At 42.0% G+C, this 113522-nt stretch overlaps 4 protein-coding genes across 16 annotated transcripts; 1 reads left to right on the top strand and 3 right to left on the bottom strand.

Moving 5' to 3' along the window:
- Positions 1-14981: 14981 nt before the first annotated feature.
- nmi (N-myc (and STAT) interactor) lies at positions 14982-23724 on the bottom strand. Of its 5 annotated transcripts, none has more exons than XM_076263496.1 (10): positions 23642-23724; positions 23420-23468; positions 22698-22760; positions 22454-22612; positions 22095-22211; positions 21671-21833; positions 21235-21341; positions 16922-17108; positions 16164-16267; positions 14982-15868 (listed from the first exon to the last, which is right to left on the bottom strand). In XM_076263496.1, exons 2-10 carry the CDS (start codon positions 23456-23458, stop codon positions 15668-15670), a joined length of 1140 nt encoding a protein of 379 aa, XP_076119611.1. In that variant the 5' UTR covers positions 23459-23468; positions 23642-23724; the 3' UTR covers positions 14982-15667. The 5 variants fall into 5 exon arrangements, with proteins under 5 accessions (XP_076119611.1, XP_076119614.1, XP_076119612.1 ...); XM_076263499.1 differs by having other exon boundaries at positions 22698-22757; XM_076263497.1 differs by having other exon boundaries at positions 23573-23665.
- A 17-nt stretch (positions 23725-23741) lies between these two features.
- Positions 23742-37062, top strand: parp14rs3 (poly(ADP-ribose) polymerase family member 14-related sequence 3). 2 transcript variants are annotated; one of them, XM_076263485.1, is made up of 29 exons: positions 23742-24152; positions 24323-24513; positions 24710-24731; positions 24844-25035; positions 25675-25745; positions 25943-25964; positions 26095-26256; positions 26387-26623; positions 26855-27091; positions 27537-29071; positions 29354-29426; positions 29552-29656; positions 29914-29976; positions 30086-30262; positions 30361-30527; positions 30622-30673; positions 30844-30948; positions 31211-31273; positions 31429-31605; positions 31976-32148; positions 32308-32434; positions 32975-33094; positions 33208-33270; positions 33369-33545; positions 33630-33812; positions 33904-34551; positions 34731-34894; positions 35025-35199; positions 36419-37062. In XM_076263485.1, the coding sequence occupies exons 1-29, from the start codon at positions 23981-23983 to the stop codon at positions 36712-36714; spliced, it is 5949 nt and encodes a 1982-aa protein (XP_076119600.1). In that variant the 5' UTR covers positions 23742-23980; the 3' UTR covers positions 36715-37062. The 2 variants fall into 2 exon arrangements, with proteins under 2 accessions (XP_076119600.1, XP_076119599.1); XM_076263484.1 differs by having other exon boundaries at positions 25940-25964.
- Positions 37063-37279: 217 nt separating this feature from the next.
- Positions 37280-44956, bottom strand: ubxn4 (UBX domain protein 4). The gene is made up of 13 exons (XM_076263495.1): positions 44791-44956; positions 43911-44013; positions 43778-43806; positions 43500-43618; positions 43042-43234; positions 42583-42715; positions 42362-42416; positions 42071-42235; positions 41861-41988; positions 41197-41299; positions 40282-40413; positions 39458-39681; positions 37280-38124 (listed from the first exon to the last, which is right to left on the bottom strand). Exons 1-13 carry the CDS (start codon positions 44870-44872, stop codon positions 37986-37988), a joined length of 1605 nt encoding a protein of 534 aa, XP_076119610.1. The 5' UTR covers positions 44873-44956; the 3' UTR covers positions 37280-37985.
- A 2713-nt stretch (positions 44957-47669) lies between these two features.
- Positions 47670-97808, bottom strand: LOC143100375 (R3H domain-containing protein 1-like). 8 transcript variants are annotated; one of them, XM_076263488.1, is made up of 26 exons: positions 97666-97808; positions 79920-80134; positions 79459-79672; positions 71937-71972; positions 71416-71508; positions 69842-69977; positions 69614-69692; positions 69364-69423; positions 68860-68997; positions 68289-68397; positions 68047-68142; positions 67873-67901; positions 67690-67743; positions 67322-67539; positions 65429-65710; positions 62736-62854; positions 60092-60511; positions 58688-58835; positions 55374-55531; positions 55022-55173; positions 53658-53761; positions 51165-51337; positions 50636-50780; positions 50313-50401; positions 49867-49951; positions 47670-49453 (listed from the first exon to the last, which is right to left on the bottom strand). In XM_076263488.1, exons 3-26 carry the CDS (start codon positions 79630-79632, stop codon positions 49371-49373), a joined length of 3180 nt encoding a protein of 1059 aa, XP_076119603.1. In that variant the 5' UTR covers positions 79633-79672; positions 79920-80134; positions 97666-97808; the 3' UTR covers positions 47670-49370. The 8 variants fall into 8 exon arrangements, with proteins under 8 accessions (XP_076119603.1, XP_076119602.1, XP_076119601.1 ...); XM_076263487.1 differs by having other exon boundaries at positions 68860-69000; positions 71937-71969; positions 97666-97807; XM_076263486.1 differs by having other exon boundaries at positions 68860-69000; positions 97666-97806.
- Between the last annotated feature and the right edge of the window lie 15714 nt (positions 97809-113522).

Below are 113522 nucleotides of genomic sequence, written 5' to 3'. Positions count from 1 at the left end.
AGCATTCCTCCTAGAATTAACTTGCTATGTTCACGGAAGCATGCCCACCCTTCCCATTGAAATTGTTAAAGATAGTAAACCAGAAAAGGGAAATAAAAAAATATTGTTATTGTTATCGCCATAAATATAATTAATGTAACGTTGTAGGCCTAATGCTGCAGGCTACAGTGTGTGTGCGTGCTTGTGTGTGCGCGCGCTATATGCACATAGCGCTCTGATCTGATATGGCGGCAGCTTGTTTAATTGTTGTTTGGTTTTGTCGGTTCTTGTTCATATGGAGTAAATAAAACAAATGACTTTGCTTTCTAGTTTTTGCTTGATTTAGTTGTTAACGTTTGAGGTGGGTATTTGAGTAAGGGTTTAGAATGGGTTTGGGGAAAGTGGGGTCGCCAGACCTCGCCATACTTTTTTGTGGGGTCGCCAGACAAAAAGTTTAAGAACCACTGGTCTAGGCCATAGTCCGGTGGACAGCCCATAGAGCCCCATTGTGGACCCGGAAATGTTGAGTACACCAAAGTTTTATGATGGAAATATATAGTATGGGTTCCCAGCATGTAGAAACTGCCGGATGCTAATTTGCACATGTTGGGCAATTTGTGTAATTGAACTAATTAGCATAAATTAGCATAATCACCTATATTGATGATATTATAAGAGCTGCTTGGCCAAAATGGACAATGTTAGTATGTTTTTAGGGGTTACTGGAGATGTTGAGTCCATATCTGACATTTTCAAGATTCAAAATCACTATTTAAACCTGGTTTGGTCACGCTTTTACTCTCATTAAGCTGATTTTGCTGAGTTTTTTGGTCCAATTTAGACCGATTTTTAGAGGATAGGGCTGTAGCGATATACAGTAGGGCTGTAACAATACACCAACTTAACAATTCGATTCGTATCGTGATTTTTGACCCACGGTTTGATACAAACCTCTTTTTTTGGAGGGGGGGGGGGGGGTGGCTAGACTACAATATAATATATCTGTATTATTTTATATCCTGATATAAAAAGAGAGAATACTGAATGTCTGATATTTATGACAGCACACTTTATGCAGATTAGCCTATAGCTTAGGCCTACTATTTCTATTATAACTCTACCACATTCTACGGAAGCTTATTGCTGCCACACTAAAAGAAATAAAAACGCTCAGTATTATGTAATTACGTGAAAAGTTTCTTGTTATAACAATATCTTTTTCACGTTTTAACAAGATATGTATCACGTTATTACATGAAATTATCACGTTATTTCATGATAATGATATTTTCACGTTATAACATGAAAATATCATGTTATTTCAAGATATGATTTTTTTCACGTTTTTACAAGATATTTATCACGTTTTTACATGAAATTATCACGTTATTTCAAAATAACGGAACTAAACGAAACAAGGCCACGAGAGCTCATGGCTGGCATAAATGATAACTAGTGTCTATGAACTTGCACCCTGACTGCTATTACAGTGCTGCTTGATGAGTGTTTGTTTTTGTGCATGTGTGTATGAGTGTGTAGGCTGTGTGTGTGGTCAATTCCCAGCTGACTGAGGAGCAGCGAAGAGGGATGTGTGTGTATCGGCAGAGAGCTGCTGAAAAGGAGGCCGATAGAGAGGTTCTATGCAGGATAGCCTGCTCACACCATAGACTGTATATATATGGCTCACACAGCCTGATAGTTCTGCTTTATCTTCTTATCAACACAATAAATACAACTTTCGCTAACTTGACGCAAGAGGGAGAAAGGGCTTTGATAAATATGCAAATCTTCACGCAATGTGGGTGAATGTATAGCCTAGACCGCTCTGGCTCGGTAGCCTGCATGTCAGCTCATCGCTGTCATTTCTAAGCCTTTGGGGAAGGGTCAAAATATCAGTATCTAATCAGCATCATGAAATAACGTGATAATTTAATGTAATAACGTGATAAATATCTTGTTAAAACGTAAAAATATCATATCTTGAAATAACATGATATTTTCACGTTATAACGTGAAAATATCAGTATCATGAAATAACGTGATAATTTCATGTAATAACGTGATACATATCTTGTTAAAACATGAAAAAGATATTGTTATAACAAGAAACTTTTCACGTAATTACATAATACTGAGCCTTTTTAATTCTTTTAGTGTGGCAGCAATAAGCTTCCGTAACATTCAGCTGTCTGGTTGAAGCCTGGAAATATTGTAAACAAAGTAGCATAGTTGGCTAGCTTATCATAGTCTACTGATTGGACTGTTCAGTTTCCTCATGTGTGTTTAAGGTAATATTGTTCTCCTTGGGACATGCCCTTTTGGGAAACATTGGTATTGAGATAATCATTCAACTTGAATGCAAGAGCTTTAACAAATATGTGCAGCATGCTAATGATGCTAAGCAGATTTAATAGTGTAACGATTGATGAGACAACGTTGTCTAATCAAAAGCTTTATTAAAGGTCGGGAGCAGGGACATAGGCACAGAACATAGCACACGCTAGGGAAGTCAAGAACACTCGCACCTTACACACATAGGGTTGGACGCCACACCATAAAGGCACAAGAAGACATATTAACAACCCCAAAGTTATCCCAGAATCCCCAGCGCAAAACATTGTGGGAATTTCAAGCACAGTCCAGCACGCTACACAGTTCCCCCGCCGTCCTCAGCGCGGGCGTTCCCACATTCAGTCCAGCAAAGTCTCTGGCACTGCCACACAGCAGGTGGGGTGCACACACCACAAGAGCCCTACTCACCCCGAGGAACCACGACCACCAGCGGCCAAATGCGGGCGTGCTGGCAGTGACCTGGCCGTCGCCGCTCGTCCCCAGCGAACGCCCTCAGGTGGCACTTTCGCAGTGTGCACCACAGCAATGTTCCTCCAACACCTGGCTGGACCTAGCCTCCACTGCCACAGACCCCCCCGGCACTGAGCACCATAACCGGCACCACACCTCCGACGCTCCGCTCTGTCGTCTTGCCAGTAGGGGCAGCAGACTCCAGCTCCATCGCAGCCGGACCACGCTGCGCAATCAGGCTACAGCTACCGACGTTGGTGTCCCTCCTCTGCTGCCTTGTCGCAGAGCTGTCCTCCGCTGCTCCCGGCCGCTCCACTCCGCCACGGTCGCGCCAAGGCCTAGACCTTCTCTCTGGCTCATGGCATCGGATTTCACACAACAAACTTTTTATTCCCCTTATTTATCTAAAGAGCGCCAGCGAACAGGCGCCCGCACAGCATGGTGCCTCCCACACGCACCCAAAGGCTTACAGTTTAGTTTTTCAGAGGGCCCTTCCACCGAGGCCCTTCCCTCAAACGGCTCCACCTCCTTGCCGCTCCACTTCTGCTCTGCTCCGCAGCCAGGGCCACCGGCAACTCCAGCCTAAAGCCGCCCGGCGGGGGCAGGGGCTCCAGGTCTTCTGGCTGTGAAGTCAGCGCCCAGGCCGGCGTCACCACCTCATCTTCCAAGGCTGCTTCCTCAAGCCGCTCTCCCGGTCGCGTTAAGTCTTTCTCCGCCGTGGCCACTGCATTGAGACCCTCTTCAGGCAAGCACTCCTCCCGTAGCCAGGCCCAGGTGATGGCTGGTCTCTACTGAAGGCCTCTGTAAGCGTTTTACCCTTGCAAGGGCTCTTTTTGGATCCTTTTGCTTTGGCCTCCACCTAGCAGTGAGCATGGACGGATTATGAACTTTCGGGCCCCTGGGCCCAGATGTATTAAGGGCCCCCCACTAATTGTCGCATATGTGGAAGGGGGGTTTGGGGGTCCTCCCTCAGAAATGTTTTCATTTGTTTGATGTGATTTTCTGTATTCTGGTGCATTTTGGGGATGGCCAATACTAAATTCAATCAGATGCATAGCCTACATCCTGATAATGTGTTGATATTGAGGCAATGATTTCATGCAAAGGCTTGGGCTTCAGGGCCCCCTGGGCCCGTGCAGTGATCCATCCCTGGCGGAGAGGTCTCCCACTCCCGGCTCCTCCAGCACTGAAGACACGGTCTCCTACAGAACGCAACTTGCTCCTCTATGGAAAACGTGCCCATCTACAGGTGCTGCTTTGGAAAGCACCAGACCGCCCTGATCCACCGGCTGTGGATATTACCACGTTTGGATGGAGTAAGAAGACAGGTATGAAGAAAGGAGAAGAACTCGTCCACCCTCGATTCAAGTCCTGTTGCTCCTCCTGATTTGTTAGATGTTATCAGCTGTAACTGCACAGCTGGGTTAAAACTGTGTATACATGTATCTGGAAAGTACAACTGCACTGCAGGCCTGGCCTGTACTAATTATTGTTTCTGCAAAGGCAGTGATGTTACATGTTGCAATATATTAACACAGCAAAAAGAGCAGAAGGACAGGGATGAAGAATTTGGAGAAGATGACGACAGGACAACGGATGAGGACAGAGAGGAGTAGTAGAGGCTACTGTAGTTCTTCACTTTGTTACTCAATTGTGAGTCACAGCAGAGGGCCAGTGAATAGCTATTTTCAAAATTATTGTGGAATTCATAAAATACTTGAGGTTCCAAAATATTCCTGAACACTGAAAATTTTTATCCTCCAAAAATTTGTCTAAATCGGCCCCAAAAACTCGCAAAATCAGCTTAATGAGAGTAAGAACGTGACCAAACCATGTTTAAATAGTGATTTTCAATCTTGAAAATGTCAGGTATGGACTCAGCATCTCCAGTAACCCCTAAAAACATACTAACATTGTCCATTTTGCCCAAGCAGCTCCTATGATCAATATAGGTGATTATGCTAATTTATGCTAATTAGCTGAATTACACAAATTGCCCATCATATGCAAATTAGCATCCGGCAGTTTCTGCATGCTGGGGACCCATGCTATATATTTGTATCATAAAACTTTGGTGTACTCAACATTTCCGGGTTCACCTTTCTGTCCACTGGACTACCAGTTTTTCCCAAAGTCTGGGTCGCGACCCACGGGTGGGTCGCAGGAGATTTTATTTGGGTCGCCACAATTTATGTTGTGTTATAGGCCTAACTGATACCATTTGTCATTTGATACCAAGAAAGCTAACAGTTTTCTATTAGGATGTAGTTTATTAACTACCACAGTCACGGTTTTGTCATAAAAGCTCATGAAACTGGCGCATGAAACTGGGGGACGAACGCATCGCAGAGGGGGTGCCAGCATGGATATCTACCTCTAAAAATGAAACCGTTCTGTGAGGCGCCTGCCATGTACCTCGCAGTTGCAAACTGCAAGGGACATGAATCCGCCTTTGCACGAACATTAACAGATACCAGCTCCTCAACTTTACCGATTAAAATCTAGTGACCGCGCTGTCAACTAAAGCAGACATCCCTTTCAAGAGAGTTCCATTATCATCATCATAGTTGGCCCCACAAGGTTTCCATTTTAATATTCCATATGTTATCTTAATAGGGGGAGCCCATCTACTGCTGGTTGCGCCCTCCAATGGCAGCAGATGTAGAATAATCTGAAAAAGTAGTCTACAGGATAAGATGAGTTAACTAAAAGCTTTCCTATACAGGTTTCAGAGGCAGGGTGTTCCATAGTTTTGGGGCATAATGGATAAAAGCAGCTTCTCCACTTTGCTTGTGGAGCACTTTGGGTAAAGATTAGAATTGGATGATCTAAGTTTCCTTTGTGGTTGATAAGATATTAAAAGCTCAGAGATATATGAAGGTGCTATGCCATTCAGAGCTTTGTAAGTAATTAACATAACCTTAAAATCAATTCTATAGGAAACAGGGAGCCAGTGCAGTTCAGCCAACACAGGGGTGATGTGTTCTCTCTTCTTGGTCTTAGTTAAAAGTCTAGCCGCAGAGTTCTGTATGAGTGCCAATTTCTTTAGATGTTTTTTGGGAAGACCAGTGAAAAGTGCATTGCAGTAGTCTAACCTGCTATAAAGGCATGAATTAGTTTTTCTGCATCTTGTTGAGTTAAAAAGGGCTGCACTTTGGCAATGTTTCTCAGGTGGAAATAGGCTGGAGTAACTTTACTGATATGGGGCTTAAAACTTAACTCTGCATCTAAGATGACACAGAGGCTTGTTACTTTTGATTTTTTTAAGTATGTAGTACTATATGAAAAGATACACAATAATGATCAGACATATTTATATCATTTACTGATAAGTCCGTGACTTCTATCCCTCTAGAAATGACTAGATCGAGGGTGTTGCCAAGGTTGTGGGTGGGCCCTGTAACATGCTGCTTTAGCTCTAAACTGTCCAAAACATTAAGGAACTTACTGGCTTTAGCATCAGTTGTCTTATTGACATGAATATTAAAGTCGCCATTTACAATTATCCGATCATAGCTAGTGATGATGAGCGACATAAGTTCAGAAAACTGGTCGAGAAAGCCAGTCCATAGTTTAGGAGGGCGGTATAAAGTTAATAGAAGTACAGCTGGGTCAGCCTTCAGAGTGAGGGCAATATACTCAAAGGAAGCGAATTCGCCAAAGTTGACTCTAGTGCAGCTATATTTGTTTGAGAGAATGGAGGCAATTCCACCACCTCGTTTGCCCTGTCTAATTGAGTGGAAGAAATTATAATTTGGTTTCAACAAGAACAGCTTCGCTGTCTGAAGTCAGCCAGGTTTCAACAAGAAACAGAAAATCCTATTATTTTTCACTGATAAAATCATTGATTGCAAAGGTTTTGGTAGTAAGTGCACCTATATTTAGTAAGCCCATGTTAGCTGAAAATGCCTCTGGCTTTTGAGGAATATGCTGAGGTATGGAAAGAATATTTGTTAGGTTTTTAGTTGCGCTGCTTGCTGTTCAAGGGAATGACGGATGTCATTCTCATTGGTTTAAATTATGTTTAATTTAGTCATAGGTGTCAAAAGACACCCATGACTGATTAAGAAACATAGGAACGCCTTGTTGCGCCATCCACCCGACATTTGATAACATTTGATAACAAAACCACTCCCAATGTGGACTGGACAACACACTAAATTGAATTAAGCTATTCGCCAGTGACCGTTTTAGATCGCCCAAGCCCAATATAGCCCAAGAAGTGAAATGTCATCTTTAGTATGATATGCTTTATTGATCACCAAAATCACAAGACGACAGATAGTAGGATTGCAGAAAAAGACAACCTGAATATATAGTATATGCAAAGGCTGCATCACTTCAGGATATTCTAAAGACTCTGCACACTGTTGTTTTCAATCTACACAATGTGTTTTACAAATCAACCAAACTGGATAATTTGACAGAAGCACAGCATTATTACTATTGAAATAAGTAATAAGTAATAATTGTAAGCAAATCAAAAGCAGCAATGAAAATAATTATGGGCTGCAGTGATGAATTAATGAAGCTGCAGGGTTCATGCAGCAGGGCTGCCTCTGTGGAAGAGCAGTGCTCACATAGTGCAGTCGGCGATGGTGTTATTCTTCAGGATGAGCCAGAGATGACCCATATCATAGGACACATACTTCACATCACCGCTGTAGACAGAAATCTGGGTCCAGCCGTTACCCTCAGGTTTACAGGGAGATACATGATTCCTGTAATGAATTTCACCACATGAAAAAATGTGGTGATTTTTTTTCATAATTCAAAATAATTTTTTTATCATAATTATTTAATCATGAAAAATACTTAATGAAAAATACTTCATACTTAAAAAAAAGCACTTTCCATACAGAAAGGTTCTTAAAGACAAACCTGCGGAACACGTCTCCATTAGAATCCACTCCATAGACAGAGCCATCACCTCCAACATCAACCATAGACAAGGATCCTGGAATAGCCGTCCAGGTACCGTCTCCCTGACAATGACTGGAATTCACCCCCTAGAGGATCCAGTAAAGGTGGATGAGTGAAAGTCAGGCAGAAATAAATGGCAAAGATTGCTGCTAGGATGTTGGACTCTGGTGCTCCTCCGTTTAGGGATCCAAACAGTTTAAAATGTTTTCAAAAAAATCTGAGGCTCTCATGAGGGTTATATATTTAAAAATCCTTTAATCTCACATGTCTACTTGCTAATATGGCTATAAAATATTTGCTCATGCTCTGATGAAGGCAGTAATGGCAAAACGTGTAGGTATGTTATAAAAAGTATATCCAGATTAAAGATTAGAGATTAAAGTCTTTAAAATACACTACCGTTCAAAAGTTTGGGGTCATTTAGAAATGGCCATTCCATTATAGACAGAATGACAGCTGTGATCAGTTGCATTATTTTTTTAATCAGGGCAGCAGTTTTCCGATTACATTATGTGCTTACATAATTGCAAAAGGGTTCTCGACTAGAAACAAGAAATGGCTGATCTTTAATGCAATATCTACATTGCCCATTATCAGCAACCATTCATCCAATGTTCCAAAGGCACATTCTGTTTACTAATCATGATATCATTTTAAAAGGCGAAATGAGAAAACATTGAAGACAACTGCAACGGATCTCAGCTGGTATTCTGTCTATAATGGAGTGGAATGGAAATTTCTAAGTGACCCCAAACATTTGACCGGTAGTGTATTTAACCCTTATAAATGCCTCAGATTTTCTTGAAAACATTTTCAAAGGTCGATAAGTGAAATCAAGTCAATTTATTTATTTTGCTTAGTAATTATTCCCCAATAGTCCAAGTCCAGCCTTACCTTCCTCAGAAAGATGTGATCCTGACTGTTAACACCCCAGCAGCTATAAGGTCCACAGCTGTAGTACTTTAGGCTGCCACCAAGGTCGATCCACTCTACAGGACTGTCTGGTCCAATATAGCCGACCGTGCTGTCCATATCAAGACACATGGGGGAATCAAGATCACTGACTCCCCCCATAATCTGGGGTCCACCGGCATCAATCTGTTTCGCGAGCTGACCTGCACATCAAACACAGTGTTATTGTATGTAAACATGAACATACATACATTTTACAACCTTTTTGGATTGACATAATCGTTATGACACATAGATGAACATTCTTATGAATGAGACATGGCTGTATGCACCATTGAGTTCATCAATATCCAGACCTCTGCATTGTTTTCCCACCGCGCTAAAGTTGGTTTTGTATTGAATGTTGGATATTCGATGCATTTGAGCAATCTATTTAGCACTGGCTATGAAGGACGATTTTGTTTCACAGAAACTTGAGCTAGGTAGAACCGATTATTTTCTTTTTTTCCGTACCGACAGTACTCGGTGACCTCGAGAAACAGGGATCTACTTTAACTTATTCATTGTTAATAAGGTAACCATTATTAAGGTAATGAAAACATTAACATGTATTTAGTCTACTTGCACAATGACCTTTTGAGGTAAAACTAATTTTGATAAATCCAAAAAGAATATATCTGGCATGACACAACCTCTTTTTCTGACACAGCTTTGGCTTGTTTTTATATATTTCATTAACAAATATTCAAATAAATCTATTAAGCATCAATACCTTTGGACATTCTTATGTCAAAAAACACAGGAAAATATTCTCCACATGACACAAGACAAGTAAAGGTTTGCTGATGATTACAAAAAATTAAATATTTAGAGTACGTTCTGGCGTTCTGGCTTATAGAGGGGACCTCTGTATTTTCAAAACTCTGCATACAGGGACCCTGTTATGAAATTATACAGAAACACTGAGGTAATGTTACCCCACTTTTGAATATATCGTCAGTGGTGAAGTTGGTCTTACCAGGTACTTCCACCCACTTAGCTGCAACCAATTTGAAGATGCGGTTTTCTCTGTTGACTCCCCAAAATCCTGCTGGGCCCACGGTTACTTGCTTCAGTCTGCCTCCAAGAAATGCCCAACGCCATCCACGCCATGCAACGACAAAGTCAAGTTGGGTCACCCCAATCAACTGTCCAATACCAGCATCAATCTGCACCACTCTCAATAATGTTGTACCATCTTCAGACGGAAGGACTCCAGTGATTACATTACAACTATAATTATGAGCTGCAAGAAGGAATAAAAAACAGTTAAGGGTGGGTAGTCAGGTGTTGTCAGGTGAAGCAGAGACAAGTGGGCAGAACAAGGAAAGAAGGAAAACACTGGATTAGGAAACAGATGAACATACCCACAGATAAAGTCAACAGACAGTGAGATGAACTTACCATTGCATGCAGTCAGCAGGCAGTGCAGGGCAAAGAGAAGTGTTGCGATGTGGGGAGACATAGCAGAGTTGTTGTGAGGTAACTCTAGTGGAAGACATTTCATTCACAGCCTTTTATACAGTCTGCACCATGCATACCTGTTAGTGGAAGGAGGATGGCAGTACATAATGTGGCACCTTTCCTGGCATCTTCCTGGACCCAGTAAGATAAGGCAACTTTTGTTCCATATTTCTAAGAGTTGTTTTTCATTTGTGTAAAACTATACAGGTGGTTTTGTGTGTTTTTACTGGTTTTGTATGACTTATTCCCAAATGACACGTATTTCCTTGAACTGTTGAATTTCTTACCAAACTGGATACATCCGTCTTTTATTGTAAGAAATCAACCTACTTTTTACAGACTTGATTGAATATCATAGGACCAGATTCAAGGCAAGACAAGTGTAGGCTAATTTAACCCGTTTAATCCCAAATTTTTCCCAGAATTGAATATATCAAAATCATGTGTCTTGAGTAACCCTTTGAAGTAATCAATTACTATTTTTTCAAGAATTTCTGAAAAAGTGGGTGAAAAGGAGTCTTTTATGCTTAGTCACAATTGTGACCGTTAGGAAACAACATAGTCCGATTTTAGGGATTTTCACACATTTCATTGTGCAATCATCTAATTTTCAATAAATTCCAGTCAGAGATGATAAGGGGACATTGTCCCAGGTCTGTTCTTTACTTTTAATTTTGTATCACAATACAATACTCAACATTGCCTCTGCAATTCTCTATTATATTATAAGTGTGCTGATTTTTACATAGAAAAGGCATTATATCACACTATTATGACTATAGTGTAAACAACAACACCCTACAATACAACAGCAACCACAAATGTTACAAAAAGTGATGATGTTTGTTTGTTTATTATTGTATTATTTAATTCAATAATTATTTAATTATTTAATTTAATGTTAATTATTTAATTAATTAATTAATTACACAACATATTGTCCTGCAAGTCTACTGCCATACTTCCAATGCCATTAATTGCCTTTCCATTGGACCAGCAATTGGTCTCCTTTGCTCAGTGGTAATGCTAAGGTCACTAAATGAAGTGAACCTATGTTACCTGGTCCCTATGCTCCAAAGGCCTTATATTCATAAGGCCCTATGTTCCCAGTGTCCTATGTATCCTGGGACCTATGCTCATTTGGGTACCTATTATGTGCTTTATAAAGCTGGAGGACCCTGGAAACATACAATGCTTGACCTGGGGAACACAGGACCTCTGTCTATGATCCCATCACATATAAACCTGAGGAGCATAGGAGCCTGCTCTGACCTCAGTTATTGGCCTAATCTAGTGTCAGAGGGGTGTGATATCCACTATATTGCTAAATTTGATTAATTTTACCACTGAATTAAGTAAGGTTCTAAATGCATAATAGGAAACATTCTGTAATTTGGACATACAATAGTGTGAGAGCAGATCCTTGAGACACTTGATCTTTATTTTTGATCACATGAAGCTTTGCTTCTGGTTCGTCTGACTGGTCCCTGTGGCAGAGGCCCTTTACTGTACATAAGTGGAGGGGTATTGTTGGGAAAAGGGGTGGGGAATACATTTTCTGGTAAGGTAGTTCATATCTACTGCAAGTCTCTGCATAAATTCAGCCAATATGCCTTCAACAAGCTGACTGGCAAGTTGATTATACCCCCCACCACCTTGTTTATATGTGACATTATGTAATATAATAGTCAATAAGTATAATGATTTACTGTTTTTGAGGTGTGATTGTAAAATCTGGGCAGTCAGTTAGATCTGATATGTGCAGGAAGTGACTGAAAGTGAAATTAAGAACAGCATAGAAAATCAGCTATTACAATAGCTATGTATAATAGTGTGGTATAATGGATTTTCTATGTAAAAATTGGCACACTTAGAATATAATAGAGAATATCAGAGGCCGTGTTGAGAAATGCAACGTGATACAAATTTAAAAGTAAAGAACAGACCTGGGACAATGTCCCCATATCATCTCTGAATGGAATTTAGTGGAAATTAGATGATTGTACAATGAGATGTGTGAAAATCCCTAAAATCGGACTATGTTGTTTCCCAACGGTCACAATTGTGACCGTTATCATGTTCACTCATGTTATGAGAACGCTGAACAAAGTTCACATATTTCAATTGCATCCCTCCATACTAGACACCTTAAAGATGATGTGTACCAAAAATTTTTGTCCTATGTTTACATAAACATACTTTTCTAAGCTTTAGTTTGGGAGCTTTTGGGTGGACATTTTCTGGTCAGGGTGCAACCAAAACATAAGCAGCTCTGGCCATGTGACAAATTACACTACACATTTAACACTGCACATATTTAACTGAGACCCTATCAGGTTTCTATTTTTGGGAGAAATGTATTGATAATTTATCCAGTAACAGTTTTAAAGGCACAAGAGCAAGATTTTTTTGTACGGTCACAATTGTTTAAACGGGTTAATAAAGGTCAGAACATGAGTGGTAGCATCAACTCAACGTGTTATGTCCTTATCCAACAAGCCCAAACAATCAAACATTTATTGGTTAGGCGTAACCCAATATTTTCAGCACAATAGAACAACACAATGCACCACTGAAAGTAAGTCCGGAAATGGGTGCGAACAGGTCAAGGGGAGCCACGGAACTGGGGCAGTCTGTAATGGATACACACAAGACTGAGGTGGCAGGGTAACAGGAGTGTCTGAGATCAGAAAAGTCCTTGCAGGAAGCGATTACATCAACGTTTTTTGGTATATCCAGTTTTAAATATTTTTTTTCCGAAGTGTTTACAACTTAGTAATAACTAATAATTGTTGCAAACTGGACTACGAACAAAATATTAGTGCATTCCTGGATCTACATCCTTATGCATGCTTCCAGGCAGGACTTTTACAGGCTTTTCCCAAATCACGGAAGAAACGTCGATGCAGCGGTATAGTAGCAGATAATCAGGCAAGTCTTATTTAAATAAACTCCTGGTGCACTTACAAACGTTCTAATGCCTCGTTATTGGACTAAAGGTCGTAGTTGTACTACTGCAGAAGTTTCGTACCATTCAGGACATTATTAGTGGGGTAATTTACGAGATAAAAGTTGGTTCCATCACGACTGCAGAACGTCATTAGTTTTTGATAGCGCTACTCGACCAGGGTTCGACCAAGGGAAAAAAGGTTCTGGGAGGGTGTTTGGCTCGGGGTCATGGTGCAAAGGACCCTAGGGTGAACCATCGCTTTAAGTGAGCCTGTAAAATGTCCATTGTCATCGATTAAAAAAAAATAATCTAATTAATTACATACTCTGTCTCAGCATTAGTGACATTAAAGTTCAAAAACTCTTTTATTATTATTTTCACTGTTCAAATAATTGCCATAATAATCTATGATATGACCTAATATGCTGAGGAAATAAATTCAAAAGTGCTTCGGGAAGAAGTTTTTTTTTTCACATACAAGGCATTTCAGGCCACAGATATAACCTAGGGGACACAATGAAAATAAATGAACACTCCCCTCAATGTCAACACTTATTTCTTTGCATTGATGTGCGACTATAGAGTTGATGAACTCCGGTGATATGCAAATTCCTTGCTGCAGACATTGCAGAGGACCTTATTTTCAACACTTTATTTTTTATGAACACCATCAGGCCGTTTTTAAAAAGTAAATGTTCCAATCAATGATCCAGGCAGCACGTTTTCTTCTCTCTCCTTCATTTTACAGTCTAATTTTTACTGACTAGAACGGCTCGGGGTCAAAGGTCATACTAAATCGATTAATCTGCACTAATTTTTTTAATCAGTTATTTTTTCTCAAATTAATTAATCGAAATTAATCAGTTATTTTGACAGCCCTACACCAAATATATATTTTTGATCTTACTTTAAGATTAATGCCACTTGGTTAGATTTTTTTTTTTGCAGTGTTTAAATTGACACGGAGGAAGCAACATTGTCTGAGTGAATTGAAACAGAAACACAGCAAGTAGTGGTGAATAAAAAGTTTCCCTGTGATGAAGTCGTGCATCTGACATTCGCCGATTCTAAATTGTAAGGAGAATATCTGCCTTAAGGAGATGATGATTGACCATCTATTGACAATGGAGAGTGTATGGAAAAGGTTCATTGATTTACGACTTCAAGCATCACTAGCAGTGAAATTGAACTAAAGTTACGTATTTCTAGATGGCTGGCACCCAGTGATGTCATGATATGCAAATTATCATGACTGGGGCAGCTGTGGCCTACTGGTGAGTGCTTCAGACTTGGAACCGAAGATTGCCGATTCGATCCCCGACCAGTAGGAAAAATGTGGGCGGGGGGGAAGAGCACCGCTCTCCCATGCCCACATCCACAGCTGAAGTGCCCTTGAACAAGGCACCTAACCCCTCACTGCTCCCAGAGTGCCACTGTAGCAAGGCAGCTCACTACTCTGGGTTAGTGTGTGCTTCACCTCACTGTTTTCACTAATCCACGGATGGGATAAATGCTGAGAACAATTCCTTGTATATGCAAGTATACTTGGCCTATAAACCTGATTAAAAAAAAAAAATTAGATGAGTACATTTACCCCCTTCATAAACTCACTCAATATTTTTTTTAATTTCCAGTAGGACTTTATCTCTGATCATTTTCAACTCATAGGCTTTTGAAATCAAAATCCAATGAGGTTTTTTTTTTGGTTCAGAACCAAAAGCTTCTGTTCCTTATCAGCCAAGTGGGGATAAAAAAAAAACCCTTCTATGTGACCAAGATGCACTAGCAACAGTCATCACAATATGACCAAGCTGCACTAGCAACAGTCATCACAATGTAGAGCCAACATGAACAGCTATTCCTGTCCTGTCAGTACTAAGCAAGCAATAACTTGACTTCACGATGAAAGATGTACAGTATGCAGATTTATTACAAGTTATTACAATCCATATGATGAGATATTTCCTGAGAAATATACATTCAACATGTTTATAACTTTCCACATACATTGTGTCCTGTATCAAGTGCATTCACACAGCAATAAACAAACCAGTATATCCCATGCAGCAGCATAATGAAGTATATACCATAATTATATCATATCAACATGCAAGTCCATGTAAAGTCACTTAAAAAAGTCCTTTTTAGAATCAGCTCTGTCAGTTTTAATGCCATGATTTCTGTACCCATATAGTGTAGACTACACTGGGAACTTTGGTTATGATTTCAAATTCAAAGGTTTTGGCTAAAATCAAACGACTGCTCATTAATATGTCAGAATTCTGAAAAATATAGTTTACCCTGATGAGCAAGAAAAAAAACAGAACTACGCTGAAGTGTAATATAGTACAAATACAAACATGACGGACAACAGTACTACAGAACCAAAAGAACCATTCACACACTTCCTGAATGCAAAATGCAGACATGCCCCATGTATGGTTTAATGAACTAACAAATCAGCATAATTTAAGTAACTAAACTGAACTTGAAGAAACCTATTGAATAACAGCTTCAAGTGATTAAAAATGAGAAAATTCTTCTTCTAATTATCTGGTCTATGCCTGTCAGCCTTGTGCAGATTTGACACAGTTGAATTTAAGCCTCCACACCCACGTCCTCACTGAAGAAGGCCTTCACCTCGTTGCCTGTGGAGACATATTTGATGCTCTCTACCTCTCCCCCATAGTTGCTGGGCTTCTGGAAGTGAATCTCCAGGTGGTCCTGCAGATCTTCCTCCTCCATGGCGTCCTGGATGCCCCTCAGCAGAATGGAGCGCTTCGGATTGCCACAGTAAGTCTGCAGCCAAACAAAGACATGCGTCACAATATAAGGCATGTGTTTAAAGGTGTGTTTAAATAACTAGGAGTAAAACAGGAAGGCAGTTCAGTGGACAGTACAATAATCCTATGCTCAATCTAAAATTGAAAATATGCTGTAACATTCTTCCTGAATCTATAAGGTGTCTGAAACTTGGAAATGAGGTAGAATTAAACTACTATTATAGCAACACTGTGCCTATAAGTGGGACCAGTAAAGTCCAAAAGAAAACAGGCCTAAATCAGCGGTCTCATAATAGCATATAGAAACTGACCTGGAACTTTTTCAGCCGATAGTTGTAAAGTGGAGCAACATCCACCATTATTTCTCTGCCAGTATCCACAGGGTACTTCCCTCTCAGAGCCAGCCTCTCAGCAACTGAAGAAACAAGAATGGTTAGTGTTCTTTTTGTTTACAGTAAATGAATGGAGGAACCATGCAAGTTAAACTAGATCAACCTGAGTAGTTTAAAAGCATAAGATAAAAAAATGTTTCAAGTTCAAGTTAATAACTTAGGGCTGAGCTACAACAGGCGCGTAACTCAAGCGTTCCGTGCGCGTTGCGTCTGCTGCAACAATTAGCTTCCATTATAATCAATGGAAGTAGCTACACCAGACGTGACAGTGGGGCGTACGTTCGAAAAAAATAGACCATTTATCTAAAATAGATTTTACGCGTTGTGAACGGAATGCTTCAGTTACGCGCCTGGTGTAGCTCACACCTTAAAAACAGTATCATCTAATTTTGCTTTTTAGACCTCCTGAATTACAAGTGTTTTTCAGTTGTATGATATTAAGTTGTTGCCTTCACTATTATAAAAAAATTTACAAAAAAAAGCAGCTGTTGAAACTGAGTGAATTATGTTTAGGACATGGAATCAATCAATCATGTGTTAGGACACATTTTGTATCGTGATGTTGCAGGCCATACCCAACTCTAATAGGACATGATCATTACAATGGAGGCCTTTTCTGCACTAAATAGTGCATCTGTATTGGGCATGTTATTAAGCAGACAGACTCCTGACCACACCTCCAGTGTTGAGGAAGGTGATCTCAGCAGTCCCAGATCTCTTGTCGTACGAGACCCTCTCCACTTCGCCCCCTCCGCGACTCGACCGGGAGAAACTGATCTCCAGTCTGTCCCTCATGCGCTCCTCGGGTAGTAAAGGGGGAGCCTGAGATACCTGCACAGTCTTCTTCGAGACATTCAGGTGCACCTAAAACACACAGGTCATCTGTCAGTGCTACAGTGCAGTCTGGGTTTGTCCTCCCTGCTGCATAACTAAACCAGAGACTTTCTACACAGCACTCAAAAATACAGCGGGGAAAATAAGTATTGAACACGTCAACACAAACGCAAAGAATGGCAAGGAACAAAATGGAATCTATAATTAGTTAGAGAAATTACCCCTCCTATCTGTACAAATTGATATAAGCTGGGTTAGTACATACTGGTGGGCTATAAAAAGGTTTTTGTTAGCAAGGTGTCACACAAGAAACATTTCATGATGGGTAAAAGCAAAGAGCTCTCCCAAGATCTTTGCAACCTTATTGTTGCAAAACATATTAATGGAACTGGTTACATATGCACTTCAAAACTTCAGAATCATCCAGCAAGCAGTATTGGAGCCATTATTTGCAAGTGGACACATCACTACATCATCAACTGGCCATGCACAGGATCTCCTTGCAAGATTTCTGACCAGGAAGTCAGAAGGATAGTCAGAAGAGTAGCCTAAGAGCCAAGGACCACTCTGAGAAAGCTCCAGAAAGATTTGGAGGCAGCAGGTACAATTGTTACAGAGAAAATCATAGGTAATGCACTCCACCGCCATGGCCTCTATGCACGCTCATCCCGCATGACTCTATTGCTGAAGAAAAACATGTCAAAGCTCGTTGAAAGTTTGCTACACAACATTTGAACAATCCTATGAAATACTGAGAGAATGTATTCTGGTTAAAAATTTTACTTTTCGGATGTCATACTACACACCATATTTGGAGGAGAAATGGCACTGTGCATCACCCTAAAAATACCCTACCAACAGTGAGGTTTGGAGGTGGTGGCATCATGGTGTGGGCTGTTTTTCATCTCATGGTACTAGCAGACTTCATACAGTTGAAGGAATGATGAATGGAGTCATTTTTTCCGGAAGAATCTTTACATCTACCAGGATGATGAGGATGAGACATGGCTAGACCTTCTAGCAGGACAATGATCCAAACCATTCAGCAAAGGAAACTCTCAATTGGTTTCAGAGAAAGGAAATCAAGGCCCTGACTTTAATTCAATTGAACAGTTTTGGAAGTTAACTAAAGATCAGGATTCACAACAGGGACCCCTGAAATCTTCAATATTAAAGGACTATCTGTTTAAAAGAATGGGCCAAACTCACACCAGAATACTGTGACTGATTAGTTTCATCATACAGGAAATGCCTTAAAGCTGTCATTACGAATAAAGGCTTTTCCACAAAGTATTTAAGAAATTTCAGCAGGCGTGTTCAATACTTTTTTCCTGTGTCATTCCACTTTATTGCACATAACTCTACCTATGGACTTTAATGTTTGGATTTTTTATATGGGTGGATTATCTGAGTTAATACTAATGTCTGGTGAAAATTTCATGCAAATAGCCTCATTGGAAGTATACTTACTGAAAAAAATGTACTTATTTTCCCCGCTGTATCCTCCATAGTAAGTATAAGTATATAGTCTTTTGATCCTGTGAGGGAAATTTGGTCTCTGCATTTATCCCAATCCGTGAATTAGTGAAACACACAAAACACAGTGAACACACAGTGAGGTGAAGCACACACTAATCCCGGCACAGTGAGCTGCCTGCAACAACAGCGGTGCTTGGGGAGCAGTGAGGTGTTCGGTGCCTTGCTCAGGGGCCATGCCTACTGGTCGGGGTTCGAACCGGCAACCCTCTGGTTTCCAATCCGAAGCGCTAACCAGTAGGCCATGGCTGCCCCATCAAGATGAGAGATAGGCATGGGGTTAGTTTGTAATGCCAATTTGGCAGTTGTCTACACATATCACACCCCTTCCGCGGCAAAAAAGTCAACATGTGAATACATCGTTCCAATCATGTGGTGAGTTGTGAAGACATTGTGCCAATCATGTGTTGTAATCTTGCCACTGGAGCAAGGTTGGTATTCTGCCGAAATAGATGGCCGTTATGTGCCCAAAAAGCATTGCAATATGGCTGTCGAGTGGAGGGACTTGCCTGAAAGGACTTTGACTAAACTTTTCAGCTGGATAAAATCTGTAATACTTTTGACAGATTAACCCTTAGAACCCAGTTGACGGGCCCCTAGGCCCTCTACTCGTTTAGTCTGCTTGTCTTCAGGTGCTTCAATAGCTAACGAGCTGATGAGCTGCACCTGAGGGCAGGTGTGCAGTTAAAAGGGCTGCTGCCTCTCCCCTTCAGGAGGGCCATTCTTACTTTGGGTTTTAGACATGCAACACTGCACTCAGACACATTACAAACACACAACATCCATGCATTACTGATGACTGACTTTGACCCACCTCACACTGATTGCTATTTGGTTAATTTGGTTAATAAATCCATATTTTAGTTAAAGATCCAACCTCTCAACTCCCTCTTTTGTTGTGGCCTTACGCCTGGGTCATAACGCAATTGATGCAAAGTGCTTCAAAAAAACACACCCTTTCTTCTCTGTTACATTGCTCCAGAGCTATTCGTTGCAGCGAGATGAAACTTTTATTGCGTGACAGAGCAGAAGTGGGGATTTCTAACGAATTAAATCAAATTGCATCATATTTACAGTCAGTACTTCTCTGTGTTCACCTGCGCACACATTACTCTCCTTTGTATTACTTGTGAACCTGTGATCGCATAGATATGGCAAGCATGTCAGATGAAAGAGAAGACACAGAGCTATCCATTGGTAGCAAGTATATTGATCATTCTGGGTTATAAAAACAGATGAAGTGACCAAAATAATAACATCATATAGTACAACCAACGGTGCACACCCATTCTCTCATTTGAATTACTCACGAACCTGTGATCAGATAGATATGCCACACATATCAAATGAGAGAGGAGACACAGAGCTATCGTTTGATACCAAGTGCATCCTTCTGGGTTCTACAGACGAAGTGACAGCAAAATAATAACGTCATACAGCTCGACTTACCCCACGTGTGTTTTTGTGTCAAAGTATGATCATAATCCAACGCTATCATGTGTTTCTCTATGGCAGGGGTCGGCAACCTTTTTTGCCTGGAAAGCCACTTTTATTATTTATTTAATCTCATTTATTTTTTTAATCTCAGAAGAGCCACATAAAGACAGTTACAAGAAAAAGTTTGGATATTTAACGTACAGTTACTTTCATTCAACAGAGGATTTTTAAATAGCCTACATTTTCTACTAGTTTTAATGTGCAAGTAACTTGAAATGTAAAGTGGAATGAAAGTATAATAGGCCTTAAGCTTCCCATGTAGGCTAAATACCACCCCCTATTTTTCCAGTGTCCTTTGATATGCAAAGTAACATCATAGTTAACAACACAACACTCAATTTTCGTTCATTGGCGAAATTGAACATTAGGCCTACAGAGATTAGATTTGGTGATGGCCTTGGAGTCTGGCTGGCTCATATTCAGTGAGGTGAAGTTTCATGCAAGAATTGAGGCCGTCACCATTTAAGGGCAACTCCACGCAAAACTGTCATATCCATAACGCCAACTAAATACCATGGCATTGTGTTGGCGTTATGGATGTGACAGTTTTGCGCGGAATTGCGTGAGCGCAGGTTTGTCTATATATTTTTCATATGTGAAAAAGATTTCACATGCAAGTGGAACCGAACAGGGTTAACACAGCAATACTAACTAGTTGCACTGTGCGAATTATAATGGGCAGTTCATTTCGTTAAAATGTAGGGTCTGGGCACTCACCGTTCGCAGTGCTCAGTCCGAGGGGTGGGATAATCAGTTGTCTTTCAAATTCCCTCTGCACGCAATAGGACAGCGGCAGCGCTATGAGTCCCATGCGTTTCCCACCAGCGGAGCTAGTTGGCTAGTTCAAACGTTTGCCAACTTAATAAAAGCTTAACTCGTGTCACACTGTTCGCCAACAGCAACATCCATCTTATTTGTTTTCAAGTAGCAGGGAATTCAAGCCAAACCGTTGCAACTCTGCCATCAATCATTATGTTAAGCCCACCTAATGACTCTATACACGATTTCATTGGCCTGATTGAGTTTTGATTTCTGGAGCTCACAAGCCAACGGAGAGTAATGTAATTTGCTGCCACTAGGGGCGCGTCTAGATTTCTAGGCTAGGCATATTGTTCAACAGTACCTCAAATTTCACAGAAGGCTCCAGATTCAAGCAGAAGGGTTTGATGTCCATCTTGGTTTGGTCGAGGGCCACAGAGCACTTCGCCAGACGCAGGATCTGCTGCGCCACTACAAACGAAAAATACACTGTACATCCCAGCTGTTTTCACTCCTAAATAGGGATTTTGTTGAATTTCAGGTGAAGTTTGAAATTGTGTGTGGATACTACCCCAGTAAAAAAATTGTTATGCATAAAAGAAGACAATTATATATTTGTTCAATTTCACTTACCAACCAAAGTCTTCTGATAAAAAAAAACAATGATTTACTTTCCAAGACGTACAATCATGTCCATCACCATTCAAAATTTTTTTTTTTCTGGCAAACACTACAATGACAGTATTTCAACAGGAAATGCTATTTTCACTATGTTCTGCATGGGAACTGCTTGTACGTACCCTTCTCTTCCTCGAAGGTGATGAGCGCTTCCCCGCCACTCAGGAGTGTGAAGGGTCTCTGAGTGATGGTGAAGACCCCCTCTGTGTCGGAGCAGGACTCCCTCTCCTCCGCTTTCTCCACGCCAGAAAACTTCACACGCTTCTCGGGGATCTCAGCTCGTATCTGAGAATAACACAGACACAAACGTCCATCTCGACAACACTAGTACCAAAGCACTGATATAATTCACACAAAAAAATCAAAATGCCACTTGTTTCATTACATCACAGAATATACTGGTCTTAAGTTAATAGAGTTCACACCTAAACAAATGTCCTTTTCTTTTTAATAAACAACTGTCACCCTAACTGCTACATTCACCTAATCTAACAAACTGGAAACACCAACTATACTGCTAAAAACACAAAGCAAAGCAAAGCATACCTTAAACCTCCTCTGAAGATTGTCCGTTTCTGCCTTTTTGGCTTTCCTTTCTTCATCGAGCTTCTGTAGTTTATTCCTCAGATCTCTGTTCTCTTGATCAATTTTTTGGAGTTGTATCTTTTTGTGAGATAAAATAATGGCAATCAAAGGGAACCGTTGTATTCTATCATTAAAGCTTGGTTGACCACAGAGTTTAGACATTCATCTGTGGCTATATGATCACAAATAATAATAAACTACACACAATTGTACAGTATATAAGCACAATAAAGTATAAATAAAAGTAAGTAGCATATTGGCATTGATTAATTGTGATGATGTAATAAAAATCTTTCATATATCATCAAATAATGATGTACCTCAATCTCCTTTATTTTGTTATCAGAATCCATAGCCAGCTGTGCTTGGGCTTGCATGATCACAGATGTAGAGTTCTGGGCTTTTTTCTTAGTCTCATCTGTATCCAGTTTTTCCAACGTTAGTCTTGATTTTTCTTGATCTGCTTTCTCAACTTTCATCTACATCAAATTACATGATCTTTACAATCTAATAAGGAATATGAACACAACAATGTAACCCCATGTGTAGTAAATTATACAGCACCTTCCATTGCTCCAAGTCTGCTTGTGCTCGCTTGAGGATCTGTTCATCCTCGCTGAGGAGCTGCTATGAAGAAGGATGAACAAGGATACAGTCAATCAACAAGGATACAGATTCATCAATAGGCCTATGCAGGGGTCACTGGTTAGGCTACCATAGATAGACAGATAGATAGATAGATACTTTATTGATCCCCAAGGGGAAATTCAGGAAATATCAACCATATCAACATGGGAAAAAATCATGATGCTTTCAGGATGAAACGAGTTTAGGTAAAATAGCATTTTGAAAAAAAAAAAAAAAAAAACGAATTACACCTTTGAATTATTTGTGGCTTGACCTTTCACCACTTTTTCCAACTCTACCTGACCATGTCGCTATTGAGCACGCGTGACGTAGGCCTACTTGCTGAAATTTGACACGAAGAATGTAGCCTACTCACGTTGTATCAAATGTTGCTATTTGTTGAGATGAATGTTGATATTGAATGATACAAACATTAGCGTAGGCCTAGACTACAACGTTTACAAAAATGCAATGTTTGGCTAAACTGACGACGATTTGGCTACAGTGTAAGGTAGCCTAGCTATGTTATCGTCTGAACGCCGAAAGAAAGCAATTCGAGAACATAACTCATTGAATCAACTTGGTCAGGCTTTCTATTAAGAAAAAAAATGTTTTACAAAATGTATTGATAGGCTACATCCTCAAACTTTATGATTTACCTGTGCGTTCATGGCCGTGTCGTCCTGACTCGCAGACATTACGCTAGAACTGAAATATGAAATCGAAAAAATATTCAGGTGAAGAACAACATCGTTAGGTACAACTCTCAGACTTTAACAACTCTCAGAGTTGAAAAACGTTCATAGGCTTACCTCACCTCTAGTCGTAATTTTACCAGATAAAACTATCTAAATTGATATAGCCTATACATTTTACCCTACCTGTTTTATGTTTTTCCGTGTTGCCTCTGCAAAACAAGTCCTTCTACATAAGTTTCCTTCTTCTGAGAAATCACATGGGTAGCCTAAAGCAAAAGCGAAACTGTTCCAATAGCCTATAATGTAAGGAGCAGGTTTATTCGGGATTTTCCGAAGGACTGCCACGACTTTATCGTATTGGGTCTTGCCTTACCTTATTTATCATTAGAAGCATGCAATGATGGACTTGTGAGACGACAGCCAGCCACACAGCTGATTTTGATTTTCTCACAAACACTCCACAAATGAGGTCTTGATCGCGTAGCATAGCGGCTGTTTGTAAATTAGGCATAGCCTACAAATATGGAAGAGAAAACATTAATTCTTGAAGGTCTTCCAGATGACTTAAACAACATCAGACCAAAGTTAGAATTATATTTCAAAAACAAAAGAAGGTCAGGAGGAGAAATAACTGATCTTCGCAAACACCCTACGGATGACAAAAAGGCTATGCTCGTTTACCTGGATGGGGAAGGTGAGGATGTGTCATGTTATTTTGACGTTAATCATAAAGTAGGAAATAATTGATTTAGGCCTAGGTCTAATGTGCTGTTGTGTTGATAGTTGCATTTGACAGTGATAGTGTTTATGTGTGCTAGTAGGACAACCGGCTACATGAAAGTTAATGGCATTGTATTTTCTCAGGTGCCAAAAAAGTTCTTGATAAAACCGTGCATAAACTAGCTATTAAAAGCTTTGGAGAGGTGGAGCTGACAGTGACATTGCCAGATAATGACAGTTCAAAACTGGCTAAAACCAAGCCCCCGGTTGCACCTCGTCCTCAAATGAATAAACCTATTCCATCAAAGAAGCCGATTCCTCCCTCACGGAATAAGGTATGTAGCCTATGAGTTGACTGCATTGTGCACCATCTGAGTCAATTAGCCTACTTTTTAATCTGAAGATAGGATTAAGGAAGAATTAATTGTTTAAAAATGAGGAAGTGATCTATTTTTTGATCGTGTGCCCTATATATTCGGAAACACATGAATTTCATTTTCATTTTATGTTCCTGTCTTAAATAATGCTCAGGGAGTGACTGAAGAAGCTAAAGGTAGGCTATGCGTCCATGACATGTATCTAAGTGAAATATTAGAATAGGCTGGTTTGCTAGATTCTACACAAAATGTTTTCAAATTGTACAATGTTTGACTATTTGTTATTAGATGAAATAATCAATGAAAGCGCAGGATCCAAGGCTGATGAGAGCTCACAGAAAGTGGATTTGCTTCTTGTGAGCAGCAAAAACCCACTTCATGAAGATGTCTTGTCCATGTATTTTGAGAAATTCTACCCCAGATCTGAAGTCAATAAACATGGAGATAACCACTGGATTCTCAAGCTCAAAACTCAGTCAGGTAAGATGATCTCATTGTGTAACTTATCGTGGCTAGTCCAAAGCAAAATGTTTTGGGCCTACAGTATACTGTATGCTCCATGTAAGGTGCATTAGCACCTTGTTTGGCCTGCAGAAAATCAAATCCATGAAAATAAATAGACATATATGCATCAGCACTTACCAGAATCAAACATGCAAGGAATAATGTATAGCGGTCATTATCTGAAAATAAGTCCCGACAGGGCTACCAGGACCCTCACACACTGTAACACCCCCACAACAACAAACACACACACACACACACACACACACACACACACACACACACACACACACGCCAGCGGAGAACGTTGGGAAATCCCATTCAAGTCAATGGAGCATTCTACTAGCATTGTGAAGAGCCTTGTAACAAACAGCTATACATGAACCCACCCCCATCTTATCTAAACATTCAAAAGCTTCATGTGGGCCTCCATAATAGACTTTTGCTTTTGATATTTGATATGTTGATACTTATCTTTGATATTCTATTTTGATATTACGCATACATGTGGTTTTACAACTGGTAAGTGTTATGGAGTGATTTTTAATTCATTAATGTTGGAAAATGCATTCAATAGTCAATCTAACATACATATTGTATCTTGTTTGTATGCAGATGTTCAGAAGGTACTTAACCACAGGGGACACAAGTTCGGCATCTGTGTGGAAGTGTACCATGATAACACGGTTGGCATTTCTTTAGTCTCAATAAAGTAGTTTAGGCTAACACATTCTATGTCAAACATAAATCATAGTTTTGCATGGGAATGAGGAATATAAAATGGCAGACCTCCGTTGTCATTAATGTTGACCTTCATAGTTTCCTTCAAATTCTGTCAGATAATTGAAACCTATGTTTTTCATTTTTCTTTGCAACAAAGCAGCCACAGCCTGGATGTCAAGAAGGTAAGTCAGACTCCCTGGATGCACACATGACTTTAAAACCAGTATAGTGAAAAACTATTTTACTCCTGTTACATGGGTAAACTCAACCATGTAGTTAGGTATAATACATGTATGTATTTGTCATGCTCAGTGTCTAAAGAAGAGATCAGTGAGGCCAATAAACTCATTGTGACAAAGAAATCCTCAATGGACAATGGGTTGATCGACATGTATCTCGAACAATTCTCTGAGAACTTTGAAATTCACAACTATGGAAAGGAACAGTGCATTGTTAAATTTGCCAACCAGTCAGGTAAAACCATTGGAATTTATTGGCACCATCTCCTGTATTTAATCCAACTGAGTAACAAGACAAATAACAAAATAACAAACAAATAACATCATAATAATGCATGTGAACAATGCTTTTGAACCTCCAACAGATGCACAGAAGTTTCTAGCCAGGGAAAAACATGATCTGGATATCTCAGTTGAGGTCTACAATGAGCAAGCCATGCAGAAGAGACAGGACCCTCGTCGATTCCTCCTTAGTGGGTTTGGGGACTCATGCAAGCTCAATGTTGTCTCATTGTACATCGGCAGCTGCAGTCAAGGGAAAGAACACACATGGGAGATTCTGGATGACGAAAAGATACTGGTGACTTTCAAAAGTGACATTGGTGAGTTTGGAACATTGCACATGAAGTTCTGCTAGCCGTTTCTTTGTAACATGATGAATGATGACTAGTTATATATATATATATCTTTGTGTATGTGGGCCTTAATGCCCAGAATAAAATAAATACTTTTATTATTTTGAGTAAAAAATAACCTTTTAAAGAAATACAAATATATGATTTATTTCAATCATTTAAGTCTACCTGTTTAAGTCTACCTGTTTCTATCCATAGACATACAGTCCTTTTTGAAGAGATGCTCCACAAAAAGGTGTCAGAACATGGAGATCACAGCCACTTGTGTACAACGCGCTGACTCTGTGCTTGTGCAAGGTGACATGAGCACAGTGTCAGACGATACACTGATGCTGTACTTCAGCAACAAAAAGAGGAGTCGAGGTGGAGAGGTCAAGTCCCTGAAATGGCTCGACAGTCGAACAAGTGTCGTAATTACCTTTGAGGACTGTCATGGTATGCTCTCCTTCATACTAGTTTCAGGATTGTAGAAAAGCAGGTTCTGTTGGTCAGCATCTGTAGCAAACACAGTATCAGTGAGACAATGAAGGATCATTAAAGTGAAACTATAATTTACAGGCTCTTTTGACCTTTACTCATGTTTATCTTACAAGGAGATGTGTTCATTTTCCCCTCACTATTTTCTTGTGAAATCTTAAGCCATTTAGCTTCCATTGCATACTTAATTAAACAGTGCATGTCATTCATGTTAATTACAAAAACAAAAAAAATCCAGAACAGTCTAACTTTTGTTTACTGACAAAGCTGTTGCTCTCACTGATACAATACTTTAACCATGTTACTACTGTTCCTGTTATCTTAATTGCTCTGTTGAAGCAGACTTTGGTACTTTGGCTTGTTGGTGCCCTGTTGTAAATAGAGCCTTTATCCCCTTTTACAGTTGTCAGCCAAGTCGTGGAGAAGAAGCATCACATTTGTGATAGAGATCTGAGTGTTTCAGTGTTCCATTCCAACCTCCAACAGCCACTGACTGGCACAGCCCCCTCCTCATTCGTCCAGCCCTCGGATGTCACCATCCCTATCCACGAAGCCCTCTATGATTACCTTACTCGCAATGAAGTGTGCAAGAAAGAGATCACGAGCGAACTAGCGAAGGTCCACAGCAATGTTGCATTCGGCAAAACCACAGAACCATGTCTGATATTGAGTTTTGATGCAGTCCCTGAGTCACTGCTCGCACTGAGGCTGGGGTCCAGCTGGGAACGTAAAGCCAAGAAAACAACCCAAGACATTTTAGATAAATACAGCGTGGATGAATTGGCTGTTGGGCCAGACGTCTGGGCTCGGACTGAGGGTGAGAGCATCAAGCTTAGCTCCCTCAATGCCACCGTGCGCTACAAGAAAGATGCTGCTAAGGTTGTGGTTGTGGGTATGCAGGGTGACGTGAGGAGCTGCATGGAAGGTATCAGGCAGACTGTAGCGACTGCTAGCCAAGAGTTGGAAAAGGAAAGGAACACAGTTGAGAGACAGATCCAGGTGGGCTCCAGAGAGGAGCTAGATTTCATATGGGACCGTGTCCACACCCAAATAAAGGATATGGAGTTTACCAAAGATGATACAAGCTTGACTTTTGTCCTCAAAGGCTTGAGGGATCGTGTGACTGAGGCAGAGAAGATCCTGAAAGACAAACAGAGTAATGTTGTCAATCAGCCTCTTGCGTTGTCATCAGCTCTTGTAGATTTTATTAAGCTTGCTGGGCCAAATAAATTAGAGAGAGACTTAGCTCAGAACAACATTTTTATTTCCCTCTCAAATCAAGAGGAATCTGTTCAGATCATTGCGGAGAAGGGGGATATTAAGAGTGCCGAAGACAAGCTAGGGGAGATACTCCAAGAAGAGGAGATCCTTCTTTCCTCTGACCCAGAGAAGGTCATCTTGGGTGAGGAGTGGAAGTTGTTTCATGAGGGCCTACTCGATGAAGTCAAAGCCAGCAACAATGTCCTCCATCTCAAAGTTCTGGAGGGGAAGATTGAGGTGTGTGGCTTCGCCTCTTTGGTCGCAGACGTGTCAAGGAAACTCAAAGGATATCTAGAAAACAAGAAGCCTACAAGTGAAGAAGTTCCCCTGAAGTCTGTGAAAGAAGTACAATTTGTTGATTCATGTATGAACCTCTCAGAAGCTCCCGAGCTGAAGTCCCTTCACGTGACCATATTAGCCAACAAGACTGAAGCCTCCCCTTGTCTAAAGATTACAGCACCAAGCAGTTCCATCAAAGATGCTGTTACTCTGGTGAAGAACAAACTGACACCAATTGTGAATGACACGTTCCTCTACTCTAAAGCAGGGCAGTCCAAAGTTCTGGAGAAAAATGAACAGTCCCTTCAGGCAAAAGCAAAGGAAATGGGATGCAAACTCTTCTTCACAGTCCAGAAACCTCCTGATGTGAAAGCAACAGCAACCGCTCCACAGCCTACAGTGAGTCACTCCAAAGTCTCCCATCTTCGGAATGCAGTCAAACAGCAATTCATATTCATTTCATTATCACTTCATCAGAATGTTCAACATATTTTTACAAGACTGCTGCTCTTGTGGTTCAATCACTGCATGATATTAACTGCACTAAATAAGTTAAGGTTGCACATATCTGTTGTCAGTGCATGGAAGTTCAGGATAATGTGTTCTTATGGTGATGCTCAAAGTTGCTACCTTTGATTGACATTAGTTTACTTATTGTGTGTGCATTCTATCTGTGTGCAGGCTAGAGCAGTGGGAACAGCCCCTACTCCCCTCTCTCCCATCCAGCTTCCAAGTTCAGGAACCGACCTAAAAGGTGACCTAGTGTGTTTTGACCATTATTTTCCTACCTGCATTTTGATGTTGTGGTAGCCTATGTAAGGCAGTGAATCTCACCAAGTGATTTAATTCTTGTTGCATGTTGCATGCTCTTGTGAGCAGTGACCGTCAGTGGTGTGCCAGTATTCCTCAGAAAAGGAGATATTACTAAAGAGGCAGTCGACGTCATTGTGAATTCTACTAATAGCAGTCTGAATCTTGACACTGGTAAGCTATCATGTTGCTATCATTCATCTGACCTAGCTGGCCCTCCCTCTCATTTTCTTTGTCTTTCTCTCTCTCTCTCTGTCTCTCTCTATCTGTCTCTCTCTTTCTCTGCCTCTCCCTCTCTCATATTATATTTTTCTCTATCTGTGTTTACATGGTTTGATAGTGCTAAAGTATATTGCAGGATTAATAATTAGTAAATAAGTAAGGAATTTCACAACATGATCACATATAATTTGAGTATGTCCTCCTAACAGGTGTTTCAGCTGCCATCCTTAAAGCAGCAGGCCAATCAGTAGAGGATGAATGCAAAGCTCTTGGTAAGTTAGAGTATCATGTGATCATTCCACAGAATTGGGAGCACACATATGAACACATTGTACAATTATATTTTATTACATTACATTTCATTCCGTTTTTATTTTCCAGGCACTCAAAAGAATGATGCTGTGGTTCTCACGTCTGGTGGGAGTTTGTCGTGTAAACACATTGCTCACACGGTTGGGCCCACCTCTGCTGCTGACATCACATCCTCCATTGAGAAAGCTCTAGATCTCTGTGAAGGAAAGACAGCGTCTTCTTTGTCAGTTCCAGCCATCGGAACTGGTGAGAATACTGCATTTTCGGGAAATTGTATTGGAATGTTGCATGTGTTTGAGGCTCATAATGCTGTTGGTTAATGCAACATCAACTCCTGCATACAGGGAGGGGTGGTATTAAAACACAGGACTCCCTTGGAGCAATTCTCAAAGGTCTGGAGAATCATCTGTCGCGTACCACCTCATCAAGCATTAAGGCCATGAACCTGGTCATTTTTGAGCAGAAAGTTTTTGACGAATCCTCTGATTACTTAAAAAAAAGGAACACAAAGGTTGGTCATTGTAACAAGCTTTTAGCCTATGTACTGTATGACACCCTCTAAAACTGTTATTCTATTAAGTTGATGTTATTCTTGTTTTTTGTAGCATTCCTCTACTATTAAATACAATCCCCATGGAACACTTCCTGCAGATGAAGGTACAGTATTGTACTGTAGTTACTATTTTGAGGTTAAAATGTTTACATAATGTGAGTGTTATATACAAGTGTTATATAAAAAAATACCCCTAACTGTAAACTATCAGTCTACAAATCGGTTTGCTTCATGGTTGTCATGATGTTTATATGCTCTATTTTATCTACTTTAGTGAAAATTGGTGGAGTGAGAATTCAGGTGAAGAAAGGTGACCTCACCCAGGAGACAGTGAAAGGCATTGTGAACACTACCAACGCTGACATGAGCTTGAAAGGAGGTACAGTTTCTAAATCATATGTACTGCCAAACTACTTATAAAACTGATGACAGAAAGCTTCTTAGGTGGCATAGCCAGGTACACAGTTGGCTCAAAACTATAACATACCAGGGAGGCATTCATGAATGCAAAAGCATTTGTCAAAAATAAAGATTCAGTCATACACTGCAAATAGTCTGAGTTCTTCAACAGCAATGATATTACTACTGTAGATCAAGCTATTTTATGTATTGTATAACAGCAGTTCCTATCTATTTTGTAGGCGTTTCAGGAGCTATATTCAGGGCAGCTGGAACGTCAGTCGAGCAGGAGTGCCAGAACCATGGTGAGTCCCGGCAATGTAATAAAACTCCAATATAATGTGAGTCCCGGCAATGTAATAAAACTCCAATATAATGTGAGTCCCGGCAATGTAATAAAACTACTACTGTTCTGGTTTACCTTCTCACCTTTGTACTCGTCTATGTTTGTATGATAAAGGTTCGCTCAAAGGCAACACAGCTGCAGTGACTAGTGCTGGCAACCTGCAGTGCGATTTCATTATTCACATGTTGGGTCCGCACTCTGCTGCCGATGCGACAGCTCGCGTACAGAACGTTCTGGAGAGGTGTGAGGAGAAAGGCATCACCACGGTCTCCTTTCCTGCAGTTGGCACTGGTACAAAGACTTCATGGCTAGACATTACCAATATATGACGTAACCATAACCATATGAAATATGCCCACTGTATGATTTTGATGGAGTACACACATCAACAGTTACACACATTGTACACATTGTATACATGTGGCGATTGTACACATGTATTGTTTCACATTGACCAATGTTGCTGGGTAATGTTGCTGAGCAATGTTGGAAGTTTTCCACTTTGATTTGGAGAAACAAATCTGGACATGTCAAATCATTCGTGGGCAACTTGTTAACATAATCCAATCACAACACTATTTAGTCACGTGGTCACCTGGCAACATACAAGGTTACCCCTAGTTTTGTCATCACTTTCATTCTTTTTCATGTTACTGTGAAGGTGGTGGTGGTCTGAAGGGCCAAGAGGCCATCATGGCCATGTTGCAGGGTGTGGAGGACCATCTCTCCAAGTGCTCTCCCACCGTCCTTAAGCTGGTCTACATCGTCATTGACCGGGACGAGATCCTCCAGGAGTTTATAAAAGGCCTCAAGCAGTGGACAGCCAAAAAGCAGGTATGGGTCACCAAGTGAGTCTTGCTGTCCAAGGACATGGTTGGCACAGGGAGATGGAACTTGCAAACATAGAAGCTACCCTATCTTAAGAATCATTTGTTTTATCATCTGTTTAGTTAATTATATTTGTGAATTGAATATTTCCACATGTGTTGACAGGATGATGAAGACGATGATGATGATGATGAAGATATTAAAATTGAGGGGGCAGAAGACAGTGATGTGGAGGAGGTCTCTGAATTTTCAGGAAGCTCCGCTTCAGAGGAGGAGGAAGACATCTTAGACGGTTAGATTTGAGAACACTGAAGACCGTGTTCAAATCATGAGTGAAAGTCTGCGTATAAGTTTTACTTGTAATGGGTTAGCTATAGAGTTCTCAGACAGTTTGTTCTTCAGCTAATGTTTTTTGTTGTTAGTCGGGTCTATGAATACGGTCAAAGGTTTAGTCTGATATGAAAAATGATTAGATTAGTGTAATTCTCACAAAGATATACTGTACGTGAAACCTTTGCACCAATTTGAATGTGGAGCCTGTTCATCATTTTGACTGAGAAGCTCATGTAGAAATTCAAGCTTGCGTGCCATTTCAAGCATGGGGCCCAGGCGCCAATTTGACCATGGTGCCTGTGAGCCCATTCAACTGCTTGGTGTGTGTGACAACTGCACCTTGGGCCTGCATCACAATGGGGACCCCACATCTGTGTTGTTTGTGTGTGCTGCTGCTGGCTGGTCTCTGTGTTTTGGCTGCCTGGCTAATTTTGTGTACTTCACAGTTACAAAGGGAAACTGATTGTAACAAGTCTATGTTTTACCCTCTTCGGCACAGGCAAAAACACTGAAACAATGATTGGGCAAATTAAAGTCAAAGTGTTTTGTGGTGACATTACAAAAGAGACAACGCAGGCCATAGTCAGTAGCACAAACACAAGCCTCGACTTGAATTCAGGTGAGGTGCTTGCCCTCTCAGTGTGACATGATTTTATTCTTCAAAGATGTGACCCTTTTTGTGTGTCTTTGTAACACTTTAAATCCTAACCATGTATACTGTGTAATGAGCAGGAGTCTCAGGGGCTATCCTCAAAGCGGCTGGCCAGACTGTTGTGGATGAGTGCAAAGCCAAGGGTATTTATTCCGATCTCCAAATTGATCTCAAAACAGGTCACTGACTATTGATATCAGAAAGGTCGCTGATTTTTAACAATCCTGTTTTTCCTTTCAAGGCACCCAACCCAGTGATGGTGTAGTCCTGACCCAGGCAGGGAACCTGGCAACTAAACACATTGTCCACATGGTTGGTCAAACAAAGGAGAAGGAAATCACAAGCTCTATGTACAAAGTCCTACAACTGTGTGAACAAAACAGTATCCAGTCTGTCTCCTTTCCAGCACTAGGAACTGGTAAGCCAATGGTAACAGTGGTCATTACAGCACATGTTGCAATAAAATGCATCGTTTGGTAATGTGTTTCATCCATTTTCTTAGGTGCTGGGAACTTAGGAGCTGCTCAGGTTGCACGTGCCATGATTGAGGCCGTTTCTAATTTTGCAGTCGATCGCCCAAAATGTCTAAAGGCTGTTCACGTTGTCGTATTCCAAACCAAGATGTTGCCAGACTTTGTGGAGGCTCTAAAGAAGTTTAAGAAAGTGACCCCCATAACAATAAGTGGTGGGTGCAGACATTTTCCCCAAATCATAAATATATATGTATTTCTTTGATGACATCTTTTAACATCTGTCTCTTTGGTTATCGTGTGCAGGCATATTAAGGCAAACCTTTGGGGCTTTGGAGAAACTGCGCTCTTCTATGTCTAGCCCTGCCAAACCCCCAGTATCCTCATCTGCTGCAATAACCAATGTGTCATTCCCCGTCATGGCCGTTGAAGCTTACAGTACATCCCATAATGACCTGGCGCTGGTCCGAAAGGTCCTGGACGACCTGCTGTCGGAGGAGTGTGACCGTGAGGAGGTGGTCTCCAAGCACCTCCCCCAGCTCTCCGAGTCCGACAAGCAGGCCTTAGCGGCCCTCAGCCAGGGCCAGCAGGTGGAGATCAGCACAGAGGCCAGCGACAAGCTGTCCGTTTCGGGGAAGAGGGACGACGTGCTGGCCACAGTGGTGAAGATCAAAGACCTCCTCCTGGGGGCGCAGGAGAGGGAGACGCGCGAAAGCGAGGAGAAGAGGGTCAAGGAGACCCTGCGGTGGGAGGTGGCCGAGGCCGGGGCGTGGAAGGCGTTCGGATCGAGCGTCAGCTACACCATCGAGCTGGCCTTCCACCGGAAAGAGAAGAAGGTGACTTTTAAGGACCAAGGGGAGACCTACACGGTGGACCTGAAGGAGAAAACGTGCACGGACAGTAAGGGGAGAACGAGGTGTGTTAAACGAACTCTGCTTGGTGACTCAGACACAGGTAAAATTGACTTTGTTTTTTTTTTACTTCCTCAATTTTCAGAGGTCACTGATCCATTAATCTAAATGGGCTCCATCCGTGTTGAAGTCATAGGATTTTAGTGCATAATCATTATTGTGGCACAATTCAATGACCGAATAACTTCCTCACCGTTTTGAACGTTTTGTCCTCCTTTTTAGCTGTCATTCATCATCCAGCCACATGGACTCCAATGACTGGGAAAATACATGAAATTGTCCCCGTCTCAAACACATCAGAAGAGTACAAGAAAATTGAAAAGGGGTTTTTGAAGAGTAGCATAAATGTTGCCCAAGGCTTTGTTCAAAAGTATCAAGTAGTCAAGGTAACTCACTTATCATCAAGTAACAAGATCCAAACATGTGCTTCATTAGTTTTGAAGAAAGCTCTAGGCTGTATCTTTACTCCTAAAAACATATTTTAAGGGTTTAACATTGATTTATGCCCACACACAGATCGAAAGGGTTCAATCTCGGGACCAGTGGCAGAGATATGCGGTGTTGAAGCAGACCATCGATAAAAGGCTCCCAAAACAGAAGAATCAGCGGCATCTTTACCATGGAACAACCAAGGAAATCGCTCAAAAAATCAACATGTATGGCTTCAACAGGAGTTTCTGTGGGAGAAATGGTATGGTTTATTTATCTACCTTACTGGAGCATGGATGAATTTCATCAGCTAGAGGCATGTCAAATAAGATAATTGGTTGCTATCTCCTCTGAATCACCTATTGGGTTTAGTACAATGGGCCTCATTTACCTAGCCTGGCCCCACCACACCTAGATCTTCTTTCAGCAAGATTTTATCTACTGTAGTTCATAACCGTATCCCTCAAACAAGAAAAATGTCAGGCCAATCAGTGACAAGAGGGGAAGACAAAACCAAAACGTATTGTGATCAACAGTAGCAGCAACACCTGCAAACATCAAACATGCACTTGCGAAAATACAGACATTTATTTACAGCAAAGGTAGACCCACATACATTGTTTCCTGACCATTGATGCCGTTTATTGTCCGTTTGTAATGTTAGGCGAAGTAGGAAGTAAGGTTAGGAATCTCTGGCCAATGTGATTGGTAAGGCTGGACTAATGATTTTACTTAGTAAGTGCCCATCGCGATGCAAGTGTTGTAAACGAATCCCAATCGTGAGTCACCAGACTCTATTCACTTCATGAATGAGTCTGAATTTCACCGATCATTCACCAATATCTTCCTTGAAAAAATGTTGAAGTGTGTTTATTTATTTTAGAATACCTTAATGCTTTGAATAATAATAATAATAATGATAAAAATGATAAAATAATAAATAAAATATTTTTATTAAAAAATATCATAAACGATAGAATATATACCGGTAGTTGGCATTTAATTGTCATTCTATTATATTTTACACCTGCTGAAATGATGGAAATTTTGCACAAACAAGTCAGTTCTCAAATGTGTGTAAGAGTGCACTTGAGTGTTCGTAGATTCTGTTCTTACCTAAGAACAAGACAACAAGTGTACAATTTGTATTGAGTTGAACACTGCCTGTCTGTCTGCAGGTTGGACATGTAAATAAACAGATAACTCACATCCAGAGAACTAATGAGTTTTGAAGAGAAATGTGCAATGAAAAGCACTCAATTCCATAAACATTTAGTGTACAAAGCAGTCTGACCAATCTATTTAAAATCACAAGTATTAGTGTTGCCCTCTTCTCCAGCATTCATCACTTCAGACATAAACCTCTAAGGCCATCTAAGCTTTTTTACCTACACGTATTTGTTTCCTCTGAAATTATTGTCGAGGACAATTGTGTCTCAGAATAACATGTTTTTACTTTAAAATTCAATTTTTTTGTACAGCCACAGTGCATGGTGAAGGAACATACTTTGCCAAAGAGGCATGGTACTCCAGCCATGACACCTACTCCAACCCTGATGATCAAGGCCTGAAGTACATGTATTTGGCCAGTGTGCTTACCGGCTCTCCCTGCAAATCCAAAGGCGGCATGAAGGAGCCTGACCCATTGGACACCAGCAACCCAGGAGCTGGCCTCCACGACTGCGCCGTGGACAACCTGCAGAATCCCTTCATCTTTGTGGTGTTCTGTGATGCTGGTGCCTACCCTGACTACCTAATCACATTTAAAAATGCATGATGGAACAACTGGCTTGTTAGTTTTGAAGGAAATGGAGCTTCTTCTGAGAGGAATACTGCACTAGTATATTATACTTCTCACGATCATGTAATTCCAATAATCAACATTTACCTTTGAAGTAGCTCTATTCTATACAAATGCATATTCTATAAACTTTGTAATTTTAACTAACTCAGGGCCAACATATTTTTCTGTAATGTTGTTTACAACATTAACTGTGAACTGTATACTTGATGATTTTCGGGGAACATAACATGTAATGTATTATAATTTTCCCTTATCTCCTGTTTTGTTGTTAAGATTTTTCAGCAATTTACTCTATTAAATTGGAATGCTGGGACACGTCCAGACTGAGTAAGAATGGCTTTTGTTTGTTTCAAAATGCTTGATAACAAACTTGAAACCATATTGCTGTTGTTATGAAATCTAAAGTAACCATTTTTAGACTTTCCTTACCTGTCTAAATATAATTGTAGCATTTGAATGCATTAGAAGCACGACAAGAGTCTACTAACGAGAACTGTGAGTCAACCAAAAAGACAGAAGGAATTTCACACCAGCCGGTTGAGAGCTTGTTTGTTGAAAAACATCTTTTATTATCAGTCTTCTAGTTAGATAAGAATGCTTGAGTGGATTCCATCATCAACTAATAGAAACACATTCTAATTCCGTGGCGGTCTTAACCAAGAGCTGGGAACCTTGATATAAAACGTGTTGCTGGTGGCAAACGCCTCCTTGCCTAAGAGCCCTTGGTCAGGTTCATGTAGCGTCCTCTAGGTCAACGGGATTACTGTTAAATAAAAACCCAGCAATTCAGTACTCTGGTCATTCCCACACCAGGCAAATAGGGCCTCCTAACCAACGCATTTGTTTTCTTTTTTTTTTTTTTTTTACATTTAATCCAGGTTAAGAGAAAAAGACACCATTGTCATTGCCTACAGGAGAAGTTGTCCAGTAGATTGCTCACAAGGGGTACTCGGTCAAGATGATGGCATTAACTGGATTATAATTTATACCCATGCAGAGGGATTAGCTGAGGAAACATTTACGGACACAAGAGGGGGGGGCGTGACACCACTATAACCCCTTATTCCATAAAAAAAAATCAAAGGCCTAAAACTCAGCGTAACCCACCATTTGGACTAACACGCGCACTTACATACATACTTACATACATACACATTCAAAAGATTGCAACCGGATCAGAGAGAGAGAGAGAGAGAACTGAAAGAAAGCGAGGAGAGGTATGGAAGGACTTGTTGCTTTTCGCTCTACATCTGCTGGGTGGAGTTGCCATTCCAGGTGTTGTTCTCGTCCTCGCTGTCCTCTTGGGTCCGTAGCCGGTAGATTTTGCCATCTTTTTTGAAGTCCTCCGGCCGTTTCTCCAGGACCCTTTTGCGAATCGTTTCTCTGGAGAGAGAGAGAGAGAGAGAGAGTGTAAAGTTGATTGCGAACACGTTATACCTTTAGCTTTGGCAACAATTACTTAATTAATTCAAGCCAATAAAGCCTCATTTGATTTAATTTGAGAGGGAGAAATGGGAGATCAGGGAAAGGAAACAACTGGTTTAACACAGCCTGGAAATGATAGCTATAAATAACCAGTGCACTGGGTTTAATTTCCTCAAAAATAAATAAATAACATAAAAATAAAATAATAAAACACACTTTATGGCTCAAGCACTCAAATGGAGCTATGCCATGAGCTTGTAGTCACTGGATGCATGTTATGAAGGGAATACGGAGACCCTTGGAGCTAGGGATGTAACGGTATGAAAATTTAACCTCACGGTTATAGTGACCAAAATGATCACGGTTTTCGGTAATATCACAATATTTCTAAAAGTGTGTTCAATATGTTTAGAAAGCACTGATAGGCCTACACAAGCTGAAATAGTTTCAAAAAGTGTCCCGTTCACTTTTTTCTTCATGTTTAATTGGCTATGTGCTTATAGCTTAATTTACCCTACCATAACTTGGAGTTTGCTATTTCTGTTATTTTTATGCAATGAGTGAGACCAAAGTAAGCGTTCAAAATAAAACTTTAGGCTACTGTATTCTCCTGATAACGTGAGTGGAATGGATTTAATGTGGACGTGAACATAAAAAGACGCAGAGTGGCTACATGATACAATGCACATTTTGCGGTGAAAAAGTTCCGCCTTTTAAAATCAGGTGTAGCCTAATCCGATTGTAGCTAAAACCATCAATTAGACAACAGAATCAGTAGGGTACCAGTTTTGTTCCATTGTACCAGGCCTACTGTATGTCAAAAGCAGGTTTGGATGAAGCTGGGAAAGATTAAACACACGGTTTCCACACCGCGGTAATCAACAGTGATAATCATGATGTTTGAAATGAAAACGGTAATTATTATCGTCAACATTTTTATCATGGTTTACCATTATACCGGTAATCGTTACATCCCTACTTGGAGCATTGTACTGGTGTTCTCTTTGGCCATTGTGCTCCTGTATTCTCACACCCACTGAGTGCCTGGTCCTTTCCACCTAAATGCTACCTTCAGTGCTATGACTTTGTATTCCATAAGTAATCGTCTGTGACAGTGATTTTCACTACGGAAGAATAATACAGGGATTTTGAATAATTTTGCACTTAGCCCCACATCCAACAACAACGTACTTGACCCCAACATCCTCATCATTTCTACGTCAAAAAAAGGGAAACGGGACCTCCCAACTAAAACGGGAGAACTCCCTCAGACTGACTGATGGCGGCTCACCTCTTTGGCTCGGCGGCGGCACCTCCACTGGAGGGTGTGGCGTTGCGTTGTGGGGGGGCCTGGCCGGCGGCCGCCGCTCCTCCCGAGGCAGGCGGGGGACTGCAGAAGAGGAAGCTGCTCAGGAACCTCCACACAGCCAGCAGCGGGTAGAGGATGGTGCCAAGCAGCGCCCAGATGCCCCCACTCGACGACTGCACCACCGAGTTGGCCGACCTGCCCGACTGCTGCAGGTGACATGTCCCGTGCACAAGGAAAAAAATAGAAGAGAAACGGTTACGCGGAAAGGCGGAATTACATTTGGCTTCTGGTTAAAACGGCACTATAAAATATTACCCATCTCTGTTTGGTTTACAAGTGGTACAGTTGTAACCTGGCAACAACTTAACCATCACTGTTTAGGTTAGTGGTTCTCAACTGATGGCCCATGAAACTAAATTGAGAGGAAGCCTGAGGAGGCCATGTGTTTTTATACAGGCTTATGAAATAGACCAGAAGGCTATTTTTTAGATGCATCAAGGACGCTGCTTCTTAACTAAAATGGTTTTAGGTTTCCTAAAGTGGTTGTTATGGCCTACAGCAGTGTGCTGTAAACGCTCTGTATATGCTCGTAAACACTCTGTATAGAAAAGATATGGGCATAAGAATGAACACCCCTGTTATAGCCTATAATAATGTGTAACCATAAGCCTTGGTGTTTTGTTTTGATATTTGGTGTGCCTTAACCCCAAAAACGTTGAGAACCTCTGGTCTAGGACAACACTTCTGCTTCCATATTAAGCATTCTTTACCAGTAATGACAGCCAGGAGAAATGAAGGTTACTTACAGGCAGCAAGACAATTGAGGCGCTTGGGGCTAGCTCAAGTTCCAGCAGGGTTTTCTCAAGATCATCTCCCGTAAATTCCCTCCTGGGGAACATGGTAGCCAGGGAGAAGTTACCGTACCTGTTACCAACCTCCTATATATGAGAGAGAGAGAGAGAGGGAGAGGGAAAGGGGGGGAGAGAGAGAGAGAGACTCTTGAGATATTAAACATGGACATGCACCAGTGTAAGGAGCCAAAGAAAAGATGTGTGTAATTAGAGACATAGTGTAGTACCTTGGTTCTGTCTGCCAGCCTGTATCATGTAAATTCAGTTTTTCTTTTTTACTATATAATATTTTTGGGTAGCTCACAGCAGAGACCCATTTCACAGAGGAAGGCTTCCTAACATCACTGACCTCTGGGAGTGTTTGAGATAAACACATTATTCCCAATATAGTCTTCACAGACATGCATTACTGCCACCACTTAATCAAACACAGACACTTTTATTTGACAAGGAATGTCCAAACAACAATGGCCCAACCTAGATTTGTCCTTAGGCAAACCTCCTTATCCAGGGAATTGTAAAGAGTGTCAGAGCTACACATTCAATCACAGTGTGTAAAGTCTGGAAACTGATCCGTTGATCCCGAGCACACTTCTCCGAGCGACCTGGTGAGCCATCAGCTGTGCTAACCAAGCCGACAGTGTTCAGTTTGCAACACTGTAACGCCAAAGCCTATAAGCTGCACTGGGGCCAAGTCAAAATTAACACAGTACGGCCCACAGGCTGCTCCCATTACCAGTGAACAAGGCCAGTTAATGTGGGGGGTATGGAGACGACGCAATGCCACACAAACACACGCTTAATGCACTTTTATCGTCCACCGGGGGAAGGTACAGGCGGACGGGCGGAATCATCACCATAGAAACAAACCTGTGCTGCAAACTGCCGGGCCTCCTGCAGCCGGGTCTCTGAGGGGAACTGGTTGGTGAAGAAGGAACCGTCTGGCAGGCGGAACTGTATCCTCGCAATGGCACTGGGAGAGGGGGAGAACACACACCGTAACGCACCTGCACCTCGCCAGCGCTTGCAAATCCCTCGTCATAGGATGAAGACGGAGCGGTTTACGGTAGAAGGCGAGGGCCAAAGAGACACCAAAATAAACTCCTGATGGATCACTTATGCCAACATTTATGGTGTACAACAAAGATAGTTGAGGCTGGGTACTAGCTGTTACACAATCAACACAATACAATTAATGATTGAGAACTCACAACATTTGGATGTGTCACTGATCATTATACTTCCTTCATTTGAAGAGGTCAGATGCAAAACCCTCTAAATCCATCTGACCACTTTTATTATAAGTGGGCATTTTTTTTTAGGCTCCTATAGGTTTTTGCCTACAAACCGATATTTCAGACCGGGAAGAGAGTATTTAGCGGGTTTTGAAGCAAAATTATTTGATTAACGTATACTATGTGTGGAGAGCATTCACTCACCATCGTTATCTCATTTTTGACGGAGGTGGCGTTAAGAGGGTTTTGCATCTGAACTCTTAATTTTTCATTAACTGAGATCTACAAGCGGACTGTACCTCCTCTCCCGCGCTGAGGACTCCTTCTTGGCCTCCTGCTCAGCCTGTCGCGCCTGTAAGGCTGCGAGCCTCGCCGCCTCAACCTCCTCGTGGTTCTTTGCATAGCGGGCAGCACGGTCAGCACGATCCTGCAGATGGAAACAATCTTTTATTTGCACACTTTTCCGATTCTACTGTAGATCCTACAGTAGCACATCAATAACTACGTACCAGTGCTATCTGCTGTTTGACTCGATCGCGCGCTGCCTTCTCCTCAGCCTTCTCCCGATTCCTCTCCTTCAACATCTGTTTGGTTCGCTCATCCTCCTGCTTGCGTTTGTAATCCAGCATGTCCTTCCCCAGCTTCCGTCGCTCCATCTCCTTCTTAATCTCATTCTGACAACGCACAGGACATCAGTGATGGAGTGAGCAGTGGACCGCCATCAGATGACAAACTTCATTTCAGCACTGCATATCCAAGCATTTAGATGTACATATGTTGAGACTCTGAGAGCGGCTTACCTCCTCCTCCCCTTTCTTTTTCTGCTCCCTCTTCTCCTCCAGTTTCTTGGACAACCTAAACAAAAACACTTATTTACTTAAATAAATGCATTATGTCTCAGTTACTCTCATACTCGGCTCAATATAACATGTGTCTCATACATTAGAGTACAATTCTGTCCATCCATCAGCTAAATTTGATCCTCTACACAGCTCAACCGCTGCGTCCGGTGTGCGCTCACCTCTCCACTCTGGTGTCCAGCCCTTCCTCGGACTGTGATGCGAGAGACACGTCGTCCGAGGACAGGCTCATGTCGTCGCCTGGCGTCTGAGGGCCCGAGGCGCTGTCCTCCTCAGCTGGTCTCGACAGGCATTCTTACACAGCCGAGAAAACAGAAGGGGCCACATGAAATAAGTGATTTTACATACCAGATTTTGTTGTCATGTACTGCTGTCAAATACTAAAGAGAAGATGTTCAACTTGTGTAGCAATATTGCAATTTTAGCAACACAGCAGCCACAACAGCATCCTTTACATAAGGGTACCTTCTACATAAGCAGGAGTACAAAATACAGTTTGAATCACAATCTAAACATACCCAAGCTGGTCTTGGCAGACACATATAATGAGTGATGAGTGGAAGTGAGTGAGTGACCCCTAATTTTATTTTTGTGCTAAGATGGAGGACAGGAGCTTTCACCTTTTGACGTGGCGGTGGGGGCTGGCTCGTCCGAGCTCTCCATGGGGCAGGCAGGTGGCTCGGGGTCAGGAGGGGCTGGTGTGTGCTGGGTGGCTGCCTCTGGAGCCATGCTGGTCTGGGGGGACAGTTCTGCCTGCATTTCCATCTCGGCCGCGTTGTTGTCGTCTTGATGGACTACCTGCTGAAAGTGCATCTAAGATGCAGAGGACACCAAAAAGAGTAGAGGTCAAAAGCCTTCCATTCCCTCAGAAAACAGACACACATCCAGGAAATAAATCCTGTCATGGCTGAAATAGCTTGTCAAGTTTGCTTCCTTTTCACCTCTCCCAATAAACTATTTAAAGGGAAAATGTGGATGTTTTTAGCTCATGGTTAAAGGTAGAGTCTCTGGTTCTTTAACTGGCGATATTTCTTATTAATGTGGCACATCACTCTGATAAAGAGACATAAAGCCAGACCTGTTTGACTTTGTGTATTCTCTTTATGAGTTCTTCTGCTGACACACTGCCAGCTACAACCTCCAGGGGAATCCCATTCTCTCCAATGAAAAAACTAGACGGGACGCATACCACAGGATCTTTTTTCATCAAAAATGTTAAGGAAATTCATCAGCTGGCAAACTAACAGTTACTGAAAACCACTAATGAAACTTTTACATCCAGAATAGCTGAATCGAAACTGATACCATATGTTACACAGGTCTACTGATTGAGAGAGTGCTTGTGTGGAAGGATACATATTTGAGAAAACTGGACACATGTCTCACTGCAAGAAACAGAGAACGTCATTAGACACCATCTTACTTCACAAGGCACAATCGGTCACACACATGATGAACAGAATAATTTCCCCCCGATAAACCACTGTACCTTTTGGCGTCTACTTTAATTGCTACAAATGAGTTGTTGGATGCCTCAGTGACTTGCTCATCCTCCCAGCTTGACATCATCTGTGCGGATAGTTCATCGTCACCTATACATGGGCGGAGACAGATTTATCAAGTACGTTGCACTGAGGGATCACTAAAATCACGATGGACGTAAAATTAAAACACAGACTTGAACAGACACCTTCATAGAAAGACATGACTGGTACATTCGCGGAGATGCATTTTTTACAGTCTATGTGGAATGTTTTACAGTCGATGTTGAAACACTTCGCGCATTGAAATAAACACAACTCATGAGCAATCAGCTGGCCTGCACCCAGCTGACATGAAAAATAACAGTATCTGGTAACGTTAGCGTTGTTTAATGTAGCTGTAATCTACAAGCATCGAGCTAACAAGGTCGTCAAGACCGTAGACTGAGGATATTACATGCGGCCATTTAGCCAACTGTCTCTGTCTCATCTCTATCCAACACAGGGCAAATGTAGCTGCACCAATGTTTCGTTTACTCACCAGATGACACGCAACAGTTCGCCTCAGTGTTAGCTAACTAGATAGCAAGATCGCTAACGTCACCTACTACTCCGTTTTGCTAGCTGATTAGCTAGCTAGAACAAATTAACCATTGTAGGGTGATTTCTAGACAACGACACCGCATCACACGAGTCGAACAAGTAGCAGAAGGGTGTTTCAAGACACAATATTGTTATGCAATATCACAATAATACCAGCAGTCGGTAAACGCTATTACTTTAATGACACTAGCTACTTTTGCTAACCGAGTTGGCTAGGCCCTGACACTGTAATCCAAGTGCCTAGGAATGACAAACTAACATTGTCATTTGGGTTAAGACATGTACCTGTTATAACGACGACGAATACTGCATTTTGTTGTTTGGCAGCGGCAATAGCTGCTGGTATTGAACCCTCGAACCACAACATCTCAGCAGAATTTGTAGATATATCAATTTACTGTGAGGCAGTTTTTGAATGCATCTATGCTGACTGTGTGTACAGCTAGCTAGAACCTTCAGTCTGTAATCACGGAACAGGGTGCAAAGAATTATGGGAATTGTAGTACTAGTTGGCTACATCAATGCACCTGCGTAGGTTGGCTGAATGGGCTGTGTAGTGCTTTGCAAATGTATATGAAATTACTCAACATTTTGGCTTTAGGTAACCTCTAAAATGGTACAACTAACATTAGAGATTATACCATACATTTGGAATGATTAAACCTTTCACAATAAACAAATTCAATGTGTAGCCTTGGCCCTTGGCTTACATGAAAGCGACGTGTCAGCCTATGGAAAGTGCGTTCGATATGTAGTTTTCTGAATGATAACTCTTTTGAGGCAATGTTAGTATTTTAATTCACTCAGGTAAATTAGTGAACAGTCTTTTGATGTCGCAGATGGTAATGCCATATTCAAAACCTCTTTTAATTTCAAGAGGTGCTCGTGGCAGAACCACTAGTCCAACGAGGAGCCGCTAAGGTCAAGCCCCACCTATAGACCTCGACTGACGCGAATAAAGACACGCAGTTTAGGCCTACCTTACGAGACCGATTACATACTTTGACACATTTTAATGAAGATTCTGTTTTCAAGATCTGTTTACCCTCATAGGAAGTAAAGCGAGGGAGTAATGAAACATCCTCTAAACCTGCTTTTCCAAGTCTCACCTGCATAAAATATAGTATAGGCTAAACACAGATATTTGTGCATGTACGTAGGCTAGATTACATGGTGTTTCGGCTATTGTCTTGTCATGTGGCCTTTTTCTCAAACGATGTCCAGAGAGAGGTCCTCCTCGATGGACCCGGTGGTTCTGCAGTGAGCACCTTCTCTTTAATTTGCCCATTCTACATGCATGGACTTACAGCCACCAGTGGAGGGCGTCAGAACTGTTCTGATGAATTAGTAGGCCTATCTGAAAGGTGCTGTGCCATGTAAAGATGTTGTTGGACCTGTAAAATGCAGAATGGTGATCCGTGATTATTCCGATTATTTGCCACGATGACAATAATGATCAGGGGACTAAAATATCCACTCCCAAACCCTAAAACAAATAGGCCTAGGCCTATATAAAATAAATGAAATAAAACAAACTACAAAATATTTTTTATGGATTCCACAGTAGCTTATATTCCATATTGTATTAGGCCAGGGCTAGGCTATATCATTGGTGGAGCCCAGCATAACTGGATAGGGCCAACACAATATGTAGGTCTTCCCTATGGGCCTCCTGATTAAAAAAAACATTGAGACAAGGCATTATGTCTATAACATGTAGGCTGCAATTGTAAGAATGGTAATGACCTTCAGAGTTATTTATTGTCTCCAGATACACATTTAAATATAGAATCGGATGGTCTCCTGATGTGTGTATAAAAAAATTAAAACGAACATTTCAAATGTGTGTTACAGTATGTTGCTAAACTTACAGATAAATCCACATCATTTCCATGTTATGATTCATATTTTCTCTCACACACCTTTTAATTGTTTACATCATCTGCATGTTCTGAGATTTGTTTAATTGTGTGTATGTGACATTCTGATTTTGTTTAACGTTGTAGGAAAATACATCTCCTGAGAATTATTATTTCATCATCAAAATTGGATTGTTCATGTGCATAAAGTACATATTAAGAATAACCTCAACAATGTGCCTCCTTTGCACACGAGGTCTCAATTACATATTGGAAGGTTGTGGAATTCCATCTTCTAATGGGACAGGTATCTTATATAAGTTAGAACTGCATAGAATTGCAGAACCTGTTCACCAACAATGACAGAAAGTAGAAGGGCGCAACACATAGATTATTAAATCTAATAGGCCCATAGGAGGTTTATTATGGACATGATCTCTAGAACCTCCATGAGCTCCTATATGGAGAAGTATAAATGTTGAAGTGGTGACTTCCTACTGCAATACTGTATAGCCTTTTTTTTTTTATTTGTTAGGTGATATATGTCAATAATAAAGGTTTATGTAGTTTTTATGGCCTTCATCGGTCATCTGTCTGATACGGTTTATTCAGTTTTCCCTCCAAGACAGAACACATGCTTTCTTGTGAGAGCCATGAAATTCCAGGCATTTAGAATTTCCATATGTAATACTCCTATTATATGTGCATTAGAAAACACAGATTTTCCCAAGATCTAAAAGGTGACTAGATAATTTGCAAGCGACTGTATGAACATGTCAAGGAGTCAATGCAGAAACCAAAGATTTTGTGCATATAGGCCTACCTGTCCCTTGACATTGTGACATCTGCTTCAGTGGTACAATGCCAGTTGATCTACTTTCTTACCAACTAATCCTGTAATAGGTCCATTGAAGTGTTTTAACACCTTCATATTTATTTCACACGGGCCACACAAGCATACAACACTGCCAAAAGGACCCAGTCAGACACTGCCAAATTTATGACAAAAAAAAAAGCTCTCAGCAAAGAGCTGTTTCACAGGTCTAGGTCAAACCTGGCCGAATGTTCCAGATGTTGACTTAATTAGGCGTTGATAATTCTGTGGCAAGTGCAGCAACCTCTCAACACTGTCGCTGGATGTGAAATGGAGCTCAGTGTGAATGTGCAGATGAGAAGATGAAGTCATCCATTTTCTGGAATCACCGGCTCCCTCAGGCACCGCAGAAAACCACAAGGCAGGTGCGGAGATTTTTCTTGCGGTAAATTGCTTTGATGTTATTAGAGGGTGGAGAGAAAAATCTAGATGAACTGCAGGGCATTTCACAAGATGAGGTTGGAGGGAGGTTAACGTTGCAGACAAATGGCCCAATAAAAGGGAAATTGAGATGAATAGCAGTGACTACGACATTAGGTAAGGCCGGGATAAAATTGACTCCCCCCTATGGCTCCCAACCAAGCCGTGTCTTCAACTCACCATCTGCCATATGTATGCGGATGCACATATGTTAATAAATACTTGTACCAGCGACACGGTGGCAGACCTCAGTCGATACCGCTAAAACCACCCATGTGTGGAGAGGACGCTTTGTTTGCTGTAAACATTTATTGGTTTTAAACAGAAATAAAAATGACTTGTGTTTGCAGACACAGCCTTTCAGAAGTCACACACATTCTTTCAGAAATAAAAAGGAAAAAAATATATATTTATATATATATCTTTAATATCTCAAATTGTATAAATGTGCAAACTTTTTTTTCCCAGTGACCCAGCAGATATATAATTTATAAAGACCTCATAGTGAAGTATTTGACACAATATACACTGTATAAGGTGGCATGTGTCAGGGTAGATGGGAGATTGTAACCATTGGAAATTGACCAAAAACATGTGCAACGCAAAGGAGTCGATGGCTTTTGCGAAATGAGGTTATCTACCGGCTTTTCAACACAAGGCTTTTTGGCTTGTGTTTGGACGTTTTACAAACATTCATTGAGAAAACGTAGCAACTATCGAGACATGTTATAAATTATTTACAAAAAACACGATGTGGGTCTTCACTGTAAAACAGACACCGTGTCTCCGTTTTCTTCCGTTGAGAGAAGAGAAGCAGACATTTGGTAGAAGGCACAACAATAGAGACCTAACGTGCAGCCGCAGGCTTCACAGAGTGACCACTGGCATGTGAGATGGCGAAATCTTTTGCACCTGTGGATGAGGAAAGGTGAACGGTTGGGGAGAGGGTGTGGGATTAAACAATCATTGAACTGAGGTTCAGGTCTGAAAATGTATTTCACAAATAAAATTTCGAAATAAAAAACCTCCTAAATAACATACAAACAAACAAAACAAACAAACAAAACAATATGAGGCTGCCATTCGACATATTCCTATCAATTCTCAAGAGAGCTGACAGAATTCTAGATTTCATTCAAGTTTTTTTCTGTCTTTGTTTTTTAATGTTCTTGTGGCTTCAGTTTTTTTCCTTTTCAGTGTGTAGAGGAAAACCTTAACCGCCACACATTTGTAGAAATCAAAAGGGGGAAAAGAATCACAAACTTATCACAGTCTAATTTCAAATGGAACTCATGGCAACGGAGCATTGACAGGGCAGAGGAAAGATTCTAGTGGCTTTGTGTGTGTGTGTGTGTGTGTGTGTGTGTGTGTGTGTGTGTGTGTGTGTGTTTGTTTGCACGTGTGCATGCGTTGATGTGTGTATAGTTGGGAAGGGGGGTTCCTCTCACTGGGGAGCTGGCCTACTGAGGCCATGTCCTGTACTCAGACCGAGCCAGTCTGTAAGGACACAGTGTGGGCATGGTGCAGTGCGACTGCTCCCTCTCCCCCTCTGTGCCACCAGTCTGGAGTCACACCCACGGCCCGTGGGCCTCAGAGGAGGCCAGGACTGCTTGCCATGGCTGGAGCGCGGGCACTGGCCTCAAGAGCCCCCCCCCCCCCCCCCCCCCAACACGTGCAGTGCCGGTCCCAGCTGCCCATCCAAAGAGTCAAGGTCACAGTTCCCTGAACAAGGGGTCCGCCTGCGTCCGGCCAACGCCTGACGGCATGTTTGTCATCTCCAGGACCTGCTCGCTTACTGCCAAACACAAAGAGCACATCAAGAGATCAGCGTTAATAATCTCAGCTGAAATACACGTTTCATAGAAGAACGGCATGAGTATCAGGGGGGGAGGGGGCTTGCCCTTTTCTCAGACAAGTTTCAGACGTTTTCTAGACTTTTTCCAAATCGTTGTCCACTTGTTGTAGTTTTGTAAGTCAAAAGGGTGTTAGGGTGTTAACGTTTGTTAGAAATCTGACTTTGGACATGTTTTGGCAGTGTGGACCTTTTATGTGTACATTACTACGATAGACACTTCCTAACCTTTTCCAGACTTTCACTCAAATTTCCATACTTCTCCAGGTCTGGAAAAATGGCATACTATTCCAGACTTCCTAGACCTGCGCAAGCACCCTGTAGAAGACTGCCCAGGACAAAACTATGACCATTACCTGTTTCACCTACACTGAGATCTGCTGAAAGCGCTTTCCTTGGCTGCTTCCGCCCTCGACCTCCCTGCCTCATTCCTCCAGGCCCCTGGAACAGAATAAAGTCTTCAGCTGAAATCCTCAAGGTCTTTACAACCCAATATGACTTCAGTATGCATGACTAGGCACCCTTTTACCTTAACTTAAGTTGGCATAATGGCACATAACCTCATAACATGACAAACGACACTTCTGTCATTGTCTGAGCGGCCCTCTATAGGCGATTACCGACCTAGGAACTTTCTGTGACCCCCACCCCCCACCCCCGAAATCGAAATGGAAAAGCTGCTATGCTACACAAATTCTGAGAGATATCTTTCTACAAACTGCTGCTACTGTATATACTCTTAATGGTGTATTGTGTGATGACTGCAGGCCCACTGTAGGTGTGCGTCCCCGGGTGGCCTCACCTGGTGGTTGGGTGGAGCGTGGAGTAGTGGAGGACGGACTTGGGGATTGTACTGGAGGGGCTGACCAAGCAGAGGGTACCGGGGATCAGCTGGAAAGAGAGCGACAGTCAAGATCTCTGCACACGTATTTATGGCCAGCTCCGCCGCTTGACGACACAGTGCTTTAGGATCTTCAAAAGAGGCTGGAAGCCTCTTACTTTAGGGGGGTGTTTTTAACGCACATTAATATTTTTGCTAAAAGTATATACAGCAATGTGGTATAGCAGGATATTTTAGCTAAACACTGAAAGGGGCCTTCATTCCTGATGAAGGACAACACCTACCTTGACCTGGACCAAAGGATCTTGAGAACTGCTGCATGATGGGAAGGGTGGGGAGGCCCGGGCGTATGCTCTTCACGTTGGTCAAGTGTGCTGGGGACGGGGACTGGGAGGGGGAGGAGGAGGGGCTGCCCAGCTGAGGGCTACTCTGTTGGGGGAGAGCAACAGGAAGAAAAGGGGGTCAGTATGAGACCTTATGGGACAGAGCGCCTCATGTCTAAATTAAGTAAACTAAAATGAACTATTAAAGCCATAGGGTTAGGGTTGGGGTAATAACGTCTGGACCACATCTTAAGTTTTGAATTAATATTCAAATCAAATTCTGGATCTAATATTGTGAGTGACCGCACTTCTGTTCAAAGCAAGTTAGCCCTAATCTTAGAACATCTCTAGTACATTTATGGAATCATCTGTTCACTCCGTCACACCACTCAAATATAGAGGAGAGCAGGAGGGGACTCCTGAGCATGGTTCCTGGACAGCACAGTGGGTGGTGCTGAGGAGGCACCATCAGTGGGGAGTGAGGGCCCACCTGTGAGGTGTCCAGGCTGGACAGGTCCGGGCCCTTGTGGTTCCTCCCGTGGTCCAGGCTGTAGTACTTGTTGTTCTTCCACTGGGGAGGCGAGTGGGTCTTGTGCTGATTGGGTGGGATGGTCAGCTGCATCATCACCATCCCGCCACCAGGGGGCGGAGGGCCCGACACACCTGCACATCAGAGGAATATACATGTGAGCGTTCAAACAGACCTGCTGAGATTTGCAGCAAGGTTAAAAGCAAATACCCATTTTTTCCAACGCTGGCCGTTAATAGAAGATTTACAGGGATTTAGTAGTAGATGACGTCCAAATCCTGCTTCAGAATGACAAAATCACGTTTTCAGAATTACAGAAGCTGTGATGCATTGGGAAACCCTTATGAGGAGGGGATTGTCAATTTGACCAGAAAATAAATGCCCTTGCCATTATTTCACACATGCTTAACCAGCTCTCACTACTTAAACACAATTATATAACATTCATCTACTGCTTTAGAATTCAGTCACCTCATAATTAGATTTCACTTGAAGTTGCATGGAACAGAACGGGAATAACATTCCAATTCAATTCAGAGCCTCATTGTTAGTACTTGTAACAGCATGGACATGCTGAAGTGCTTTCAGAACAAGGAGGGTGCTAGGTCTCATATTAAATGGTCACACTTAAACATCAATTTATTAACTGAGGCTGACGATTTCTGGAGTGTTGGCAACTAAGCCTCAGTTTGACAGGAAGGTCTCGGAGTCACACTGCAGCTGCTATGCCAAATAAGCCTGTTTATGGGTGTTAAGTCACTTCCAGATAAGTCTTCTGGTTAAAGTGAGACTTACATTTAACCCTTTGTTTTCTGTTTTTATTTTAAATTCCTAACCTTATACATTCTGTTATTTCACAAGCACAGACTTAATCAATGAGGCTGACAATTAGCGTATGCGTCCTCTGGTTCAAACGGCTGAGGCCTTGATAGCAGAGGTCATCTTGGCTTTACACATTACCCAAAAGGAGGACATGGAATATGCCTTTGGCAAAATATGAATTAAAATGGTCTGAAAATTTATTTTCATACAGTCATTGTCTAAAACTGGAGAAAATGAAACAAGATGCACATGATTTGTGCCATAATGGGCGCATTTAGTTTGGTTTAATAACAATTAAACTGTTTTGATGAAACTACAATTTAAGAACAAAGACCACACAAGGACTACCCAGGAGTCTGTAGGGTTCATTATCATCCTGCGTGTGTGTGTATGCATGTGTGTGTGTGTGCGCATTGGCTGAGGGGCTGAAAATAATAATCCCAGCATGAAATTAAAACATTTCGGCCACTGACTCCAGAGGGATGGGGGGTGAGGGAGATGGATGAGGGGGAGGGGATCTCATTTCAGGATTTGAAAGGCCACTTTTGTCTCCTCTTTTAATTAGTTATTAAAGGAGAGCAAAACAGAAGAGTTTCGCCGAGACGCCTGGCGATCAGAGGGACGGGCCGCAAGAGGGCTGATTCACATTAACCGAGGACACATAAAACGGCAAATTAGAATCCGAGGACCCATGAAGGCCCTTTTTTTTTTATTTTTCCAAGAAGATCGCCATAGCTGAGAACAAAGCAGCACAAGGAATTACTTTTTAATTACCAGCCCCGTATCTGGCCAGTAATTGGATCGTTGAGACTGGAGAGTGTAATTTTAATTAGCACCTTGCCGCCTTATTGAATGGAGGCCGGGGGAGAGCGAGAGGCCAGCTGCCATCGGGGCTCTTCAAAGTGTCTCCTACGACCGGCGATTGCTCCTCTTGTTGCCGCAAGACTTGCTTTGGGATGAGGAGGTGGTTTGGTTAAAGTGGGGAGGCAGACATCCATCGTTCTCATTTCCCAGATTGAATCGGATCAATATATTTTGATTGTGGAGGAAACAGAGGGGAAGTCATTCTTCTCTGTGGCCTCCTGTGCTTCGGTTGATCCCCCAGTGTAATTTAGCAGCTGTGGACTGAGGTGAGGGGGAGATGTATTGTGTGTGTGTGTGTGTGTGTGTGTGTGTGTGTGTGTGTGTGTGTGTGTGTGTGTGTTGTGTGTGCACGTGTGTAGATGGTGAGGGGATTAAGAACGACAAGGTGGAGGAAAACCAAGCAGGCCAAAGCAAAACAAACTGAGAGGGAACTCAGATGTATGCTTCATGATCATTACTTTGATTTTTAATATAATTTCTAATTCATAGCCATGATCGCACTGAGAGTATCTATCTCAGGGGGCTTTGGGGCTGATGGGCAAAATGTGGTTAATGTGGCTAATCAGGTCAACTGAAATATCCGTGCAAATGTGGGGCTTTGCCTAGAAATCTAAAAACCACTACTAAAATTCATGAGGGGATTTTTTTCATGTCTTTTAAACCAATCTGTGTGTGATCTCAATACTGAAATGATAGTGGAGGTAGTGGAGGTCCTCTGTGGTCTGAGTGCAGGTGGGGGTGGCGGTGGCCTGGTTTGGCCCGGTGTACCTGAACACTGCTGGGCAGGGAGCTGCTGGGAGCCGCAGGGGGGCGACGTGCGAGGGAACGGCATCTGCTCCGACCCTGGAGGCGGCAAAAACCCCACCGAGGAGCTGTGGACACACACACACACACAGCTATGACCACATACCCACACAAACGGCCATGAACATGCATACAGTACATAGGCTACACATACACATACACAGTGATGAACACGTTGAGACACACTCAGCCATGAGCACATCTTCCCACTCAGACACACGCATAAACACACAAACACACACTGTGTTTGGCTCCATCTTCTTATTTCATACCAGAGGATCAGGAAACACACACCCAAGTTCATTCACTGTCTTTCAAGGACAAGTAAAGATGACAAAATATTGACCACACCAAGAGATCAATACTGTCTAGCGCACAAATAAAAGCAGATAAAAAAAATTTAACTGATTTTTTTTTCTTTCTCCACTAAAACGTAATCCAATTAACGGCCACACTGGTCATCCGCCTCCATGGCGCACACTAACACCTGGAGACCTACGGTGCCCTGCCTTGGCGTTTAATAAGGGGCCGCGTGAAGCTGCAGCAGCAGTGGCGGGCAATGCTTCCAGGCGGTGTGCCAGTGACGAGTTCTGCGCCTGCAGGACTAACTGCCTACCCCCCCAAACACACACACACAACCCCACACCCTCCCTGCCTCCCTGTTGCGGTGCGGCTCCTAAGACAGATGATGTGGAGACAGCGAGCGGGCCTCGTGGGACCAGCGCTGTTATATTAAGACTCACTGGATATCTGGCCATATAAATCATCTCGAGCGTGGCCTACTAAAGTCAATGTCACTTGGGAGAGAGGAGGTGGGAAAGAGAGGGGAAAAAAAAACACATGTGAAAGTGACCTCTTCCTTATTCGGGCCGTGGTGCCCCAGCTTTGGGCGGCATGGCAAGACTGACCTGCTTTGAGATGAAGGGTGCATATTTTTAACCAGCATAGCAGAGACAGGTCTAAAGATTCTGTGCCATCTAACACCAAAGGATAGGGGTGGCGTTATGTGGGGCTGCATAAATAACCGAAAATGCAACTTCTAGTCACATTTATGATTTTTATATTCACACCATCCTCCTGGTGTGGTAGACCTGGTGGTACAGTAACTCACCTTACATGAGGGCTGTGCTTCTCATACACTAGTCATGCTCACCAATCAGAAGTGGCCCAATTTAAAGCAAAATTTGGAATATTGAACTGAAGCTTGACTTTCAAAATGTCTATCGCAAATCAAATCTCAATCGCAATATCGGTCAGAAAAATCTGAATGCGATATTTTCCCCAAATCGTGCAGCCTGAGCGGTCTGCGTCTTCTCCTCTGTACGCACCTAAGGGTGTTCTGTTGGTTTGGTGGGACGATGCTGTAGTAGACCTGGACCCCCGTGGCAGGCATGGGACCCTGGCTGGACTGGTTGGGGATGATGATCTGCTGCTGATACGGCTGCTGGCCTACAGCCTGAGAGCCTTGAGGCAGGGATACCTGGTGGGTCGACACACCACATTAAGGTTAGAACTACAGAAGTCCACTACGTTTTTACCCCAATGCACGTTATCAGATCAGATACATCACTTTATCAGAACCCAATTGCGTTGTCCAAGCGACTGTGCAATGACAATAAAGGCTATCTAGCTATCTATTAATACGGAGATCAATACAGCTGAGTGGTTTTTGTATGCTACCTGATAAGATGGCATGGAGGGATACTGCACCATCATGCCTTGCATTTGGGTTCCCATATTGCTGTGCTGGCCACTGACCAGGCCCTGGCTCTGAGGCTGCTGCACCCCAACCATGTTCTGGTAGCTCTGCGCTTGATTTGGCATCACAGTTTGATAACCTGCAGAACCACAATTATGAAAGGGTTTATGGTCACATAAACATGAAAATTTTGCTGCGCACACACACACACACACACACACACACAATACCCCCTCATCCCACCATTCCCAAAAAAGAAAAGTGATTTTCCACTTTAGCTTATAGGGGGGCTACACCAAGTGCGCAACTGAAGTGCAGTTCCATTAATTATAGCTGGTAGATGGTAGCTCATTGTTGCAGCAGACGCTACGCGAACGGAACACTTCAGTGTGTAGCCTCTCTATTAGCCTCAAGAAATTCCCATCATTTTCATATGCATCACACACAAATTAAACCATTAACATATCAAGAACACAGAAGTCCTCCATCCACCCGACTTGCATTTCAAGGTTAGCAGAAGGAGTGTAGTGGAGCGGTGATATGATGCCCCCTCCACCCCCCCCCCCCCCTCCGGGCTGCCCTTTAGCTACTGCTGCATGGGGGGCCGGAGCCAGTGGAACGGTGTCGGTGGCTGAGCGCTGGGAGGCGAGGCTGGGCAATTATCAATTTCTCCTGGCGTTTGGCCAGAGCGACAGCAATCAATTTATCCCAGATGAGAAAAGAAGTGGGACAAAAGGCATGGATAGCCTGTGGCGGGCAGGTGGGAGAAAAGAGAGGAGAGGAGAGGGGGAAGGAGGGAGGAAGAGAGAGAGAGAGAGAGAGAGAGAGTGTGTGTGACGGGAGTGTACTATTTTTAGCCCTAAATTCTCTCACCTCCACTTACAATTGGAGGATGAAGGGAATACAATATTAAACACTTTGGGCTGTGGCTGGCTGAGCGCAGGGATGAGGCAGAGGAGATAATGGCTGCTCCCACACCTTCCCCTTGTGCATGCATGCCTCCAACCCTCCAGCAGTAGTCTCTACTCATTTGGGGAAAAGGGGGCACCGGACAAGAACGAGGAAAATCTAGGCCTTGTATCACTTGATTTATCATCAACTGTTTTCAGCTTCAGTGTCTAACCTTCAGTAAGAGTTTTACATGTGCTTAACCATTATAATTACAACATTGCATTTATTTCAAAAATATCATATTTTCTTTTTGGGCAGTTTTTTTATTAAACATATATAATTCTTGGTATAGCATTTTATTTAATGTAATTTATTTCTGATTGCTTTTTTTATTACGGTCATTCAGCTCAAGCTTGTGTTACATTACTATGATCTCACTTGTTGAGCAGTGAACGGGTCATGTTACCTTTTCAAGTGGAATTCAAACAAAAACACCGTGGTGAGGAAAGGGACAAATTATCATCATCATTCATTTTGAAGGTCAGAAATGTGATCTGCTGCTTTCCAAAACAAATATGGCCGCCAAAAAGCAACAAACAAATCAAAACCTGATGAGCAATGCTACCTTTCATTGTGAAGTGTTTAGCCCTGAGTAATGTTTCATAATTCATCTGCGTAATGTTTATTCTTCTTAATACTTGATGCTCAGCTCGTTCATTACACAGGTATAGGGAAAAACAGCATTTTTATTTGGTTCATACTCAGCCACTTGACATGATAAGGGGAGGGAAAAATAGCCACTCTCATAGGTTGCTTGATCTGACTCTGAGCTGAAGATTTAGCAAGGGACTCATGAAATATCTGCAGACATTAAAACTGGAAACCACACTGCTAGAAGATCAGTGAAAAATGAAGTTTGCCCCACAGGTTGGGTGATCTGTGACGGTCGCGATGGCTCCGACACTCCTCCTGGTCTCTCAGTCCTGTCGTAGTGCCAGATGAGGAGTGAGGGGCTGGAAAAGAGACCGGTTCACTGTGAGAATCATAAAGCCTCTCAGACAGTGTCCCGGCCCCGCATTCAGCCACTCTGAAAAGACCCGATGACACGCCGTCTGCCGTTCTCCACACGCCATCACGCCTCACGCCGCCATCCTAGTGGTCATCCCAACCTCACCCCAAACTCTTTTCAACCTCCTCAGTCCACAATCAGGTGGAAATTTAGCAGTTTCTTCCAGGTTTGTAGTCTCCTACAATCACCTTTTTATAAGGCAAAACACACAAAATGGCCTACGAGTACAATATCACAAAATGGTGTTCGCTCACTGATGACACATGGGGCGTACTTTCACAGGGGGAAAAGCTTTTAGCCGAAACATCTGTTCTTACAGTGGTGGTCATGATGGGCGTGTGTCGTGTTGTACTAATAGTGTGCTTGATTGGAAATGTTTATTGTGTGTGTTTATTGTTTAAGGTTGGGAGGGAGGTGGAGGGGGGTGGAGGGGGGGGGGTGAACATAATAGTCGCGCCCGTGCTGGGCTGTGCCCGCCACCGTACTCAGGCCTCCGCTCCTGCTGGTGTGCCGGTGGGGGGGCCTGGCACAGCACTCTGCTTTGCTCGCCATCTGCATCTGGCCCTGATGAGCGCATTGTGTGTGCCCAGCACAGCAGCATAAGGCTGGAGAGGAACATGGTGCAGAAGAGAGAGGGGGGGGGTTGGAAGAGAGGAAAGAGAGAGAGAGACAGAGAGAGAGATGGTTGAAGAGATGGAAGACAAGGGGACAGGGGGATGAAAAAAGACAGAGAGAGATGGAAGGGACATAAAAAGAGAGATGGTAGAGAGAAACAGAAACAGAGGCAGGAGAGGGAAGAAGAAGAGAACAAGAGGAGAACAAGAGGAGAACAGGAGGGAGAGAAAAAGAGAGCGGAGGAGAGAGAGAGGGAGGGGAGGAGAGAGAGAGGGAGGGGAGGAGAGAGAGAGGGAGGGGAGGAGAGAGAGAGGGAGCGGAGGAGAGAGAGAGGGAGGGGAGGAGAGAGAGAGGGAGGGGAGGAGAGAGAGAGGGAGCGGAGGAGAGAGAGAGGGAGGGGAGGAGAGAGAGAGGGAGGGGAGGAGAGAGAGAGGGAGGGGAGGGGTGGGTAGGTACACGCTTTCCCCCTGCAGCACTGTGTGAATAGCATCTAAAATAATAACACATTTCTCCACGGAAGGAGGCAAGCGAGGGCATTTCAGACTAAACACTTTCACTTCAATCAAGAGGCAATAAGCGGCTCCGCTCCTTAAATCCAGGAGGGACGTTTGAGAAACACATGAGTCAGACGTCTACACTGCACCCTGCTGAGTCGAGATGAGGCGATCTGAGCCGAGGGAGGGATTGGAGTCGCTCTCTCCACTCCTCGGGTGCTTTTACCTGGCTGCTGATGTGGGGGTGGGGGCGCGGCGGCGGCGGTGGCCATCGGCTGGTTGGGGGGGCTGCTGTACGCCACGCTGCCCACATGCCGGTACTGCTGGCTGGAGAGGGGGTACTGCTGACCCGGAGCACAGTAACACGAGGCCATCTGCACGGGACACACAGCAGCGGATCAATGCTATTATCATAAATTATCATTATATATATTTTCCTATTATTCAACATCGCACCATTCTGGTCTGTGGTAGGTCTCTTTCAGTTACTCATTAACATGGATAATATCTAGGATCTCTAGGAAAACAAGATATGGCTGAAACTGAGGGAATTTGCACTTTGTCTTTTCAGAGGGGTCTATACCAACAACCAAGTTAAAAAAGATAAGCACTGTATCTTCATATTCTCTACACATTAATAAACCTGTTCAATAAACTACCCAAGATATAGTAGGGCATGTGCATTTAGCATTCATATAGTACAACTAGGCTTGTCCTGATTTTTGCTGGATGATATATATATAAGCGATATTATTGTAATTTTAGACCATTTTATGTCAATTTAATGCAAACACAAGGCCTCCAACTGGAACTACAACTTTCTGTATGCGACTGAATGTGATGGTGATGTTTCAGATATTACCATGCTTAGCTGCTCCTATCAGAGACTGAAAATGTGTATGTGCGTGTGGCTCTGGTCAAGAGAAAACATACAAGATGTAAACTAATTATTATTTTAGCAGACATATTCATGTGAACGGCACACTTACATATATGCGCATATTCATTTGAGTGTTCTCAAGTTTAAGGTCCCTAAGACTACAACTACAGAGACCTGAGACTGATAAAAACGAGAAATTATTTTATTCCATGCAGCGAACTACTGTATAGCTAGTCAGATTACCACCGACAGTATTTTCAACTAGGTAGCAATAGCCGTTTAAATATTAGATAATAAACCGGTTATGAAAAATGAGAAAAATATTAAGACCTGCACAAAATAGCAATCTTTGCCGTAGAATTGCACAACACAGAGATATCATTTCAAACAGCATGATAGAGCTTGCACTGCTGAGATGGATCCGCAACAGCAAAGGGAGTATACTTTATAGAGACCGATGTACACGACTGTATGTTTATACAGTATGACCATATCTGCAGAAGTACCCTCAGGCCTTTAGGTTAGTTGTTGGTGTGTTTTAGGATGCCACTTTAAACATAAATATACAGCAAATATGTTTAATACTAATGAAGTGAACATAAACAAACAAAAAGACAATAATCGGTTAATATCGAGGTGTGCAAAAATGATTGTGGTAATTTTTATGTATCGTAAGATACATAAAGTGGTTGTCACATGGTGGGTGTGATTGAAAAGTCGCTCTGCTAGATGCTAGAGGCCCATCCTCACCTGCTGCAGTGGCTGCTGCATGTAGCCCTGCTGGGAAGTTTGCTGCTGCTGCTGCTGCTGTTGGTGGTGGTGTTGGTGTTGGTGGTGTTGTTGTTGTTGATGATGATGGTGGTGGTGTTGTTGTTGATGTTGGTGATGTTGTTGCTGCTGCTGCTGGTGGTGGTGGTGGTGGTTGTGGTTGTGGTGCAGCAGTGGCTGGGCATGGGGCGTCTGGCCTGGGGTGGCGTAGGCCGCGCCGGCAGGCACCCCGGGGTGCCCTGCTGGTGTCACCATGTAGCCTGTCTGCTGTTGGGGCGGGGGTCCCTGCAGCAGGACGGATGAGGGGTACATGGCAGTGTGGTGCGACGCATCGCGGCCGTCACCGAGCAGCTGGTGGTGGGCCAGGCTCATGTGGCTGAACTGGGCTCCCAGGTTCTCTTGCTGAGGGAGGTGAGGACGACAGGATGGACATCCATCAGAGCATGCATGAGGAGAGGTTAATGGCAGACATCAACTTGTTTTAGAAGAAGGAAATTAGCTTTTTTTTTTTTTTAGTAAAGACATTCAGTCTTCAGTTTTAAAGAGGAAAAAGCTCAAGGCATAATAAGAGAGGCTAGGGACGAAAGTGCTCAATGCATTCAAACTAAATTTTTCATTGTCGGCGGGGGAAAACAGACGACGACACTACCCCCCAAAATATGCTAATGGCGAGAGGAGGCGTGCATGGCTGAGCATTTAGAAGCCTCTATGAAGTCATGAGACGACTGGGGGTGCTGGCGAGAACGAATGTTCTAGTGAATGGGAGATGAGCTGAAGAGCAATGAGCACATTACAGGAGGCAACTCTGCGCCATTTGTTCTGCCCGACAGCTTCTCTATTTTTTAGTAGCTAGACCCATCCATCAAGGCCTCCATGAAATGGCCTTACAAGGTTTGAACTTAAGCTCCCAGCATCCATCACATGCTTGGCTGTCTAGTGTTTCAGGACTAGAACTAGAGGAATATACTGTATGTGTATATTATGAACAGACGTGTGCGCGCGCACACGCACGCACACACACACACACACAGAAAGAAAAGTATATCCAAGGGGAAATCAACTCACAAAGAACTGAGAATATTTATGCAAGATGGAGATTGTTAAGGAGACCGACATGCACAGGAGAACAACAAAAGAATAGAAGAAAACGAGACAAAGAGAAATAAGAAAAAGCAAGCAAACAAATAAACAAACAAACAAAAAGATAAAGTGATGGAGAGCAGAGAGAGAGGAAGATAAAGTGATGGAGAGCAGAGAGAGAGGAAGATAAAGTGATGGAGAGCAGAGAGAGAGGAAGATAAAGTGATGGAGAGCAGAGAGAGAGAGGAAGTACCACAGTGTAGTGCTGGTTAGGAGAGGCGGAGAAGAACGGAGGTGCGTAAGAGGCCGTGGCGTGGTAGTGGACAGGCTGAGCCGACGGCAACACGGGCGGCAGCAAGGACCGAACGGCTGGAGGAGCTGGAGGAGGTGGAGGAGGAGGAGGAGGAGGAGGAGGTGCAGACTAAAGGACAGGTCAGAGTGAGATAAGGAGATTAGACCAGAGATGATCAGACACAAGCTGAAGATGTCAAAGAGATTCTGTCAGAGACAGAGAGAGCGGGCAGGCGGCATTTTACTAACTAACATGGAAAAGTAAGATGGAAAAGAAACGTAGAAGGAACAATTTAACAAAAACCTGAAAGATAAGAACAACAGTAGACTGGAATGTAAGGTGGAAACGACTATTATCAGACTTTGTACTTTGGTTACAGATGTCTACAATGAAAAATATTACTTTGTTTCTTTATATTTTCATTGTAGACATATCTGCAAAGTACATATTGCCTCCTCAATGCCCCATGGGCTGAAGTAAAATAAAATTAGTTCTACATTAGCTAGATCACATGCAATCACCTCACCACTCAGCCATCATATGCAGTAATCACATAATCACCTCTTCACGCTCATCCTCACCCGCCTGCCCACCCAGCCTATCCCCGGAGTGGGCCGCGTTGGAGGAAACCATACCCCCCCCCCCACCCCCCGTCTCATTTCCTGTGACCAGCGAGGGTCAAATCAATTTCACATGCTCTGCTTTCTTTATGGCCCCTGGGCCCTGGTGAGGGACACGACGCACTGTGATGATGACTCCTAATGGCTGTGCTGGGGCTTAATATGCTGATACACAATTAAGAGGCTACTGACTGGACAGTGGTGGGACCACACGAAGGGAGGAACAACTAACTCATTAGTGGGGACTCTGTGTCAGAAACTGCAGTCGCTCCGGAGCTCCAGAGAAGTTTAATCTCCTTCAAGCTGTGAGAAAATGCCACACCACTGGGATGGTCGAGTTTCTCTTTCTCTACTGTCCTTCTCATTTTCTACTGCTCCATGGAGTGTTTTAATGGTCAGACACCATTAGCCTAAATAAACTGTGAGATCTGTTAATAAACTGTTATAATTCTTTGTAATTTTTTTTTTCAAACTTTTGGCTAGTTCCTGCAGTTTCTGAGCACATACCACTGTTTCTAAACCTATCTAAAACTGAGCCTATTTCCTAAATCTAGTTTATTTTTGTTAGCCTGAAGACGGCATCCAGTAGACTTTCAGAGCTTCAAGTAGAGCAGACCCTGTCCGTGGTACTGACCTGGGAAATGACGTGGTTGGCAGAGCCAGGTGGGGGAGGCTGCTGGGGCCTACCAGGCTGTGCGCCCAGGGTGGGGCCATAGAGCACCGCACTGCCCTCGGCATTCACAAAGGGCTGACCTGAGAGAGAGAGAAAGAGAGAGAGAAAGAGAGAGAGAGAGAGAGAGAGAGAGAGAAAGAGATTGACAGACAGGGAGAGAGAGAGAGAGAGAGACACACACTCAAAATAATACTTGCATACTGATGACTCACACACTTACACACACACACCACACTGACAACTCAATAATAATAATAATAATAATAATAATAATAAAAAAAATTCACATGGCCCAGAGACCATGAATTTCTGAAGATTCTTGCTGGTGCAGAAAACTTTACTTTCAGCCTGCACTCATGTCTGTGAGGCATGGCTCAAGTCAGGCATTGATTGAAAAGCCTTTATTTAGACCGTCTAATCTACAGAGAGAGAGAGAGAGAGAGAGAGAGAGAGAGAGACCGCAACATGTAGCCTGCGCGTTGGAGGGACAGCCGACTCCAGCCACACACACACAGAGAAGCACATAGATAGATAGATAGATAGATATCTATGTGTAGATACTTTATTGATCCCCAAGGGGAAATTCAAGATTGCTGACTGCAGGGCACAAGTGCTGGCTGTCAAGAGCTAACCAACAGTGAAGACCGAAACAAAAACTCCAGTCTTGGTGTGAAAAAGCACTTCACTCAGGCCCACTCTAAGTCAAATGTAAAATTCCATGACTTTTCCATGACAAAAAAAACTGAAATTCCATGCCCTACTATGAATGGTACAATATACCGACCAAAGATTTCAGAGCAGCCGCAGAGCGTTCAAGAATCTTGGTCTTTTAGAGTGGGAGATGAATAAATGGGCATTGAATAAACAAAGTTGGGCTAACCACAACTACTCAACAAAATTCCCTGATATTCCATGACTTTTCCCCAAAAATGACCAAATTCCCTGACTTTCCATATCTGGAATAGACTTTCTAAAATTCCATGATATTCCAGAAATTCCATGACCCGTGGGAACCCTGTTCACTACATTCCGAATCGAATTCCATATCTCCACAGGTCTTTTCTTGGTCATATTTCAATTTGGTTGTTTTATGCATTTTAAATCACCTTTTTCTTTTGTAAATAGGGTATAAAGGTCCTCACGTGGCAGCATATTTTGTAGTGCTGTTAGGTTTATTGTGTGACACGCTTCAGCAAGAATTAAGAAGTTCAAAATGGCATGTAATGGGTCTGCATATGGGACTTGGAACATTTTGTGTGGGTAGCTTTCATAGTCAGTTGAGAATCTGATCAAGCCGATATGAATGCCATTGTGCATTAATTCCAACTGGCAGTTCCGTTTCGCTGTGCGATTGTCCAGTTTCTCTTCTCGTATTTAATGTCAACCTCACCATCACTCACACGTCACATGACAGTCTATAATGCTGATTTGCATACATCTGGTAATATGTAGAAGACTTTAAGCACAACTCCAAATAACTAGAGAAAAGGAGAATGGCAACTCTTTCCTGAGCCACTCTTAACAGCCACTCTTATCCACTCTTAACATCACCTAAACAAAATAGTTTAAAAACCCTTTATTTAATACTGGCTAATGCTACATCACAAAAAGTCTTCATAAGGGCATTTACTCCACATGAACTTGAGTTTGGCATTCAGCCCTCATCAGTTCCCCCTGGTGACCCTGTGATAAGTGCCTTTCCTTGAGTCATGAGGCAACTGTATCTGAACACACTCCTGGGGCTTCCTTGCACACACCGGGACAACAACTCACATTTGCCAGCTCCTTAGTAAAGGTCAATAAGCAATTACCTGGCCTGGCTGCTTCTCTAACATGTATCAGTGTCAGCCCTGTAGCCCTTCTGATTAGCCGCATGCATATTTAAAAGCCAGAACAAGGTGAACGGGGAGAAATGTATTATGAATTAGACTCCGCTATGGAAAGTTTCTGGGCTTTAACAGGGGGGCTACACCAGGCACGTAACTGAAGCGCTCCGTTCGTGTTGCGTCTGCTGCAACCATTAGCTTCTGCTATAATCAATAGAACTGGCTACACTTGATGTGATTGCCAGGGCTCACTTGTGGCCAGGGCTCACTTGTAAATGAGATACCTATCTCAATGTGATTTTCTTCCCTGGTTAAATAAAGGTATAATAAATTGCAGCGCGTACGTTCAAAAAAATTGGACCAGTCTTCTAAAAACTATTTTTTCGCTACGCAAACGGAACACTTCAGTTGTAGACCCGGTGTAGCCTTTGCCATGTCCCTTTATCAAGGGTTCCGGAGAACATTTAGTTGCTTGGATTCTTCTACAAAGTGGCTTTTGCTTTAAGATGCTAAGATGCTTCCATAATTGTGTAAGTTCTGCTAAGTTTTAATGTGCTGCTACAGCTAGTCTAAATTGGATAATGATAGGGGATTAAAACCTATACCTTTATTTTTTCAGTATCATAGGGATTATAGAGTCATTCACATGACTGTTACTTTTTAATCCATCACTGAGCTACACAACAGAGAGACCAAGATGTCTGTAAACAACTATGGTGAATGGGATTAGTTTCTTGGTTAACAGGACATTCTGACACTGTACACACACACACACACACACACACACACACACACGCCCCAGTAAGACCCTGGCTGAGGGATACCAACCTGTGTGCGGGTTCAACAGGATAGCGCCGGGGGAGATCCCGGTGGCTTCCAGAGGAAGCAAATAGTAGCTATGGTTAGCCAAGGGCGCTGTGTAGGAGGAGGAGGAGGAGGAGCCCCCCCGGCACCCCTTGTAGGGTGCGGGACCAGCAGGGATGACGGCAGGGTAGGAAAGGGGCGCGCCAGGGCCCGGCTGCTGGGTTAGAGGCAGGGCGGGGAGGAGGGGCGGCTGGGAGCGAGAGAGCGAGCCCGTGGACGAGCCTACACTACTAGACGAGTCAGAACCTGAGAGGCAGGGAAGAGGAGAGGAAGAGGAGGAACAGGGAAGAAGAGGAAAGGAAGGACAGGAGGCTTAGCCCACAGGTGTGTGTTAGACATGCAACACTATAATCATGCACTAGTGGTGGAAGGGTGAGGGAGGTCAAAGGTCATGCTGTGTTTAGGGACAGGGTCAAGGCAGAGAGGCTAACAGATCATAGATGAAGGGCCTGTGTCCACCAATTGCGTTTTTTGCGCTGACCGCGGCTAAATACCGTAACCTAGCAACAATAAACACTTGACTGAAGTGCTCTGAAAATGAGGTTAAGGGCGCTATCAGCGAAATACGCGATTGGTGGACACAGGCCCTAAATGCTTTGGTATCTTTCTGCCTAGACAGTAGCCGGAAACTGAAGGCACTGATTATTTGTGTTGCCATCTGAATTGGATTGACTGATTTAGACAATATGTCATGAAGGATCTAAATGTTTTTACGATGATCATTTTTTTAAGGTAGTACATATCTTAACATCTCTGAAAGGTCAAATCTAAAGAAATCAGATACATCACCAATTTCCCTCTCTAATTACCTCAGGGATCAAGGAGACAAAGATAATGATTTTATCAGCAATGAATGGCAATTTAATTAGCTCCTTGATTAAGATCTTGATTAATTTAGCTTCTTTGCTCATAAGTGGATATATACGTTGATTGTCATTGCACCCAGAGGACATTTAAGAATTGCTCTCAGTAATGTATAATATAGTGCTGACACTTGCTTAAGTGTTTCTCTGGCATATATTATTGCCTAGTACCCTGAACTGTCCAACGTTGTTTAATTAATTATTATTATATCGCCCATGGGGGAAAGCCAGAGAAATTTGGCCAGTTAAATCTACTTCATACTGTAGGTAGCGACAAAACACTAAACTATTTTAATATTTAGAATATGAATCTATTCTGTAGCAATTGCTGCTTCAATGAAAGGTAAAACCATTCATTTTTGTTTTGGCACAAGATAAGTTTGGACATTCAGTGAATCCATTCCAGAAAAATTACAGAGAGAAACACAGATGTGGTGATACGGATTGTGAAATAGGAAGACAGTATAAGCACGCAAAGCTCCAATGAACAGATTCAGTACTAAATAAAACGTCTTGTGCTTCCCCGTAATGAGCGCTTTAGACCAGCAACTCAACACTATAAATGAGAATACAGTGAATATAAATCACTGAACCAAGAAGACGCCGATAATATATTGAATTGCCCTTGAATAAAAAAAGAAAAAAAGATCTACCTATTCATGTGTGTGTGTTGTGTCAGTGTTTCCCATACATTTACTTATTTGTGGCGACCCACCACAATATCAACATTGACCACCACACAATGCTTTTCCTGGTTGTACTAAATTGTCCTTAAATCTGGTTAGAATCATAACCGCGCTGCACTAATTTGTTAAAAACTGTTGCATTCGAGTTAATTCTGCAAACCTACCACCACAAATAGAATTCAATTCTGTGGGAAACGTTGTGTGTAGATGTGTGACTACAGACTGGTTGGAACCTGGTGACGTTGGTGTAACCAAGTGGAGAAGCGTGTGTGAGTAGGGTGGGTGGTGGGCAGAGGGCAGACTCTCACCTGTCTTGGAGAGGCGTCCAGTGCTCTTGCTACTGTTGCAGCTGTCGCCGCGCATGAGCACGGGGATGCCGCTGAAGCTGCTAGCCTTGGTCATGGCCGGACGGAGGTTGCGGTTGGAGCTGTCCGAGTCGGTGCTGCTCCACGGCCGCGGCTCCGAGTACCTGGGCTCGTTCTCCGAGCTGCTCTGCCGGCTGTTTCCCGACCGGCTGTCTTTTAACCTGGAGGGGACAGCATGTTTTCGGCAACATTGGTTACGAATGTATTCTCTACTTGTGTGTTAAAAAAGGCTATCTTTAATATGATTCAACTACAAATTAAATGATAGCAAATCTAATGTGATGTGATGTAGAAAAACAGATTGTCTTCACCTAAAAATCTGTCGTCTTTGCTGTGTGTTGTTATAGCCGTCGTCCTCCTGTATCCTGAGATCAGTTCAGAGAGAGAGAGAGAGAGAGAGAGAGATCAGAATGACTAAAAGTGTTCAGATACTGGACAAAGATTTTACAGTTCTTGTTTTTGATATATCCAAAGCCATGCAGAAAACTATTCACCTTTTGTCAGGAGGGAAGCTGTCAGGACCCTGTAAGGCATGTGCAGAGTATAAATGGCAAGCCAAGCATGAAAAACACTGATGGTAATCAAGACTGTCACCATTATTATCCATCAGACAGGACACACCATTATTATCCAGGACACACATTATTATCCATCAGACAAGCTCTTACATCTTGGGCAAATATCCTGTCCCTGGCTCGCTGATACTCCTCCTCTCGCTCCTCTATAGACTTACTCCTCCTGTCCTCCTTCAGGCGCATTCGCAGCTGAAAGACAATCACTGTCAGGTCTACAGCCTTTAAAGAAGCATAATGCCATTGACAATCAACAGCTACTAAGGGACCGCTAGGTTAGGAATGATGAGAGTGGCAATATGGACTAATTGAGTTGAGAGACCAGTGTTGCTCATTACCAAGTTGTCATCTTTGTCTATGCTGGCATTGTCCCTTTTCAGAATGTAGCGTTTCTGGAAGTCATCTGTTTTGTCATCTTTGATATGCTCTGAAAATTTTTGATCTGGTCTGTTAAGACAAAAGTTTGATAAAAGACGTCATTGACTTTCCATCAAAGGTATAATGAAACAGATGTTTTTAAAATTCAGAGGAAAATGAGTTGTAAATCATCTTTCAACCTTAAAGGATAATTCCGGGATTTAGCACTTTGAATTCCTTTTTTTCTGGTTTGTTTTGGATAAACTAGAGTGGTGGACACAGAAATGTTGACGATGGGTCCTGTCTCGACTTTTTGACTCGTTTAGAATCGCCTTTGACTGCTTCAGAGTGGCTGGCTACAGGCATGCACAAACACGTAGCCAGCCACTCTGAGGCAGTCAAAGGTGATTCTAAACGAGTCAAAAAGTCGAGACAGGACCCATCGTCAACATTTCTGTGTCCACCACTCTAGTTCATCCAAAACAAACCAAAGTGCTAAATACCGGAATTATCCTTTAAGTAGAAATAGATGAGAGCCTAAGAAAGACTTACATTCTTGTATTGCTAGTTTTGTTGATGATGACAGATTTCCCGGTCTGGTCAACGTTGTGGTCTAAGCCAAAGTATGCAGCAACCCGGTGCAGCAGCATTCGATGATATGAGGTCATCGGAGGAAATTTTCTTCTCTGGCTTCTGGTGACAAATGGCAGACCCGAGGCAAATAAATAATGCATGTGTGTAAGTCAGGATTAGAATTAATCTAACCCAGCATCGCAGCCCTACCATGTTCATTTAAACTTGCTCAATATATCCCAAAATGTCACTAGAATGGCCAGAGCTACACTTTGTGACACATGACCACCCACAGTCAACTCTTGGCAACCAGGAGTTGGAAGGAGATTGAAGGTAAGTACATATATGAAATAGAGTGTTTCATTCATGTGGTGTGCTGGTATTACAAGCAATTCATTATTATTCCACTCATGACACTGCTTTTTTAAAGTACAAGTATGATGTAAATGTTTGTATAGACGAGGTAATATAGTGTCTACATACTCATTATTACTGATGAAGTCCAGAATGTCTTGCTCCAACTTCAGCAACATCATTCGGTCCCTGTGAAGGAAATGTACAGATAATGGGTTTCTGGGGGACAAAACTGAGAGGAAAATATCAAATAACATAAAGAGATTAATATCTAGCAGCCAACTTTAATCTACAACCAATTTTCTTTTATGATGACATTAAAGATCATATTAACGTCAGCAATAAAACAGTGGAAAACTTATTTAGATCGATTACAAACCTGGGATTGTTTTTCAGTGTGTTCACCAAGAATTCGTGGAGATCGATACCAGTTGAGTCTGTGTATTCTTGACTAGAATCTGAAGGGAAACAAACAAAAGCACTGAGCTGATTGTTCAAGCATGAATTCCTTCCTTGTCGTCCTGTCTGGATTCTTTTTGACATACAACACAAACCGAGCAAAGACACACACACACTAACACTAACACATCCCTACGCCAACACACACCTCGAGACAGCATCTTCCGTGGCGTTTTCTCAGCCTTCTCCAGCTTGTCAGGGCATCTGTGATTGCCATCCTCGCTCTTGGGTGGAGCCGTCTCCTCTTTGTCAAATGACTGTGAAAGCTGGACCTCAATCTCACCCTGTAGAAATAGGACAAAACACACGCTGCTGATTGTGCTCCACGATACGCTATCAAGAGTGTCCAGCCAAACCCCTTTAATGACTAAGGACATTCAGAGTCCAAACGGACCTGTTCCAGTTAAGTTTATTTTCGGACACTGTTCTATATTTTGGGCCGCTCATTGTTGCCCTCCTTTAATATTTGAACTACATTATGGTTTATAATATGCAAACTAGAACCATGAATTAATACAACATTTATAAATGATTATACAAGGTTTACAACATGTTAAAAAAAAGATGTCTAGTAAGCTAGAACAGAAATACAATTGAAGTGTTGCACCTCATGTTAAAAAAGACCACCTTCTTCCAGTTGAGGTCATTACACATGTTTAAAATACAAAATACCAAGGACTGGATTTGGATTAAGCAAAATACCAAGGAATGATTTGGATTAACAAGATGATAAAATTGTTTATGATACTTTATCATAAACAGGTGTTATTCGTCATCACCAAGACTCCAAATGTGAGTTTATGTGGTTTTGTGTTAGCAATTATGTAGATTTGTGCTAGTCAGTAAGGAGATTTCAAATTCCCCAGCTGATGTATTGTCACTGAGCTGGAGGGAGAGCATGCTGGGAAATCAACTCCACTGGCACTTATGGGGTCTCTCGTCCTTGGGAGAGCATTAGAGACTTCTCCCTGTATAATGGATCAAACATCATTTATTTTTCTGTTCTGAATCTACCCTACAACCTGCTCTAGCACTTTGAGTGAATACAGGCAAAGGTGGACGAACCCTTTGATTTACTAAATACCCAGAATTGACAAAAGGCGGTCAATGCCAGCATGGCCTTGACAGGGCAGCCTGAGGAGAAGCCTTAGGGGAAAACGTTTTTTCTTTTCAGCCTTGAGCACTCTGGACCTCAACCCCCCTCCGTGCCCTAAGCTACTATATAGCCTTCAAAAAAAAAAAAATTATAAATTAGAAAACAGCACTCAAAGCATGACAAAAGTAAGACCCCCGCATGGCAACAGGCACACAATATGACACAGAGGGAATGGCACTGGCCCCCCTACGGTTTCCCAAATGAAGGGAAGTGCACACCGTTTACGCTGGCGAGCGCGGCTTGTGACTCCTACTGTGTGGGAAAGAAGCCTGCTAGAATGTCACTTGCTAATACCTCAGAGAACGCCATTGAAACAGAATTGGCAGGCAGAACACTCTGTGGGACACCTCGCATTATTCTGCTTCCTAAACCGAAGTCATTTTTATCAAAGTAAAGTTTTTGAAAATGTATATTTCCTTTTAGTTATATAAATATTAAACTGAAACTAAGCACAAAGAAAAAAGATGGGGAAGGGAATAAGCATCTCAGGAGTAAAATGGCAAGCTCATAGATCTGAGTGATGATTGGCTGGGTGGTACTTCAGACTTGCTGCAGTGGAGCTTTACCTGATGTTCTCCAGGCATTTCTGTGGAAACAGATGGAGGAGAGGGCTCTTCGCAAATGGCCAGGCTCCGAACTAACTTTAACTTTGCATTAGACTGAGGAAGAGGCAAGGTTAGAGGGTCAATCAGGTTGAATGAGAACAAAAGGACATGCAGAACTTCCTCATGATATGAATAATAAAAAAGAAAAGGTGTGAGGTTTGGGGGAAGGACAAATCGTGCAAACTCTCATACATGCCATGCATTATGACAGTTTGTCAAATAAAAATAAAATTAACAAGGCAAACCAAGAATTAAGGTCAACAGTAGGCAGGCCATCACAAAAACAAACCAGACAAATGCTACCAGAAAACAAAAAAAGACATTAAAACAATGTTTTGTTTAATAACAACATTGTTATTAAAACAAACAAACAAATGCATAAAAAATTACCAAAAAAGATACATGCGAAATGTGTAGTAGAACACATTTGCAAAACAGGAAATCAACAGAACACATTTCCGACATGCCTCTTGCCACTGTACCTTGGACCTGATCCCTGTATGTCCAGAGCCTTGCTGCTGTAAGGTGGGCAATGAGACATAGTGGAACACGTGAGAAACAGCATTTTCAAAATGAGCCGACTGCCTTTCTCAAGAAAAGAACTCAAACAGAAGGTTCTTTTGAGGAACACACCACACGGCATGCATTTGCGCTTGTGTGAAAACAGATGTTCACTGTTATGAATTAATATGTGAAGATGTGACACAATACTATGCACCAAAAACAATTTACTGCCAAACAGCTTTGCTGCAGTGAGCTGTTATTCAAAGCAAGGTAAATTGGTTAGGGACTGCATCACAATCATTTGTGATGTATCTTTTTGGAGAACTAATGTAACACCTGTTAAATGTACACCATTTTGCATGGTGGCAGAAGTATTATGGGTTTGGAGTGAGACACACTGCCTCATGCTGTTGACAACAATCAACAGTAAACGAGCACTGGAGCCACCATATAATTTTCCCACAGTCATTTCTCTCAGCCCAATACCCGAAAACCCTGCATGCACATTCATCATTCTCAGTACACCTCTTTTATGGGATCACATGCATTGCATTTCATAATCAAAGGTATTTGTAAGCTTCCAACAACAAAAAAACTAAGGACCTAATCAGTTTGGCTGTTTATTCATGGTCAAATAGTACTTCAATAGATGCTAATGGTGTGAAGAAAATCCTTAATTTCAAAGATAGTGATGTACAGAGAAATCATTCTCATCAGAGAATTCATTCAATCTATTCTGCAAACAAAATCAGGCTATCGGTTCCATCTGTGTGCCTGTATGACTGGAAGTGGGTGTGATTTATACCAGAACCCTAAAATTCAAGTTTTTTTAAATGGAGGAAATTAACACATACTGACAGACACTACAAACTGTACGCTTAATTTGTATGTATGTTTGCAGGCTCCTGTTTCTGATGCCGTGATGTGCTAGTTTCCATGAGAGACAGCTGGGAACGGTCAACTCACAGCATGTTGTGTGCTGTCTTGTTGGACGAGACTACAGAACAGCAATCACTTTTCAATAACGTGTGATAAATTAAATGACTACTTAGGGAAATCGAAATGCTATGTTGGAAACAGAACAAACATTTCTTTTTTATCTTGTGGCCATCTACAATTATATGAATCGATTTGAAGAAACATACTAGTTGACACACAGACATGTCAGTCATGGAGCTAACCCCCCCCCCCACCCCACCCCCCGCCCACATACACACAATAATGATCAAATCTAGGTAGAAGAAATATCCATTTCCATCTCATTATTTGTGCTTTTCTGAATAACATAGGCTTACACCTCGGACTTAAAGGGACACCAAGCAAGCCTGATTTTTCTATTTTTTCTACGAAACTCCCCCTCGCTCGGTCTGAAGCTCTTTTCCTTTTCTTTGCGTTTTCCGTCAAGGGTTTTTGCTGCTTCTTCGCCGGCTCTGCCATTATACACACGTTTGCAACAATCTCTAGCGTTTCGTTAGCCTGCCTCTGTGCTGTAAACAGATCCTGCTTCGGTCGGCGGGTAGGATACACCGAACTTGCAAGTGGGATATTCTTCCTACAGGCAGTAGGGTCATGGTCATGGTCATTTAACCATATACCGACTTACGAAGATGATTAATTAACACAAAAACGTTGCCTGGTGTCCCTTTAAGTTATAGATGTCTGGAATACATCCACCTATCCACATTAAACATAAATACATCTAAAACACAAATGTACAACATATGATCATGCACTAAATAATATCATATCCACACATGTATGTGCCAGTGTTTTGATTTCAGTGTAGAGTTTAAGGGTTCAGATAATGTAGTTAACCAAGATGGATGCTTAACCTTCGAAAACCATGGATGTTATTTCACAAATAACTAGGCACGCAGACAGACACAGACACAAAATCTGCATCTTCTAGATTAATCGACATTCCACACAAGCTTGTCAGGTGAGACCGCATGCATGAGGTGGAGGAGTGCAGGTAGCAGTGTGCCGAGTGTTCAGTCAGCCGCAACGATTTGCAAAGCAAAGGAGACAGATGGCAGCCACGGCCGCTTGCTGCGCCTCCACTCCCCAACCGCACCCCCCTCCCCCCTCTCTCCGCTACCCCCCCACCCCCCAACCACCCCCACCCAGCGGGCCACACAGACAGGAAGTCTTGTGGATCCGCTCAGATTGTGAGGCGCCCGGCTGTTACCTCAGCTCTCTACGCTTCTCAGCAAGCAAAGTATGTTGGGAATTTTCAGGGTTTTTTTTTGCTTCTCCAAAGGCAATGTGGGAGAAGTGATTTGTGGAATGACATAAAAGGAAGACTGTGGGAGCAATGCTTCAGAAAAAAAAAAAAAGAAAAAAAGAAAGGGGGGGGGGGGGGGGGGGGAATGAAAAAATAAGAAGGAACCCGGAGCAGGCGATGGAAAATGTCGCCGCATCTAGAGGGTGCCGCCGTTGAGAGCCCCTCGCTGTCAAGCAACATGAAATAAAGACACACCGGGCAAGCCTTCACAGCTCTGACCTTCACCGCAGCGCAGGTGAGGCGGGACGGGGGTACATCCAGCCCTGGCTTCCCACCGCACAACACAACTACCCGGCGATTGATTAGTTGTGCTAGACGCGAGACTCCCTGGGGCTCTGTGCTCTGGTTTCCGAATTGGCATCGCAGTTTCTCTGATGCCCGAGCTGACCCCTACCTGAACATCTGTGGTACAAAAATCAGTGGTTCTGTCTGTTATAATAAGACAGAAAACTCCCCTGCATCGAGTCAATGCAATGTTATTCTTCAAACTTCCAACTCATCTCAACGGTTTTCAATTCCAATGTGAACTTGTTCAAAAGATCTCCCTACTAGGGCTTGTGCCAATGCATTTATCATGTCTAATGTAACTGAAACCAGGGATTAAAGTGAAAAAAAATCGTTTGACTGAACTTTTTTCAGGCCATAAGTCATACGTTGTTCATATCTACCTATAGAGATAGCACCCCTTTTGCGGTCGCGACCTATTGGTTTTTAATGTACAAAAAGATGCAAACAGCAAAGTAAAGGGAGTATTCGCCTTATTCACACAGCGGCCATTGTTTAAACCAAAACGAGGCTACAGGGTACACTTACTATATAATTAATGCCACCTACAGGTGAATGCATAGAACATAACAATCCTATGGTTTGTGTACCCTAGCCTCGTTTTAGCCGCCAATGGCCACCATGTGAATAAGGCGAATTGAGAGTGTTCTTGATTGAGATTGAGTTTTCCTGATGAACAAAAATATATTTTAGTACCATCCCTGACCATTGCTGATTAGCCATTGCTGTTCTTTTCTACTGCAGCAATATTGTAGAAAGGCTTTAACACACTCTTATTTAATTACTTCAGGCCAAAAGTGTTTAAAGGGGAGATTTTTTTCTTGTTAATATGCAATTCAACACCAAGTAAAATCTATAAAATCAAGTTTCCTCATCAAAGTAACAAATCAGAACATTCTAGATATTGTTCATATTTCCATTTGTTGCCCCATCCGCATATAATGGTAACATGGTAATTTTGAGTTTTACAGACAACTCAGTTTTCCAATGAGCAGCAATACTGTGTGTGCTCATGCAGGAGGTCTGCGCATTTGTAACGACAATCTGGAGACGGCGCTTTTGTCTTCAGCAACAGATTGTATAAGGTTGACAAGAGGTTGCGATATGGTTAAGGACAGGTCGTGTTGCGCTATGAAAGAACATGCGTAGCCTACTTTCTAAACGTAAAAACGGTCAGCCATAGATAAACGTAGCCTACCTCTGTCGTGGTGGCTAGTTGCACCAGGTAGGGAAGATGTCCTGAAGTGCACGAACGTTAACCTTATGGCGGTCTTCTGATTGGTGGCGTGCTAAAACGTTTTCCTATTGCATCCATAAACAATTTTCTTGCAGCGAACCGCGCAAAAGCAAACTCCTGGCACAATTTCTTTACACCATGGCTTGTTAGTTCTCCCCCGTTTCCAACAGCTGCCCATCTGCATTTATTTTTTAACTTTTGACACCTGCCTTCCTTTAGCAACAACGCATCCATGACAGCTAGTGGCCTTGCCAAATAGACGCACACAAATCATGACGCTAATATGCGAGGTTCTGGTAGGCCCACTGGTTATGGTTTTGTGCTATAAATTAATAATATTTTATAGCAAAGTTTTAAGTTGACTATTTTAATTGTATGGTTATTTTTTGTCAACAAACACTCACAACCTATTGTCGTTAAAAGTGAGGCCTAAGCAAAATAGGCTACAAGGCTGTCTGTGCGTCACAAACACGACTGACCCCCTTACTCGACACGCTCAGTCAAAACCTTCCGTCGCAAATTGTGAAAAACATTGTTGTATGTCATAACAGACGGGATAATAAATTGCATAGGCTACGGTTTATATTGCGTCGCTTTACACATAATGTTAGTTGCATTGATTAAAAACTGTAACAATAATAGTAGCCTACATCGGGTGGCATAGCAGGCTATCTGTTCAAGTCATAGGTGACACCCAAAATGAATGACCTCCCCTGACAAGAGTTCGCGATAGTAAGTGTCTACATTGATGCACGGAAAGAACACAGCCTCCGAATTCGCACATAGAGCTCACAATATCATATCCAAAAAAGTTAGACGGATTGGCCAACCTCATCAGCTGTCTCGATTGTGTCACTATAATCCAACTTTTAGACCGTTATAGTCCTCCATACGTGTTCTTTTTTTTAAGCAAACGCCCGAGACAAGTGTGTAGCTACAACATACAAAGCGAAACTCATGGCTGACGTAGGACGTATCTTCTTGAGCGGTCACGGATTGAGACACAGAAAGTTCTCAAGAACATTAGGTCTTTAAACATTTACCTTATATTTGTAGTTGCCTTAAAAAAGGAAAAGCAAAGGTGACAGTCCCCCCCCCTCCTATTTTTTTTCTCATCGGATCTGCATCGATCTCAAATATGACATTTCTAAAATCAAATTGACGGAAATCCGTCCTATGACGGAGAACTTTAATCCTTGTGAAACACGCATTCATCGCATTTGCCTGCATAATCAGCCATAATGCCTTTGGCTGGCATCTACAGGCACCCCCCACCCCCCCACTCGGCGGCCATCTTAGCAACACACTTTGGGCCATTATCAGGCAGCTATTTTACTATTCAAGTGAATGGGGAGGCATACAGGAAGGTGCGGAATATGTGTAGACTACTGCCATACTGGCCTTATAAACTAACCCAGGGATTAAAGTGAAAAAAAATCGTTTGACTGAACTTTTTTCAGGCCATAAGTCATACGTTGTTCATATCTACCTATAGAGATAGCACCCCTTTTGCGGTCGCGACCTATTGGTTTTTAATGTACAAAAAGATGCAAACAGCAAAGTAAAGGGAGTATTCGCCTTATTCACACAGCGGCCATTGTTTAAACCAAAACGAGGCTACAGGGTACACTTACTATATAATTAATGCCACCTACAGGTGAATGCATAGAACATAACAATCCTATGGTTTGTGTACCCTGTAGCCTCGTTTTAGCCGCCAATGGCCGCCATGTGAATAAGGCGAATTGAGAGTGTAATTGATTGAGATTGAGTTTTCCTGATGAACAAAAATATATTTTAGTACCATCCCTGACCATTGCTGATTAGCCATTGCTGTTCTTTTCTACTGCAGCAATATTGTAGAAAGGCTTTAACACACTCTTATTTAATTACTTCAGGCCAAAAGTGTTTAAAGGGGAGATTTTTTTCTTGTTAATATGCAATTCAACACCAAGTAAAATCTATAAAATCAAGTTTGCAAGACTTCCCATTTCCTCATCAAAGTAACAAATCAGAACATTCTAGATATTGTTCATATTTCCATTTGTTGCCTCATCCGCATTTAATGAAAACATGGTAATTTTGAGTTTTACAGACAACTCAGTTTTCCAATGAGCAGCAATACTGTGTGTGCTCATGCAGGAGGTCTGCGCATTTGTAACGACAATCTGGAGACGGCGCTTTTGTCTTCAGCAACAGATTGTATAAGGTTGACAAGAGGTTGCGATATGGTTAAGGACAGGTCGTGTTGCGCTATGAAAGAACATGCATAGCCTACTTTCTAAACGTAAAAACGGTCAGCCATAGATAAACGTAGCCTACCTCTGTCGTGGTGGCTAGTTGCACCAGGTAGGGAAGATGTCCTGAAGTGCACGAACGTTAACCTTATGGCGGTCTTCTGATTGGTGGCGTGCTAAAACGTTTTCCTATTGCATCCATAAACAATTTTCTTGCAGCGAACCGCGCAAAAGCAAACTCCTGGCACTTTAATTTCTTTACACCATGGCTTGTTAGTTCTCCCCCGTTTTCATCAGCTGCCCATCTGCATTTATTTTTTAACTTTTGACACCTGCCTTCCTTTAGCAACAACGCATCCATGACAGCTAGTGGCCTTGCCAAATAGACGCACACAAATCATGACGCTAATATGCGAGGTTCTGGTAGGCCCACTGGTTATGGTTTTGTGCTATAAATTAATAATATTTTATAGCAAAGTTTTAAGTTGACTATTTTAATTGTATGGTTATTTTTTGTCAACATACACCAACCTATTGTCGTTAAAAGTGAGGCCTAAGCAAAATAGGCTACAAGGCTGTCTGTGCGTCACAAACACGACTGACCCCCTTACTCGACACGCTCAGTCAAAACCTTCCGTCGCAAATTGTGAAAAACATTGTTGTATGTCATAACAGACGGGATAATAAATTGCATAGGCTACGGTTTATATTGCGTCGCTTTACACATAATGTTAGTTGCATTGATTCAAAACTGTAACAATAATAGTAGCCTACATCGGGTGGCATAGCAGGCTATCTGTTCAAGTCATAGGTGACACCCAAAATGAATGACCTCCCCTGACAAGAGTTCGCGATAGTAAGTGTCTACATTGATGCACGGAAAGAACAAAGCCTCCGAATTCGCACATAGAGCTCACAATATCATATCCAAAAAAGTTAAACGGATTGGCCAACCTCATCAGCTGTCTCGATTGTGTCACTATAATCCAACTTTTAGACCGTTATAGTCCTCCATACGTGTTCTTTTTTTTAAGCAAACGCCCGAGACAAGTGTGTAGCTACAACATACAAAGCGAAACTCATGGCTGACGTAGGCCGTATAGGACGTATCTTCTTGAGCGGTCACGGATTGAGACACAGAAAGTTCTCAAGAACACTATTAGGTCTTTAAACATTTACCTAATATTTGTAGTTGCCTTAAAAAAGGAAAAGCAAAGGTGACAGTCCCCCCCCCCCTCCTATTTTTTTTCTCATCGGATCTGCATCGATCTCAAATATGACATTTCTAAAATCAAATTGACGGAAATCCGTCCTATGACGGAGAACTTTAATCCTTGACTAACCACATGCATTTCTATTGAGGATTCTTTGAGTGCTGCGTCTCCTCGTTAGAAAGTCTCTGCTTCTACTCTTTAGGCTGATGTGAAGGGAGGCAAGGGAGGTGAGGGGGGGTTTACCTGCATCTCCTTCTGGTTGTCCTGGCTGCTTTCCTCCTTGACTGGCTCGGGCCGGTCTTTGCTGTCAGACCCGGAGGTCTGGCCTTGGACCTCTGGCGCCGGGTCACTCTCCTCCTCCAAAACTCTCATTGTTTCACTCGTTTCCTTGTCAGTGCCAGGACCAGACATCCTCATCAGAGAAGGCTACTTGGAACATCTACCAAGAGCTCTGGACCTACAAGAGATCGGCACATGGGCCGAATTAATCACATTTCTGTCCATTTTTTTTTTTTTTATGTTGACATACCATTACATCTCTATTTGTGTCTCTTTATCCAAATTACATACTGCTTATTTAAACGTTCCTTATAAAGACGTTTCTAGGATGTCCATGTATGTTCTGTCAGCCACATCTACCCTATGCTGTGGCTGGCCAACATGAAACACCCCTAATGTTTATCAGCGTAGAGCAAGATCTTTACCCAGTGTTGTGTTTACGGACAGGCCTGCGGTAGCGTGTTGTCGTGGTGACGGCCGAGCCGGGTGTCCCAGTGAACGAGGCAGCGGTGGTGGTGGTGGCGGCGTGTGTGGAGCGCGGTGGAAGCCCTGAGGGAGAGGCCCATGTCCCCATCACCAGCACTGGCTCCCGGCCGCGACAGCAGTGGGCGCCAACGAGCCACTCATACCTCTCACGACCCTGGAGGAGAAAAGGAGAGGAGGAGGAGAAGAGAGGAGAGAAAAGGAGAGGAGAGAGAGAGAGAGAAGGCCAGGATTAAGGAGTAGGCAGCCGCACAGTCACTAGTCAGACAGTCACAAGAGAGATTACGTCACAGGATCGAGCAAAGATGCTATCTTTGTTTGCTTTTAGCTTGTGGCAGGCGGTGCATCTGAATTTCCCGTTAATGATCAGACTACACTGCCACTCTGCATCTAGCCCTCTCAGGGCAGACTGATCTGATTCATCAGATCCAATTGAAGCTTCCAGGCACAATTACAAAGACAGAAAAAAAAACTTGGGACTGTCACAGTCACTAGTATCTGTTTCCATCAGATTATACATCTACAGAGTTTGTATAGTCTATAGCCTACTAGACCATCATATGAAATTCTGAATCTGTCACATCTGGATAGAACACGAGCTGGCACACTTTAAAATTCAGCATCTACAGCACTTTGTACCAAATAAATCCCCCTTGGCTCTGGGTGGGTGCCACCAATGATGTGCTTCCGATGCAGAGCTTCAGCAGTCACTGCGATGTGAGCAACCCTTAATGATCAAATTAATCTTCGAACTACACAATAATGTGGAACATGCAGATTGTTGTCAGTGGGAACAAACAAGTGGAAAAAAACGAGCAAGCAGGCGAAAAGAGTAGTTCGAGAGAGAGAGAGAGACAGAAAGAGAGAGGGAGAGAGAAAGAGAGAAAAAGAGGGAGAGAGAGAGGGAGAGAGAAAAGAAGGGAGAGAGAGAGGGAGAGAGAGAGAGAGAGAGAAAGAGAGGGAGAGAGAGAGAAAGGGAGGGAGAGAGAGAGAGATAGAGAGAGAGAGAGAAAGAGAGGGAGAGAGAGAGAAAGGGAGGGAGAGAGGTGGCGGGGTGCAGTAGTCGGGGCTCTCTGGGTACTGGGCAGGACTAAGCAAACAGGGGTCTGTGTCTGTGTGGCGCTGTAGCGCATTTATCACGCTAATGGAGCCGTGGCGGGGGCTGCTGCATTATTTAAGTGGCTGATGGGCCCGGCTGATTGGGATTCATGAGGACTGGCACTCCAGGGTGCCGCCACGGGCCTGTCATTGGAGAGGACAGGTGTGAGGGACAAGAGGCTCCATCACACTCACATTCACATACAGACACACACAAGCATCCACTTACACACACCGTACACACACCCACGCCTGCACACTCACACCACCACGCAACCATCCACTCACACTCTCTCACACACACAGTACGCACACTCAGCCCCACACAGTACCAGATGAACACGCAGACATACATATGTTTGCACACATGCACCCGTTCTCACACTCACACACACACACACACAGACGCACACACACAGACACACAGGCTGACACAGGTGTTCATCTGTCTCGCATCATCACACAGTGGCAGGTAGCAGTGGAGCCGCTCCTCCGCTGGGCCTCATTTCACCACTTCCCGCCGTCTCAGCACAAGCCTCCGCCGTCACAATGACAGCCTGCCAAAACCCCGTGCACCACACACCTTCATCACCCCCCCCCCCCCCACACCCATCAAATGAATTCTGCACACTTCATCGCTAGGGGCTGCAATCGGGACCAGCTCAGAGGTGATGAGGCACTCTGCATATTACCCCCCCACACACACACACACACACCCCACACAAAAAATACACCACTCAAGAATGATTATGCTCCTAATGTGCAGGGAAAAAGAGCTGTTCTCGGCAGAGAGGGAGAGACATAGAGAGCACGGGAGATGGAAAGCGAGAGAGAGCGGAAAATTTTGCTTTGTTTTTATGCGTCACATTTGGCCCTCTAAGTACACCCACTCCCACGCTGGCCTGACCCTCTCTCTCTCTCCGTCTCTCTCTCTCTCTATCTCTCTCTCTCTCTCTCGGGTCCTTGTGGCGAGAGCTCCAACAACAATGTCCAATGTGACTATTCTGCCAAGTCACTTCAGATTTGTGTTGTATAATGTCTTGGTGTTGGCCTGGTATCTGTTAATCTCTGCCGAGAATCTATTCGGAATCTATTTAAAAAGCAAACAGTCAGTTGGAAGTGTAAATGTTGTGAAAACGACTTCAAGGAAGGTACGTTTTTTTCTTTTTCTCAACATCACAGAAGCTAAAGCGGGCTGTCTGCACCAAGCTGTCTTGTGTCCTTCAGACCCAAGGGGTGTGTGTGCTTGCATGTGTGAGTATGTGAGAGCAGGTTTGTGTGCGCGAGTGTGTCTCTGTGTGTCTGTAAGATGGGGGTAGTGCGGTGTCTGTGCATGTGTCTGTGGTCTGTGTGTGTGTGTGTATGAGACGGGGGGTGGGGTGCAGGGGGGCTCTCTCTCTTTGCTCTCCAAGAAACGCGGCGCTTTTCTGAAGACTGAGGAACAGCTGTGGTTCTGTGTCTCCACTCTCCTCTAATTGGGCGGTTGGTGCCAGGAGAGAGGAGAGGCGAGAGCGGGCCGGCGGGTTTCTGGAGGACGGCGACGCGCCATTCACTGCCTCGCCGCCAGAAGCCCGTGCCGCTGGCACCCAATGAAGGGAAGCCAAACACTGGGCCGCACGCTATTACTAGTGCCGAGGAGTCTTTTAAATCAGCGCAACCCATAAGGCAACACTGTCTGGGCTTCAGTTTGAAAGACTGACTGGTGAAAAATATACTGTATTTTCCAGACTATAAGTCGCACTACTTTTTTTCATAGTTTGGCTGGTCCTGCGACTCAGGTGCAACATGTATATATTTATATATATGTTTTTTTCCTCTTCATGACACATTTTTTGACTGGTTCGACTTATACTCCGGTGCGACTTGAAAATTATTAAAATGGAAATTAGGATTTTCAAACCAAGATGTTTGTGAAAATGGCAATGTACATGAGTTAGAGATGCACCTGGCCATTTAGGCTAATATTAAAACATTATTACAAGTCAAAAACATTCAAAAATGAACAGCCTTTTTTTTCTGGATAGACAATGAGAGAACAAAATTAATATGAACAATGTAAATAAAATAATAAAGAAATCAATGGCACAAAAGACCCGACGAGACGTCTGCTATTCATTTTCTCAGAGCCGCAGCTGTGCACGCACACTAGGGGCTGGTGTCTGCTTTAATATAATCCCCATCACAGTGTTATTATTATTACTTCACAGCCAATTATATTTGGAGATGATTGACATTTGGCAAGCACGGGCGCTGAATATTAATGCTGGGGGATGCTCAGATACCTGCTGCTTAATTCATCTTTTCATTTAACAGCAGCACAGGGACATGGGGGGGGAATGAGAGAGAGAAAGAACGAAAGAGAGGAAGCAAGATAAGATAGTAAGTTTGCCTTGACCCTTATGAATATTAGAGTTATTACAGGTCATTTGTATTCTGAGGTTGTAACTTCATGCTGCTGTGTTCCTCTCAGTCCTCTGAAATGAAAGCACATGGCTTAGCCTATGTTACAAAACACTGTCCCATCTACAATTGTGTTTCTTCTAACTCCTTTCTCGTTCTGCCCTTAAGTTCACAAATATCTCAAATTGGAAAAACAGAATGTGCATTTCAGGACTGAATGACAACGGCATCCTTACACAGCGACAGTCCCTTGCCCAGGCTGAAGAGCACAAGAAATATGACTATCTGAAAGGTGCTTTTTAAAAAAAAAAAAAAAAAAAAAAAAAAAAACACCCTCCCCTCCCCTTTCATTCTCCTCTGAGATCACTGATCCCCCCATTCTAAAGCCCTACCATCTGTTACCCTGCAGGACTCCACTGCCGTCGCTCCGACTCGCCAGCTCTCAATGACACACACACACACACACACACACACACACACACACACACACACACACACACACACACACACACACACACACACACACACACACACACACACACACACACACACACACACACACACACACAGCAGAAAGAAAGTGAAAGGAAGGAGAAGAACCACAAATACAACTAGATAATGAATACCGTGGCCTTTGGCGACGCCCATTTGCCAGGCTTAATGAATCAATCCCAGGTGTAACCTTGTCCCACTTTCTTTTTTTCGATTCGATTACCCCATTTTACAGGGCTCTGCAGAGCACACCGAGTCTACGAAAGATAATTCTACAAAGACTCGCTCGCTCGGCACTCGGTGCCAAAACAATCCTATTCGCCCCTCAAGGTAGACTACAGGAAACGCAATCAGGGCAATTAGCAGGGAATTATTAAGCTATTAAGCAAATAAATGCGAGAGTATAAAAAAGGAGGTTATCTCGGGTAGCGCTTTAGAACTGGCACATTAACAGGAGACCTTCATTAACCTTCCTTCAATAAAAAAAGAGATATATATAGTTTTTTCCTTTTGTTTTTTAAACCTCGCTGAACTCTGCAATGCTAGGACTCCTAGGAGTGACAAAAACAATTAAGGTCAATAAAAAAAAAAAAAAAACCAGGAGGAAACCTCTGTGGCTCACTCAATGAACGAAAATTAGTTTTCAGCAGAACGTACACACAGACACTTTATGGATCTATTTGATTCCCACAACCTTGCATTTCCAATCAGACACGTAAGTTCAGCGGGGCTCTGTTGCGGGTCATTTAAAAGCGGAGAATCACCACCTTGCAGTAGTGTTCTCCTCCACCTTCACTGAACCTCCCCACCCCTTCACAGTCAGGAGTGTTGAGGGCAAATAAACCGCTTGCTTCCACACAAAAGGGAGCCATCCAGGGGTCACTGAGACGCGTCGCGTAGAAAAACATTGTTCAGACGACACAGCACTCTGAGCGTCGACCACACACAGACAAAGACACACTCACACACACAAACGCCTCCACAAAGCGTCTGCAAAACTTTTAACGAGGGCTGTCAACAGATCTTTTACAAACGATTTTCTATGGAAACCAGGCTCAAAAGGAGAAAAAAACAATGATTTAAATAACACTTCACACAGGACACCAGCATTGTCTGTCAGAACTGCTATCATCACACCATGTTGTATTAGTTTCAATTTGCCTATTGCGTTCAACAATGACCTTCTCACCTGAAGTGCTGCTGGAGAGGTATGGATACCCAGGCAGACAAACCATCACTCACCTGCAACATAGTCGACTCCATCATTTTCATTGGTCAATACTTTAGTTTCCATAGTACCAGACGATGCATTGGCTATAGAAGTTGCTGCTTGAAAAAAAAACAAAAAACAGAAAAACTCCCAAAGCAGCCTCCCCTCCTCCCCCCTTATTCTATTATTTCAACCTTTCTCTCTCTCCTCAATCTCTCCCCCACGCTCTCTCTCTCTCTCTATTCCTCTTTGCTCCCGTGCTCTCTATCCCTCTCTCTGCAGCGACTGCTCCGTCTGTAGCTTAACTGTCGGAGCCCATGGCTGAGGCTCAGACCCCCCCCAAAAAGGCTTGGAGACGGCGGCAAATCAACGGCCGGGCTGCGTGATGTCAGCGGCGCTCTCAGCCAGTCAGCACGCGCGGCTACGCTGCCGGCGCGTCACTGGCTAAATTGAGCTCTTCATTAGCGCCTGAGCCGCAGCCCGTGGCGCCAAGCAGCGGAACTGTGGGAGGCTTTACCTTCCCACCCCCAACAGAGTGTGTGTGTGTGTGTGTGTGTGTGTGGATGGGGGGTGGTGGAGGGTGCTTTCGGAGCAGTTTGGGTCACACGCCCGCACATACATTCACTCACTTCTCATACTCACACACACACACACACACACCTCACTGCCAGCAGGCTTATGCAGGGTCAGAAGTGTGTAAGAGACAGAGGGCTTCTGAAAACACACCACCGTGCAGTGGTCTTGCTTTCAGCTGCACCAAATTTTATTCAGGAAACCTCAATTTCTCATTGATGACTCTCGCCTCCACTAGCCTTTTGTGTGGGATGTGCACTGTATGACCTTATATTTCATAAAACTAAAGGCAGCGTTTTTACGAGGCAGCCTAAAAGCAGCCTCTGTTCCTGGTAAATGGCCCTCTCTTCTCCAGAACCAGCTCTAATAAAGATCCAACAGGCTAAATGGAAATCAGGCTACCTTCCAACCCAGCATTTAAGGTAGCTTTGTGCAGTGAATTTTTGCATCTAAATGAAAACATGAATGAAAAATTACATCAGTAAGTGGTTGATACTTCTCTGTTCTTCAAGAAGCATAAAGAGTGTGACTATCATCGTAAGGGAGACGGGCTAAATCCCTGTTGGACTATAGATCCACTCATTTAACTTTTTGTCCTTGTGACATTTAGCATGGAACCACAATTTCCCTTTCTCTCTCTCTCTCACACACACACACACACACACGTACAGATGTATGAATGTTGTGCACATCTCCTGAATTACCACTTCAGCTACAGCCCCCTCTCCAAATAAAGTGTCGGCTTAGGTCCTTGACACAGAGCAGCCCAGGAACAGCGCGTTCATTAAAAGTGTTTACATTATTCGCCGGCGATGCAGGGCGCCAAACAACAGGCCAGCGGAGATAGCACTCGGCAATTATGAAACGCATCGTTTCGCTGTAATAAGAATGTTTGAGGAGACTCGATTTGAGATGTGACAGTAATTGAATCGAGAGGTGTTCACAATTTCTGAGGCGCCGTTTCTGCAATTGTGCTGCTGAATTAACCCAGACAGCCGTGTGGTTTCGATTAAAGCCTTCCCCTTTGGGCCTTGCAGGCAGCGTTAATATCACAATATTACTGTACAAAAACGCCCCAAAATGGAAACCAACATAAAAATATTACGAATATTTCGTAAGAGACCAACAAGGCTGCAGTCTCGCATCAGCTGAAGAATAGCTGGTTGCGTACAGCAAGGACTGACCCACAGCTTCTTTCCTGAGTGACACCTGCATGGGCAGAGTGTTCTCTTGAGTTTTCTTCGCAGAGAGGGAGAACGAAGTGGTACGACAGCAGTCTGTCTCTGCCACCTGCAAAGGCTTCGGCGGTGAGTTCTCACCATTCCAGTGCTGAAGTTTAGGCGACGCCGTCACACTGACACGCGGAGGCGTGAACAATGCATGAGTGGGAGAGAGGCATCAAACACACCAAGGCAGACGGATAGATATCCATAGCACCGCAACCACCCAGAAACTATGTGTGTACGCGTGCGTGCGTGCGTGTGTGTGTGCAAGCAGCTTCACAGGCACTGCAAATTCAATATGTCAGAAGCTATTCACAGATGGCGTTTTAATTCATTTATTTTTTTAAATTAAGAGAGTTCGCACATCAGTCACTCTAGCACCAACACACACACACACACACACACAAATACACTGACAGTGAAACCACTGGCTCACTGTAACACACGGGTATACACGTAATGTGAATCACTCCAACGCAGCCCAAACCTGTGAGATTTTGACAGTCCAATCATGGTTCTCCAAAGAAGTGCGCTGACGGCTGGCGAGAAACACAGCCAGGCGAGCACAACTTCCCTAATTGCCCCCTCGCCTACTCCGCCAGGAAAATGAACTTCTTACTTATTCAATTACAAAGACCAGATGTCAGACACAATGTAAAATAAATGTAGTCACAAATGGCAGGCCGTTTATATTGATCACCATAAATCCGAAGGAGGTGTCATGCCACGGCTAATTACATATGCTCTAAATCAGACGCTGAAAACCTCGCCACCAGAGAATATGTCAAAGTAATTTATGGTGCAACGTCGAAGGCTCTGAAAGACATTTCATCCCAGCAAGGATGGAGGAGTTACTGGCCTGCTGGGGTGCTGGAATGACATGTCTCATGACACCTATTCCCTTACCTAGAAGATCTCAGCATGGCAAAAAGGATTTCAGACTAAGGAACGTTTTCATATGGTAAGAAAATTGACCATCCTTTAGCATCCAGTGAGCAAGGTACATTTAAATGTATATAGGGTATAGATACATACAGTTCCAAGGCAAGGCAACATTTATTTATATAGCACATTTCATGTTTCCACCCAAACAAACAATTGTGTCCAAAGGATTTAAATAATTTGACGTTTGGAAATTGACATTTGGAATGCTCATCTTGATGCAGGAAGCACATTCTAAAGTCCTATGATTTAGCAGTTCAATGGTGAAAAATGGATGAAAATGTAATCACCTCCATATATTTCCTGAACTTGCTCTGCATACAATTTCATTCAGCTCACCCTTTTGCACAAAGCAACGTGCAAAAAATAGAGAACAATCAAGGTGCTGTGTGAATAGGAGTAAATAGTGTAACAAGTACCTACTACCTAGAAGGACATTTCAGAGTCAAATCCAGTCAAAAGGGTGTAGATGAGAGGGATAGACAGGATCGAGAAGGTCACGGGAAGTGCAAGTTAAATGTGCTCGGTTGTTCGTGGTGCTAGGAGAGAAGGCGCTCTCAGAAGAGCCGAGTCTTCAAGAGGTTTTTGAAGATTGAGAGGGACGCCCCTGCTCTGATGGCAACTGGGAGCGCATTACATCATTGGGCCAAATTGGGGAAGCACAGAATAGTTTGGATTGGCGTGAGCTTGCGGGCGACAATGCCAGGCGCCGTTCTTCGGCAGAGCGCAGCGGTTGTGTGGTGTGGTCGCATATGCCTTCCTCTCCATGCTTGAGTCTATTTCATGGCCTCATTGCGAAGTGTGTGGGTGTGACTTATGCGTAAGTGTGTCACTACTGGAGGGCAGCACATGTGCATGCATTTCTCTGTCAACCATTGGGAAGATGGGACGATGTGTGTGTGTGTGTGTGTGTGGGGGGGGGGGGGGGGGGGGGGTAACACATCAGTGTCCACGAGTGTTGATTTCCTCAAGCCCTAATGACCCGTCAACCTGCCAATACGAGCATGGACTGTTTTTTCCCCCCAGTATTAATCAGCCACTAACGCCCACATACTCTCTCGACAGATATAAAAGCACATGCACAGATTTCCACGGATAGTCCTGCGGTAGCTAGCTCCCACGAGGGAGAAGGTGCAGGAATGATGGAATACAGAGCACTTGGAGCGCTGTGGCTGACAGCCATCAAATTCTCTAAATCGCCCAGCAGTTTCCATCCCGGAGTCGCGACAAAGAAAATCAAAGTGGCCCCATAATTTACGTCTCTCCCACTCTAAAGCTGCAGATTAGAAAAGGGTTGGTGGGGGGGTGGGGGGTGGGAGAGAGAAAAAAAAATCTCAAATAATTACAGTACAGTTGTCTTTTCTTTCTGCAGAAAGAGGGAGAGAAACAGAGAGAAAGTGCAGCGGGAGAGAGAGAGGGAGAGAGCGAGAGAGAGAGAGAGAGAGAAACCCACCCTGCATTCAGGCACCAAACACCTGGCACACGGCTGGTGAGACAACACTTCCAAGCGCCCGTCCACCCAACCAACCAACCACCTCCCTCCACCACTGCCCGCCCGCCCCTCAACATTTGCATAATAAAGAAAGCGTAATGGCAGCACTTACTAATTAAGCCTTGCGATGCAATTTCTCTGCTTTTCCCGAACAAACGGGTGGTGCATAGAGTTAGAGCAAGACAGAGAGAGAGAGAGAGAGAGAGAGAGAGACCAAACGAGGGAGGGAGACCGCATAAGTGACAAATACGTTTATTTAAAATTTTCCCTAAGGGACCCGTTGATTCCTCCACGGAGAGGAGGGGGGGGCCCTAATGAGGTCCCTGGGGGGGAGCAGAGGCCTGTAGCATCGATGCAGCGAGGAACATGACAGAGCTCTCGTGGACACAGGTCCATCCTCATTAGAGCACAGGCAGGGGTGGGGAGAGGTATTGGGGAGGGGAGAGAGCACCGCAATGTAGCCCGACAGAGAAATGTGTTACAGGAAACTTGTGCCATCACTTTATACTGGACACAGACATGTTTGTTCAGGTGTGTGTGTGTGTGTGTGTGCGTGTTAAGGGTGTCACGATTTCGGTTTTAAGTCGAAAATCGATCAAAATTATATCTCAGTCTCGAACTTCGAAATCAAATGTAGAATCGATGATTCAGCCACACCCCCAATGTCAAGCTCAGCATACATGCCAAAAGACCAAACACACACACACACACATGCGTGTACACTCACACACACACACACACACACACACACAAACACACACACACACAAGTGTTGAACTGCGGAGCGCTATCTCCTATAACTTCAAGCTGCAGCCAGTTAAAACCGAACTCAAAGCCTCTCCTGCTAAACCGATAGCCTGCTTCCGGTATTCACGACAGTTAACACTAACTCAACTTAGCAAGTGAAAAAAAGTCATAGTTACAGTCCAAAATTTGTGTTGTTTCATTTCATATTCAGGTCTGTTCTGTTTGCGGTAGGAACTGTTTCAAAATGCCGCCCCCCCCACCACCACCAAAAGACAACTGGAAATGAGGCAAAAAAGTAAATAACTTAAAGAAATGCATTAATAGTAATATAATTGAAAAAAGATTGAAAATCTAATCAAATCGGATTTAAAGAATCGTGACAGCCCTAGTGTGTGTGTGTGTGTTTTGTGGGTTTTTTTGGTGCTGCCTGGCAGGTTCAACCATAGCTACAGTATGATCTAAAAGCTTTCCATCAACTTACAGTGTTACAGTGCTATCTGGCAAAACACACACACACACACACACAAACAATACAATCATTACAGTAGGCCAGTGTGACCAACATAATGTGAATTTGTAGTTAGATATTAAAGGGGGATATACAGCCTACTGTTCTCAGAAGATCTCCAAACAGTGATCAAACTGCTCAAAAACCACTTAACACAGCTCTGGCTACCTCAGTGCCCTTGCTGTATTAGCTACTTAAAGCTATAGACTAGTACCATCATTTAATTATGATCAACAGCCTACACCATCACAAATGAATCATCACAGTTTAGATCAGTAAGATATGAAAGATCTCAGCAGCATAACCTCTGGAGGAATCTATGTCCCATTTTAAACACATAGGCTTATCTGGAATGTCATGAGCCCAGACACAGATCTTCTTTACACACAAAGCTTCGCGAGCAGCACAGCACCCCTTCACCAGCTGGAGGTGAGCTTTGAAGGGATCCAATTCACAATGCAAAACTCCCTCAGTGATTGACCTTTCCATAAAGGGACATGAAAAGCCTAGCCACCATCACTCCAGAGCAGAAAGGACAGTGTTTGAAGTGTGCTACTAAACCCTGCCAGTGTCCCCGTGTCACACTCAACATATTAAACGAAATGGCCACAGACACTGATTAAGAAACCGTGTCAGGATAAAGAGGCCTACCCTCACACATGCGCAGACCTTTAAATGCGGGGCAGTGTTGTCAGCCCCAATACTGCCATTATACTGACCGAGACAGCTTCAAGGGGAATCATGTCACTCAAAATATATTCAGCAGGGCCCTGAGAAAGACTCCAACCTAACCAAAGTAGATGAAGCTATTTTCATGCATCGAAACATCTTCAGTTTCAACTGGCGTCTTTTTCTATTGTTTTTTCCATGCTCAGTGAGGTTTGATGCTGGAAGTCGAGCTTAAACTCTTTAAATCTCAAAAATAATTTCAAGTTTTTGCCTGAAATTGCACTGTGCCTATTTACAAGGGCATTGTTCCCACCTCTTCTGGAGCCTATCATCAAATGTTGGACCTCTATAGAAAGCTGAGAACCTGTAGTAGGAAACAGTCAAAATAAATGTGTGATGTACTCACAAAGAGTTACAGAGGCTAGAATATAGTTTTTTCTTTCTGCCGGATTACAAGCATCTCTGAACTGACCACATTTCAGCCCTCTAGGTCACTTGATATCACTTAGAAACACAACTTAGCCCTAGCACCAGGTCTTCAGAAGTTGTGTGCAAAAGTAGATCAATATAGAATGAAAATATGAGTGCTTTAGACTATTATTTGCCAAGGTATGCTCATGCGTTTTGTGAAATGCCTATGGAAACTCCCCATTTGACTTTTTGTTATCCAAAATGCATACTGACAATCAAAGCTTACTGCACATGAACCCCTTTGTGTAGAAGCATAATCCTGGTCTCAAATGAAAGGTAACACTTTGAGGTTTCTTGTGAACTATTTAGATTGTATGGCAGGTGTTCTGATATAGACTGACTACACAAAATATGGAATAATTACAAAAAAGTCTCTATTTTTGCATTTACTTTGTTGGTTCAATGAGTGTGTATAAGATAGACTATACATAGGTACAACTAATATTGGATAACACAACATGAAGAGTCAATTTCTATGGATTCTTGTGAATATTTCAGTACCCAATATGTTGCATCTACTTATTGTGCTGCAGCTACACTGCAGCCAGAAGTCAGGGTAGCACCAAAAGCGGGGGTGGGTGGGTGGGGGGGGTATTTTGGATCAAATTTAATTTAGACATAATAAGATTAATCTGAGAATGTTAAGCACTATACAGATTGTACATGAAAAAAGTTGTCATTTTTGGATTCCCAAGAGTCAAAGCTTTGAAATGGTGTATAACATTACTATGCTACATAGCAATATGGTGCATACAATTGATTTAGAATGTTGGGGGGAGGTGGGGGAGGGGGGTAACCATCCCGCCAGGCGGGACACTGAAAATTATGTGGTTTTAAAGGTAAGAAGCAACAAATGACCGCCATGGCCGAGTGTGACTTTCGTTCGCTGGTGGCTCCATTGAACTCCACCACACACTGAAAAACAGTGGTTAGATCACAGCACTGACAAAAAGAGTGGATGAAGTTGGATAAGACACTTCTACGTACCTGAAAGATAATTCAATTATATCAGAAAGAAATGACCTACTTGCAAAGCAAAAGCCCTCTTTTTGTTGAATAATGCAATTGCGTTTGTGTTGTCTAATGCAAATGGGATTTCTACCTCTCAGGCAGGAAGAGTAGGCTAGCTCCTGAGGGTGTTCATACATACACCGGCGTTTGTTCACCTCTTGCCAGCACTAATGCATCAACCAGACACTATAAATATTACCTGTGACAGATACAGGCCGTGCACACGCAGATATTGTGAAACAATACCACACAGAAAAATTAGCCTCGATGTGATTAGACGCCCTGAAAAACCTGGGGACTCATGTACAAAGACTTGCGTGGATTTCATACTAAAACATTGCGTACGTGCAAACCTGAAAACTAGCGTACGCACAAAAAAATCCTGATGTATGAAACTGTGCGTACACAGCATTACACTCCAACCTCTCTCCTCCCTCAATCACACTCATTTTAATATGCTAACTAGAAGGCCACTCGAGAGTGCAGACCTCCGCGAAGACAAAATGGCCTATCAATATTAATAACAATGAAAACTCATTTGTGGATCCATTCATACTCGAACCTGCTCCAAAGTTTAATAATTGAAATCATCAAATTAATTTAAAAAGTGTTTATCCGACGAAATGGCAAGAATCTTATGTCTTTATCATCTGTAATTAATAACAAAAAAAAAACAGTACTGGCAGAGCGTAGCAGTAGCTAGCTATAGGGTCAGAGACCGTGGTAGAATTATTGGTCAGTCTGCAAGTAGGTGACAGGGTTCGCACAACTGGGTTTGATGCATTTGAACTAGGGCTGTCAAAATAACTGATTAATTTCGATTAATTAATTTGAGAAAAAATAACTGATTAAAAAAATTAGTGCAGATTAATCGATTCCGTATGACCTTTGACCCCGAGACGTTCTAGTCAGTAAAAATTAGACTATAAAATGAAGGAGAGAGAAGAAAACGTGCTGCCTGGATCATTTACATTTTAAAAACGGCCTGATGGTGTTGATAAAAATAAAGTGTTGAAAATAAAGTCCTCTGCAATGTCAGCAGCAAGGAATTTGCTTATCACCGGAGTTCATCAACTCTATAGTCGCAATAAATAATAATAAAATAATAAAAGAGTTTTTGAACTTTAATTTCACTAATGCTGACTATTCAATGATTCATTTGAATTTAAATATTTAAAATACTTTCGCAGCAAAAATGATATATGTGATTAATTTAGATTAATTAATCACAGAGTATGTAATTACTTAGATTTTTTTTAATCGATTGACAGCCCTAATTTGAACCATTACAACACAACTGCATTAATAAAAAAAAACATTACATCAATCGTGTCCAAGTAGGCTACCACGCATCGCGCACTCGAGGTGGAATAAACAAAGTTGATCCAGGCCACATCGCCACAACATTACGATTTCTGGATCATATCCCTATATTTGCACACAAGTGTGACAACAATAATGCAAATGCTTACTCAAGGAAAGTCATATCCTATGCAGTCAATCACACTAAGGGAAATAGCTTATATCCGCGCTTATTAGTCAGCCTATCTATTCTATCTATATGTGTAGGCTATAGGTTTCACATTCCCTTTTAATTCGTATCCTCTAATAAGTCTACAGTTGTCATTATAGATAGGTTGTTGCATAATTTAGTAGAATTTGAGCATGTTGCATGTCCATTTATATAGAAACATAGGCCTATTTTCGAAGTGTTATCATTTTTAATAACCCACATTTCACAATATACTGTGCAAATAAAGGCCTAGACTCGCGATCAACTAATGTTGTTGCGCTGCATTGCCTCTAAGTGTCGCCAACTGACGATACACATTGGAAATGTGCGTACGCCAGACATGAAGTTTGCGTGGAGGACCGCACATTCTCACGTTCAAGTCATTCTGTGTACATCCGGACGTGAGCGTGAGAAGTGGCGTACGCAGCATTTTTGTGTGTACACAAGCTTTGTACATGAAGCCCCTGGTCTGGACAACATGGAGTTTTATCTGTAGGGAGAACAGTAGGCAGTAGCTAACTGATCATTTTCTTTGAAAACACAACACACACACACACATAATTAAGATTGTCTTGGTAGTGTATAGGTCTAATTGAGTGCCTGGCACTTTAAAACGTTCGTGAGGGAACCTTTGCAATTGTAACACAGTTAAAAGTTAAAAGGCTGCTGATATGTGGATGCAATTCATAACGTTTTCTACGTAGTTACAGTTAGTTAAAAATAAAGGTTCGTACTTCTCTTTGGGACAAGCACTTTTAAGTCTTGGAAATCACTTTTCCATTTACATTGGGATTTTGCAAACATTCAGTGTCAGAGTCAATAAAATGAGCCCTGCATGAGTAACGAAATTGACAAGCAGCTGTAAGCATGCTAAACTCAACATCCAAACAGTATTCTAACGTTAGCTTTGAGATACTGCTTGACTGCATAACTTAACTTAGTCTCCTCAATGTACTATGTTGTGATAAGACCTTAGCAGAGTTAACTTTAATGCAGCAGTTTTGAACACATTTGTGCAGCATTGTCACGATGCAGATTTAATAGCAATTTAGCCCGCCGTCTTCTATGCAATGCTTCTATGTGGCAACAACAATCCTTCAACAATCGTTAATGTTTTGTTAAATGCACATGCAGAGGAGGGGCAGCGGGCTCCTTACGAGAGGGAGCGGGGCGGGGCAAGTAAAGGCTGCATGCATAAAAAGCACAGCTCGATGAAAGGATTTTATCTTATCTTTAATTTAAATAGTACAACATTGAACATTAATGTGTGACGCCACAGATAAGTCAATGTATGGGAAACACTGATGTACAACAGCATGCTATGATTTCTAAAGACAAAGTTCTCTCCTCAGCTCCTTCAGGGTGAACAAAGTGAATAATGCTTAGGATGATGAATTTGTTTAGCAATACAGACAACCAAAAAAAGAATCCTGTCACATGCCCAAACTAAGAAAACTCGTCCTACTGGCGTTTCAACCTTTCATTGAGGGTTAAAACCTACATTACAAGTACAAGCACATATGGAAAGTGAATGAATGGTAGGAGGAAAAGACTACTAGATCTATATTAAAAAGGGAAGAAAAGATAGCTGAATATGTACAGACTAGACGCTTTATTGTGTAATGAAATCTGTTCACATGAAAACTGTGGATATTACTGTACCTTTACTACTGATATATAACGGTGTAATGTAGGCCCACGCAATCACCTTATCCTCTAGTCTAGTCAGCATTTTGATAATTGTGCATTTCTATAATAGAGAAGTGATAAATATTGTTACATGTTCCCATATGTTCATCAATATTTTATAATATTTTAATTATATCATAATTTAAAAAGCAGTGAAAACGGTAACGGTATGCAAAAGTACATTAAGAAAGATGCATCTCGTCATCCTGCAACCAGAGAGGATTAAAGTGGATCTTTGCTGCAACATTGAGTTTGAGATCAAAGATTATTTAGATTATTTTACAACAATCAACTGGCTCTAGAACAGTCTATGCGCAGGACCTACTTGTCGAAATCTGCCTGACTCTCGCGATGGTTAGTTCTAGCGAGCTCATCATTTATGTTGGCCATGGCCATGTATAACGTTAGCTTAGCAGACAGTGCATCAAGGGTAACATTAGCAGATGTAAATTTAACAAGTTTCAATTGACATTGATTATTAATCACGTTTCACCGCCTTGATGACACCTCATATTTGAACTTTCTCAGCCTCGATAGTCTCACAACTCATATAAGAATGTAACACAATTTTGCCAACTTTAGCCAGCTAACCTTCACGAAACTTTAACCAATTATTTCAGTAACATTAAGCTAAACTTAACTAGCGCTGTATCGATAGCATAGTTAACTTAACTAGCTGCTACGACTCCTTCGGCAGTGAAAATCTAAATGATGTCTGGTTGGTCATTCAACGGCACAATGCATTGAAAGACTTAACGTTAAAGTTTCTAAGGTAATTGAACTTCAGAAATATCCCCAAGGAACGTTAATCTTAATTTACGGAGCTAACACTAGTCAGGTTTACCAAATGTATTCACGTTAGCCAATATCGTTAACGTTCATATACAGTCTATGATAACGTAGCACTTGTCTTGGAATGACTACCGTTAGCTAGTTAACCTTAATAGGCCACAAACTGAATAAAAAAAAAAACCGGAGTGAAATACCTGAACGTTAACTTAACAAATGAGGAGATAACGTAGTGGTAGGTTAAATGTCATGCTGACTTTTAACGTTACAATAATGCGTGTGGGGCAAAGCCTACTGTACAGGCAATTATCCAAAACATTAACAGAAACGATAGGCGATAACCTTACATTATTTCCCACCTTACCATGGGGATATGTTAGTAAGAGGGCCTCATCCAGATACCAACTAGCGTACTTGCTAACTACATAAACTGTCTAGTTCAGATAGCCATTCAAACTGCTATCGTTAGCCATTACGTTATCATATTTTAGATATAACGTATACATTGCTACAACGGGGTAGAAACAGTAACGTTAATGAACATCGGTTCGACGTGATAAGTTACACATTGCTTGAAATTAACTGAATACCATGTAAAGAAATAATGCGCTTAACGGTTAAAATCATTACATTGGTTTAACAACGATTAGTTAGCCAGAACCAACTAGCGGCCTAGAGAGAGCTAGCTAACTCGGTCAATATCAGGGTTTTCTTGTATTAGCTTGCTAGCTGAAAGCTAACATGTAAGTAGCGAGCTAGCCAACTGGCATAGGATTGGTTTCGCAAATTACATTCAAAATCATTTCATTCAAAATTGAGAAACGTCGTTAGACACTGAAGAATTAACGTAAATATTCTTACCTTGTCCACAATAAAGATGGTAGCTGCTGCAATCAACTATTGTGACACTGGACAAATTTATTTTGTTATTCAATCTACATAGGAAACATGAGAGCTCGGCGAGGGATAGAGCGTCCACAGACGGGACCGAACAGCATGCTACACATCGATTGACAGGTCATTTCGTCCAATCATTGTGATCACCTTAAAAAAAATAAAAAAAACATCACTGTCTTCCTCCAGTTGCCCACCTTTGATATTACCAGAGAATGTCTAATAATTACGAATACGAACATTTACTATTGTATTGACAGACTTGAGTAGCAGCAGCTAGCGTACTGTGGAAACTTTATGATGTCCAAGTTGGTGAAATCTCTTTGCCTGTGAATATAACGCCATCAGCAACTATGGAGGACAATGCATGCATGGTTTTGAAGTTTGAGTTCTGAAATCAGTTGATAATGAGATGTAAGTAGACAACTATCCCATTAAGAGTGAAAAATGTAGGGTTAACCCTAAATATGAAAGTTTTGGCATACAAGTTACACATTAGGCTACTTTAAGACTACCTGGGTTATTTTACTCTGACGGGATGAAGTAGGCTACAATCTTACAGACTGTCTCTATTCTTTGATTGAAACACCCTAAAGTTAGGTCCAGCTGCTACTCAAGCGAAATTATAGGGCACTCTAAAGTACGACTAGTGTCATATTTTCATTTCCATATGTGACAGCAACCTCTTTTTGACAGTGGTCAGGACTAAAGTATCTACTGTATATCTATCAATCTATCTAGTAATGATCCTAAACTCAAAACCAGGCCTAGCCAAACTTTTTTTATTTAAGCACAAAAATAGCATGTGCAAACCACTTGATTCTTAAGCCATTCAATTCTCAGGCCTAGATTAGTGGTCACTGACACATTGCATGCTGGCTGATATGGTTTTCAAATGTCTATGCCATTTGCTTTGCAGTACTTTGCAGTACTGTTAACCTACGACTTGCCAGTCAGTCTCTCATAGACATAGACAACCAATTATAGATCACTTGTTTTACCTATTGATTTAATTTATGTATTCATTAATTTACCCTACCCAGTGTTCAAAACATTTCTGGTCCTTGAAAGTTGAACTTTTTTTTTCAGATGGATTGTATCTTTCAAAACATGGTAGCCTACATGCTGTCTAATACTCCCCCCTTGTACTCCATCCCACCCCAGTAGTGTTAGGAGGCTCGTAGACAGGTGTCTTAAGGGAAGTCAGCCATCCAGTACAAATCAAGCTAGAGACAGCCTGAAGTATTGATCACAGATGTCAGATTGTGTCTTCCTCATCGTATAACACTGCGAGTCTTTTATAGTCTTCATCAATTACGTTATGAAGTGGCCTGCCTTTACTCAGTCATACAGCTATCTGATTTCTCTTTCCTTTTTTAGTCAAATACTTCAATGAACATTCACTGGACAAATGGCTGAATTTCTCCAAACTATTCACCGTGACCTACTCATTCTCTCTCTTTCTCTCTTCTCAGTCTTTCAATCAGACCGTGGTTAGCATCTGAACTGAGCCGCTTTACGAAGCAACGATCCACCATCACCGAACACAAAGGAGAAATTTGGGGTTCATCTGAGGTAGCATCTCCCTGCCGCCCCATAAAAATTGACTGGTGCCTTATGAGAAGGCTGCCTGCTACTGGTGCTGCTGACGTGCATAGCCTACTCCGCTGAAGAGATGGGCTGATCCATGGCCCCGTTATTTTTACATAATCACTGAGTGGGAGGCTGGTGCTGAGAGAAGGGGGCTCAAGCAGTGGGCGAGAGAGAGAGAGAGAGAGAGAGAGAGAGAGAGTTCGGAGCCACTGAGATGTGTGGGCAGACACCCTCAACAAATGGATACCAGTGCCTCAGCATCTCAGTGTAGGGGAGGAAACTATAAAAAAAGGGAGTTATGTAAATACTCTTCAAAGCATTGGTGACACACACACACACCGGATATGGTTATGAACTCCAGCAATGCAAAAATATCCACAGATTTTTAAAAAAAAATCAGGCTATTGTAGTTATTGTAGAAAGGCAAAGTAGATAGATAAATAAATAAGTGAATGAATGAATAAATAAATAAATAAATAAATAAAGGCAGTGTAAATCATTTCAAGGGAACAGTGAATTGAATGCAACTCCCTGTATTGATAAAGATTACACATGGTCGTTAATAGATTTGTACTGGCAGATTGAGGCAGGAGGGGAGGTGGTGACTGCATACTTCAAGTGGTAAACTTATTTATCTCATTTTATTTTATAATCATGTAAAAATTAAAATAGTAATATGCCCTGCTAAAGTTCTAGTAGTTTTTGATGGGCTTGATTACCATGCAGGCCACCATGTGGCTCTGTTCTTTGAGTATCTGATGCACCATGCACTAAATCCTATGGAACCCCTTCACTTTTTAGCTCATTTTTGTTACTACCTTTAATATATGCCTTTGCGGCATACCAATTGCCACCATCTTGGTTTTCTTCTGCTATATGCTATCACTGAATGGGTTATTTGTGTGTAAATTGGTCATAGAAGGCAGACGTCTAGCACTGAAATTGGAGGGGGGGGGGGGTCAAGTTTTGCCCTTTCTCATTTTATGAAGCTGCAGCACCTCATTGGGCCAATCAGGTCTGCACTCTGAGCTTCATGAAGTCCCATATGGCATCTGCCTTATTGTGTAAATCTGGACTTTCCCCTTCTCTATCTAGCATCACTCAGCCATAGTCTAGGTGAACTTGATGCCCATATTCATACTCATTTGAATGGTCTTAGCTTTTTGTCTTTTTTATCATTCTCACTGAAGCTACTGTCACTCGGGATAAATAAAATATCTATCTATAGGCCTATCTGTATATATTATGTACTTTTAACCCAGCCAAATGTCCTTTATGACAAGGTTGTATGCCCTCTATAATACATCAAGTAGTGTCTCAGATCAGCATGTCTATTTTATCTATAGCACAGTTACTGTGTGCATGTTTAGTCATCTTTGTGTGCATGTGTGTGTTTATACTTGTGACGTGTGTCCATGTGTATGCGTGAGTAGTGAGAAATAGAGCTATAGAGATAGAGCGAAAGAGAGGCATAGAGAGAGGGTGAGAGAGAGAGAGAGCAAACTTTCTGTATGGTTGAAATTGCCCCTCAGAGTGAAGGGTGTATGAGAGAAGTTATTAGAGTCAGGTGGCTCTAGAGGCGGCCGTGTGGGCGTGAGGGAGCGTTGCGGCTCTGAACGCAGAGCCCCGCGCTGACTCACCCCGGTGGGTGAGGGCCAGCGGAACATTGGGACACCCACGGCTTCGCCCACTTGTACTCCAGCTTTGCACTGACCTGGAAAGAGCGCTTAAAGAGCGAGAGAGAGTATGTGTGATAGAGAGAGAGAGACAGACGGTATGCGGGTAAAACAAATGAAGCACTGTTGTTTTTTGTTTGTTATTTTTACATTTACCGACATCCCTTTCTTATAAATAGTTGGGCTGATGTTTCTGATGGCAGGTGTGCTTGCTTTAAGAGAGAGGGAGTGAGATCTTTGTATGTTACCACTGGTTGCAACCCAGGAAGACAAATGTCTCATAGACCAAATGTCTCAAATCCACCAGATCTAAAGATTAGGTCTACTGTTTGACTCGGTTCAGTTCACAGTGTATAAGAGTTCCTCACGGAACCGGATTCCTTTACAGGGAAGCTGCTGTTGTATGTGGCTTCTACTGCATTATCCCCTTTCCTTTTCTGCAAAACAGCCCGAATCTGTAGCCTGGCACACCAGCATGAGAATAGGCTGATCACCCAGCTGTAAGTAGGGCTCAGAACGTGCTGATGATTCACCCTTCATAATATGAATATTTGGTCCTGAACCCCTTAGCCTCAGTGTGCTTAGTAAGTATTGATTTCCACAAATACACCGCTGCTTCATTTGGGAGTCTCCTTGGACATCCATTGAAGTAACAGCAGGTTGTCTTGATTGTCTGCATAACCACTGGGCTATGTTAATGCCTTTCTAGTGTGAACACAAATCACATCGCAAACTTTCAAAGACTGGTTGAACGGTTCAGCAGAGCCTTCACAAGCCACAAGAGGACAATCTGCTGCTCTGTCATCAAGTGATCTTGATGGAGATTATTGCAGTGACTTTATTAGATACCGTCACAGCCAATAAAGGAGACTATAGTTATGGACCGTTTTAATCAGATTTCAAGATATTCTTAATTTTGTTTTCACATTTAGTTGCACGCCAACCAAAGTACTGTTATGATCCTGGCTATTAATTGTATTTTGATTATAATTTGACATACGGTGAAACTTATGTTTCAGTTAGTCAGTCACTATTTGTTTGTGACGGCTTAACACCTGTTTTTTTTTTACCTATAAGACTCTTATGTAACAAATAAAACATGATAAAACTTGTCTGGATATTGGCTTAAGATTTACACAATTAGTTGTGATGAGTTGTAGTAATCAGTAGTGAGAGATCTATTACAGTTGCCATGAGCATGACACAGTGACATCATTTATATGAGGCCTTTTGTGCCTCTGAAGAATCATCTTATTTTACACTCGATATCTGTCAAGCAGTCTCATCAGGACCGCAATCAGCTCTGCGAAGCAATAAAAGAATCAGCAGAGAGGTGATCCTTAACCCTGCAAACCATCCCACCTGAAGTCAACATGGTGCTTAAAAATATCTAGACAAGGCCATTCTGATAATCATGATAACTTTAGTGTTGCACGGTGTATCGATGCTAAAAAGGTATCACGATGCCTTCACGCAAAAAAACGATACGGTTTCCGACGTTTTTAGAATCGATAGCCATGAAAATGCACTGTACTGTTCTTCCTAGGCAACAACAACTTATTATTATTCCGCTTACCACTTTTTCCGTATGCAATTTCTTTTGAAAAGTTTAACTTAGAAACTTCATTCAAACTTTGTAACGTAGGTCTTCAAACGGACCAAGCTGCTATGTCTTTTCAACTTTGAAACTTTTATACTTTTTAAACTATTAAAGAAAAACTGTTAAAGACTTAACATTGCCGATTGTGACATCATAATACGGTCATTAAGCAATTAGAATCCTATGCCAGGTTAAGGCCACCTGCAGCCTCAGGCTTCAAGCATACAATCTAGGTCAATTAAGACTACACATCCTATTCAACTGTTTCCTCTGCCCAAAACTGTTTCAAAATAAAAGTCCTCACTACAATAATCCACTGTTAAACAATTTAACCCATTAAACTACGGAACTTTTTACATTCAACTTTTAAATGGTCTACTTTTAAACTATCATTAAACTATCTATCTATTAAACTACCTGTCTATCAACAACTTTTAAACTATCTACATTCAACTTTTAAACTATATACATTCAACTTTTAAAAACGATCATTAAACTATCTATCTATTAAACTAGCTGTCTATCAACAACTTTTAACTTGTCAAGTCAAGTCAAGTCAGTTTTATTTAGTATAGCGCATTTAACATGCACAAAGTGCAACCCAAAGCGCTCCACATACAAGACATTGACAAAAAACAAAAGACAATAAGACAAAAAATGCCAGACGGAGCGGCGTAGTCGCCAGCGTTGACACCACATTTAAAAAATAACAAACACAAAAGATGCCGGACAGAGCGGCGTAGTCGCCAGCGTTCCCGTGACACTAAGACATACAAGACAGACAACACAGCAAATTGAAAATAAATGAATAAAATAATAATAATCATGTTAAAATTAGTCCAATTTCTAAACTTATCTTCTACACAGGTCACATTCTCACCTAGACAAGGGGAAAAGTGCTGTGAGAATCATGTTCTTTGATTTCTCAAGTGCTTTTAACACCATCCAACCCCTCAGACTGGAAGACAAGCTCTTGCAGATGGGTGTGGACGCTCACCTGGTAACCTGGATTACAGACTACCTGACCGAGCGACCACAGTTCGTCAGACCGAAGAACTGTCTCTCTGACACTGTGATCAGCAGCACCGGAGCGCCACAGGGAACTGTGCTCTCCAATCCTGTTCACCCTGTACACATCTAAATTCTGCTATAACACCGAGTCATGCCACATGCAGAAGTTTTCTGAAGATACTGCAATTGTGGGGTGTATCAGGGACGAGCAAGAGGAGGAGTACAGGAGCCTGGTGGAGGACTTGTGACTGTGCAATGGTGCAAACTCAATCACCTTCAACTCAACACTTCAAAGACCAAGGAGATGGTGGTGGATTTCCGCCGGTCTAAGCCCGCTCTGCTACCAGTCTCCATTGATGGGGTCAATGTGGAGGTGGTAAGCACCTACAAGTATCTGGGTCTCCACCTGGACAATAAACTGGACTGGTCAGCCAACACTGACGCACTCTACAAGAAAGGGCAGAGTAGGCTGTACCTCCTCAGGCTGCGGTCCTTCAATGTGTGCAGCAAGCTCCTCAGGATGTTCTACCAGTCTGTTGTGGCCAGCGTCCTCTTCTATGCAGTGGTATGCTGGGGAGGAAGCACAAAGAAGAAGGATGCTGTGCTGGTAAGGAAGGCTGGCTCTGTAGTGGGAGTTGAACTGGAGTGCATCACTTCAATATCTGACAAAAGGACCCTGAACAAACTGATCAACATCTTGGACAATGAATGCCATCCACTCTACAGCACTATTAAAAAGCAAAAGAGCTTGATCAGCTGGAGTCTTCGCTCACTGCCATGCACAACTGAAAGGCTGAGGAAGTCATTTGTCCCCAGGGCCATTGAACTGTTTAATGCTTTACTAAAGGGAAGAGGAGAGATAGACTTCTCTGCTTAGTCTGTCTGCCTCTCCACCCTCTCCATGTTTGAGTACTGACTGCCCACTGCTTTACTACTGTTTTACTACTGTTTTACTAATGTCCACAGCCTAATGTTTTTACTACTGTTTTCCTGCTACACTGTTTTTCATGCTATATTAGCACACATGATCAATGGCTTCTGCTACAATACTGAATGGCTGTAACTCTATTACCTCAACCTGTTCTTGCACTAACATAGTTTTTTTTAATAGTTTTTTATATTACCTTGTCTACATTATACTTTACTCTCCTATTTGTCCATATTATTATGCTGGTCTCTAGACCTTATTATTGCACTGTTGCACTGTTGGACTAATGTTGGACTACTTTTTGCACCTTCACCATGACACTCACTCTCTTGAGCACCTTACCATGCACACATAACTAAAGGACTACTGTTGGACTACTTTTTGCACCTTCACCATGACACTCACTCTCTTGAGCACCTTACCATACACACAGGACTACTGTTGGACTACTTTTGCACCCTCACCATGACACTCACTCTCTTGAGCACCTCACCATGCACACAGAACTACAGGCCCTGTCACTACAAGCGTCTCATGCTTGATCACCCTCAAGCACACTAGATTACATTTAATTTATATAGTATATTTAGTATTTAGTTTTGTTAGTTTTTCTTATCTCCTACTGTCTCTATTGTACAGTGGAGTTTGGTTATATGTTTATACTTATACTTATATTTACCATTTCTGCTGTAAGTGCATGTTGTGTGTGATGTCTGTATGCTACTGAGACCCCCTGAATTTCCCCTTGGGGATCAATAAAGTACCTATCTAGAAAACATTAGCTAAGTTAGCTAAGTAGCATTGCTAGCATGTTAGCATTGCTAACATAGTTAGCATGTTTAGCAAAACTGCTAGAAAACGTTAGCTAAGTAGCATGGTTAGCTTGTTAACATTGCTAGCATAGTTAGCATGTTTAGCAAAACTGTTAGAAAACATTAGCTAACTTAGCTAAGTAACATGGTTAGCATGTTAGCATTGCTAGCATAGTTAGCATGTTTAGGAAAACTGCTAGAAAACATTAGCTAAGTAGCAAGGTTAGCATAGTTAGCATTGCTAACATAGTTAGCATGTTTAGCAAAACTGCTAGAAAACATTAGCTAAGTAGCATGGTTAGCATAGTTAAAATGTTAGCATAACTGCTAGCAAACAGAGCCATTCCAACTTTCAGTTATTGTCAAATATCTACCTATACACAGCCATTGTATAAGACGAGACATGGAGCTGTAATCATTTTGACGAGACATAACGAGCTGTAATCATTTTGACGAGACATAACGAGCTGAAAGCACAATGTTCACGCCAGAATAACATTAGGCCTACAATAACTTGTAAACACTCTATTTCATGTTCGGTCAGTATTAGGCTACTGGTAATATTTGTCATGGCATGTAAGTTAGACTGCAATTTGTTCAATAACTAGATGTACCGCATAGCGGTACAAAATATGACCGCCGCTCAGTCCTGTACATCCGTTCCGCGAAAATAAATCACACTTCAATAGAGCTGCACAGTCCCGCCCACAGCCGATGCCGGATATAAAAAGTCAATGCAATTTCTCCATTGACAATTGCGGTGTAAGCCATAAAAACTTAACTGCACGTGGTAGACTTAAAACCAGCTACAGTTGTACTAAGCGATTGTATATGCTCCTATAGACACCAAGAGTTCGTGGGGCACTAACCTTGTTTTGAGATAAATGCCTTTTATTCGCGATCTCTTGGATAAGTACTTCATTACCCACAATCCTGAACAATCCCACAATCCCACAGTGATGCCTCTGATTGGTGGAAAGGCCGTTATGGTCATAGTTTGAAACTTTCTCAGCGGAAAAATATTGACAAAGATGGAGGAGTTTTTTACTGCCTATGGCGAAAATGATTAAAAACTTTCTTGACGAATATTGGTACTTGTATCAACAAGGATTGGGGTTTATACATCACACGAACTAAGTCAGGGCCAATACACTATCAAATAGACCACTGTAAATGTTAGTTTAAACACTCAAACTTTTCAGGTAGGCTAGCACTAGCCGACAGGCTAACCTTTAGCATTTCCGACATTGTATGTCATTACATAATGCAGCAACACAGGTATGAATATTTTGTTTTAGTGAGTGTCCAAAGGGGTGAAAGCCACTTTAAATCGGGTCACATTATTGACTGTTGTGTGTCCGAGAGTCAGTTTGTGGGTTTTGTAAGGGTCAGCAGCATGAGGGACAAGACCTACAAAGTTGTGAGTTAGCTAAGCAGGGAGGTTGGTAACGTCTCTGGTAACGTTAATGCTGCTAGCAGTGCTACAGTAGTTAACATTAGCTAGGCTACTGTAGCCTTCATACTGTATGATTCATATTAATCATTAACCTAGGAATACTTTGTGCATTTAATGAACATTTTGTGTAATAATTCACGGCAAATTAATAAACTGAATATGGTGGTCCAAGAGCAGACCATGCATCAGCCCGACTGAGCAGTGATGACAGCATAGGATACGAAGCACTGCCGTTAACGAAGCACTGCCGTTAACGTTAACCGCTTTCACACACACGATATAAAATACACGATGATGAATATAAAATTCAATATAAAAACACTATTATTTACATGATTACTCCTGAAATAACTGCTATTAACTGCACATTCACTATATAAAAATCACTGTTTGGAGGAAAGGGTTCGCGTACTTTCGCCGGTTTTGAAATGATTTCGCGCTGGTTTGTGCATTGCTTATATATTATTCAGTGAGGCGCAGTGGTTTATGGGATGAGTAGTTCCTTCGCTCGGAAATGAAAATATGTACACAGTCATACCTTTGACTTTTTTTGGATTTTCTCTTCGTTTTTTCACTCGAAATGATATGTTGTATGCTTATGAGTTATGCCGTAGCTGGTTAACCTAAGACATGCTCTAAAACTCTTTAGATACGGATTTTTCCAAACGTCAATGGGACAAATGAATGGGAATCTTACATCCGGCACCTAACCGCGTTTTGGCTGTGGGCGGGACTGTGCAGCTCTATTGGTCTCCATATTTTACTCCATCCCCCACTCTTGAAACTTTTGTGTATGCTTGTTTGGCTGAGAGTGTGTGTGCGGCTGCACAGAAAGTAGCCTACTGGTGCTGAAAAGGTGAATAGATTGTAGAATAGCCAAAGAAGATGTAGCATTGTTATAAAACCTTTAAAATGTCTAAACAATCACAAGTAGGGCAGTTCATCACAGTTCATCCATTGCAACTGGATTGATGAAAGGTCACCTGTAGGCTACATTGTAGGCTACATTGTATTTGGGAAAAGCAAAAGGTATCAGCATAATTTTATGTATGTATTTATTTATTTATTTATTTATAAATAAACAAAAACATCTCTGTCAGTTCCATGCCGTTTTCAACAGCTATCAAAAACAAAGGTCATTTTTGGATGGATGAATTTTTTTGTGAATGTTTCTTCTTCTAACCGAGGTGAAGTTAGTTTGATATTTGATATTCGGATATTCGACAGATTTTCAAAAAAAAATGTATGCGGCCAGTTTCACCCCGTGTTTGCAGACAATGTACAAACAGATGACCTGTCTACTTGCTCCCAGCCGACCTTAGGGACAGTCTAAAAAGTACCTTCTGAATTACCTTCATAGTCTTTTTTGTCAATAGCTTTGACATCATGTGACCTAGTGACTCCAAACCAATGCAGAATATTTATCCTATATGGGACTCATCAGACACACCCCTTTTTTGATAGTCTGTATGCACACTGTATTTTATATGAATATTTAGTAAAAAAAATACATTATATCCTATATGAATGGTCCTCTTTTTTCAATACCTCCCAAGTCATGTGAACTAGTGACTCCAAACCAATGCAGAATAGTTATCCTATATGGGACTCATCGGGCACACCTCTTTTTATGGTCACTGTATGCACACTGTATTTTACATTAATATTTTAAAGGAAATACTTTATTTCATATAAGAAACAGTCTCCTTTTTTTCAATACCTCCCAGGTCATGTGACCTAGTGACTCCAAACCAATGCAGAATTGTTATCCTATATGGGACTCATCGGGCACACCTCTTTTTATGATCACTGTATGCACACTGTATTTTATATGAATATTTTGTAAAAAAAAATACATTATTTACCATAAGAAACGGTCTCCTTTTTTTCAATACCTCCCAAGCCATGCGACCTAGTGACTCCAAACCAATGCAGAATAGTTATCCTATATGGGACTCATCGGGCACACCTCTTTTTATGGTCACTGTATGTACACTGTATTTTTTATGAATATTTTAAAGAAAATACATTATTTCATATAAGAAACAGTCTTCTTTTTTTCAATACCTCCCAGGTCATGTGACCTAGTGACTCCAAACCAATGCAGAATTGTTATCCTATATGGGACTCATCAGACACACCTCTTTTTATAGTCACTGTATGCACACTGTATTTTATATTAATATTTTAAAGAAAATACATTATTTCATATAAGAAACAGTCTCCTTTTTTTCAATACCTCCCAGGTCATGTGACCTAGTGACTCCAAACCAATGCAGAATAGTTATCCTATATGGGACTCATCGGGCACACCTCTTTTTATGGTCACTGTATGCACACTGTATTTTATATGAATATTTTAAAGAAAATACATTATTTCCCATAAGGAATGGTCTCCTTTTTTTCAATACCTCCTAAGCCATGTGACCTAGTGTCTCCAAACCAATGCAGAATAGTTATCCTATATGGGACTCATCAGACACACCTCTTTTTATGGTCACTGTATGCACACTGTATTTTATATGATTATTTTGTAAAAAAATACGTTATTTCCTATATGAATGGTCCTCTTTTTTCAATACCTCCCAAGTCATGTGACCTAGTGACTCCAAACCAATGCAGAATAGTTATCCTATATGGGACTCATCGGGCACACCTCTTTTTATGGTCACTGTATGCACACTGTATTTTATATGAATATTTTAAAGAAAATACATTATTTCATATAAGAAACAGTCTTCTTTTTTTCAATACCTCCCAGGTCATGTGACCTAGTGACTCCAAACCAATGCAGAATTGTTATCCTATATGGGACTCATCAGACACACCTCTTTTTATAGTCACTGTATGCACACTGTATTTTATATTAATATTTTAAAGAAAATACATTATTTCATATAAGAAACAGTCTCCTTTTTTTCAATACCTCCCAGGTCATGTGACCTAGTGACTCCAAACCAATGCAGAATAGTTATCCTATATGGGACTCATCGGGCACACCTCTTTTTATGGTCACTGTATGTACACTGTATTTTTTATGAATATTTTAAAGAAAATACATTATTTCATATAAGAAACAGTCTTCTTTTTTTCAATACCTCCCAGGTCATGTGACCTAGTGACTCCAAACCAATGCAGAATTGTTATCCTATATGGGACTCATCAGACACACCTCTTTTTATAGTCACTGTATGCACACTGTATTTTATATTAATATTTTAAAGAAAATACATTATTTCATATAAGAAACAGTCTCCTTTTTTTCAATACCTCCCAGGTCATGTGACCTAGTGACTCCAAACCAATGCAGAATAGTTATCCTATATGGGACTCATCGGGCACACCTCTTTTTATGGTCACTGTATGCACACTGTATTTTATATGAATATTTTAAAGAAAATACATTATTTCCCATAAGGAATGGTCTCCTTTTTTTCAATACCTCCTAAGCCATGTGACCTAGTGTCTCCAAACCAATGCAGAATAGTTATCCTATATGGGACTCATCAGACACACCTCTTTTTATGGTCACTGTATGCACACTGTATTTTATATGATTATTTTGTAAAAAAATACGTTATTTCCTATATGAATGGTCCTCTTTTTTCAATACCTCCCAAGTCATGTGACCTAGTGACTCCAAACCAATGCAGAATAGTTATCCTATATGGGACTCATCGGGCACACCTCTTTTTATGGTCACTGTATGTACACTGTATTTTTTATGAATATTTTAAAGAAAATACATTATTTCATATAAGAAACAGTCTTCTTTTTTTCAATACCTCCCAGGTCATGTGACCTAGTGACTCCAAACCAATGCAGAATTGTTATCCTATATGGGACTCATCAGACACACCTCTTTTTATAGCAACTGTATGCACACTGTATTTTATATGAATTCTTTAAATAAAATACATTATTTCATATAAGAAACAGACTCCTTTTTTTCAATACCTCCCAAGCCATGTGACCTAGGGACTCCAAACCAATGCAGAATAGTTATCCTATATGGGACTCATCGGGCACACCTCTTTTTATGGTCACTGTATGCACACTGTATTTTATATGAATATTTTAAAGAAAATACATTATTTCCCATAAGGAATGGTCTCCTTTTTTTCCAATACCTCCTAAGCCATGTGACCTAGTGTCTCCAAACCAATGCAGAATAGTTATCCTATATGGGACTCATCAGACACACCTCTTTTTATGGTCACTGTATGCACACTGTATTTTATATGAATATTTTGTAAAAAAATACGTTATTTCCTATATGAATGGTCCTCTTTTTTCAATACCTCCCAAGTCATGTGACCTAGTGACTCCAAACCAATGCAGAATAGTTATCCTATATGGGACTCATCGGGCACACCTCTTTTTATGGTCACTGTATGCACACTGTATTTTATATGAATATTTGGTAAAAAAATACATTATTTCCTATATGAATGGTCCTCTTTTTTCAATACCTCCCAAGTCATGTGACCTAGTGACTCCAAACCAATGCAGAATAGTTATCCTATATGGGACCCATCGGGCACACCTCTTTTTATGGTCACTGTATGCACACTGTATTTTATATGAATATTTTAAAGAAAATACATTATTTCCCATGAGGAATGGTCTCCTTTTTTTCAATACCTCCCAAGCCATGTGACCTAGTGACTCCAAACCAATGCAGAATAGTTACCCTATATGGGACTCATCAGACACACCTCTTCCTATAACCATTGAAAGCACACTATTTTATATTAATATTTTAAAGAAAATACATCGTTTCCTATAAGGAATGGTCTCCTTTTTCAATACCCCCCCCCCCCCCCCCCCAAGGGAAGTGACGTAGGGACACCAAACCAATGCAGAATATCCTTTATGGGACTAATCAGACACACCTCAAATTAATATAATTTTTGCACGTACTATTTTTTTATAGTACCCATTTGTTTCCTATGGAAACTGTGTTTTCTCAATACCTTCCATATAATAGTAGATGCCAAATCATTTTTCATATTGAGGTGTGTCTGATAAGTACCCCATAGCAGAACAGTTCTGTATTGATCTGTGTTGTCTAGGACCCCTTATATGGCAGCTATTGATCAAAAAGCTGTTTTCCATAGGAAATAAATATGATTCTTTAAATTAAATATAATAGTTCATGCAAAATATTATTTCACATTGACATGTGTCTGATTATTATCACATAGCAGAACAGTTCTATGTTGATCGATCTGTGATGTCTAGCGAGAAAAAAGCTTGCGAGGTATTGAAAAAAGGAGACCATTCATGATGGCAAATAATGTATTTTCTTAAAAATATTAATATAAAATACAGTGTGCATACAGAGACTATAAGAAGAGGTGTGTCTTATTAGTCCCACATAGGATAACTATTCTGCATTGGTTTGGAGTCCCTAGGTCACATGGCTTGGGAGGTATTGAAAAAAAGGAGTCTGTTTCTTATATGAAATAATGTATTTTATTTAAAGAATTCATATAAAATACAGTGTGCATACAGTTGCTATAAAAAGAGGTGTGTCTGATGAGTCCCATATAGGATAACTATTCTGCATTGGTTTGGAGTCACTAGGTCACATGGCTTGGGAGGTATTGAAAAAAAGGAGACTGTTTCTTATATGAAATAATGTATTTTCTTTAAAATATTAATGTAAAATACAGTGTGCATACAGTGACAATAAAAAGAGGTGTGCCTGATGAGTCCCATATAGGATAACTATTCTGCATTGGTTTGGAGTCACTAGGTCGCATGGCTTGGGAGGTATTGAAAAAAGGGAGGCCGTTTCTTATGGTAAATAATGTATTTTCTTTAAAATATTCATATAAAATACAGTGTGCATACAGTGACTATAAAAAGAGGTGTGCCCAATGAGTCCCATATAGGATAACTATTCTGCATTGGTTTGGAGTCACTAGGTCACATGAATTGGAAGGTATTGAAAAAAGAGGACCATTCATATAGGAAATAATGTATTTTTTTCACAAAATATTCATATAAAATACAGTGTGCATACAGTGACCATAAAAAGAGGTGTGCCCGATGAGTCCCATATAGGATAACTATTCTGCATTGGTTTGGAGTCACTAGGTCACATGAATTGGGAGGTATTGAAAAAAGAGGACCATTCATATAGGAAATAATGTATTTTTTTCACAAAATATTCATATAGCATACAGTGACCATAAAAAGAGGTGTGCCCGATGAGTCCCATATAGGATAACTATTCTGCATTGGTTTGGAGTCACTAGGTCACATGACTTGGGAGGTATTGAAAAAAGAGGACCATTCATATAGGAAATAATGTATTTGTTTTACAAAATATTCATATAAAATACAGTGTGCATACAGTGACCATAAAAAGAGGTGTGCCTGATGAGTCCCATATAGGATAACTATTCTGCATTGGTTTGGATTCACTAGGTCGCATGGCTTGGGAGGTATTGAAAAAAAGGAGACCGTTTCTTATGGTAAATAATGTATTATCTTTAAAATATTCATATAAAATACAGTGTGCATACAGTGATCATAAAAAGAGGTGTGCCCGATGAGTCCCATATAGGATAACAATTCTGCATTGGTTTGGAGTCACTAGGTCACATGACCTGGGAGGTATTGAAAAAAAGGAGACTGTTTCTTATATGAAATAATGTATTATCTTTAAAATATTCATATAAAATACAGTGTGCATACAGTGATCATAAAAAGAGGTGTGCCCGATGAGTCCCATATA

Source organism: Alosa pseudoharengus, unplaced genomic scaffold (genome assembly GCF_046254945.1).
Source record: "Alosa pseudoharengus isolate Yale_2024_CS ecotype anadromous, Long Island Sound unplaced genomic scaffold, YU_APseudo_1.1 YU_APseudo_1.1_scf_3, whole genome shotgun sequence".
Lineage (NCBI taxonomy): Eukaryota > Metazoa > Chordata > Actinopteri > Clupeiformes > Clupeidae > Alosa > Alosa pseudoharengus.
This window is presented reverse-complemented; position numbering and strand designations above follow the sequence as displayed.

What these genes read in the sequence shown, in the direction of transcription:
- nmi (XM_076263496.1), bottom strand. Translation starts at nt 23,458, where the DNA reads ATGTCTGCGAGTCAGGACGACACGGCCATGAACGCACAG. An exon ending in CAGACTTGGAGCAATGGAAG is followed by an intron (nt 22,613 to 22,697) that starts GTGCTGTATAAT and finishes AATTTGATGTAG; the next exon opens with ATGAAAGTTGAGAAAGCAGA. An exon ending in ACAAAATAAAGGAGATTGAG is followed by an intron (nt 22,212 to 22,453) that starts GTACATCATTAT and finishes TCTCACAAAAAG; the next exon opens with ATACAACTCCAAAAAATTGA.
- parp14rs3 (XM_076263484.1), top strand. Translation starts at nt 23,981, where the DNA reads ATGGAAGAGAAAACATTAATTCTTGAAGGTCTTCCAGATGACTTAAAC. An exon ending in CGTTTACCTGGATGGGGAAG is followed by an intron (nt 24,153 to 24,322) that starts GTGAGGATGTGT and finishes GTATTTTCTCAG; the next exon opens with GTGCCAAAAAAGTTCTTGAT. An exon ending in AACACTTCCTGCAGATGAAG is followed by an intron (nt 30,674 to 30,843) that starts GTACAGTATTGT and finishes TATCTACTTTAG; the next exon opens with TGAAAATTGGTGGAGTGAGA.
- ubxn4 (XM_076263495.1), bottom strand. Translation starts at nt 44,872, where the DNA reads ATGTTGTGGTTCGAGGGTTCAATACCAGCAGCTATTGCCGCTGCCAAA. An exon ending in CCCCACCGCCACGTCAAAAG is followed by an intron (nt 42,716 to 43,041) that starts GTGAAAGCTCCT and finishes CGGCTGTGTAAG; the next exon opens with AATGCCTGTCGAGACCAGCT. An exon ending in GCCGCCGCCGAGCCAAAGAG is followed by an intron (nt 38,125 to 39,457) that starts GTGAGCCGCCAT and finishes CTCTCTCTCCAG; the next exon opens with AGAAACGATTCGCAAAAGGG.
- LOC143100375 (XM_076263486.1), bottom strand. Translation starts at nt 79,632, where the DNA reads ATGAGGATGTCTGGTCCTGGCACTGACAAGGAAACGAGTGAAACAATG. An exon ending in CCTCCATGCCATCTTATCAG is followed by an intron (nt 55,174 to 55,373) that starts GTAGCATACAAA and finishes TCGACCCACCAG; the next exon opens with GTATCCCTGCCTCAAGGCTC. An exon ending in CCCTGCCCAGCAGTGTTCAG is followed by an intron (nt 51,338 to 53,657) that starts GTACACCGGGCC and finishes TCTGATGTGCAG; the next exon opens with GTGTGTCGGGCCCTCCGCCC.